The sequence below is a fragment of the Aulonocara stuartgranti genome, assembly GCF_965226115.1.
Source record: "Aulonocara stuartgranti genome assembly, chromosome: 5".
NCBI classification, from domain to species: domain Eukaryota; kingdom Metazoa; phylum Chordata; class Actinopteri; order Cichliformes; family Cichlidae; genus Aulonocara; species Aulonocara stuartgranti.
In genome coordinates, this window is record NC_138943.1 from 32,383,817 (window position 1) to 32,508,196 (window position 124,380).

At 41.9% G+C, this 124,380-nt stretch overlaps 1 long non-coding RNA gene across 1 annotated transcript; it reads left to right on the forward strand.

Annotated features, from left to right (window-relative positions):
• Window positions 1-6,499: 6,499 nt before the first annotated feature.
• On the forward strand, window positions 6,500-88,634 carry LOC309706327. The gene is made up of 3 exons (XR_014276727.1): window positions 6,500-7,439; window positions 87,893-87,982; window positions 88,362-88,634. It is a non-coding gene; the product is annotated as an uncharacterized lncRNA (long non-coding RNA).
• Window positions 88,635-124,380: the final 35,746 nt, after the last annotated feature.

Here is a 124,380-nt window from a genome sequence, read left to right on the forward strand (position 1 = left end):
TAATAGCAGCTAACAGCAACTACTAGTGGCAAAAACAACATTACTTACTGACATAATAGTTCAGTATATCCTCAACAAGTCGCCTCAGTATCACTGCCACCAGACAGAAGGAGTTTTACTGTCTCTTTAATTCAAAATGGACTCTTTTCTCTAAGTTTTACAGCCTTCCCAGAGTAGACAAATCTGGACATCTCTCACTTGGCATACTGACAGCTGAATGACAGCCTACACTCAGTATAAATGAACAGTTTTTAGATGACCGTGTATAATATTAAATGGACATATTTAAAATATTTAATATATCAAAATATTTAATGACATATATTCATTATTTAAATTCCCAATTTATTGCTAAGTAATGTTGTTATTCAAATATGTTCTCACATACAAACAGTAGGAGAAACATTCTGGCTGGCCACATTCAAAGGTGCAAGTTATGTATGGAAGTAAGTTTGAGACACAATACATCCAGCCAGCATTCCTGTTTAGGATATCTGATAACTAGAGTAGGCTTCTTGGTGCAGCATGAGAAAAAAAAACACTAATGTAACTTTATAATAGCTACACCTCACAGCATTGCACGGGGTTTTTACTCTATACAGCATGGTATTGTATAATTCTTCATAAGCTGACAATACAACCTGCCAGTACTTTACTGTAATTTAACAGGAGTGTCTGCAGTACGGGCTGGACTGTTTTAGCCCATATATTACAAAACACTGACATTTGACCTTCTGTTTTTATTTACTGTTTTAAGCCATTCATTTTTGTATAATTTAAGAATCTATTAAAAGACTGTTGAAATGGGCTTGAAATTGTCAGGACTTCACAGCGAGCATCATCGCTGCATTACTGTCAAAGTTGCAGCATTATTTGAAGGCACTTCAATTCAATATTCATTGAAGGCAATTTAGTGTATAATTTTTTTTCCATTGATGAGCACACAATAACAATGTACCACAGATAAAAAAGAATGCAGACTTGATTTTCATTACACTGGGTTACTCTACAAATCACTTGGATCGGCTACAAAATCGAATTTAACATTGCACATTAACATTGAAATGCATGGTTTTGCCTTTTTCTAGAGATTTGATTCACGGGTTAAGTTTGTCTCTAAGTGTAAACTTACTCTACTTACCGAAACAGCTGCTGCTACTGGCATTCTTGGGAGGTCAGTTGTTTGAACCACACTAATAGCTTAGCTCACCATGATGCAGACATAGATTTTGAGTATTTCAATACATACATAAACGAGATCATTTACCTTTGGCAGAAAGCTCTCCTATTATGTGCTCAGTTTTTCAAATATCCAACTCGGAGACAAACAATTTTGTTTGCGAAGCACTTGAAAAATAATCAATAGCACTCAACATGAGCAATTTTTCAGTGAAACTGCTTTCTTTAAAAAAAAATTGCTGGTATAGTTGCTTTGAAAAGTGTTGGCGGTGTATTCTATGGGTTATCTGGGACAACAGTGCCATTATTTCAGTAAGGCTTTATATTAAAGAAGGAGGTATAAATTTCAGGATCTCAAGCCCATTACACATACAGCATCAAACTGTTTACATGACTGATACATCTCCAGGTGAGTAAGAAAGGATATAAATATATATTTTTAGATATTTTGTCATTTCAGCGAAACCGTCCTTTAAGAAATCCAGTACAAACAAATAACAGACTCCAGGAAACTGTAGAACTTTTACCGTTATTAAAAACTGGTGTTTGACAGGTAAGAATAAAGAGGCAGAGGTGAAGTCTGTGTATTAAGGGTGGGGGTGGGGTGTTGTCCTGATCAATCAGGGTTATATGATGAGACAAGTTGAATGCTGAGCTCAGCTGAAGCAGAACTAACACTACTCACAGAATCACAACTCCATCGGGACATCATTAGTAACTTTGAGAAAGGCAGCTTGAATCTCTGTGATGCTTATTAGAACCAGACCTGCTTTTTAAACGATATGTGCAGCACTGAATCAATAACACATTTTTCATTACGCTTTAATATACATGACACCTTTTGAGCACTCTTCAGCGCTTTTGTTTTCAAAATCAAAATTATGAGCATGTAATGAGCTTGATAATGATCACCCAGGAAAGTCTCTTTTGTGTGTGTGCTTGAAATTGAAGTTCCATCTGACTTCTTTTTGTTTCAATCAAACTGATATAAACACATTCATATTTATGATCTTGTGAACTTACTTCACAGGGGGCATTTTTAATCTATAATTAAATATGTTCCATATGTAAAATCTTTAATGATCAGTATCTCAAGAGTTTGTCATTTCACGCACAGCCACGATGTGCCCTGATGCCCTCCAGGTCAAATGTTGATTCTGCAGCAGGTCCAAATCAGTCATCTTCAAGGAATACTAAATAAAGCATTGCGCTGTAATCCTTTTATGCCACATATAATAAAACTCTGAGACTGCACACACAGTCTTCACACCAGATGGGGCTTAAGTGGCTCGCAAATCCTGCCACTTTTATCTGGACGCTCTCCAGTGTAGCTTTAAGTTGGTCCATGATGTCATGCTTCTCAGTGATGTGGCCAGACATGTGATTGTGTTATAAAGAACTATGAGAATACCACAGTGAAACCACAAAAAAAGGTATTGCTTTGTCGTGAAACAAGCTTTTCCAACGTAGATCAACTCTCCATTTCTTCTTACAAATTGGCTTAAGTTTACCCATTTGATCTTTGAATATTGCGGCAAAAAACAACTTGATGGCTTCTGAAACATTTAATGGCTGTGGTCTGTATAATAGAGAAACAAATCCCGGAACTGCGACATGATTTAGAAATGCTATAGCCTCTCAACCAATTATACTACATATAAACAGGAACCACATGCACCTGCCAAGGGACTGCAGATGCAAATTAGCTTTAAGCTAACTTTGGTACAACACATCAAATGGTAACATTCACGCTAATGCTGTACATCAAATAAAATCAATAAAAAAATAATATGACAATGTAAGCTTAAAGCAAATATTTATTCCTCCAGTTTTCTTCCCATCACAACCCCGTAGCCATCTCCAGGCTGAAAAATGAAGCCAGCAAAGAAATAACAAAATCTAGAGTTCCATAAACACTCGAGGCTCTAAAAGCAAGGAAAGGCCCATAAACTGCCATGCTAAAATGGCCAATTTTAAAGCAGAAATAAATACGTTTACAGTCTCATACCAAAATATCCGACATAGCTGGAATTACTTTTTAAAAAATTATGTCTTTACATTTTTTTTTAGGGTGAAGGTTTTCAATATTATGCAAGTGCCAGCATTGCCTGACAGTGGATGGCAGCTACACAGGCAGCTGTAGCTGCTAGCTCTTAGCTAATTTGAGACACTGAACTGAACATTTCAAGTGTGCAGCTCAGGGATGCTCCCCGACCAAGAGGCTGGTAGATCATACTTTTACTGACCCTTATAGTTTCGACTCTTGTATAGTTTTGTAAAATATTTAGTTTCGGAAAAGATAAATACAGGCATGTAGTCATACATATGCCATGTTACTCCTAGCTTAAGCTATGGGAATATTTATTACACAATTATTAATAGATCTGTATTTCAGTATTACCAGAAAAATAGTAACTAAAGCTTTATAATTTAAACTCACTCCCAACATGTTGCAGGTATTGCTGCTAGAAAGAAACAAGGCAACTGCTGTCAGCTTGCAATAAAGTACAAGAAAATTTGAAGATCCATCAGTTTATCTGAACACAGACGGATTTCATTTTAGTCTCTCATTAGTTTAGTTTTGTTGCCTCTGTGTAAAACAACACTTACCAGCTACATACAATTATAAAACCTACATAATTTAGTTGTATTCACCACACATACATAAGTGGTTTAGCTCTCACACATTCATTATTCAGGGGACACAGCAACCTCAGTACATCAGTCTTCAACAATGTATTCATTTTTGTCCAAACTTAATAACTGTTACAGTGACAAAAATGGGCATTTAATCTCTAGGCACTTGCTGCTGTTGAGCATACAAAATGTATCAGATCACACATCTCTTTTGTCAGTTAAATGCTGCAGATAGCATAAATGTATGGATGAGAAGGAGGAAAATTTAGTGCAATTATTGCAATTGTTCCATTGTTCAAAATATGCTGTATACCAACCTTTTATTCTTTGATAAAGAAATTAATTTGAATCCAGGAATTGCAAATATCAGTGAATAACTGACAACAGTCTTAACTGTATTTTGCATTTAGTGCTAATTAGCACATTAAATAAAATGATAAATATTATACCTGCTAAACATCTACACTAGCTACTATCAATGTGTTGTTGCATGTTGCAGCTAGATCTTGCAAATAACCATCACTGTTCAGTTATTAGAGTGAAAAAATGTGGAATGATGACCCTTCCAAAGCAATCACCAAATAGTGAGTATGATTGACAGTATCAATAAGAACAAATAGGTGCAGAAAAATAGAGAGAATATGCATGTGCATAAGATAAAGTTTTATTTTGTGAGCAAAAACAGCATAATTTCGAGGGACTCATAGGCATGTGTAGTCCTTTATCTGGTAATTTTGCACTGATGGCTTTTCCTTTGGATACACTACAGGGAAAGTTCTGCTTGGCTTGGGACAATTATACGACAGCACAAGCTCCTTCAAGGGTCTGATTATAATGAATTAGTTAATGTAAGCCTAGCTTAAACACATTATCCTCCCTGTTGGATATGCCTAACGTACCTGCTGGATGCAAATCAGTGTTTTCTCACAACAGAGAGGGTTTGGTAGAATCGTAATTAGATTATTTACACATAACCACGGACACATGATTTTATTAATGGTGAATTTGCGATGCATGCCTGAAGAAAATAAATGCAAATTCTGTTAAAAAGACCCATATTTTATCAGCCCACCAGTCTCTTTTAATAATTCCAATCAATTTTATATATCCACACCAGTTACAGGGCTGTCAATAAGCTCATACTAAATAAGACAATTAAGTGGTTGCCTAGTTCCTCAGTCACGCATCAATTCTTGATGCAAGCAGTGAAGGAAAGAAGAAATGAGGGATTCCTCCAAAGCTGTTCTCCAACATTCAGTAGTTGCTTCCCTACAATTAGTGTTTGACATTTTGCAGCTGCACGGTTCAATGCCCCCCCCCCCCCAAACCCCCCGATCTCCCATCCCTGCCCCTTCTGTTCTTTAATCTGCCTGTGCACACTGAAACCACTTCTGCATGGGGCATGCAGGAAAGATGTGGAGTCCCGACGTTCTTCAAAACCTCATCATTAACCTTCTGGGATGACATGAGCAACAGCTGAATGCCACCAGGATTCTCCACAGTTACATAGTGATGGACAGTTGACCACACCAAAACTGGCGTGCATATCAATTGACATGGATCGGCTATGCTTCCCCACACGGTGACTTGCAACCAAGAAAGTTTATGAATGAGGAGTTTAAAGAGTTAATTAGCAAGTAAAAGTGCAGCAGTGAGCACTGTGAGTGCAAGAGTTGAAAAGACCAAACATTTGTAACCATTTTAGAGCTGCTGCTGCTGGAGCATACAATACAACAGATAAGAGCCTTTTAGGACTAAAAAGTCATTTGTAAATGGATTTTTTCCCTTCTTTTCTTTTGTGCAGCTTTACCAGCAGTGTCTGGAGTCTCTCTCAGATGGGTTAACCAAACTGGTGAAAGCACCAAACCTCCGGCCCAAGAGTTTATAAACTATCCCAACCACACATGTAAGGCTGTGCATCTGTTGTTGAAATGTAGGCCTTGTCATGCGCTAAGCCCTCAGTTGATAGCATAATTAAAAGGGCCCTGATGAACACATGACATTGGTTCAAAAATATCATCCGCAAATGCACTAGAAAAATACACTGAGCAGTTGAAGAAGTAGAAGAAAAGAGTTTCTGCTGAGCGCACCACACGTGTTAGCTGCCTGCTGAAGGAGAAGGCAGTGAGCTGAATAGGATACAGGGCTCCCAGGGCACTCTGCTGCATGACATATGTGTTCCATTACAGTTCATTTTCAAACATTTCTACAGGACTTGTGGCTTCGCAGTCTGCTAGAGCAGGAGGATTAGCCCCTCCTGAAATTGATTTATTTCTGCGCCCTAACTGTTTATTAAATATAATTGACCATCAAAGTTGTCAGGGGAGAGGAGGGAGGAGGGAAAAGGAGCTGTACCACAAAAAGGGGAGCTTTTTTTGAAAAGCTATTTATCTAAAGAATGTCTTAGTTAGAGGCTAGGCCGGGAGGCAGAAAATAGGTCATATTTCAGCCACTAATACTACCATACTTGTTGGTTGCAGGATTAATTAGAGCCAAAGTCATAATAAATGTGATTAGTTGTTGTAAATGACATGGTAGACTTACAATGCTTTAAAAACCGATTCCTTGAAATAAGTCTCACTATTCAAAATGTAGCTCACATTACAATAAAACAAACTCGCCTTCAAGTGGCCGAGGCTTCACCACATTTCTACTTTCAGTAAATATAAAACACAGATTACACTGTGACTGTGCGTCTTGCCATTAACAATAGAAACAAATCCCAACTGACTCACGTCAGCCATATCAGCCTTCAGTGTGTCACACCCATGGTGGTCTAATCACCATTATCTGTGTCTTAAACAGACATATGTCTGGTGTCTTTTAAATGCCACACAGATGTCAGACTCACTATGAATAGCCAAACAGTTTTTTTTATCATTCTTTGTAGTAAGCTTTCTGTTTAAAGAGAAAAATGAACAAACAAAAAGCCAAGCGAGAAAACTAATAATGTTCATTATGTTTCTATCATGCCTCAGATTCCATTTAGCAATTAGCAACAACATTTTTTTTCACATTTGCAATTTACTGAATACTTAATTACTATAACATCGTGGCAGTTTGAACAGCTAAATGCAGCTTTTAGTAAAGTGTCGATGAAAATGGAAGACAAGTGCAGATGAAAACAAAAACAGCTAGCATGCAGTTTTGTGAGTTTGTCATCAGTCACAGTGCTGAAATAGAAACATTAGAAGCCCTGACTTGTGCTTGTTTTTATTTTTAAACACATGCTAATTAATTCCCATCATCTTATATATCAGAAAGCTGATTGGATTTTGAGGAATGTATGAAGAGGTGGGGAAAGGTTTACCCGACGTTAGCATTTGCCCGTTAGCTACATTGTTAGCTGTGCTTCATTGATTTAAATTTTCCTGATACCCAATCAGACCGTGCCTCTACAAAAACAGATAAAGTGACAACACATAAGTAGTGTTGCACCTGGAGAAAACAGAAACTAAACTTCTACTTTATTATTGGCAGCTGTTACAAAGAAGCCCTTCCTTTCTCCTCACTGTGTCTCTATCTATTAAGTGAAGCATGCAGTGCAGCTGAGAAGTGAAGGTACGAAGCGAGACTATCTTTAAATGACTGTGTTCCATTAGCTACACCTCCCCAACACACAGGTAAGGTTACTCAGATGGTTTTCTTTTTTTCTGTTTGTGGGGAAAGCTAATGTGCCTTTGGAGAAATAGAGCAGAGAGAAGCTGTATACTTTAACTAACATAGGTTAGCTTATAGCGGCAGTGAAAATGATGAATTGGGTACTGTGGTTTTGATGTTGTTTCGGCACCCACTTAGCCCTAGCTTCTTCTTTTTAAAGTATTAATTTGGAGGAATGGGAGAACGTAGTCTGAGCAGAGGTATTGTGTATATCTGACTGCTTTTGTGCCACTGGAGCTAAAACAAGTTGAAAAATGGTGCTGTCCTGCATTTGATGGGTAATACGGGTTGAATTGTTCCTGGTGTTCGTGACAAGCTGTTAGCGAATTTATGTGAAAACTCATAAATTGAGGTAAAGTAAAGCCAAGCTGGTCTTTGAAAGGACTTTCTTCTCATTTTCCTTCAATTTCCATCCTGCCTCATAGTTGAGTCAAAGCTTGTGGAGTCCCTTTGTTCCTTTAAGGTGAAGGAAGAATAGATGTGGCTTGTCTATGCCTTTAAATAACAGGTTCTCCATTTGGTTTTAATTATGCGCAGTAAAAACACATGATGAAGGAGACAGTGTATCCTTTAGATGATCTCTGTGGTCAAAATGAGCTGTTACCTCCTCTAAAGAAGTGCCCAAGAGAGTCACATCCTGGCAATAATGAATACCAATAGGACCCTGAAATTTGTTGACAGTAGGGGAGAATCAGTGTGATTTATCCCTATGCATCACCATCATCTGGCATTTCTTGACTCTTTATCGGACGACATCCACCCTTTGCCACCGACACAGTAGCAAACTGAAACTGTAATGATCTGTGTTATTGATGAAAGCTTCCCACATAACTGAGCTGCAAGTGATTTCTCAGAACACTGACTTTCAATCATTTCCAACATCTGGAACAACTGTCGAATACATAAACAAAGGGCTGGCGTGGGGGTTGGAAATGGGTGCCATCATCACATGGAATTCAAAGGCGAGTGGGGCAGTTAGACACGGAGTTAGTTCAGAGTTTACAAGATGGAATGTAAACAGTGCTGACGGATGGGTGAGCAAAGCTCTCTGTTGTCCCGAGGAAGTCTGGTCTGGAGCTCCAGGACCCCCGCTAACAGGCCCAGATTATGAGGAAACGGGATCTGTTCTCTGCGGAGAGCATTCTTTTCCTTGTGCTGCTTCTTAGAGTGTATCAAAGTCACATCTGAGTCTTCCCCTGTTGGTTTTCTTCCCCTACATCCTGACCTATTGCCTCTCATGCTGCTTGGCTTGTAGGTGATGTACATGCACTGTTCAAATAAGGCACTCCTTCTGGCTGAGCTACTTTAAAGCTTACCTCACTTAGCCATGCTAAGGGCAAGCGCCAGGGGACTTTAGTCAAATAATGAAGTTGGGAGACATTTCAAGCCTTTGGCCAGGTTTGAGATGATGGATGGGAATGTGTAATGAAGACTGATGATTGGAAATGTTATTGTGAAACTTAGAAAAGTTTGCTTCAGAGAGAATAAACATAAAGCATTTAAAAATGTGTCAGCGCTAATCAGAACTGGACTAAACCAATTGAATAAGAAATTCATGTTTCATTCAGTTCAGTTGTTCTTGAGCTCAAAAACACAGGCCTACACCTTGATCTTGATATTCTGCCTCTTTCAATTAATATGAAACTACCATAACAATTAGAGACTAGTCATTTCTTTGTAAGTGAGCAAACTTTGCTTTCTTAAGCAAAATTCACGTCATTATATAATTATTTCCCCCGTAGCACTAATAATTCGCCGATCCATTCATTTCAAAATTTCAACGAGCAGAACCGATGGTTTGAGTGTTATACAAAGCAAAATAATATAGTGTAAGCACAGGTTTTATACATGTGTTCTTCTCTGGAAAGAGTGGGGCAGTTCAGATCATTGAGAGGCAGCTGAAGGCGAATCAATATGTGTTTGATATGAAGAAGAAGAAAAAGAATTTGCCGGGCACTGCGTGGGCTCCTGCGGTTTTGAGACAGCTGTTCTCCGGACTGATGTGCAGAGGGCTGCATTATTCCAACTATCGCAACATTAAAACCTGAAATCGGTGTAATGGCCGGCCTGCACGATGAGTAGAAATGCACAAAATATTACTTATTGTTGGATCCTGACCCATCGCTGCGTTAATGAAGTTGATGTTTTGGACTTCTTGTTCTGCATTTTTTTGTCAACTGTGTGAGGTCAAATTAAAGTCATCAATTAATATTTCCATCTGAGCCTTATTAATTAGTGCATTTTGACAGAAAGATCTGAGAAACAGAGGAAAAATAAAAAGTAACTGCTTAGAAAAGCCCAAAAAAGACATTTCCACTGTGGACTAGTCTCTGTGTAGAAATGCTACTAAAAGCAGAATACTACACACCTGCTGACTTGCTGTGCAATCTAAAAAGTTGTCTCCCTCTAAGGCAAAACACATGCTCATGTACAACTCCCTCCCTCAGTTCACTTCAGTTAAACTGTGTTCTGTTTCATCCAAATACCAGTATTACTGAGGAGAAGAAGTATGCGGTGCTCAACTCTAAAGACTCAGGGTGAGGACTCGGTGAAGACTTACAGGACAGCAGCAGAGTTTTGGCACTCCACATTCATCATAGTGAGCCACCCACCAGTGCCAATTACGCACTTGCACTGACAACCTGTTCCCCTCTGATTCCAAATAAATGAGGACTCCTGGTGACAACTATCACAACTGTATTGAGCGCAAAGTAAGACGCTTTATTTTTTGTCAGTGTTACATTCGAGGCAATTTGCAGTAAACTGCATGCTGCAAACCTTAGTTAACGCGTTTGTCTGATTCATCTAAATACTCTACTCTCTAAATTTTGTGCTCTGAAAGGGAAACTCCCAATACGCGATAAAGCCGCATGAATGGAGCTGACACTGTGCCTCTTTAGTAAATATTGACAGTGGCTTCTTAGCATCAAAAGTGGGTTTTGCGCTGAAGTAGACCAATAGTTTGTATGAGCCTCTCAGCATGAAGTTACAATGGGAGGATTAAGCCCAAATTACCAGTATGGCGACAGGGCTTATAATTAAGAAGAATTTATGGTTCAGTGCAGGTAGCATGTTTGCAGTCTGCTGGTAGTCCAGGGATTGCCCGTCGGCTTGCAGAGAGCTCTGTTATTGATAGAGGCATCTATGTGGTTCAACCGGTGTGTGGTCTGTTGTTGGTCTGTCAGCCAGCCACAGAGAAGCACAAAATCCTAATATATAAAGTGCTGAAGGGAAACAGAGTGTTAAAACCAATGAAAAGTGTCCACTACAGCCACTGTCTGTGCATTTCATGCTGTACTTTTTAATCGTTGAACTTTTTTTGACGGTTCTCCTGTTCCCAACCAGTCAGCATTTGGCAGATGCATAGGTCATCCGCGTCCAGTGATGTGCAGTTGGGATTTTGGGCTATTCTGGAAAACCCCTCTCCGCTCACTGTCCGAACTGAAACGTGTATGCCGACAAACATATTTCTAGGACCATAAATTACACTTTACTCCCCTAGTTTCCTACCTCCCCTCTGAGTAGCTGGTCAGTAAAGGTGGGAGGTTGTAGTTCTAAAAATTGAAAGCACATTTTAAGACTAAAATGAAAACTCTCATACTTTGCATTTGTGGAAGAGATATCCCTGCAGCACCAGCAAAATGAATTACTTTGAGTTGGACTGTATAATGGAACAAACAGAGGTTGAACAGTCATGAATAACTATAGCTGGAAAACCTTGTTGTTGCTGTTATTTTATCTTCTCGTTGAATTAAAAAAATGCCATATTACAACGTCCCATCTGCCCACATTTACTCTCCTAGATATTTTGGGGGGGATTTGGAAATGCTGTTTTAGCTAATTGCTAATATGGCCATGGACTCAAGTGTTGTTGAAATTGAATTTGTTTTCTAATGCAGTTTCTCAGAGAAATAATATTGTGCTAAATCTTCAAAGTTCCTCTCTTAACTAATTTGCTTCTAGTTCAAGGTTTCTGTGAAGCTAATCAGCAACCGGCATTAGAAACTAAATGGGAAAAGATATGGGGGAAGTTTACATAGAAAGGAAACAAGTTTTCAATATCAAAAGCTAATTTCCCCTCCAAACCTAAATCCTTCAGATAGTGGAAAAGTGTAACCCTCAGCATGACATATTAAACATTAAGCATGGGAGAAGTCGGCACAATAGAGAGCAACCTATTTTAAAAAATGTTTGTTTCAAAGTTGGTGTTTCCTGTGATTGCGTGTCCTTATCACAGCTGGGTTTTTGACAGACATCGACACCTACTTGTAATCACTTGCTCATCTGTGTGCTGACTGTATGTTATCCACTCACATATGCTGGGATGCACGCAGGACAACCGAGGCACATCTCCTCCTGTCGCCTGAAAGCTCCTTGTCGGGTAAGAGTGAGCAGGGAAACAAGAAGCTATCAGTCAGGTCCTGACCCGTTTAATGAGACATTTCTGCTCCAGAGAACTGTCACTGATATGAATGATGAAAAATCTTCACTGTCACTGCTCTATTTTTTGGCCTTGTCATAAAATGTTGAATGCATGCGAGAGGAGATTCAGATTTAGAGTGGCGAGATATGCCATCATCTCCACTGTGTGCAATACCAGATTTCATTCTGAGCATTATGGGCATTTATGATGTTGCTATAGCAGTGAAATGTGTTTCGTTCCTTTATGGCATAATAACAATTTAAGATTTTGATGTAAAATGCAGGTGATTGCCTGAGCGCTTTATGTCCCATACTGTGCAAGAATATAGCAGAGCTCACATTTGCAGCTGCTTTTGCCAATACTTGGTGATTGTTTGCTTTTCAGTCAATTTAAAAAACAAAAAAAAAAGCAAACAAACAGAGAAATATGTCTTTGGCTGTTATCTGTGAGACAAAACCTGGTGCTGCTCCATACAAGTAGTAACCAGAACAAAAAACCCAAAACAAAACAACAACTTGGAGGCTAAACCTGGCTGTACTTTCCTGCGGTGATAACGGTTAGGGAACAGGATGTGTTTGTTTTCTTGTTAAATTGCAGTGGCTGTTTGCACTCTCTTCACAAAGCTCTTACGTCCTTAGACAATCAACAACTATCATCAAGAAAGTCTATATTTTGGTGTGGAAATGGACGGAGACTGTCCACGGTCATGATTACAACATACTGTACACACACTTGAATTCGACAAATTTGAAGAACAATGGAAAAGAGCTGGAAAACTGATTTATCAAAGGTGAGTCACACAAAATCTAACATGTCAGTCAGTTTACTAATGGACCTTATATCCAGAATGTATCTGGCAGCAGACACTCTTATGCTTTATATGACATATATGATCTAAACCAGGGGTGGGCAACTCCAGGCCTCAAGGGCTGGTGTCCTGCAGGTTTTAGATGTGTCCTTGATCCAACACAGCTGAATTAAATGGCTAAATGACCTCCTCAACATGTCTTGAAGTTCTCCAGAGGCCTGGTAATGAACTAATCATTTGATTCAGGTGTGTTGACCCAGGGTGAGATCTAAAACCTGCAGGACACCGGCCCTTGAGGCCTGGAGTTGCCTACCCCTTTTCTAAATGAAGATTTGATGTTTAGTTAAGTTTAGCCTCAAAGAAAAAAATCTCCAAGTCTCCAAAACCAACAGAAATAAGTTTTAGTAATGTTCACAATTCAGTTTAGCCCAATTTACATTAAGCAAATCATCTAGTTTACTTATTTCATATGTATAGTGCTTATTCACAGTCAACTAAAGGTGGTTTAAATTATAAGGTAAAGATTTCATTGTTCTCACAAGTCTTGGCAATCAGAGAACAAAGAATATAACCATCCTAAATGACAAACATCAAAAACTATTCACAGTGAAAAAAGAAACTTAGGGTTACGATTAGCACCTATGCGGACTCAGAGCTCAAAGTGTTAGCTAGCGACCTCAGGGAGGGTAAGCCTTTAGTCATTTACGTCCTCTCATGAAACCTTGGGTGGTGTGTTTTGCATGTTGCTGCTATGGTGTTGTGAAACTGGACGTGTTAAGTAAAAGGCAGACCTCGAGATCACTGTTCGCTCATATTGTAGTGACTTGTTAGTGACAGCGTTGACCCACCCTGCCTTTTACCCTCTGTTATCTGCCCATTTTGACTCTAATATGGATAATTTACAAGTTATTCATAATGATGTATTAAACAAACCTGGAAACCAGTAACCGGGACCATAAGCTCATCAGAGAACTGTTGACTCTGTTCAATAACCTATTTTTGGAACCAGAAGAGTCCGTCTCCGCTGCCCATTAGCAAAAATGCAGATTTAAGGCACTTCTGCATTATTTCCCTTTTCAGACACAGAAGCTACGCCTCTGCCCATGTTCAGTATTTGTCATGGTCCTGGGCCGTGTTGGCCCAGTATTCTTAGTTTCCATGTATTTTTGTATTTCGTTCCTTATTTAGACCATGTTTTCTGAGTTGCCCTGTTGTGGTGTTCCTTATGTGCGTTCCCTTTGTGACTCTCACCCCCTGTGTGCCCCTCTGTGTATCTGTGAGCCTTCGTCTCTCCTTATGTTTTATTCCATGTTTCCCCTGCCCGTTATGTCTGTGTTTTTCCCCGTGCTCTCTCTCCTCCTGTCTGAACCTCTGTACTTCCTGTTTGACTCTGCCCGTCTCCCGTCAGTGTCTCGTTATGGTTATCTGTGTCACCTGTGTTCCCCGTGTGTTCCCACTTTCCTCGTTAACCCTCTGTGTATTTCTGTCTGCGTCTTCCTCTGTTCGGCGTCGCGTTCTCCCTCATGCCGTGTGTGGTTCTCCCCGTGTCTTCCAGTATATGTTTCTTTAGCTTTTCCCAGTTTAGTGTAGTTTTGTATTGCTTTTTGTATCATCATTATTGTTTATCACTTATCAGCAATAAAGCTGCATTTTGAGTTTATCCCCCGTGTCTGTGAGTTTGCAATTTGGGTCCTCATCCTGCCTGCCACACGGCCGAAACATGACAGAAGAACGCGACCACGATATGGACCCAGCAATTCACAACCCCTCCGCTGACCTCCGGGAGGATCTGATTTATACAGTGGAGTATCACTGTCAGGAGTGGGTGGTGCTGCCCGAGGGTGAGTACCGGGAGACCGTAGCCGTCCGCCTACAGCGGATGGTGTCCGGACTCCCGTGGCTATTCGGCGCGCTCCACCCCCACATCCAGGACTTCCTCGTCTCCACTGTAGGCGTCCTCCCGGAGCGGTCGCTCCTGTACGAAGAGCCGGAGGATGTTCAGCCCGGCCCGCTGACGGATTCGCGGCCCGGCTCGTCTCCTCCCCCTTCCCGGAGAAAACGGCGTTCACGTCATCGCCGTTCCCGAGCAGCGGAGCAGTTTTCACCCCTGGGAGAGAGTGACCGTGTGTCACACTCTCAGCCCGAGCCTTCGGATCCCGGACTTCTTAACCCGTGCACAACTGTGAGTGGCTCTGTTTTTTTAACACCGGGCTCGGATAATTCTGTCCCCTTTTGTTTGGACTCCGGAGACACTGTACAACGACGCACCACCCCACAGCCGGACACTCGGACTTCCAATTCACCTGCTGTGGTGAGTGAGGACTCTGTGTCTTTTCCAGACATAGTGACTGTTCGCTCAGGGGCTGTGTTTTGTGTGGCAGATGTCGACGCGAGCTGCTTATCGCCGGTGCAGCCGCCAGCAGTTCAGTTAGCTCCCTCGCAGCCACCCTCAGTTCAGTTAGCTCCCTCGCAGCCACCCTCAGTTCAGTTAGCTCCCTCGCAGCCACCCTCAGTTCAGTTAGCTCCCTCGCAGCCACCCTCAGTTCAGTTAGCCCCCGCTGCCTGGTATTCTCAGCATCGGCATCTTTTCCCGTCAAGATTTATCGCTAAATCATTCGATCCTCCCTTAAGAGAGAGACTGCATCCTCGCTGCCTTCACCCCAGTACACCAGTGTCACCTGGGTCTCCAGTGTCACCCCCAGTTCAGTCTCCAGTAGCTCCAGTGTCACCCCCAGTTCAGTCTCCAGTAGCTCCAGTGTCACCCCCAGTTCAGTCTCCAGTAGCTCCAGTGTCACCCCCAGTTCAGTCTCCAGTAGCTCCAGTGTCACCCCCAGTTCAGTCTCCAGTAGCTCCAGTGTCACCCCCAGTTCAGTCTCCAGTAGCTCCAGTGTCACCCCCAGTTCAGTCTCCAGTAGCTCCAGTGCCGCCTGTAGCGCAGTCCCCAGTAGCTCCAGTGCCGCCTGTAGCGCAGGCCCCAGTAGCTCCAGTGCCGCCTGTAGCGCAGGCCCCAGTAGCTCCAGTGCCGCCTGTAGCGCAGGCCCCAGTAGCTCCAGTGCCGCCTGTAGCGCAGGCCCCAGTAGCTCCAGTGCCGCCTGTAGCGCAGGCCCCAGTAGCTCCAGTGCCGCCTGTAGCGCAGGCCCCAGTAGCTCCAGTGCCGCCTGTAGCGCAGGCCCCAGTAGCTCCAGTGCCGCCTGTAGCGCAGGCCCCAGTAGCTCCTGTAGCCCAGTCCCCGATAGCAGTATGGTCCGCTGGTCAGCTTCACATTCAGCCAGGGGTCTCAAATCTCTCTGGCTCTGCATCAGCTCCTGCTGGGAGCTCGGATGAGCTCACGCAGGACTCCGCGGCTCCCACGCCGCCATCTACCTCGTCAGCTGGAGGGTCCGAGGGGCCCGTTCAGCAACCTTCCTCGTCAGCTGGGGGTTCGGGAGAACCGCACCAGCCTCATGCCACGTCAGCTGGAGGGTCCGAGGGGCCCGTTCAGCCTCCTGTCTCCGCTGGAGGGCCCGAGGGGCCCGTCCAGCACCATGCCACATCAGCTGGAGGGCCCGAGGAGCCCATCCAGCCACCTTCTGCTACGCCTGGTCCAGCCTGTGCTTCGCCAGCTGCAGCCTCAGAGCCTTCGCCAGCTGCAGCCTCAGAGCCTTCGCCAGCTGCAGCCTCAGAGCCTTCGCCAGCTGCAGCCTCAGAGCCTTCGCCAGCTGCAGCCTCAGCCTTCGCCAGCTGCAGCCTCAGAGCCTTCGCCAGCTGCAGCCTCAGAGCCTTCGCCAGCTGCAGCCTCAGAGCCTTCGCCAGCTGCAGCCTCAGAGCCTTCGCCAGCTGCAGCCTCAGAGCCTTCGCCAGCTGCAGCCTCAGAGCCTTCGCCAGCTGCAGCAGCCTCCGAGTCTTCAGCCTCACCTGCCGCAGCTCCGGCCTGTGCTTCGTCTGGTCCGGCCTCTGAGTCTTCAGCCTGTGCTTCGTCTGGTCCTGTGCCCACCGGGCCATGGCCAGCACGCCTGACACTGGAGAGCCGCCGCTGCCTTCCGCGCGGCCGGCCCCCTGAACTGCTCCGTCGTCTCCTCCGCCGCCGCCGCTGCCTTCCGCGCGGCCGGCCCCCTGAACTGCTCCGTCGTCTCCTCCGCCGCCGCCGCTGCCTTCCGCGCGGCCGGCCCCCTGAACTGCTCCGTCGTCTCCTCCGCCGCCGCCGCTGCTTTCCGCGCGGCCGGCCCCCTGAACTGCTCCGTCGTCTCCTCCGCCGCCGCCGCTGCCTTCCGCGCGGCCGGCCCCCTGAACTGCTCCGTCGTCTCCTTCGCCGCCGCCGCTGCCTTCCGCGCGGCCGGCCTCCGAACCAGCTCTGCCACCTGTGCCACCCGCCTGGTCGGCCCCCCGACCGTGTGACCCGTGAACTCTTGTGCCTGTGGGCTCTGGGTCGGCCCCCTGAACTTTATTTTGACTATGGTCATGTGCTCCTGTGTTTTCTGTTGTTTGTTTTGTTTCCCGTTCTGGTCCCTCCGTCCTGGTCCCCCGCCTCCCGCCCTGGGTGGGTTGTTTTCTGTTTTTGTTTTTGTTTCTCGGGTTTGGGCTGTCGGGAGCCAGCCCTTAAGGGGGGGGTGATGTCATGGTCCTGGGCCGTGTTGGCCCAGTATTCTTAGTTTCCATGTATTTTTGTATTTCGTTCCTTATTTAGACCATGTTTTCTGAGTTGCCCTGTTGTGGTGTTCCTTATGTGCGTTCCCTTTGTGACTCTCACCCCCTGTGTGCCCCTCTGTGTATCTGTGAGCCTTCGTCTCTCCTTATGTTTTATTCCATGTTTCCCCTGCCCGTTATGTCTGTGTTTTTCCCCGTGCTCTCTCTCCTCCTGTCTGAACCTCTGTACTTCCTGTTTGACTCTGCCCGTCTCCCGTCAGTGTCTCGTTATGGTTATCTGTGTCACCTGTGTTCCCCGTGTGTTCCCACTTTCCTCGTTAACCCTCTGTGTATTTCTGTCTGCGTCTTCCTCTGTTCGGCGTCGCGTTCTCCCTCATGCCGTGTGTGGTTCTCCCCGTGTCTTCCAGTATATGTTTCTTTAGCTTTTCCCAGTTTAGTGTAGTTTTGTATTGCTTTTTGTATCATCATTATTGTTTATCACTTATCAGCAATAAAGCTGCATTTTGAGTTTATCCCCCGTGTCTGTGAGTTTGCAATTTGGGTCCTCATCCTGCCTGCCACACGGCCGAAACATGACAGTATTTGGTTTTCCACCAAGAGTTTACAGTTGGGTCTGTACTTAGCTCCACTGTTGCTTGGGCAAATTACCATTGTCAGGACGCTATCGTGCTTATTATGGCAATGCACAGTAGCATTAGCTATTCTGCAGAAAAACCTACTCGCTTTGCAGTTATCTTGAAATTTTGAAATTACAAATTTGACATGGTAATGGTGCTAAATGAAAAGTCATTTTGGGTTAATTTTGAGGTGAGCAAAGAATGTTTGCTGCAAATTTTATAGTAACCCAGGTAAATAGTCAAATTCCCATATGTCAATGTCATGTTGGTGCATAAGGAAGTGAAAGTTTTTGAAGGTTTTATGAAGCAGGAATCATCCTTTGGTGATCATGAATAATTCGTATGACATTTGTGGGCAATCTGGGATATAGCTATTTAGATATTTCAGTTGCGATTAGGGTAGATTAAGGACTAACAGACAAATCAGTACTGCTAACTATTGTTAAGTCACTAACAGTGCTTTACAAATCACAGTTTTTGCAGTAACACATGAAACATTGTCGAATTTGATGACATTGGCTGATGAGAGCAGAATAGAAAAATCCACAGCATTGCTTTCTCAAATAAGTGACAGCCTCCCTAATCCCATAATGCAAAAATCCTTATTTCTCAGTCTTATATCTTCTCCACATTGTACTGTCCAAATCTATATTACATGCATTCTGTAGCTGACAACATAACTGCAAACAGTCTCCTGTGTCAGAAGAGAGGAAGCTGTTAAGATGGGAAACAATAGTGAATATGGTATAAACATTACAGTCAATTTCATTTAATGAAAATCAGTTTCATGTAACAATTAGTGTTTGTGAAGTTCTGAGACTAATTTATTTTTCTTATTATGTTTACAGTGCAGTATATGAGCACAGTAAGTCTGTGGTGCCCTAGGGATTTGAGTGTAATATTGCTTCCAAAACCCCCCAAAGCTCTGTCTCACTCACTGTTGTATTTCAATTGCATTCAACTGACAAAATCAGAAATAAGAACTTGGGCATAAAATGTATCAGCAAAAACCACAGTGGACAGTCTATGTTAAATATAGAAACATGGCTGTTGTGATTGTTAAAGATCGTGGATTTGATATGAGGAATGCCACTGATAATCAGCACCATGATGGAGTAATGTGCCGCAGATGCTCTCTAATGCCTTGCCCGAAAATTGTTTTATTTGGCACTTTGACACGACTAAAATAGAAACTCGATAAAAAACGGCTGACTCTGTTGTCATCTTATTTGTGGGAAAGAGTTTTAGAACTTTTTCTCTTTGATCAGACATCAATTGTTGCCGTCATAGGGACACCATTTCTCTGTCTTTCAAGCTTAGGGCAAGGAGCCAGAGAGGCATGGTGAGGGGAATTGCTTTTTTGAAATTATGTTAAAATCCCTGAAGAGATATATATAGAAAAAAAAAAAAAACACCCAGCACGCCCCTGCGGGCGGTTTATCCTTCAAGCTCGGGTCCTCTACCAGAGGCCTGGGAGCTTGAGGGTCCTGCGCAGTATCTTAGCTGTTCCCAGGACTGCGCTCTTCTGGACAGAGATCTCCGATGTTGTTCCCGGGATCTGCTGGAGCCACTCGCCTATCTTGGGAGTCACCGCACCTAGTGCTCCGATTACCACGGGGACCACCGTTACCTTCACCCTCCACATCCTCTCGAGCTCTTCTCTGAGCCCTTGGTATTTCTCCAGCTTCTCGTGTTCCTTCTTCCTGATATTGCTGTCATTCGGAACCGCTACATCGATCACTACGGCCGTCTTCTTCTGTTTGTCTACCACCACTATGTCCGGTTGGTTAGCCACCACCATTTTGTCCGTCTGTATCTGGAAGTCCCACAGGATCTTAGCTCGGTCATTCTCCACCACCCTTGGGGGCATCTCCCATTTTGACCTCGGGACTTCCAGGTTATACTCCGCACAGATGTTCCTGTACACTATGCCGGCCACTTGGTTATGGCGTTCCATGTATGCCTTGCCTGCTAGCATCTTGCACCCTGCTGTTATGTGCTGGATTGTCTCTGGGGCATCTTTACACAGCCTGCACCTGGGGTCTTGCCTGGTGTGATAGACCCCAGCCTCTATGGATCTTGTGCTCATATATCTATATATCTATATATATATAGATATATAGATATATATATATTAATATTACTGTAGACCGTTTGTATGATCACAGTTTGGCCTCCCTTTTTACTTTTTGTTCCTTCAGGTTCTTTCAGTATTTGCTTTTTTGTCATGGATATTTTGTAATTTTTATTTGTAGACTTACAGAATTCCTCACTCATTAAAGGTTTTTGAAGTTTACATACATAGGCATGTAGCAGTTTGCATATAAACAAAAATAAAAGCATGGGCATGTAAACATGAATGAAAACAATACAGAAAAAATATTTATAGGTTCAACATAAAAAATATATAATAGCAGTGCACTTGTGATTTTTAAGATATTTACAAAAATGACTGATTCAGTGTGCTCATATAACCTGTTTTTCAAGCTTAGTGAGATCATTGCGTACTAAAACCAAACACTGAGAAAACTGGTATGACGTGCAGATGAGTTGAAAACTTTAGCAGTAACTTCTGAAGTAACCACCAGTGTGCTTATTGGAGAAGAACCTGGCAAATAGAAAGATTTACGATAGAAGCTGATGCTTTTTGAATGGCAGTAAAATCCAGCAATGTTTGGATTTTTTTTCACCAGCATCTTGTGACCAGTGGTGGTTTTGCGCATTAACATATGGTAAATGTTTTTGCTTCATGCAAAGCCATTTTATAGACTGCGTTGCAAAGTAAGCTCTTCACATTTTGAAAATGTTGAAATTGTGTTTTTCATCTGCTAGAACAGTGATTCCGAACCTTTTGGAGCCACGGCACATATTTCACTTTAGAAAAATCACACAGCACACGACCAAACAGAAATGTCACAAAAAGCATCTTGATAATGTTTCTCTATGCACCAGGTATAGCGGAATTGGCTTGACCTGTCCCTTTTTTGCTTTCTTTTGACCACTACTCATGCTAGGGCCTTCATTTGGGTCAAAATTTTCTCTAGGACCCAGGTCAAACTGACTACTTCTCTTTTCAAATGATTATCTATTGATATTGCGTGCTGCGTTGCTTCACTCTTGGCATGACTATTATGTCATTTCTTCTTCTTCGTCTTCTTCTGTTCTACTGGCAGTTGGCAACCCATTTAATTGGAGGAAGAAATTGCACTGCCCTCTAGTGGAAGAGAATGTAATTGTTCTGCCTGTTACTCAGGGCGGTCACTTAAAGTATCAATCAGGTGAAACCAGACAATCTTCCACGGCACACCTGATCATTTCTCACGGGCACAGTGGTTGGGAAACACTACGCTAGAAGACATGAGCACTCAGTACTATGATACATTTCTGCCTTGAAATTGGGACTTTTTTTTTATAAAACAAACTGTACCCAAGCAGTTAGTCCAACTAACTTGAAAGTTGTAGCTTACTTGTTCTTCTTGGTGATCAATAAAAAGGTTGATCTAACCTAAGCAATAGATTATCAGCTTGCTCCTTACCTTCACCTTCAACTGGTCGTATAGCAGATGGCTGTTCGTCCATTGGCCTAGTTCTGCTGGAGGTTTCTTCCTGTTTAACGGGAGTTTTTCCTTCCCACTGTTACCAAGTGCTACCTCATAGGAGTTCGTCTGATTGGGGATTTTAGGGTTGAGTGCTGTTGTGATTTGGTGCTACCTAAATAAAATTGTATTATTTTTGTTAGAAAGTGATGGATAAAATACAATACTATGCTGATATAACAACTTGTAAACCATGTAATACTCCAACTATTCCAATATTACAGCTTGCCACTGTGAGGCATTATAGTAGTTTTACGGTGTCTGAGCAGATTCGAAGGTAAGCAGCCTCAAACTGAAAGCAGTGGTGGTGAATGGGTTGGATGAAACGAGCCTGGGAGAAATTTCCATATTCCGAGGTCACTCATACTAAAGAATGCAAAGCATTACATCTAAGCAGGCTTAGGGCATTGAAGGATTGTTTTCATGAAGAACAAACTTTTATTAGGCCTGTGCTGGGACAGAAGCTCTAAAATAAATGTATTTAAATTGCTTCCTGTAGACTTAGAGCAAAATAAATGGTACAACTGTTAAAAACATTGAAAATTTGTTAACGTTTCTCCCCACGTTTCTCAGGATGTGCTTATTGTATATCAAGCAGGGTGTCATCCTGGAAAATGAACCAACCTTTGTTTTGAGCATGAAACATCTGAGGCCAGATGTTGAGGGTGTTGATGTTGACCAGGCAGCTTTACCAGTGCAAGATGATGTGATCCCCCTTGGGCTTAACACCAGCATGACTCTGCTTCCTATTTGAGCCCCTCAAAACCTTTTTGGAGCAGCATCTGTTCCTGTTTAGTGTCAACACTTGCAGGTTTCCATTACCAATATGAGACTCTTACCCACCATCAAACCTCTCGACTCTGCATCTTTCTCAAACATGAGGCTCGGGAAGCCTCATGTTAAAGGAACTACACGGCTTGACAAATGTTTCAGGCGGGTGAAGCCGTGTTACAAACTGTACTTGTGCATTATTTAAAGAACTAGACCCCCACAAGACTGCAGCTCTACTTCTCTCAGCTGTCTCCCAGTGTGGAGTTTGTCGTTTCAGAAATCAAACTCGTAGAACACTAATGTAAACTGTATTCCGTTATTTTGTAGCTGTGCGCTGACATGTTATTGTCTTGTATTCTGTTGTGCTGCAGGTCAGCTACCCACTGGGAGCATAACAATGCGTAAGCTGACTTGAGAGGCAGCAGAGAGGTACTGACCGTAACCCAAAAACGTCTCTTTGTGTTAGTCTGACCTGACACGTCTCACTGCCGGTCATGGTGCTGATGAGTCGGAGGCAGCAGGAGCACAAAGGCGGGCTGAGAGATGACTTCTAAAATTCCTCCGTCCTTGACTTTGGGGACTCTGTCAGCGTTTATTCATTTGTCATGCTATCTCGTCTCACAATGTAAATCTCCATAGGGCGACTACATTGCTGTTCTTTTTCAGGCGCCACCAGAACTGCATCCTTGCTGACTTTCTGACCTGAGGTTTAAACTGCAACTAGAAAGTGAACATAATGTAGTGCAAAAGAGGATTCTGTAATCTAAAAAGCTTCATTAGGAGGCTGGCCTTAATCCGCACTGGCATGTTTTTCTTTTCAGTATAAACTCAAATTTGACTCAAAAAACAAGCGGCATTCCTCATGGGCTGAACAGCCGCATTCACTAGAAACCCTTTGTAGTGATTTTAAACAAAGAGAGGCTTAATCTAATAAGATTTTCTGCGGTTACTTCACCAAGGTTTGCACTTAGGCATCCAGGTCGAGTGAGACCCGACATCCAGCAGCAGCCATCTCTTTTGAGAGCTCGCGTCTGAACAGAGATAGGACAAAGTAAAGACAGCTAAATTAGACCGTGCAGATAGCGGTGGAGGAACTCTCCGCAGCAGAATCAGCAGGGAAATGAGGAGTCAGAGAATCAGATGGAGTAGATTAGCAGTCCAGAAGCCAGTGCGGCTGGGGAAAAATGTGCCTCTGATGATAATGAGTCTAACAGGGCATCCACTAGACCCTCGCTGCCACTCTGATGTCGAAGCAGGACGGATCGACTAAGGCAGGCAGTTACCAGAACTCTATCCAACAGGAGTCGTGCTGTCGCTGCTGCTTTTGCCTCAAAAACTTCTCTCCCAGAGGTATTTTACAAATATCTGCGCTCAAAGCTGTCTTTGTGCATCTCTGTGCCTCAAACAGCATGGGACCGACACCATTCCAGGCGCTGTTTACACATCCGAGAGTCTCCTATCAGATGAAGGAGGGTGAAAGGAGAAAAAAGACACAATGTGAAAGTGGAGCTTATCAGCCAACGTGCTGCGATTGTGACAGGGCTCGCTCTCCAAACCCCCCTTCTGGAAGGCTCTCAAAATAAACAACCACTGACCTAAGAGCATTCTCCCTGTCATCTCACACATCACATGGCACAGCCCAGCAAAAGTCCACAAACCACTAAATTACATACCTAATATTCCCTCCGCTGGACTGTCTAACGTTGAATGTGTTGTGAGTGAAAAATCGTTGAGAGCCTTAGACAAGCAGGCACCAAATAATTGAACGTCGTGACTCAATTAAATGTCTAAGTTATGTCAGCGTAGGTTAGCAGCTGAACTCTGAGCATTAAAAAAGAACATCTGGATGACCTGCCTCTTCTTGTTAGCATTGGATTTCTGCTCAGGGCTTTCCCTCCCCTGTTGTTATTTACAAGTGCATGTCAAAGGAACAACAACAATTATTGCACAAGCTGGCATGATAGAGCAAGCCCTGTAATTGCCCCAAAACCACTGGAAGAGGAAATATAATCATATACAGAATACAAATTATGGCCCAATAAAGATTAGGTAACAGCATGAACAAATTAAAGTGCTGTGAAAACGGAAGGATTAGCACAATTACACTCATTACACAACATCCATCTCTCTGACCTGAGTCTGGGTCGAAAAACACACAGAACAGGAAGGCAGAATCCATAAAAGTAGAGAAGGGAGGGGGGCGTGAAAAAAATAGAGAGGATTGCGAGGAATGCTGGAATTCCATAATGCTTACATCCAGTTCGGAGGCACTAAATAGCAACATGTCTGAACAGCAGTTTAGAGGAATCACAAGTGGGGCTACAATACAGTTGCGTCCGCCTTGCTGGAGGGCTGCTATAAAAACGTTAAGTGGCACCACGGAGCGCTATGGAGAAAAGTCAAGTGAGAAGATAATGTTTTTTTAAAAGGGGGAAACATCCGCTTCATGAGTCAAATTGGTGTGTTCTCAATCTTATCCGGGGCCAGGTTACTCGACGACAATGACGAGGAGGAGGCTTGGGGAAGAAATAAAAGCCCCCGCTGGCGTTGAGCCAGGCGTTTGTTGTTTCTTGAAATTAAAATCAGTTCTGCACCGTTAAACAACAGGAAGCCTTCCCAATCAGCAGTCGTAATGACAGAGCATTATCTTCCATTTACTTTTGCAACTTTGAATGCGGAGCTGGAAAACTGACTTATTGATCATCCGTGCGCATCAAAGCGCCTAAACATCTACATTTGAAGCAAACGGCGCTGCTGCATGTACTTTGACTCTGTTTTGAGCGGCCACTGGCTCGGTGCTAAACATAATTAGACTGTGGCAACAGAGGTGATGATGATGGCAGTAGCGGTGGTTTCAACTACTGATTGGGATAATGAGGGTGATAATGATGATAACAACTATTACAACAATTAAGTGAAAGGAGAAAGAGAGAGACAGCCACAGGGTTCAGTGTTTTTGTATGGCCTCATCTCATTAAGGACTTATCTCATTAAGAGCTTATATTCTGGTTGTGCTCACTTGTGCAAGCGGAATTATTTTGAAAGGTTATGCACACATAATGAACAAAGCGATTGTGGAAACGTGTTAGAGGAGAATAAAAGGTGATGAAGTCAGGTCACAGTTTGGTCGTTTTATGTGATTTTACTCATCTTGCACTGGTGCAGTTGGTTTCTGCAAGCAAAAATTAGCCAAAAGGCCTCTCCAGGGTGGAGCCAGCTGGGATAGGCTCCAATCCAACTGCAACCCTGAACTGGATAAGTGGAAGAAAATGGATGGAAACCTGTCAGAGACAAAGCTTAAAGATAATGATAAACGCACAGAAAAAGGTAAAAAAAACCCAAAAACAAGTCCTTCCTCCACACTCCACTGAATCGCTGGAACACCAGGACAGTGACTGGTTTTCATGTTTTCACCCTCTCTCTGGCTGGGGCAGTTAAGCTCCTGCACATCCTTCAGAAGTTCAAGGAGAGAAAAAAAAGTGAAAGGAAATCTGAACACATGACCCTCTTAAAGGATACGCCTCAACTGGCCTTTTGTACTGGCTGCGCTTGACAGACACCAGGTGCAAAAGGAAAAATTCTCTGCGGTGGGGGTGGGTGGCAGTAGTAGAGGAGCTGCATTAGACTGTAAAGCCTCCAAGAAAGATTTTACATTCGGGGATGTCTGATATTCAAATCAGGCAAAAGACGGAATATTTTATCATAGTAAACAGGCAGCTGAGGGGATACTTGATTGAACTGAAACTAAAATTAATTTTTACTAACAAATTTGGGTTCAGATTTATTTTTCTGCATGAACATAAGTAGGATTCAATGTGACACATTTCAGCAGCACTACAGATGTGTACAGATGCAGTTTTATTGTTGCAGTCATTCGTTACGATCAAGCAGCTGTATTTTATTCTGTACTGTATCTCACTACATGCCCTGCTTTTAATCGCCAGTTCGTATTTACAGCGTGCTAAAATTACAGACCTACTTGTTTGTGTGAGGTTTGACAGTCTTGCCACTTGCTATGAAAGGTGGGAATTACACAGCACGATCTGAAATAACATGAATGAAAAGTGCTTGCATGGGTTCAGTTTGACACATTTTACTGACTTGATTTTTTGACTGCTTCAGTTTACAAAACAGAACATATTTTGATATAGACAAAATATCACAGAAAAACTATCCGTTGGTCTTTATATGTTTATATCCCCACAATATTTTGTGGCTGCAGCTGTTGCTATATTTCCAAACCCTGCTAGCTTAAACATTAGCACTGGTATTACCACGCTTAATTGTTTTCTCTATTAAAGAGCAGCAATCCATTCATAACATAAAATCCTTTTCATTATCTGGCCCATATTGGAGAATATCATTAATCTTTTTTGTTTTTAGGAATCTAAAGTGTGGCAGTGAATCCCGAATGGCATTCATTCCTTCTGATAGCCACACTTGACGCATCTGAGTGAAAGCAATTTATGAAATGTGTTAATAAGGCATTTAATTATCACTGCTTTTGAATGCTAGTGTCCTTTTTATATTTAGTTTTTATTTTCCTAATATGATTCTTGATTTTCATAGGAAAAACTAGTACTGTTAGCATCTCATTAGCCTTGTTTTTATAGCTAGTTAGGCCCCAGTCACACAGCCTAGTTGCCTGATAACAACAGTCAAAAGTTACCCCAACCAGAAACTAATGGTTGCTTGGGAGTTGCTGTGAAATCAAACCCCAATTATGTAGGTCTACACTCTGGCCAGACTCTGGTAACTAACGTTCGCTAAGGAAAAATATGTATTATTGACTAGTCAGATGGTGAGCGAGTGCAGGTTGCTGTTGCTAAGTGAAACTGGTTATCAAAAGGTGTTCCACGTAAGCCTCTATGCGATTGCCTTGGCCACAACACTCGCCAACAACTCACTCAGCAGCACTGTGAAGAATGCTACACAAACTGGAAAAGGGGGCCATTCACTTTCAAAATAAAAGTTGACCTTTTGAAATGCATTGGTTCAATGTTGCACACTTGGACAAATGACACTTCCAGGTGTGCATGAGTTCAGAATCGTTCTCTTTACTTGCTCATTTGCAACTGCAAATACAAAACACAAGCACTTCAGTTCAGCATAGCTGCACTCTGCAATATCTATTCCAATACTTCCATCTGTGTCCACCCATTACATGAGTCCCACACTCTCCCCTCCAAAAATGAATGTTGTCCCGAGATTAGAGATTTCCCAGAATACACGTCTTTAACAGAAGGCTACAGCAGTAGCTTCACTGGGAGTCAGCCTCTAAACATACTTTCGGTCCGGTAACAGTCTTTGGCATGACATACATCTCCCCCTTTATGTCATGTACCTGCAACAGACACTACTGGCCAGGCAATGTCTGTAAAGTCTCTCCGCCACTCAGGCGTGCTCTGTATCAGACTGAAGGTGTAGACCTAACAATCTACCATGTAACCTTTTACATAGACACACATTTACTGCTGTATATCTCACATACAAGCCAGTATCTCTCTATGTGTAGCTAGTCTGGTTCTGGTACTCCCTGTTTAACTCATGTGAACTATTAAACTAATATATACAGTTGTTGCTCTGTCAAATTTGCTCTTTTTAACATTTGCTACTGTGAACACTTCCCTTTCTGTTTAAACTTTCACCACAGTAAACTCAACATGTGACAATGAACTTAGTTTTTTTCTTAGCTGTGGACATCATTTGTGTCTGTTTATGACTGTGTACTCGCTCCTCCCAGTAAGACCTTAACTTTCCGGGCCCACCCCGGTCTCTGAAGTTACGTACTAGCACTCGACATCCTGGTTGCAGTTCAACTCCATGAGCCTTCCGATCGTACTGCCTTTTCGCTCTGTTCCTCTCTTTCTGAGCTGTTTCTGATGCCAATCTGTATGCCTCTTGCATCCTACTTCTCCACTTATGGACATAATCACTGTGAGAAGTACTCTGGTCACCTGGAACCAGACCAAACATGATGTCCACTGGTAGGCGGGGGTTTCTGCCATAGAGAAGATAATATGGGGCATATCCTGTTGCTTCATTGCGTGTGCAGTTATACGCATGCACCACTTTGCTCAAGGAGTTTTTCCAGTCTGCCTTGGCTTCCTCTGCTAGGCTCCTCAACATGGAAAGGAGGGTCCAATTAAATCTCTCCACCTGACCGTTCCCCGCTGCATGGTAAGGTGTTGTGCGTGACCCCTGGATTCCACAGTACATTTCCAGGGCGGCAAACAGCTGGTTCTCGAACTCCTTTCCCTGATCATGATGTAACTGGGCAGGGAATCCAAATTTGAGCACAAAATCTCCAAAGATCTTTTCTGCTGTTCTTGCTGACTTGTTGGTGCATGCGTATGCCTGTGCAAACCGGGTGAAATGATCCATCACGACTAGAATGTACTCATATCCTCCTTTACAACTCTCCAGATGCAGGAAGTCTATTGAGACCATCTCAAAAGGGTATGTGGTGACAATGTTGACCAACGGTGCTCTGGTTGGTTTGCCTGGACGTTTCCGTTTCAAGCAACTGCACACCTTGGTCACATAATGTTCCACGTCTTTGCATATGTGGCCAATAGAATCGATCACGGACTAAGGCGAGTGTCCACTCCACTCCGAGATGTCCCATTTCCTCACGGAGCTCCTTGTACACCAGCTGATGGAATTTTGTGGGTAACACTAGCTGAGCTCGAGCAGCGGATTTCCTCTACAGGATTTCGTCTTTGTCAAGGTACAGCTTACTCTTTTCCTGGCTTAGAACTGAAGTGTCTTCACTCCTGTCTCTTCCTCTTCGAGGAGGCCATTGTCCTGCCATAACATATTCTCGCACCCTGCCAATGACTGGATCATCCTCCTGTGCTTTCTTTAGTGTCTCTTTGGAGATCTGTGTCACTGGGGCCATTACTCGTTCATGCTCTACATCAGCACATGCTGTGGTTATGGTAGCCGGACACATCCATGGCTCATGTTAATGGGATTTCAGGTGAAGGTGTGATTACCTCTGGTTTCATTTCCTGCGAGCATGTGCGCATGTACTCCTCCATGTCTAGTGGCATCCGTGATAAACCATCAGCATCGCCATTAGCCCTTCCCGGCCGATACTTGATTGAGAAGTTAAAATCGGCTAGCTCAGCAACCTACCGGTGTGTTGTAGCATTTAGCTTCGCTGTAGTAAGGACATAGGTCAATGGATTGTTATCTGTATACACTGTGAAAGAAGGTGCGTAATACAGATACTCCCGAAACCTGTCACAGATTGCCCACTTCATTGCTAGAAACTCTAGTTTTCCAGAGTGGAGGTGCTAGTTAGTTTCTGGAGCTGTTAGAGTTCTCGACCCATACCCAATGACAACCAGTTGGCCCTGCTGTCTCTGGTACAGGACTGCACCAAGCCCTTCTTGAGAGGCATCGCAGTGCAGCACAAATGGTCTTTCGAAGTCAGGGTATGCCAGGAGTGGTGGACTCGACAGGTGTTCTATAAGCTGGCATAGTACTTCCTGGTGTTGTTCCGTCCATGTGATTGGCTGGCTTGAGTGGAGTTGGTCTGATTTTCCCCCTGTCCTTTGTGCCGGATTACCGTTGATCTTCTGTCAGTAATCACTTGAATCTTTCCGGTCGATAGCAGCTGGTATAGTGGCTTGGCAGTGCGTGAGAAGTTTGGAATGTAGGGGCGGTAGTATGACAGGAAACCTAGCATTTTCCTTAGGTCTCCCACAGTCTCAGGTTTGCGGTTTTTTAGTGCTTGCACTGGTGCCAATTCAGCAGGGTCCATGCAGTAGCCATCTTTGGATACAATCTTTCCCAGGAATTTCACCTTGTCCTTGAACACTTCACACTTTTTGGGGGTTAGCTTCACCCCGTGAACTTGATAGCAGTGCAGGACCTCCCTCAGATCACGCAGGGGGTCCTCAAATGATCTGCTGTGGACCAAATTGTCATCCAGATATGGCTGAGATATTTCATCCCTCAAGCCTGCAAGGCACTCTTCCATACTGCGCTGGAACTCTGCTGGAGCCGAGGACAAACCAAAGGGAATCCTTACCCACTCATATAAGCCCCAAGGTGTAATAAAGGCTGTGAGGGGTCTGCTACTTTCCTCCAGGAAACTCTGGTGGTACGCCTTGCCCTGGTGCAACACTGAGAACCATGCACTCCCAGTCAGGCTGTTTAACATGTCTTGAACACGAGGGATGGGGTGACGGTCAGGAATGGATTTCCGGTTCAACTCACAGTAATCCACGCAGAGACGCAGACTTCCATCCTTCTTGCGCACGCAGATGATAGGTGATGAGTAGGGAGATCGGGATTTCTGAATCCATCCTCTGTTTAACAGGTCCTCCAAATACTCCTTCACCTCCTTGTGGAGTGGCTTGGGGACTGAGATGTATGTGCGTCTTACTGGGGTTGTGTCATTCAATCTGATCTTTAACTTCAGGGAGGAGATGCATCCCACATCGCTCTCATCTTTTGAAAATGCAGCACACTCTTCACGGAGGACTTTTCTCACCTGCTCCTGCTGATCTGGGGTCAGGTGATCAACTGACACAGGTGGGTCCCATAAATCTTGGCTGCAACTGCCCACCTCTTCATACTCCCCTTTGTGCTGTTCTGGGGCGCTGACGGTGCTCCCCGTGTTTTCACTAGCACACGTCAACTTGCCCATTTTTTCAGCACTTACTGGTCTTACGTCTACTGGGTAAATAGCCTTCACTTGCTGTAGTCGTCCCAACACTACATGAGGGAGGAAGGTGATGTCATGGCTGCCGCCATTCGTGACTGGAATAACCACCCTAGACCGGGTTCCCCTCTGCAGGCACAGTTTTATTCAGGTTAACCCCCTCTGGTAGTTTTGAAATGTCCTCTGGTTCAAAAAGAACCTCCTGTTTCAGGGGGAGGGGACCTGTCCTCACACTGCACTTAACCTCCCTGCTTTGTCCAGCTGGAATCACTATCTTTTGTCTCCCAACTTTCACCACACCCTCCTCATCATTTTTGTAGCAGCGCTGCACGATGTTAATTAGCACTTCTGCTTTCTTACAATCAATCAAGAAGGTTTCCTTTACCACAGCAGGTGTAACGTCTGGACGCTGCTCCATTCCATCCTTTACAAAATGCTCAATCACATTATAGCCAATGATAGGTGGCTCTGCTACTCCTGGCTCTTTTGAGACAAGCACGGGGACAACTAACTCTGGCTGTGGATCTCTAGTTGACCCCAGTCTAAATTTTAGCTCAACCCAACCTGCGAAGGGTATGGGTGTTTGGTTCGCTGCTTTGCCCACCAGAGCCTCATCCTCACCTAGGAGTTCACTTATGCGTCTCAGTTGGATATGTGGAAAACAGGACTTCCTCCATTTCTCATTAATGATAGTCACCTGTGAACCTGTATCCCACACTGCTTGTGTTTCTACACCTTCAAAGAAACAATCCGCCATACACTTCCTCCTGATCAGGGCTCTCAGCTTAGCCTGACAGCGTAGTGAGAGATGACTGGCATACGTGGCACCCACAGTCTCTTTAGCCTTGCCACTCTGCTCTAATTCTGCCTCCAGCTGTCTTATTCGATTCCAAAGCAGTTCATGCAACTTGTCGTCTGCTTCAGCATGGATGGAAATTAATGATTTGGGAGGGGCAGTGGTCTGGATTGCCGCTTGAATGCCCTCCGATCTTTCTGCTGCCCCCCTTCGCCCTCTACAGCCTCTGGATAGGTGTCCTGGCTGGCCACACTTGAAGCAGTGTTCACATCCATCATTGGTTCCCTGCTCCTGGCATGCCTTACATCCCCTTCTCCCACTGGTTCTTAGTGGGCGAGTGGGGCCTTGAGGGGTGGTGATGCTCCTCCTTAATTCAGCCATCTGCTCTCTCAGCAGCCTGACCGTTTCATGCAGCTCTGACTCTCGGGAAGCAGCTACAACAGGTGTTCGGCGGCTCTTGGGTTTCACCACTTCAGCTGATTGCTATTGAGTCCCCAACCTAGTTTCGGCTACACCCAGACCCAATTGACTGGCTGGCCTTTCTGTCTGGAGTTCATTTACTTTTACAGATTTGCTGCCTGTAGTTTTCTTTTGCATCAATTGCCTTTCTGATTCAACACTAGCTGCTTCATTCATCTTATCAATGAGGGTTTCATCTGTCTCCCGAGGGTCATCCAGATAGGGCTTGAGCTGAAAGTTGATAGGGTCACTCAGTAGCCCAGTACTAACCGACCTCAAGAATTTCTTCTGGATGAGCTCAGGGCTGTATTGTTCATCGGACCCTGTGTCTTCCGATGTGAGCAGCAGCCTCTCTTTTAACTCAATTGCTCTGAAGAGGAAGTTTTGGGAAGACTCACGGCTGTCTTGTGTGATGTTCACTAGTCTGTGATACAAATCTGTGGTGCTGTCTTCTTTAAAATGCTCCTTTAATATGGCCTTCAATTGGGGGAGGGGGAGGTCACGTTTTATCTCAAGCATGTCTCTACGACTCAAACCTGGGCTGACAGACTTCACCACAGCCTCTATAACCTCCGCTTCACTGTGTCCTTTGTTCAGACCTCTGTCAATGTGATGCATCAGGTTGGTGTATGAGAGTCTCTCCTTTTGGCCCTTCTCCCCAATTTGACCACAGATCTTGAATTCCCTCCTTATCGTCACTTCCGAAAGGTGGTTGGCTGCAACAGGAAACACATTTTGTGGGGTGGTTGGCTGACTTGGTGGTGTCCAAGAAATCAGCCTCCTAATTTCTTCCTGCAGCGCTTCGCTGTTTCTCTGGAGCTGTGTGAATCTCGCTACTAAATCAACTTCTTCCCTTGTTTCCTGGGTTCCCTGTGGCGAGCTTGTTGTATTTCCTCCACTTCCTGTGTTTCTGGTGCTCCCTATCGCTGGGTCGACACTTTCTAACATTTTCTTTAGATAGTAGAGTCCAACATCCTGCTCTTCATCATTAATAACCTTGTCCATAGATTCTGTAATTAATTTTATTAAAGCTCGTCTTGTTGTGACATTTCCACTAGGGATTTTAGCTTCAGCACACACCCCTTGGAGTTGGTCGAGTTGTAGGTTCCAGAGTGTTTGGGACACAGTCTCTGCCAGCTCCTCGAGGTCCATCGTGGTTGCTGTAGCCACGCCCCTTCCTTATTTTCATCACACTGGACACGACGTTAATAATCCCAGCGGTGCCTCCAATATTTGTTGCACACTTGGACAAATGACACTTCCAGGCGTGCATGAGTTCAGAATCGTTCTCTTTACTTGCTCATTTGCAACTGCAAATACAAAACACAAGCACTTCAGTTCAGCGTAGCTGCATGTAACGGTGGACCCAAGAAATACCAGCCGGAGCGACTTTGACAATGCAGAACTTTTTATTAAACTCGGGGTTGTACGTGGACACATATACTCCCGCGCTCTCTTTCTCTGCTGTCACCTCCGTCTCCGTCTGTCACTGCCAACATATAAAGAGACACAATCACTGTCAGATCCCAGCACACCTGTTCACCCCGCCCCTGCGCCGCCCCGGGAGCTCACTGCGTCACCCCTCCTCTGCAGCTGGCCAAGGACCACACCCACGCCACACATCCCCACCGCCCGACTGAGGCCGGGGCCCATCCGGCCGAACCTACTCCCCCCCCCGCGAGCGAGAGAGGAAATCGGCCACGACCATCTGCGCGCCCGGCCTATGGATCACCTTGAACTTAAAGGGCTGCATGGCCAGATACCACCGAGTGATCCGGGCGTTGGCATCCTTCATGCGGTGGAGCCACTGCAGCGGGGCGTGGTCCGAGCAGAGGGTGAACGGGCGGCCCAGGAGGTAGTAGCGAAGGGAGTCGACCGCCCACCGGATTGCCAGGCACTCCTTCTCCACGGTGCTGTACCGTGACTCGCGGTCCGTGAGCTTCCGGCTGATGTAAGCGACCGGCCGGTCAACTCCCCCCACCTGCTGGGACAAAACGGCCCCCAGCCCTCTGCTCGAGGCGTCAGTCTGCAGACAAAAAGGGAGGGAGAAGTTAGGTGTGAACAGCAGCGGCTCTCCACAGAGAGCCCGTTTCACCTGCACAAACGCCGCCTGGCACCGCTCCGTCCACTGGACCAGATCTGGGGCACCCTTGCGGGTGAGATCAGTCAGGGGGCTGGTCAGGTCCGCGAACCCTGGGACGAACCGCCGGTAATAGCCGGCCAGCCCCAGAAACGTCTCACCTCTTTTTTCGTCTTGGGACGCGGGCAGGATGCAATCGCCGCCGTCTTCTCCACTTGAGGTCGCACCTGCCCGCTCCCCAAGTGGTACCCCAAATACTGTACCTCCCTCCGTCCAACCGCACACTTCTTCGGGTTGGCCGTGAGCCCCGCCTGCCTCAGGGACTCCAGCACCGCGGCCACACACCGCACATGCCCCGCCCACGTGTCACTGTAAATGATGACGTCGTCTAGGTAGGCGGCAGCATAGGCAGCGTGGGGCCGCAGCACCCGGTCCATGAGGCGCTGAAAAGTGGCAGGGGCGCCGAACAAGCCGAACGGAAGCGTCACGAATTGGTACAACCCATATGGAGTGGAGAAGGCCGTCTTTTCCCGGGACTCTGGAGACAAGGGAATCTGCCAGTAGCCCTTGGTTAAATCCAGAGTCGTAAAAAAGCGAGCGGTGCCCAACCGGTCCAGGAGCTCGTCGACCCGGGGCATGGGATAAGCATCAAAACGTGACACCTCATTCACTCTGCGATAATCGACACAGAACCGTATAGACCCATCCTTCTTTACTACAAGGACGATGGGGCTACACCAAGCACTGTGTGATTCTTCTATTACTCCCAGCCTCAGCATTTCCTTCAATTCCCGGAAAACAATTTGCCTTCTATGTTCCGGCAGCCTGTAGGGCTGTGAACGCACCGTCACGCCAGGCCGCATCTCAAAATGGTGCTCTATGAGAGAAGTACGGCCGGGCAAGGGGGAGAACACGTCGGCAAAGCGCTGTTGCAATGCAGCAACATCCGCCCTCTGGGCCTGTGTGAGATGGTCACTGCAATGGAGGGAGGCGGGGATGCTAGACTTTGGCGCCTCCGGCCCCAACTCATCTCTCCCTCTTACCAAGCTCACTAGAGAAGCGGTCTCCGCCTCCCTCCAGGCTTTGAGGAGGTTGAGGTGGTAAATCTGCGTGGCCCGGAACTGACGGCGGTAATCCTCTGGGGAGAGCCCCAAACGATCCAGCACCGCCCGGCACACGTCCTCGAACACCCCCCGCGAGCCGGGGGGCAGGCTCAGCGCCGCCGTCTGGGCCTCACCCGACAGAAGCGGCAGCAGCCGGGCGGCCCACTCCTCCTCCGGCCAACGACAGGCCACCGCCGTGGCCTGGAAAGCCTCGACGAAAACCAGCAGGTCCTCCCCATCCCGCATCCGGTGCAACGTCACCGACAGCGGAGGGGCGGGAGCCGGCGCGGCCGCATTCCCCAGCAGCTGCCCCAGAGCCGCGGTCTGCTGCTCCGATTGCAGGCGAAGCAACGCCAACTGTTGGTCCTGCGTGGCCGCCTGACGAGCCGCCATCGCCGCCATGTCCACCATCATCCGGCCCAAGATCTGCAGCGGCTGGGCGGGCGGCTGGGCGGGCGGCGGGGCGGGCGGCGGCGCCGCCGGGGGAGCAGGGGGAGCCGGCAGGGGACCGGACATCACGACTGGGTTTCGGCACCAGTGTAACGGTGGACCCAAGAAATACCAGCCGGAGCGACTTTGACAATGCAGAACTTTTTATTAAACTCGGGGTTGTACGTGGACACATATACTCCCGCGCTCTCTTTCTCTGCTGTCACCTCCGTCTCCGTCTGTCACTGCCAACATATAAAGAGACACAATCACTGTCAGATCCCAGCACACCTGTTCACCCCGCCCCTGCGCCGCCCCGGGAGCTCACTGCGTCACCCCTCCTCTGCAGCTGGCCAAGGACCACACCCACGCCACACTGCACTCTGCAGGCTATCTGTGCAGTAGAACACACAGGACCCTGTTACACATAACTACTGAACATGTGTCAACAAAGTACTCATTTACTCAGTATTTTCCTACCAATGTTCATATTACAATATTCTGCACACTCGCATGCTCCTCCAACTAGTATTGTTGCGCATGGAGACTACCCTCTCGAGCCCCTTATTAATCATTTGCGATGTGATGTCCTGTTTAACACCAGTTCAGGTACATCATGTAAATCACAAACTCCGACATTAGCGTTGTGTCATTAATGACAGTACCTTACTCTAATACATTTCTCATACGTCAACATCATTGGTTTATCAATACATTACTTGTGTTCACCTGCAAATACAAAACACAAGCACTTCAGTTCAGCGTAGCTGCACTCTGCAGGCTATCTGTGCAGTAGAACACACAGGACCCCAAAGCTGCCCGATTCAGTGCCTGCGTGAGCGCCACCCGTGGGAATCATCATTGATCAGAATATCCTAGCTGGATTGCCAGTGACCACAGTATGTGTCAGAAATAGTAATAAAGAACTGAGTGCATAACGTAACAATGATAAAATTATGGAGGGGGGGGGCCAATATCTATTCCAATACTTCCATCTGTGTCCACCCATTACATGAGTCCCACATCAAGCACTAAAGCAGAATTTTTACTTTAGATATTTTTCATTTAATAAAGATGTTCTCCAAGACAAGAACTAACAGACTTAAAAACTCCTTTGTCCCACACGCCATCAAACTGTTTAACTCCTCTCTGGAGGGGAGAGGGAGGGGAAACAGGAGGACAAAGGAGGGGGGAACAACTAAGCTGTAGTGCCTCTTCACCTCACTGTACAATACCTTGTGCAATACTTTTTGTAAATAGTCAACAGTGCAATAGACTCAATACTTGAAATGTGCAATTCACTTGTATTTTTATTTTTTATTCCTATTTATTCTATTTATCCCCTTTGTATATTTTATTTATATTTGTCTCTGTATTTATATATGTGTGTGTGTGTGTGTGTGTGTGTGTGTGTGTGTGTGTGTGTGTGTGTGTGTGTATATATATATATATATATATAACAATTCTGTAACTGTAACTTCGGTCGTTGCTGTGCTTTTTGGAAGTCGAATTTCCCAGAGGAACCCACCCGAGGGATTAATAAAGTTCTATCTTATCTTATCTTATCTTATCTTATCTTATCTTATTTACATTCTGCATCACACTTTTCAGTCCCACTCTGTGGTTATTCAATTTCAATTCAATTCAATTCTTTATTTATTTGTCACATGTAGTTATAGCTGGTACAACATACAGTGAAATGATTTTTCTGGCTAAAAAATATACTCCCCCCGACTGTGCAAACATGCTAAAAAGGATTTTACATAAGCTAAGAAAAAAGGAAAAGAAACAAAAGTTAAAAGTAAAAAAAATATATATAAAAAAACAATGTAAAAGTCCATATGTTTGTGCTTATAAATATATATCCATGACGTGCAAGATATTGCACTGTAATGATTTGAATGAGAAAACTATAAAAATATACATATTTACATAGTACAGATGTATATAATAAGGTACGGATAAGGTTCAGAGAAGAAAGGTAAAGTGCAAATTATGTACTGTGTGTGAGATTGTCCATCATGTTGTCCGGTTTGTGTTTTGGTTGAGGAGTCTCACAGTTTGTGGGTAAAAACTCCTCCTGAACCTTTCTGTTCTTGTTTTCAGGCTACAGAGGCGCTTCCCTGACCTCAGTGGCCTAGTGAGTGTTTGCAGAAACAAACATTGCATCTTCCATACAAAGCATGGATGACCATGGCAATCTGCTAGCAACCAAAGAAATCGCAAGGAGATTGTGGTACAAGGTCTTCTTCATAATCGATTACACCCAGGGACAGCGAGCAGTCACTCGCCCACCACCGGGAAATACACATTTCCCCCTCACAACTAGACTCTGGGTCTGAGTGATTTAACCCTAACATGCTGGGCTCTACTTTTCAAGCAAGTTAGCAAAGCATTTCTAAAGAGAACAACAACAATAAGAAAGCATTAAATGCAAAGTCAAATGTTGAAACGCATTTAACTGGCATCTAGCAACCATGAAAAGTAGCTGAAAAGAAGACTTTTAATTTTGTTTATTTCAAGCTAGCGATATGCATGTAAGTATGTTATATAACTAAATCTTTTCACGTAACAGTCCAAAAGTTTTATACTGCAGTGCTGATCCAAAAGTATGCTAATGGTTAAATGCACTTTCAACTGACTTCTATCATACTATCATACTTTTGCAGCACATTGTAGCCTGAAATAGATAAGATAGGTAATGTTTCCATAAATACAGCCAAAAATACTTGTATCCTGTTTGAAAAATGTGTAAGTTATGCACAAGAGTTTCACTGTCATACACACACTGTCTAGGCCTTCTATGTTTCTTATTTTCCTCAGCCTACATAAAGGTGAGTGACTGAGTGTTCAACTTAAACATTTAGAGGAATATTGAGCAACTGACAAAAAGCACCAGCTAAAGAGTGCACAAAAATGCACATACACAAACACATGCTGACACAAAGAAAAAAGAAAGACAGGCTCTAATAGGAGATAATGGATTCTGGGTCAACACCTGGTAATCCTTACATCAGTGAAAGGGAGGGCCTTGACATTTTCCAGAAAGTGCCATACAACATGCCTATAATGAGAAGGTCAACCAGATTTCACGTAGGGGCACACTGAAACAAAGACAGCACACAAACAGATTATTTGAAGCTTTTAGGGTGGAAGTTAGCGAAGAAACCCAACCAAAAAAAAGCATATTTCTACATCAGCTATTGGAGCCAAGCTGAAAAGGAGAATAAGTTGTAAAATAATGTTATTATCTGTGGCAGCTACAGTGTCTGTTGGAAATTTTGAATAGATTTTTTAATAACTGGGTTGGTGATTTGAGCTTCTAACCAAAATTTCTTGCTTTGGCAAAGACGGTAAAGTGTTCTGCCTCAGCTGCATTTATAGGTTGGCTTTGGTTGCTTGTGTGTTTGTGTGTGTGTGCGCCTGCATGGACACGCATAACCACAGTCATTAAATGAAATAGCATATGTAGTCAATGTTTCAGATGATTTCTCTATTTATACGCAGTAGAGGATTAAGTTGACCCAAAAGAACTTCTCTTTCAGGGAATCCTGCTTTATGTCCAGAGACAGTAAATTTGGCTCCGTGTAATTCAGAAGTCAGATTAGAACAAGCAAGCTTCGAAGAGCACAGAGGTAGTAACTTCAGCCAAGTGTGTGGCATTATTTTTCAGTCTCATTCTTGATCTGATTGGCTGCGGTGCAGGTTTTGGAGTGAGAGGCCAGCGAAGTTGAGAGACTTCATGTACTCTGACTGTGAGTCTGGCAACACAATAACGCCCCCTGCTGTATGACCAATCTCACCCCCACCGCCCCTGTCTCTGCCCCCACCCCCACAACACATACACTCTGCTGCCCCTGCCTCCAACCTGGCTGCAGAGAGCCTCGCCCAGCTTGCCGTACGACCTCACGACTGCAGTTGCTCTTCGTGTTGTCCCATCCCAATAATGAACTCCTCGACCTTCTGACCCCTTCTCCCCACCACACACACGCACACACACACTCTCTGACAAACTCGCCTGAGCTGAGCATTCCTCACGGTTTGGCTTGGACAAAAACCCTGCGAACCACATCTGGTTTTGCTTTGCTGAGCTCTCTCCCCACATTCAATTGGGTCTTAAAAATACGGTTTCAAGTAATAAATGGAGGGTTGTGCTGCTTATTTGTACACTGTACGATGAAATTACAAGGACTGTAATTGGTTACTTCCATAATTGCATTGAAAGTAATTTATGTAGTGCCGTGGGGACGCCAAATGAGATAAAGTGGAATGATGATAACAGTAGAGTAAGCAAACATTTATTGGATCTTCTCTGCGGATCTTGTCATTTCAGCTCCAGGAACATTTGTGCAAGTGAGCACTGATGGAATTGGTTAGGGCGGTGGCATACTGGAGTAAGCATGTGTGTGCGCGCGTGTGTGTGTGTGAGGCACTGAGTCGTATTATTATTAGAGAGCCACTGGAGGGCAGTGAAAGTACTTTGTGTGGCAGAGGGGATCATCGTCGTTCAAGTATATGCATGTAAGCCCAGTAAACAATCAGCTGGGTGTGAAAGAAGGGTCATGCACCATTGGCCTAGAAACACAAACATTGAGCTCTGCTTTGTCTGTTCCCCTTTGTCACTTCTTGGGCTCTCTGCGTTTGTGTGTTCCCGTGTCCTGCTGCCATGCAAATTCAGGAGGCTGGAAATATTCCGGCTGTGATAGACACGTATGAAATTGGCTTTGAGCTTTGTTGTTTGTGCTGTGATACGCCAGGTAGCGGCTCATGCAGCATGTGATGTAAGGAAGAAAATGGTTCATTTCTACAGAGCTCCTGAAGAGAGACTTAACAGTATGGCAGTGCCTGTACAATAATAACAGCTTGTTGCTGCTGTTTCTCTGGGGACCAGTTCTTTTGTATGGAAATTAAGCGAGACAACTATAGAAGGAAATAATCCTGCTGTAATAATAACAACATAATGGAGCCATGAAAGTTAAACACAAGCACAATATACAGCTGCTCTGCTGAACGTAGTTTTTGTCACGGGTGTATGACTTGTCCTGAATTTTTTAAACCGATATACAGGGTGGGCCATTTATATGGATACACCGTAATAAAATGGGAATGGTCCTGTTAAAGTCCTGTTTGTGGCACATTAGTATCTGTGAGGGGGCAAACTCCTCAAGATGGGTGGTGACCATGGTGGCCATTTAGAAGTCGGCCATCCTTTACAGTTGAAGCTCAAGCTGCCTGCTCTTGTCTTCAAAAGGAAGAGTGTCTTTTTAGTGCAAATCACAGCACACTGCAGAACAGCTGAGGTCACGTGCCAACACACTCAAAGGTCACGCATGGAACGACCTCAACTTTCACAAAAAGAAAAAAAAATCCCTCTGACAGTTGCTGACAGCTGATCGAGTTAACATTGTTTTTTTGTGCATATCCCTGCTGTCATTCACCTGTTTATTGACATTATATCAGTTGGAAACCCCCGAGGGACTGCATCATAACGCTGACAGGTGATAGCACTGTCCTCCTCCAGCATTGGCTAACCTTCTGCATTTCCACTCTGGAACAGCGTTTGCATTGATTGCTTCTCAGATAACCAAAAAACACAAAATTAAGTGTTTTTTCTGGCACTTCTTTCTATGTTCTTTTCTTTTTGGGGTCATTTTTCCATCTTGTTGCAGACTTTAATGTGTCTTTGCATCCATTTGTGTTCATTTTGTGTCAGCTGTTTTATGTCCTTGTGGTGCACTTGCATCTATTTTGTCTCTCCTTTCATACTGCTATGGATGGTTTGTGTGTCCTTTGTATCTTTTACGTCTCTTTTTAAATGGACTGTTTTCATTCCTCTCCTGGTTGTTTGGGAATCTCTCAGCAGTCCTTTTTGCTTCACTTTTTTTTTTACACTAGGCTTTTTTCTCTTTGGGTTGATTTGCATCTCTTTGTACTAACAGTCAATTCAAACAAAAGCCCACAGGCCAAAGGTGTCAGGGGGCCAGGTGAAACCCTGTGCTTACTGGGGCCATCCAGTACCCCCCCTCCCCATTCAGACCACCCAAGTTAACCACTTGCACTCGATGGGTTTATTATGACATAATTGGACCAATCTACCAAGTGGGGTGCAGGAAAAATATATTTAAAAACTGTAGTTATATAAGCCACACGCAGTAATATATTTTGGTCATCACAGCAAGTTTGGCAGCAGAGCAATCAAGTCACAACTCTCTAAAGTGGATCATAACGTTCCGACGCCCTTGAAGTAGAGGGAAATGACAAACATGCTGCACTTCAGAAGATTATTGCTCCTCATATTAATAAGATTCTACTTATGGAAACTCATACAAGTTGTGTTTTTTTGCGCGTTTGTGAGATCAAACCATAAAGACAAAGTTAGAAACACATGGATTTCTCATATACTAATTAGTGTGTGTCAGAGCCTCACGATTGTTGTGCTATGCTTTGTATATCACGCAGAGAACTTGGCAAGATCCACAGCAATAGATTGGCCCTCAGATATCCTCTTGGCACCAGTGTCAATTTGCTGAAGAAAGATCCAGCATCTGAGCAGCTGATCCCTCCAGATAAGAGCACAAAGCTCATTTTCAGCTCCTTACAAAAAAAAAGAAAAAATCACTCTTCCATGCTTTTTGTTTTCCACATTGCCACCCCAAGATTACTGAGGGGGAAACCATTGCAGTTCGGTTCGCAGCTAACAGGTTGAATGGCTAAGATGACCTAAAATCCATATTTAGTTATAGAGCAGTACAAGGCAGATGGAATCCAACGTGTTCAGAGAATAGTTTGCACCCTCCTCCTTCTCTGGATGAAAACGATAAAAATGCTGTTTTGCAGGTGCTGGAGTAAAATCGCATACATATTTTAGTAATCCCTTCATGTCATAGAGATCTATCTATTCAAGCAAAAAAACAACAGTAATCAGATTTTACGCAGTCTCAATTTCCCTCCAAGATCAAAGTAAGGTAAAAAAGGAAATAAAAGATATTGGATGAACTGAAGTTAACACACAATTACCTGCTGTTATTTATACATTCTCTGCATAGCAGCTCAGGATTTTTACCTGCTGAAGTTAACAGATAAACTTAACTACATCGAACGGTTTGTTGCTGGCCACAGCAACTTAAGGCTCAACATTTAAGTAGGCATGCTATAATTAGAAAATCTGGCTTAAATGAGAGAAGAGACACTCTAGACAGATGCGTCATGTTGAGGACAGACTCAGCCAACATGTGTCAGAGACACCAATTAGTGTCTCGAACTGCATTAAAAGTAATTCTCCGCCCATACGCTGTTTTTTCTGCCTTGGAAACTGGCTGTGGAAACACTGCTTTTCTTGTGCACAAACAATGCAGACAGTGGTCAGCTGGTACTCCGATCAGTTACAGTGGATTTAATTGGCCACGAGTCTTCACAAGGGAAAACATATGGCACGCGGCAGGAAAAGCAGGGTTGTTTCTGTTCACATTTTATCATGTATGTTTCCTTTGAAAATGTATCATCACTTTAATATCACTAAATGGTCATTGTTTTAGCAAAACACTCTCTCTGAAAGTCCATAGGCACAAAAAACCAGCGGAGTCTTATAACGAAGAAGACAGAGCCTGTCAAGTACACCTACATTACTGATATAAATAATTCATATCTTTTACCACATGTGACTACATTGGAAGCTGCTATTTACATTTAGCTCCATAAATATTTGAATAAAAATACAAGTTTTGTAATTTTGCTTCAGTTCCTCACCACAGTGGGTGTGACTGAAGTGCAGACCTTCAGCTTTAACTCGAGGGGTTTATTCAAATTTTTGTATTAACTGTCTAGGATGTATACTCTGTCCCTCATTATCAGACGCCGAAAAATAACTGGACAATTGACTAAGAAGAAGTTCTATGAAAAGGGTAGGTCTCTTGCTCCCATGTGAAGATGAGCTTGTATCAGAATGATAGAGAGAGAAACATGCGGAGAAGGAAATGATCTGAAGGATACCTTATCAGCTGTCAAAGGTGGAGGATGCAATGCTAGTGGAACCAGTTTGTTTAGTGACTGATGATTGAAGTAGCAGGATGAATTCAAAGTATACAGTATTATTAGTATTTACTCTCTGCTGAGTTTCAGCCAAATGCTGCAAAACTGCAAAAAAAAGCACTTCACAGTGCAAATGGATAATGACCCAGAGTATACTGAAAAAGCAACCTAAGAGATTCTCATAGCACAGAAATTGAATATTCTTCAATGGCCAAGTCACTCACTGGCTCTCAACACAACAGAGCATGCTTTTCAGTTATTAAATAAAAAAACTGAAGACAGAAAGATTTACAAACAAGCAGCAACTAGAGGCAGTAAAGGCCTGGCAGAGCATCACAAGAGAGGAACAACTTTTGCATGTATACCAGTAAGCAGCACTGGCAATGAAAGCAAGCAAATCTGTCTATGCACTGTTATTTTCCTTTCTTTCGTTTTCAAAAAAATTTAGAATCCATAACTAGGATTTCTGTAAATAACCATCCTTGATCCTGAAGTTCTTCCAAATTAATTAGATGAGTTACCGGGTGATAGAAACTAGCTCTTGCTGACAATATATTATATATACACCAATCAGTCCACTGATAGGTGAAGTAAGTAACACTAATTATCTCCTCGTCATGGTACCTGTTACTAGGTAGGATATATTAGGGAGAAACATTAAGGGAGATTAAGTCCTCAAAGTTGATAAGCTAGAAGCAGGAAAAACGAGCAAGCATAAGGATTGTAGCAAGTTTGATGAGGGGCAAACTGTGATGTCTTGACGACTCCGTTAGAACATCTCCAAAACTTGTGGGGTCCCGGGCTGCAGAGGTCAGTATCTATCAAAAGCGATCTAAGGAAGGGACAGTAGTGAACCAGCGACAGGGTCAGTCGCTGGTTCTGATGCATGTGGGGAGTGAAGGCTTCCCTGTGTGGTCCAATCCAACAGATGCTGCTGGTTCTGATAGAAAAGTGTCAGTGCATAACTATTTGTTATGTATTGGGTTGCATAGCTGCTGGCGAGTCAGGGTGCCCATGCTGATGATTATGGTCCATTCCTGAAAGCGCTAACATGGGCACGTGATCCTCAGAACGTAACCACGGAGCAATCGAAGAAGGCGGCCTGGTTTGATGAACACCGTTTGTTTGTTTTTTTGGGGTTTTTTTTGCATCATGTGGATGGATGTTTGTGTGCGTGTCACTTACCTGAGGAACACCTGTACATTGTGCATAGTGCATCTCAATGCACTTAGGAAATAAGGCAACCCGGCAGAGGCAGTGCAATGCTTTGGGCAATGTTCTGCTGGGAAGCCTTGGATCCAGACATTCACGTGGATGTTACTTTGACGTAAAGCACCTACCTAAGCACTGCTGCAGACCATGGACACCCTTTCATGGAAACAGTATTCCCTGATGGCCTTGGCCTCTTAAAGCAGGATAATGCTCCCTGCCACAAAGCAAAAATGACTCAGGAATGGTTTCAGAACCACACCAATGACTATGAAGTATTGACTTGGAGTCCAGATTATCAATCCAATTGAGCATCTGTGTGATGGTGCTGGATAAATAAGTCCAATGTATGGAAGTCTGACCTCGCAACTTCTGGGTGCTCAAAGGATCTGTTGCACACCTTCAGGGGTCAAGTGTATAGGCTGGGCATTTTTTATAACTCGAAAATGTGACGAATCACTTGATCCCACAGTTGATTTCCTTAATTATATTCATCAGTTTTTTGTTAAAGCCACAGAAAGTCATAGAAATAGACCACTGGTGGATTATTTGGGTATCAGTTACATTCTATTTCCATTATTTGATCAATCCAGACTCCTGGCAGGGAGGGCCAAGGAATGATAAGAGCATGTATGCAAGTACACAAAACCAATCTCTGGCCTACTGGGAATCAGTTACCAGTTTATTGTACCAGTCAGATAGTAGAAATTAAATTACTTTAAAAGGCGCTCACTGTTGGTGATTTGTTTCTGGGTTCCTCTGGGCTGCATATCAAAGTGTCCTTGGGCAAAATACTGAACTGCGAATCGGGTGTGATAGATCAAACACTGTGTGCGTAGTTGAAGTGCTGAATAAATGTTTGTGTAAATAGATATAGATGGCATGTAGGGTAAAGTATTTGGTCAGTAAGTGGTCAATAAGACTACAAAAGTACTGTATATACAAGTGGGCTAAGAAATAAAGAACAGATGCAGAAATATGGGCAGAAATCTGTGCCATCAGAAACTGAATTTGAATAAGTTAAATTTGAATTTGAATTGCTCAGATTGAATCTGAATTGTAACTTGAATAAATGCTTTTGAAAACTGAATTTGAATTAGTCTAATTTGAAATTGAATTTATGGTTTGAAAATGATCATCACTAAATTGAAATTGAATTTTATATTTTGAAAATGAATTGATTTGCTTTGAAACTGCATTTTATCCTTTAAAAATTCAGCTCTCGAATACTTTCAGTTTCACTTCTCACCATTCAGTTTCAGTTCTACAATTCAATTTCAGTTCCAAAATTCAGTTTTTTAGAACTTACATCCGGTTCCGGTTCAAGCGCAGATTAATAGAACTACGTTTTACTAGCGGACCGAAAGTGTTACTGACGGGAATCTACAGCGTCTTGAGCTGAATTAAGACTTCAGAAGTCATTCGTCATGTCGAATGACCAGCGGATAAACTCTCAGGTTGGTAATAAATGTATTACATGTATAAGAACAAGCGTCATGTTAACAAATGATAGCCGTACGGTAACTTTTATGCTTATTGTAGCTGCTAGCTAAAAACGCTAATTTAGCGTAGTTTGCCCTGAATTCAGCTTTGACAACAAATATGATCGACTGTTTCTAGTAGAATTCCAAAGTTGTCATCTTGGACCCTCTCAGAGTACCCCCTCTGTATGCTTGCAGAGACCCCTACAGTAGGGAAACATGCAAAACGGTGTCCAAACCTTTTGTATTTTAGCTTTATTTATGTCTTACACAGCATCCCAACTCTTTAGCTAACTTAATAACTTTAGCTAAAGTGAATACTTAGTCTAATTCATTAGTGCAGCATTACTGGATCACCTCTGTTTGAAGTGATATAATATGATATACAACTATCACTGAAACAGCAAACTTTGTAAATAAGCAACTTCAGCCTGTCAAACATAGTAATGGAGCAGTATGTTTAAAAAATAAAAAATAAAAATCTAATTAAGTAGAATTATTATGGTAGTTAAACACAGTGATAGTTGTATATCATATTATATCACTTCAAACAGAGGTGATCCAGTAATGCTGCACTAATGAATTAGACTAAGTATTCACTTTAGCTAAAGTTATTAAGTTAGCTAAAGAGTTGGGATGCTGTGTAAGACATAAATAAAGCTAAAATACAAAAGGTTTGGACACCGTTTTGCATGTTTCCCTACTGTAGGGGTCTCTGCAAGCATACAGAGGGGGTACTCTGAGAGGGTCCAAGATGACAACTTTGGAATTCTACTAGAAACAGTCGATCATATTTGTTGTCAAAGCTGAATTCAGGGCAAACTACGCTAAATTAGCGTTTTTAGCTAGCAGCTACAATAAGCATAAAAGTTACCGTACGGCTATCATTTGTTAACATGACGCTTGTTCTTATACATGTAATACATTTATTACCAACCTGAGAGTTTATCCGCTGGTCATTCGACATGACGAATGACTTCTGAAGTCTTAATTCAGCTCAAGACGCTGTAGATTCCCGTCAGTAACACTTTCGGTCCGCTAGTAAAACGTAGTTCTATTAATCTGCGCTTGAACCGGAACCGGATGTAAGTTCTAAAAAACTGAATTTTGGAACTGAAATTGAATTGTAGAACTGAAACTGAATGGTGAGAAGTGAAACTGAAAGTATTCGAGAGCTGAATTTTTAAAGGATAAAATGCAGTTTCAAAGCAAATCAATTCATTTTCAAAATATAAAATTCAATTTCAATTTAGTGATGATCATTTTCAAACCATAAATTCAATTTCAAATTAGACTAATTCAAATTCAGTTTTCAAAAGCATTTATTCAAGTTACAATTCAGATTCAATCTGAGCAATTCAAATTCAAATTGAACTTATTCAAATTCAGTTTCTGATGGCACAGATTTCTGCCCATACAGAAACAAGGAAGCAATAAAGAGTTGAAATTAAGTTATGATGATGTGAGTAGGTATGCAGGCAAATTTTCATCAGAGCTGCGCTGCAAACAAATTGAATTGTTGTTTAACACTGTTTTAACTTGTCCCTGTATTAGCAAGCACAGCAGCCAATGGAAATTTGTTCGACAATATGCAAAGTAAACCACGGAAACATTTTTTTAGCAGAAAACCGGCGTAAGCATGAAAGACTGCATCGCTTTAAACAAGTTAATGAAAAAAAGTCAAACCTGAAAGCATGGCCAGGACGTGAACTTTTCATTCAGCAACTTTTTATAGCCCTGTATCTTTCTAGCCCACAGATGGTGAGTGCACTGTCAAAAGATACATTCAGAAGATAAAATCTTCTATAAGCCTGCATGCTTTTATCCTTTGATGTCTGACATTAGCCTGTGTTGTGGTTCAATAAACATGTTTACACTGGCAGTAAGAGACCTGCATTGGATGATGTGCAATTTCCCTTTCCTAGTTTCCATCTCTGAACTGTCATGCTTCATCCCTGAGTCTCCCTTGGGAATATGGTGATGAAAAAGGAGAAACAAACTGAGTTGTGCTAAACAGTAGTTTTCTGAGTGGGCCTGCGCGAATATAAGAACAGATAGAGAAAGAATGCTGACTTGGAATAAAAGACAAAAGCCAACCGGATATCTACAAAGAACAGAGCCTTGACCACATGTAAGCCACACCACTGAGGCCAGATGATACTGGTTTACCAGTGCTCTTTGATCAGACACACAGGATATGATGGAGCTTTCCCTCTTTAACATTTTTATCTCAGATTGCTTTAATCTGAGCATCTATCTGCCATCCTATCCACTCCCATTTCTCTTAACCAGCGGCAGCGCTTGGGGCTGTCAGGAAGATGAGCACAGAGGCACAATGGAATAAAGCAGTGATTTTGTCTGTGGCTGAGTGGGTGTGTTTGGCTACGCTCATACCTCAGACCTTCCTGCTCAGTTCTGAATTGCTTCTTATATCTGATGTTCTTGGATCAGTGTTCCAGTCTATTCTAGGATGCATCTGATACCAACAAGAACTGACAGCAATGTCAAAGAGATGACAGAGCAAAGATGCTGTATATGTATTTGCACGTATACATCTCCTGCTTGTTTAGTGCACATTTTGAGCACATCCAGCCTCTGACTGAACCGCGGCGTCCCCTCCCAGATATTAATCAAGGCGGGCAGTTAACTTTGCTGACTCTGTGCATGTCGCAATTTACCCAGGTCTTCTTATTGCTACGTCAAACCTCATATATTCTCGTGTAAATTTTCAAATGGAAGCTACACGCAAGCTGCAGGCTCAGGGGAATTTTTGTGTGTTCCTGCATTTTAAGCAAAAGTGCTGTCATTTTACTGGGAAATAGATTTTTGGTAATTAAAGAAAAATATATTTAAAATGATAGAATGGCAACCGAGTTTCTCACATTTTTCTCCTTACCTAAAGTAATTTGGTGAGCTGTGGTTACTGCAGTCCGGTTGTTCAGTCTGACGTCACTAGCCGTGTCTGGACCTAAACTCCGCTGCAGGTCCATATATCAAACGATCACTATGGCATTACTGAGAGTTGAAAAACTGTCTAAAGTCTTTCATCTTTAATAAAATGATCAGCGTTCTGCTCTACCAGGTGTAACAATTGAGTTTAACATCCAGGCATCCATGAAAACGGAATTTATGACATTTAACGGAGTTAGAAGTTAGCAGGGAGTTAGCTCGCTAGCTTCTATCTAAATACAATATAGCATGTCCTGACTGCGGGGTTTTGGAAACAAATTAAAACGTACAGCTCTGCTATCACTTCCAGCATAAATGAAGACAGAAAACTAAAAAGCAGTGACGTTTATAGGGTTACTGAAGTTTGGCTAGCTGGTGTATAATGATGTGCTACGTGACCGCTAGCGACACAGCTATGTTAGCATAATATAAACAAGCTAACTTTTTTTCCACTCAATAAAAGTTAACGTGAGTGTTCTCGGTGGTCAGGAACAAATGTAATCGCATGGCAGGATGCTGTAAAAGGACCAAACTTCAGCCAGGAGAACAACTGAGATAATCCATCCACAATACGAGGTTAGTCATTCATATACTGCTGCATGGGCTGGGCTGTAGTTACATCCTAAGGTTTTAAAAACTGAGCTTAAATAAATGATTAGCGGTAATAAAAGCCGAGGGAGGTCAACAGTGATCACTGACTGTTTTAGGAACTTTTTGAGATCAAATAGAAGAAAATACATAACATTAAACATGTTAACAACACAAAAGCCATATTAAACGCAGACTACTTTAGACCCGGAAGTAGGATTCGTCGTGTCATCACTGAACAACCGGATAGGTTTTTCTTTAAAGTGAGGACCATCGATCAGCTTTGTGGCAAAATGCACAACACTGGAGTCTAGAATGCAGAAATATGTGATTATTATCTATGAAGCTTTAAAAAAAAAAGGAAAGTGTGTTGCTTTTTCTTGTGTGTGGCAAAACCCAAAAAGAAGTCAATACAGCACCGACCGCATGTGCAGTGTTGTGCTCACACCCAGTAAAAATCATTAGACCAGTGTCATATATCAGAGAAAATAAATTATTTTTTTTCCCTTAAGGTGTGGAAAGCAGTATTTGCAGGCATGCCAGCATCTGCAGGTGTGTGTATGAGCCACACATTTCAATAACTGAATGCGACCGGCCTTTACTTTGTGCCCGATGAAGTCCAATCACAGAAATGTAGGGCAGACCTCATAACCCTTTTGACTAGCTGAGTTAGTGCACATCAAACCAGCTGTGCTTTGGCACACTTATTGAGAAAATGTGAGGCGAGAGCTCCTCCCCTATCTTTTGAAATCTCCAAATTATGACAGAAGGGAAAAAAAAGAAAGAAAAAGCCTCCCCAGGCTTGATCTGATAAGGAAAGATTGAAACCTTATCGATTTGCAGTTATTTGAAGGCGGATATAGAATATCCTGAGCGCAGAAGACTCTGGGAATGCTGAGCACAGTCGCCGAGACACTGGATTCCTTCCTACTCTTGTCACAGCCTCCTTCTGTGCCCTGGGCCTCCTGTCGCAATGCACTGTGGTGCCAGCAGTTAGTGCGACAGCTGGTCTCTGTGCTTTCTTCCACTCTACGTCCCAGAACACCCAGCTACCACGGTGTCTCATCAAGTCCTGTGAGCCAATCCATGCTTTCATCTCTTGACAGCTGACAGCCAATGTGCATCTACAGATGCTAGTTTAAATCATTCATATGGCTCTTTGCTGCTGAAGATATATCATGCTACGGGGAAGCAATGAGATATCTTTTTCCGCTTGCACCAGTAGTGGCCTTAACTAGTTCGTTAGTCAGATGAGGGAGGGGGGCAGGGGGGAGGAGATGGGAGGGAGGGAATTTTCAGAGTGGTGCTGCTGCCTCCATCAGCTGTAATTCAGATATGACACAGTGCTCATAAGTCTGATGAAGCCTTGGCTCATAGCAATAGGCTGAGAGGCTCAGCGAGATTGCCTACTGCAGAGTCACGGGGCTTTGGTAGTTTCCACTTGATTAAGCTCGACTCAATGCGCTTGGCTCTTACTTTAATTTGAAAACTGCATAGGGAAAAAAAGAGAGAAAAAAACGTAATGAGAAAGTCAAATTCATAGATATGATGTAATTGACTTTGCCAAACATCTAGGAATCCAAAAGAGTTTCATTAGAGGAACCTAATCATAGTTTAATTAGTGGACTTAGACTAGATACAGCTTCCACGCAGGATCCTATGGAACTGTGGATCAAGAAGGCGGCAACAGACAGTGATTGAGATGTCATTTATGTTAACATCTCCTCCTGCTGCAGTTCTCCATCTCTCCTTGCCTGATTTGATCTACTTTCCAGGCTCAGATTTTTATTCACCATCACACACTCTTGCTTGATTGCAAGCTGCTCCGCTAATAGAGTACATTGTATCTCAAGCTGCCGCGGACAGCAAAAGAAAGCTCCCAGCCTTACACTTATCTTGTCACGATTTTTCCGCTCCATCTTTGCCTCCTGTTTGTTATACACCAGCCTGCTTTTCAAGGTCCCTTGCAAGATACAGTATTCTGCAGCATTGTGTGACTCTTTCTATTTTGCCTGTTTTCATCTCCTCATTTTATCTGCACTCAGAGCATCAGCAGATGGAAAAGAGACATTTTTCACAAGCTGCAATTTTACCTTCACCACAATCTTACTGAGGTTTTGCTTCATTCAACTGCATGACAATTCCACTTTGTTTTGGACATCAGATAGGTTGCAGTTTGTGATGCTATGACCACCTTGTTTGGATGAAAAAATATGACTTGGTGCTTCTTAAACATCAGCAAGTGATATCTCATGTGTGTTTTTTAGCTTCAAGATAACTTCAGCCTATGGAGCTGCCAGACTCCACCACCCCTTTTGCAGTAAAACCCCAACCCTGTACGTTAACATGTACATTTACTTGCTAGGTAGCAGCTTAAATAGATTTTTAAAAAGAAAGTTAAATGTTACACAGTCATTTTCACAAAGTTCACTTCCTCTTTATGATCCAACAGATTGGAATGAGCTGACAAACTTGTGTGCCTGATGACACAGAGACATTTGGTAGATGCAGTGCAAAAAGCCAAAAGTTTGTGGAGGAGCTGCTTTGTGTAGGTAGAATGTTGTTTGGAGCTCAAATGCCCAAATGCCAGTTCTGTTAAACTGCCTGTCTCCTTGTGTTAATCCTGTGAATAAACCTGTTGACCTTTTACACTGCTCTGCACATAACTTCATGTCTTTGGGAGAAAGCCAGAGAACTCAGAGAGAACCCACGCAGACTTGGGGAAAGCATACAAACCATCTGGCTGGGTGGATTCCAACCCAGGACCTTCTGCTAACTATCATGCTATGGCTGAATTAAAAAAAAAAAAAGTGGCCTTAATGCTTTAGCACTGGATCATCCTTTATGCAAGGAAAGGAAAACTGCCCCAACCACTGAGCAACACACCACTGGAGCACTCCCCAAGCCAATCGATCAACGTAACTGATGAGTGATGCAGATCTTAGTTATCATTGCTGCAATTTTAATTTTACATCATAACTTGCTCATGTGCAGATATATTTTGAAATGTTACACCAACAGGTGATCTAGGTTGATTGTTGATTGTCTAGTGAGAAGTAGGCTTCTGCCACATCATCACTGATAATACTGGGCTAAATTTCTGTGTGATATAAAAATGCCAAATTGTGATATTAGTGATATAGCGACATCTCGTGTCTAAATTGTCTAGCCACACAACGAGAAGAGCCCAAACATGTCTGAGAGCGAGATCAACCTGGTGCCAGCCTGGGAAAAGGGAGCTACTTCAGCAGCCTCCAACAAAGAACAATGCTTTCCAAAATATGCAAGAAAAAGGCTCCTGCTAAAGGTGGAAAGCAAACTTGTCTCACCACAAACAACCAGGCATCATTTGCACACTCGTTAGTTGTGCTTCGTATGACAGGAAGAGAAAACAGTGGAAGGAAATCACTGGTTATAAGATGGAAACATTGAAGCAGATGGTTGCAAGGAAGGGAAAAATCTTCAGGCTCCTGAAGACTTACAAGGTTAAAGTTTTTCAGTTACTGTTAAATTAAAGTGTTAGGCAGTGTTATTTTACTTAACATTTACAATGGAAAAACTAACTAGGCTACTTTTGTGCTTACATTTGACTCATGCTGTGTATACACTGTATATAATGCCACTACTTTTGCATCACAGTGGTGCTGCTGTTGGCACCTTGTGGCAATAGACTAAATCATGTAATCTGTGGTGACAGAGTGACAGTAGCTCATTGGAAAAGAAAGATGGGAAACGTCTTCATTTTGGTTTTGCAGTAGTTACATGCTACTGTCCGCAAACTGCAATCGCTGATAAAATGATCAGTATTTCTTTCTATGTTGTCAGAAATATGATTGTGATTTTCTTGAAATATTGTGATACAATTTTGAGGCTATATCAGCCACAGCTCATGTGAAGTACTCAATAACATGGGTTTGGAAAAATAATCTTTAAAAGATGACAGAAAATTATAAGATACATCAAAATGATGAAAGTGAAGCAAAGGTTGTAGTGTAAGGTAGTTTACTATAGTCTATCTTTTGGGATGTTGCTGTAATGACAGTTAATAGGATTTTGTCAAGCTTAATTAATTTTATTTCAAATGTAACCAAAGTCTTAATAAAGCAAAGAGTCAGGAGGAGCTCTTTCAGCTACTGACAGCGAGTGGCAGCAATAAAACCTGATCATGGTACATGAGAGAGCATCTGAACAAGCAACCAGCTGGGCAGTTATTTAAAAGGTGATTAGAACTAAGCCCTCGGATGGCAAACATGGGAGATTCAGTTTAAAACTTCTACAGTCATCCAAGTCAGCCTTGGAATTTTATATTTTCATTGAAGCTGATTTGGGGAAAAACTCAGGAATTAGTACAGGAAAATACAACAAAACCCTAGATTGTGTTCAAAAGCAGTGCTTTTTTTTTTAACATTCAATGCTGGCATTTTTCTGCAGTATTTTATTTTTAAATCTTCTGTTTGGCAAGTAGCATATGGCCAAACTGGGTTTTGGCAAAGAATCTAACAAGTGTGTAAGGCCACTGTCAGTTAAGAAGGTCATTGGTTAAGATTGCGAAGGCATAAAAAAGAGATCTGGAAATTAATTTAAAGAAAGAAAAAGTAGTGGAAAGTATTCGTGCATTGTTATGGTTTACTTGCTTAAGACTTAAATTCCAGGCCAATAAATTCCTGCTCCACAATCAGTACATCACAGCCTGCATATACAACTAATTATCAGTTACTCACAAACAGCCTTCCTTAGTGTAGCCTAGCTCCAGTTAAGAAAAGAACAAAACTCACAGTCACACTAGGTCTCATTAACATCTAGCCACTTCTTATAAACTGAAGAGCACAATGAAGCAGGCGGGTGGCACAGAGATGTGTAAAGAACACACTAATAATATAACATACACATTGCCCATAGCCCACAAACAAAAACACAGTAAAGAGTAAAGCAAGCTGCTCATTTTGTGAGCAGTGTGGCAGCTGTTGACATTTGTCTGTGTAAAATGAGCTACAGCAGTCAGTTCATTATGGTACTCATCTTTATGTACGCCACTGGCCTCCTCTAAGAACTCCACTTTACTGCACGCTCGCGCTTAAGTACAAGCAGCTGCTGTGGTCCTTTTTCAGGTTTCTCAAATTTGCAATTTTCAGACGTAACACCTGCACTTTAGCATTTAGCCTGACCCAGACCGCACCTGTTGGTCACGCAACATCAAGCAACATGATGACTGTTTGATTTTTGTTCACTCAGCGTGCTCTAGTGCACTAAATCAGCGTATTATCAGAGTATGTTGTCTACATTAAATAGAACTATGTCATTCTCATTCTCGTAATTTTTCTGACCTGTTGACTTGATAGGTGGCAAGATCAAAATACCCTTAACCAGTTGTCAAAAATGACCATTTTAACCTGGCAGCTAGTTAAGAGTACTACATAGATTAGTATTAGAGAGAATGGAACCAAATCACACAATGTTTTGCCCTGGAAAATCTTCACTAACTTGATCTCCACTTTGCTGCAAAAAGGACACACTACTTATTAGATCAGTCTTTAATACTGTGGATTCCAACAAGGGTTTCAACGCCAAATACTCAAATACTTGCTTCCCTCAGTGACATGCAAATCAATAACTTTTATGTGAAAGGTGTTTTTTCTGGATTTTTGGTTGATATTCTGTCTCTCTCCATTAAAATATTAAAATGAAACAACCTTAAAAATGAGACATTGTTCATTTCTTTGTAAGCGAGTAAACTTACAAATTCAGCAGAAGATCAGATAATTATTTCTGCCACTGTACCAACAAGTAAATTATATGGGTCCTTAATTTTCTTCCTTTGACTGTGTTATCTATCTGCAACACTTACACGCCTACATCAGACAGTGATTCATGACACGTTGCTCCAGCAGCAACCTGGGTGGCTGAATAATGAAGCCAGTACAAAAAAAATGTCTTGGATGGCTCCAAAAGCGAGTCAACATCCAACTTCAGAGATTTAATCAGCAGTTTTGTTCTCCATAGTTAATTCCCCCTTTTATAATAACTATTCGGTACATGTTTTTCTAACTCACTCACTTGGCTTAAAATTAATTGTGTGTGACGACCACTATAACAGGCGGATGCTGATACAGCCTGCTGCAGTATGTCTGTGTTGTAGGTATGTCTGTGTGTGGCACTCTGTCATGATGCCCTCTGTGCCCTGTCGTGTGGGGGTGTGTTTGTCTGTTAATTCTGCTCAACTTCCACCAAGAATCGGGTGGAGCCACCTGGGCTTCAGTTAGCACACCTGTTCTCCATTGCTCTCTCTTACAGTGTTAAATCTGGACATCTCGTCACCATTCTTCACCAGATTGTCACTCGGTAGCACTAATAAGTCGTGGCTACTTGCATGCAAAACGTAATTTTACTTACTCATCCTGTCCACTTTGCAACACATCTATTCTTGGAGCATCAGCGTGCCACTTCTAGAAACAGTCTGTTTTATCTCTGTCTGTCTGTGGAGAGTCAAGGTCACCCATCTGAGAGCAGAATTTATAGAGAAATCTGGAAATGGACCAGTAAGTTGAGCTAGAGTTTTTAAAAAAAAAATTGGATGTACTTAACAGGGAGCCGCACTGGATCTGCCCATGGGCGGAAGGGAAGCATCTTTGGAAAACTAAGTTGTGAACTGACCTCGGAAAAAATAACTTGTGATTTTGTGGTCAACCTGTGGAAACTACCCAAAGAATAGACTGAACCTCAAACTTTGAAAGAAGTTTTGAGTATTCATCATTCTTTGCAACAATCTGACCAACTGTGGTACTAAATCATTCATGAACTCTTTACCCTTTGAAAGCCTTGTAGGAGTAACTCTTGAAGTTCTTTTCTGAGATGCGCAGTGTCTTTCAGATTTTAGACCTGGTTATTGAATAAAATGACTGGGCGTGCATTAGAAATAAGTGCGAGAGATCTCTGCCTGTGCAGCTACTCTTGGACAAACCTGGAAACAGTCCCCAAACCACATCTTTAGGGAGATATACTGAGGTGTCAAGACTTGCCATTGAGGGTACAGGGGAAGTTGTCAGATGTTGAATTTATGGGTGAAAGAGTTAAATCTGTTAACCTTTTTCAGTGTGTCTGCATTGTGTGTTATTTTCAAAGGACAAATGCACCCATACTCTTCATGCACCCTAATGTCAGCTGATAATTTAACAATTCACACTTTAAATAATGTTATTTCTTGCTCAAGCAAATCAAAATACCACGGTCACTAGGCTAAACTGAAGGCTGATATCACAAACTTCTGTGTGATGTCCCAGTGGCTATGCCAGTGTTTTATATACAGCCTCTGATTCTGCTTTAATTATGTAAAGTGAGATCAGGATGAAAAGGAAGACAGCCGTGATAAAGGTCCTTGGCTGAATTCATGCCCAGGACTTTGTAGTTACATAGTAACTAAAAAGTGCCCAAGAGCCACCTTAGCTCCTGCCTTGTGTGACATTTCAAGTTAAGTTAAAGTTGCTATCCACAGGCAAAACTGGAAAAGGTCTACAACTAGTAACTACCGCAGGCACTTTTCTCCACACGTTACTTGGAATGTGTTCTGTGAAATGCGCTCATTTACATTTGCTTTCCATGCATTGGCCTCGCTTTCATCCGCAGCGTGACAATGTTAATCAGCGTCATGGCATCAATGCATTTTATTTTTTTTCCCTTTCAATTTTCTCCATCGTGATTATACACATGCCACTGATAGCTAATCCTGAACCCAGTGAGGTGCAACAGTGTGCCACAGCTACTCAGTTAACAAGGTTATTGATTTTGGAAACCACCCTCGAAGTCTGGTTGCCCTTCAAAAAACACACTAATTGCTATTTATTGCTTACTTTCGATGTGGTATAATGACTGATAATACTCACAAGGTCCTGCATGCTTCTTAAAACAGTTCAACATTAGACTGAGTGTGCAGAGAAAGATACTTCAGTGGAAAAAAACACTACTTCAAGCAGACACGTCAGACTTCTGTTTCAAACACCAGGCCACCTGTGTCTGCTTGAGGAGGAGGAAAATGCAGAACCTCAGCAAGGAGATGAATTTCCTGGTGATGTGAGAGCTCCCCTGCTTTTCTTTGCTCTCTCTGTTGGATTTGAGCAAACCCAACAAGTCTGCCTCACATACACAATGCAGCCATCATTTATCCGCATGCCTCCAGCAAGACATCATAAATCTCCCCCCCAAAAAAACAAAAAAAAAAAGAAAAGAAAAAAACCACTTAGCTGCTTCACAACACAACACCCCAATAGAGTGGCATCCTCCTTGGCGCTCCCCTCCTCCCCTCATATTAATCTATCTGTGTGCACCGTGGGTCATCCATTAGCTGTCCTAGTTTCTGACTCCAACATTTACAGAAAAACCATGCTGGCAGGCCTGACAGGCAGTCAGCACAGCCTTGTAGTTCCAAGGTTCTTTTTGATTCCCGGGACCACCAGAGATGATGCAAATGCAGGATAGTTCACTCCGAATGAACCTTGCGATGATTAATTCATATGCGTGCCACTTCTTCCAAATGGCATTTCACCAGGGGGCTGTACATTAAACTCCACGGACCTCCCCACCAGCCTATCTGTGGGATGTGTGTAGCTGCAAGCGCTCATAGAGATCCATTCACCCCGTGCCCCCGTGATGTCACGACTGCCCACTCCATCGATACAGATTTATACCTGTGCACATATGAAGAAGGTATTGACATTTAAATCAAGCAGAAGGATTAGTGAGAGCAGACAGCTGCTACTTAAGATAGGCACTTATATCCATAAAAACTAGATGTGTTTTAGAGTTCAGGGCTAGGACTGGAATCTACACCTCTGAAGGGTGTCAGTTGTAGAATCCCCGCTGTGAGTCATGCTTCACATAATGCCCATTTTCCTTGACGTGCACACACACACACACACACACACACACGAAGGAGTGAGTGATACAATGTGATGGAAGGGGAAAATATTCATAGGTAGCACATGTCCCAGTATTCATGCCGTGTGGGCGCCACTAAGCAGAGTGGCATTCGTCACAGGAGGGTCCATTCTGAGCCTGATCACCAGCGCTTTGCATGTTCCGACGAAATTGCTTTCCAGCCAGCTGAAATTACAAACTGCTTATCAGGTGCATACTTCATATAGTGTTGGCAGAAGTGTGTGGATGACCCTATAATTCAGAACTCAGACACAGTTTAATAGCGAAAAAGCTCGCCCGTAATTTGTCTAGTTGACAAAGTCAGATTTTTGTTGGAAGCAAACCGTCTGGTAACCCCGCCCCCCCCTCATATAATACTAATTTGCAACCAGTTTATGCAAATACCTGGCTCCACAGAAGCTTTCATTATTTATTCATTAAAATAGTAAGAAAACTGTTCTATTGAACTTGACTAAAAGTCACAAATAACTAAACAAAGCAAAAAAGCCATCTTATAATATATCCAATACATCTCTAACTAAGGCGTGTTTACTGTCCTTGTGGCTACGATTGGGGGTAATCTGTATAAACCGATATCTGCATAAAAAACCTGAGCATGTGTAAACACAAGAAAAATAAATTTAGTACCCGAAGCTTCCGAAATTCTGTTAGTAATTAATATCCAGTTCAAGAAGTATTGGTTTTGGTTGCATGCAGATAAACAGTCCATGAGAAAAGCAAAAGAAGAAAAGCTCAAAGGCAATCTCAAAACAACTGGCTATCCTCTCATGATGATTTTGTTTTTGAAGTGCTTTTCTAAAAATTTATTTTCATTTGTACATAATAATAAGAAATCCTGGACTGGATATCCCTCAGTAATGACCGTTACTCTGAGCCATCAGGACATTTTCAGTGGCTGCCCACGTCATCTGACTGGGGAAATTATAAAGCTGAATGTAGTTACAATCTTTAAGTTTTAATCATATCAAACATGTTTTGTTTTTTGTTTGTTTGTTTTTTGACATTACCGACAGTGGTGTGACTTAAATTTGTTATACTTTCCCTTCAGAATCATCATCTCGTGCATGCCTGGACGGCTTCCAGTGCTACCGCTATTTTATTTAACACTCCCCTGGAAGCCCTTCACTGTGTCAAAGTGATCATTTTTCAATTTGATTTTTGTTTCAGGAAAAAAGAATGAAATTGCACAGAGGCAAATCTGGCTTGTACAGCTGGTCGCAAATGAAGATTGTGTCTTTTTCCCCCATAAAACTTTGGGTCATTGTGGCACAGTTGCACAAAAGTTCAGGTTCTTTTTGCAGTATTTTCTCCCCCAGTTGACTCAGGACATTACAGTAGAACTCTGTACTGTCAGTGTCATCCCGGGGGCTGAAATCATGGCGCACAACCTCGTGAATGTCGAAAGAAGGGAAAGCATACCCCTGGTCCCGCTCCTGCCTTCGGGCCTAGAAAGTGTGAACTCTTCAACAGAAAACTGCCAGAAAGCCGGCTGTCATCACCCAGCAATGATACCACCTAGAAAAGTCAGGTCAGTTTGAAGGAGACATTGATGTTTTTTCTCTGCTCGTAGCTTGAGATCTAAAGGGAAACTGCAGAGGTGCGAGTGCAAGTGCAAGGGGAGTTCCAGGGAGCAAGTAAAAATAAACAGTCTTGCTGAAAGCAGCCTGGAAGTGCATGAGAAGATGACCTTGAAGAGGAAATTTAAATCAGGTATTGTTTCTGACCTAATAAAGGCCAGTTCCCACAAGTGTTTGAATGCACCTCGTATTTACACCGATGGTGAATCAACCACTCATCTTCACATTCATAGGAAAGAGCATGGATGTGACATGGAAGACTGGATCAGCTGTATAGGTGCAAATATTGCAACAACATACTATATTAAAAAAACACAACATTTCTCATAGTAGCAGACAGGATTTCAACTCCTTGTAACTGTCTTTGTTTGGACAGCATGTTATGTACAATACACATGGAGCTCAACACTGACTCAAGCTGGACACACCTGCAAACATGTCCCTGTATGAATCATATAATAATGTTTTCATGAAACATACCGATGACCTAATTACCTCCATAAAGGAGATTGTGTTTTTGGTGGTGCTTGCATGTGTGTGTGTGTCTGTGTGTGTGTGTCTGTCTCATTCTGTCTGTAAACCCGATGACAAAAGGTTTTGAATGAACTTTGTCAGAGTATTAGTGGAATCATTTTAACAATCCAATCAAATTTGGCACATCCATCAGAGTCTTTAAGGTCAACTTAACAATTCATTGGTGGAAAATTGACAAAAAAGCAATTTTTTTTAAACATAGAACCAATCATTCTTACAAGTATGGTGAATATTTTCAACATATAGAAAGTACTGTATAAATATTTGAAGTGACCTCATCCACACTCAATTGATTGATCTAAATGTCAGACAAATAATGCCATAGAGAGCTGTTTATTAAAGCTATGTTTCTTGCTGCTGTTGTTTGTATTGACAACATATTTAGAACGGAGATTCTAAATATCACATTACTTTGGACCCTCTGATCCCTTCTTCAAGGTAATATAAGGTCAAACTTTCATAAAATAGTTTTTATCTTTAAAACTCTGCTTACAATTCTAACATTTCAGGAATTGTATTGCTAAATGGAGATTCTAAATATGTCATTATAGTTTGCATCCAAATATCGTGTCACATTTAACCTCTGCCCTCACAACAAGCTCAGGTTATTCATATGCAGTTATTTACAAATCAGTACATACTATCCATTAACTACTACTAAATGTGTGTAATCAAAGTGAGCATCTGTCATGCTACCCTTATCTTATTTTTACTACAGTACTGCTTTCTTAAAGTAAGTTTAAAGAGAAGAGAGAAAACAAAATGAATATATACAAAATACTGCACTACTCCCTGAAAAGACTGGCATGGTGGAGGGTTGCACTGCATCAGCCGGAGTGAATGAACTAAGGCTGATGCCAAAGCAACAGCTAGCAGATTATATTAGAATGTAATTCAGCCCCCAGCAGTGTCCCTCCTTTTTTCAGCATCAGGTTTTTAGCGCAGGTGTCTTTTAACCAGTGTAAGGATTGCCCTGGATTATAGTGACAGACTTTCAACTGCAGATTGGGAGCAGTTAAAAAATATTCCTTTTTTCTCTTTGGGCCCTCCAGATGGCGGCTTATGCCTGAAAACGGGCCCTCTATCCACAAATATACAATTATATGGAAAATCTGTGATACACTTGGGCTCCCCTGAAAAATGAATCGCAGCACTATGCAAAAGATTTAGGCATTAAAGATGTTTCCATCACACGACACCATCCGGGAGGCATCTGATCGAGTTCACACTGACTCTGCAGCGAGACAACACATCAAAATATACAGTTGGCGTCATGAAGAAATCTCTTCAGCCACAAGAAGAACAAGGAGTCATACAACAGATGGTGTGGCCCCCACAGAGTCCCCATCTGAACATTGTGGTGTCAGTCTGAGATTACATGAAGAGGCAGAAAACTCACAGGGAGCTTAAATCCACAAAAGAACTGTGGCAAGTTCTCCGAGATGTAGTGAAAAATCTACTGGGAAAGAAAGTATAAGTTGGGGAGACTTTGTGCTGCTTGAAAAACAAAGGGGGAAAACAGTTTCAGATGATGATTGCTGGACAGCAACAAATCCAGAAATCCAGAAACTTGTTCATCAGTATTTTTGAAGAAGCAGCAGCTCAAATCATGTTTCCTACCTTGAGTGATTGATAGGCTAGTTATTTCAAACCTAACTCTGGGGCTATCATTGAAATGTTCTTGGAGTTACCACCACTGACTGAAGGCTCTGAAATTTTAATGAGTGTACCTTTAAGGTCTTGTTTAAATATTGAAGAAGTCAATGCTGACTTGAAGGACAAGACAGGACATGTTTGCTTAACTTATTTGACCAAAACCACAAACTTTTTCTTATCTTTTGTGGTTAGAACATAATGACATGCTGGGATCAAAAGGGAAAAGCATCTTCTCTGTGTTTTCTGGTCAATGCAAAACAAACATGCCTGTATAACATTTGAAAGTGACATTCCTTTGATTATCCTCTGTATGCTGGCCATCACTGTTTCCAGTCCTCATTTATGCGTGGACCTTTCAGTGGCCAGAATGAGTTGGAACAATGATCAAAGAAAAATCATTTTCTTTTTAGGTTAATACTGTCACGGCGGGGTGCGCCGATGTGTGCGGAAACAGGACCCAAAAGCAGATGATGACGAGGAATAGTAATGATTAACAGAAAAGTGAACCTTTATTGCGATGACGGCAGGAAATGAACCAAGAGACCAAAGCAAACAGGCAAAACACTAAGAAACAAAACACTGAACTGACAAAACACTAAGAAACAAAACACTAAAGGTACTAAGACCAAAAACTATAACTATGACCGAGGTGGAAAAATAAACAGGCTATGACTATGACTCTGGTGAGAATAAACAGACGAACTGACAATGGCATGAAGAAAACAAAAGGCTTAAATACAGACATGAGGTGATCAGGGGAAGTGGCGACACATGAGGAAACAGCTGACTGACATGAATCTAATGACAGGACCAGGAGGAGTGAAACTAAATACAATGACCAAAGAACACATGACACTGTCAGAATAAAACAGGAAACACTAAAACTAGACATGACAATACAAACTTAACATACCAAATACGTGATGAATAATGCAAGAACTCAAACAGAAAACCCAGGAACAATAACTGCCTAAACTAAAGGCAAATAGGAAATACCACAAAACTAACAACATCTCAAAAAATGAGAACAATACAAAGAAAGCTCAAAGTGCTGGGTCGGAGACCCAGCCTGTGACAGAGCCCCCCCCTCAAGGGTGGATTCCAGATGCCCTAAAACCTCGAAAAACAAAACCAAAAACAACCCACCAAGGGCGGGCGGTGGGGGTCCAGGACGGAGGGCCAGAAACAAGGCCAAAAAAAACCAAAAACAAAACGTCCATCAAAATCACAGGAGCGCAGGGAACAGTTCATGACTCCTCAGGGGGCCGACCCGGAGGGTGACGGTCCAGAAAATCATAGTTCATGTGATCAGGGGGCCGGCCCGGAGGCCGACGGCACAGAAGTCCATGGTCGAACAGTTCCGGGGGCCGTCCGTGCGGATGGCAATGGTGGCGACATGGAAACCGTTCAGGGGGCCGACCGTGCGGACGGCAATGGTGGCGACATGGAAACCGTTCAGGGGGCCGACCGTGCGGACGGCAACGGCGTAGAAACAGTTCAGGCGGCCGGCCGTGTGGAAGGCGGCGGCGGCGCCCAAGTGTCAGGCGTACCGGCCGAGGCTTGGAGGGCACAGGACCAGGTGACGCTAAAGCAGAGGCTGAGGCCGGACCAGGTGACGCTGAAGCACAGGCAGAGGCCGGACCAGGTGACGCTGAAGCACAGGCAGAGGCCGGACCAGGCGACGCTGAAGCACAGGCAGAGGCCGGACCAGGCGAGGCTGAAGACTCTGACGAGGACGGACCAGGCGAGGACGAAGACTCTGAGACTGAAGCCGAGGCCGGACCAGGCGAGGACGAAGGCTCTGAGGCTGCGGCTGACGAAGCACAGGCTGGAGCTGCGGCTGACGAAGCACAGGCTGGAGCTGCGGCTGACGAAGCACAGGCTGGAGCTGGTCCTGGCGTAGCAGAGGCAGAACCAGGTGACAGTGAGGCAGCCACAGGTGGTGAAGCAGAAGGTGGCCAGACGGGCTCCTCAGGCCCTCCAGCTGACGAAGCGTGAGGCTGAACGGGCTCCTCGGGCCCGCCAGCAGACGTGGCGTGAGGCTGGACATGGCGAGGCTGATGTGGTTCTCCTGAACCTCCAGCAGACGAGACATGAAGCTGGCTGGGTTCTCCCGAACCTCCAGCAGACGAGACATGAAGCTGGCTGGGTTCTCCCGAACCTCCAGCAGACGAGACATGAAGCTGGCTGGGTTCTCCTGAACCTCCAGCAAATGAAGCATGAAGCTGGCTGGATTCTCCTGAACCTCCAGCAGACGAAGCATGAAGCTGGCTGGGTTCTCCTGAACCTCCAGCAGACGAAACATGAGGCTGGCTGGGTTCTCCTGAACCTCCAGCAAATGAAGCATGAAGCTGGCTGGGTTCTCCTGAACCTCCAGCAGACGAAACATGAGGCCGGACGGGCTCCCCGGGCCCTCCGGCTGACACTGAAATTGGCCGCACCAGCTGTACCTCCGTCTCTGGCTCCAGACCGGCCTGGATAGCAGTACCAGAGCAGCTTAGCTGAGCCTGATGGCTAGCTTTTCCAGGGCAAACAGTCTCTGTATAGCCGGGCTCATTAACCGGAAAAGTAGTGTCAATTTCAACAACTTCCTGAGAGAAAACATGAGGAGCCAAAATGTAATCACTCACTTGCGTTTGTGATACGGAGCGTCGGTGGCGCGCACGCCGCTTTTTCTTAGGAGTGGAAGACGGCGGAGCGATGGGTGGAAGTCCCTGGTAACTCCGAGGTCCCCCGAGAGCCAGTCGAGTTCCCCGGAAAGAGTGCTCGTGCTCCGGAATGAGCCACGGCTTCCACCGGAGCTCCTCCTCCAAGAGAGCGCAGAATATAGACTGGCGCTCGTCGTCGTCCAAGTCTATGGTGTGCGGCGCTTCCTCGCGCTGAACTGTGACAGGAGTATGGCGAGACTGTGATGAGGGCGTGGAAACTGGTGAGCTGAGAGGTGGTGACGCTGCGGCGAATCTCAGCGAACCGACACGAACACACTCAGGTTCCGGAGGCAGCAATGGAGATGACTGATTGTGGGGTTGTTGTGACTGGTGGGCGCTGGAAGCCATTTCCTGACTCGACAGTCCCTGGGCCTGCAGCATCTCCTTTATCCTCGTAAAGGCATCAACGATGGCAGGTGAGTCCGGGAGCTGGAGAAGGCGGGGATCCCTCTCCATAATAGCTTCAGCAGCGTTGATCATTACTAGCTTGCTCTTCAAATCGGGCGCTGTAAAGAAGCGGTCGAGGATCGCTTGGATCCGAGCAGTCTCCTCCAGACACTCGGTGAGAGCAGAATCCGCTGGGTCCATGACTGGTCAGTTCGTTCTGTCACGGCGGGGTGCGCCGATGTGTGCGGAAACAGGACCCAAAAGCAGATGATGACGAGGAATAGTAATGATTAACAGAAAAGTGAACCTTTATTGCGATGACGGCAGGAAATGAACCAAGAGACCAAAGCAAACAGGCAAAACACTAAGAAACAAAACACTGAACTGACAAAACACTAAGAAACAAAACACTAAAGGTACTAAGACCAAAAACTATAACTATGACCGAGGTGGAAAAATAAACAGGCTATGACTATGACTCTGGTGAGAATAAACAGACGAACTGACAATGGCATGAAGAAAACAAAAGGCTTAAATACAGACATGAGGTGATCAGGGGAAGTGGCGACACATGAGGAAACAGCTGACTGACATGAATCTAATGACAGGACCAGGAGGAGTGAAACTAAATACAATGACCAAAGAACACATGACACTGTCAGAATAAAACAGGAAACACTAAAACTAGACATGACAATACAAACTTAACATACCAAATACGTGATGAATAATGCAAGAACTCAAACAGAAAACCCAGGAACAATAACTGCCTAAACTAAAGGCAAATAGGAAATACCACAAAACTAACAACATCTCAAAAAATGAGAACAATACAAAGAAAGCTCAAAGTGCTGGGTCGGAGACCCAGCCTGTGACAAATACGAGGACATGGATATTGTTCCAAACAGACATTAAAAATGTGAATGCACATGCACAGAGGTTGTCTGAATAAAAGGAAGAGGAGACTGATTGACTTTGTGATGCTGTGGGAGTATTTTTCTCACATGGTTTTTGTCCTCTTGTCCCAGTAGAGGTAAGGGTCACTGCAAATCAATACAAAGTTTTTTGGAGTGATCATCTTTGTTATATGATGAAATTTTTGATAGAAAATGTTCTATCTTGATAGAAAAGGTCTATTTTAGGATAGCAATGTGTATCTGAGTGACTCATTGATTATGGTTTTCCTTTCTCACTTGTTGCACACACCAAATGGAAAAAATGTATGCGTCAGATACATGCACACTGATGAAAGTACTTTCCGAAGAGAGTGTGTGCAATCCAATAGATTCATAGCTAACAAGTGCATGAGTGCTCCCTTCCACACTTGCACGATGACAACTACCCAACATCCCCATAACTCAGGAGTTAGCAGGTTAAAGACCAACGAACTAAAAAAGCTGAAGCCTGCAGTGCTTGGGTGAAAACAGCTACAGGCTGAAATAGTTCTTAAATGGTATTTTTCTACTTGACCACTCAAAGAACTTTCTATAACATGTGTCATTCACACAGGCACTTTTTTCTGTGTCTAGGTGCTCTCTATCTAACATTCACACTCAAACGCATAGGGAGCAACTAAGGGTTTAGAATCTTTGGGACACTTTGGGATGCAGACTGGAGAAGCCAGGGATCAAACCGCCAACCTGCCAATTAGGAAGTGACCTGCTCTACTTCCTGAGCCAAAGATGATGCAAAGATAGTTATACTCCCCCCCCCCAATTTTTGGATAGGTGGAGAGAGTTTAGTTATTATGCTAATTACATTGTAGAAGGTATATCCTTGGATTCTGTGAGTGCTTTGCACAAAAAAAAAGCAGCTGCAAACTAGTGCTAAGTAACAGACTGATAAAATTCTAGAATTTGCCATGTAACTGTATTACAAATCCCTCAAAAGGTACATGCACACTACCCTTATGCAAGATTATCATAAATTACTGAAAACATTCTCATTGCTATGCAGACGATATTCGGTTATATTTACCTGTCAAGTTAATAGTTAAACTACAGGCATGTCTTAAAAGAAATGAAGACCTGGTTGGACCATAGGGTTTTCTCCTAAATTCAGAAAAAAATGATGGTATTGCACTCAGCTGTAAAAGTCTTAGGAACCTGGTATCACATCAGATGCTTATTCTCGATGTCATTACCTTGGCCTCCAGTAACACTGTGAAGAATATTGGAGTCATTTTTGATCAGGATATTTCCTTCAGAATGCAGAATAAACATATGAAGGACTGGCTTCTTCTATTTGCAAAATTTTCCTAAAATCGGACTATTGTAATGTATTGTCAGGTCGTTCTACAAGTTCCCTGAAAAGCCTTCAGTTGATCCAAACTGCTGTGAATCAGTACGAATAGGAATAAGAAAGTAAAATAAGACTTTCCATATTAGCTTCTCTCCACTGGGTCCCTGTTAAATCCAGATTCAAATTTAAAATCCTTAAAAAATGCCTTGAAAAATCAGGCCCTTAAATATCTTAAATACCTCATAATATAATATTATTCCAATAGACGTGAAATGGGCATGCATGCAGATGTTGCATTATTGCATGCAGAAATTGCATATACGTTGGCTTGAAATAAAATATCCGCTGTTACTGCAGATAACTGCAACTTCTCCATGTGAGAGGGAAAGCGTGAAATGGACATGCTGGACTGCTGTGTCTGAAACACGCTTTGTCGTAATATTGGTTTGCTTGATTATGCTGCTATAGGCTCACATTGTTGCATGTCTTCCTGCGATGCACTGTGATGCTCTTAGCTGTTATTCTTCACTCACCTCTTTACACTCTCCAGGTGTTTATATACCACTGCATCATCTCATTAAATTTGGTCTGTCTCCTGTAGTGTGTGTACTATCCTGTCTCCCTATTCCCTACTTTTTCTTTTCTCTTTCCTCTCACGCCCCAACCTGTCACAGTGGGGAGCTGCCCCTCCCTGAGCCTGGTTCTGTCAGAGGTCTCTTCCTGTAAAAAAGGAGTTTTCCCTTCCTGTCATTGCAGTGTGCTTTCTCGGAGGATTGCTTGATTGTTAATTTGTTCTTTGTGTTAAAAATAAATCTCTTCTAAATGAACTGAACAGAACTCATACAATATAAGTTACAGCAATTCCAAAAATGTATAATGAGAGAAAAAAGCCATATCTTTATCCTCATTTTAAAAACATCAGCATGCAAACACTGCACCAGATTAATTTTTTTTAGGTTATCAAAAATTTTAATAATGCCCACAAGGAAGCCAGCTTTCCCACTAAAGCCAAAATGTGTTTTGAGGCTGCCCAGAATCCTCAGTTAACTCAGAGGGTGATTCCAAAAGTCTCATTTGTTGGATGTTATTGTGCAGCTTGGGAGGAAACACAGGTGTGTCAAAGAAGCTGAGTCTAACACCAGGGGAGAGAAAAACAGCACATCTGTTGTGGGTCACAGTGTTGTCAAGCAGACAGACCATATGGGCTGCTTCCGCTCAGCACCAGCCATATCTCAGCACCACTAAGCTGACAGGAATGACACCTCCGGAGAGGCTGTGAGCTACGTTTTAATGAACATTGTACGTTATTAAACTCATTATGTCTAGACTCTCCTTGCCACTAAGACTCTCTCAACCTGCTCCTCTATTGTTTCTCTCACTCGCCTTGCATGCATATGTGCAAGCATGCGTACGCATGTGCCTTTCACCTTAAGATAGCAACACGCACAACCTGTTCTCCTCTCAGCAGCCTGTGTTACACGGGCTGTTTGCACAGTGTATAATGTTGGGCACAGCCTAGGCTGGCTTTCAAGAACCTTTAGGCACCAAATGCAAATTTCGGTATTTCCTACGCACCGAATAGCAGAGATGCTAAGTGCATTAGTATTCATAGGCAATTGCAGCCAAATGCATATTTTATTTCCTGTACACATGTCATGTCAACCCTGACTGATTTGTTTTTGCAGAAATCATTTTGATCAGTGCCATTAGCCCCTTGAGACATATCTATACATTAAGGCTAAGGGAGAAGTAATTACCTTAGTGGATTGCTCGATTTTGGCTCAGTTTGCCAGCTTGTATGGATTTTCAAGTGGAACCTTGTTGTAATTATCTTTGCAAATTAAAAGACATTAGCAGGCATCTTGGTAGTTGTGCAGGGGCATATAACTTGATTAGCCCAAAAGAGGGAATCAGCGCTACCAAAGATGTAATTTGAGGTGATGGATATTTCAGGAGTCGTTTCAGCCCGACCCACCTCTTGTTGGACGTGCCCTGAATTGAGAACTCTCGCTATGGAGAGAAAAGGATAGATCTGACGTGACACAAGTTAGGAGGACAAACGGAGAAAATGAGGAATAGAGAAGGAGACCGTAGTATGGCCGGCCGGGTTCCGTTACAGTCGATTATTTTGATTTACTCGATTCTCTAAAGTCCGGGTGCTCTGGATGTAAAATGAAGCTCTTACTGTGATTGTTTACATAAATCCAGCTTGGCATTTCAGGGTGAGTGAAGATTAAACTTAGCCAAAGAAACTAACTCAAGTACAAATTATTCTGGCCTTGAAATAAATAAAATCACAGAGGTTGGCATCGCTTTCTATTTCTGAAGTCATGTAATAATTAATGCATTGATATAAAAGATAACACAAGTTTCATCATATTTCACACATCAAACAGCGCTGTGATTTGGGCAGCTGAAAGCAAACTGCCTCAGGATTTTTCTTCCACCACCCAGATTTTTAAAATTTTATTTGTGGATATAACACTAAAAAAAAGAAGAAAATCTAAACGTGTAAAAGTTGAGTTATAAGCCTAAGTGAGCTGCTTTAAGTCTTACATTTCATTGCAGGCTTTTAGCTCTGTCAGTTTTTAGATCTAATGCATGAATGTTGGCACCAATTAATCAAAAGGTGCAAATGAATTAATCAAAATGAGTCATTCATGGACGTGCCGTATCCGTTTGTGCGATCAGTGTAGTAAAACTTGACCTTTTTTCTCTCTCAATAACTCATTTGATTTCTGAGATAACTGCACAAAAAGGTCCAGCGATGCACATTTAACAATTAAGAAAATATCCTGATTTTGCTGTTTTCATGTAGTTAGCGAGCTCTCAGAAAAGGTTACTGCTCTGTTGTCATATAATCGCGTTCCTGCTCTACTCGTATGTTTCGCATTATGTGATTTACTCATTATGTGATTTTGTCTCAAAGAGGGGAGGATTAAGCTGGCTGTGCCTTAAGATATATAACCAGGAACAGTGCTTGAAAGTCAAAGGAGGACAAATTTAAAGCAGCACAGCAGAAAGATTTCTACTTGGAGCTTTGAGTTGTCCAGATTTCAGGGGCGCATTTGTTCGCTGTGTTTCTGTTGTGATTGAAAGGCTGTGTGAGCATTGCTGACTGCCCATTAGATATAGCCGAGAGAAGTCGGGAACAATTGCAGTGCAGTGTTTTGCTGGGCGCTGGTCATGTAGATATTGATCAGCAGCCAAGATGAAGGTGCTTTTATTATTGATACCTGTTTTTAGAGAGGCTGTAAATGTGATTCATAAGCAAGTAACAGCAAGTTAAAGGATAAAAACAGCTCCAATTGAACTGTTTGGAGAGCTGGGTAAGTGCATGGCTGTTCTTTGGCATCTGCTTGGGTTTAATTATAGTTGTATGCCTTTTAAAGTTAATTACAAGAAATGTGTTAAAACTGGGCTGTAGGTAAAGCTATTACTGGTTCCAAATTAACCACAACTGCAACAAGTATTCTGATTTCTTACCTTGTTTGTGGGATTTTGATTGAAATCAAAATTTCTTCATGAATATTACCACCTGTTGCTTTGGCGTGGTCTTGACAGCGCTTGAGGTCATTTTTTGCATTTTCATGTGGACAGAAATTTTTCATAATGAATTTGGAAAAAAACACAGTTTAAAAAACACGCATGCATGTGTGAACATGGTCAGCTACTGAGGCACACAACAGTAGCTGACCTAAGAGACAGCACCAGTGCTCAGTCAAAGGTAAATAAGGATAATTTTGAACTGTGAGTCATGCAAAGCTATAGAAATTGCATTGTTATTTGATTGGTTAACAGCTTGAATGAGAAAGTAAATACTTGTCAGCTATATCGCTGACATTTATGATTGTGTAAAAGTTCTTCATATTTTGTGAGGAATGTGGGAAATATGGGCAGATTTGTGTGATTGTAAATGTGCAAACATAAAAGCCAAAACAAAGTTTGTTTAATTTTAAGCAGCTTGAATGTCAATATTTGATAATCATCTTTATTTTTCAACACAGCCTGAAGTGTTGGAGACAGCTTTCTTATAATTTCTTTAAAAAGTCTTCAGGAATAGTTCTTGGGGCTTCTTGAAGGACATTTTAAGTTCTTCTTTGGATGTTCTCTGACCTCAAAACGTCCCACAGATAGTGCTCATTTAATGTATTTTGTCCTCCACTTGTCCACTTTCCTCCAATTTTTTAAGGGCACATTGCAAACAAGCTTTTGGCAAGTGGCCCTTTTCAAATGATCTTGTTGATGCAGAAGCACAATTAATTCCCGTCAAACTGTTATTTGTGTCATTTTTTGTAAATTCAACTAAAGAAATCGTGAAAAACACTGTTCTGGATCTTTCCCAAGTCTGTCATAGGTCATTGTTAAGTTGCCTAACAAATAAATAAAAAAACATTCCTGGAAATGAGTGAAAAATCTGCCAGTGTCCAGAGAAAAGGTTTGGCTGTCAGAAAGCCTGGAGAACGGTTGCTCAAGACCACTTAAAAAAAATAAGTCTGGCTTCTTGGAAGTAAAAAAATATAAAGAAGTGAGACGCGGCTAAAGGCTATAGCTCAGTATTGTATATCACTGATTCCAAAGTTAGCTGTTGCTTACTTACATCTCTGATTTATTCAAGTACTGTCACCCTTTGGTAGGTTACAGCCCTTTGTGAGGCACAGCATTCTTTTACTGAAATGTCACTGAATGTTACAAACGAACAAACTGCTTCAGTTATTGACAACTGATCAACAGCGGTACGGTGGGAAAACAATGCATCTATTACATGATAATCTAATATATGATATCATCCATTGTTTATATTCTTCAGTGTCACAATCAAGAAAATGCCCCTAAAGTTGTTGCAACATATAAAAAAAGCAAATTTAAGAGCAAAGATTTTGTTGAAGGTGACGTGCACAAAGGCAGAGCAGCACAAAGCAGCTAATTAAGACACCGTTGACTGTATCTCAATGATAATAATACAAATACAATGTAAAACTCTTGTGCTTTATATAGGAAAATAATATGGTCTAGTACATTGTTAACATTCCTTTTAAGAGGTAGGGTTACAGGGTCCAGTTCAATCAAACAATCATTTCTTTTCCTTGATTTATTTGAATGATTTTGAAGAGCCTGCAGGGAGAAAATTACCCAGCAATTCAAAAGGAAAAGAAAAAAATATGATTTTTGTTGCAGAATTCTGCTTTTTCTACTAGTAAAGCCTATCTTTATGTTTACTTTTGGGAGTGCCTTGACCGTCAGTTTGAGAATGTAGCGTGAAGCATCCTGCATTCTTTCATTTATTTTGCCTATCTCTGTTTACGCTGAACAAATAGCATTGAATATCTCACCCAGAAGCTGATATAAGACCATTTCAGTCCCCAGGTTCTGACTGTAGTAATCATATTCGGTTGATGGTGGCCCGTCCGCTATTTCAATACATTGTAATTTATTGACAGTTTTATAAGGACAGCCTGGAAATAAGGTCTTTCAGGAAAGAAAGGAAAGCTGGCGCAGTAAAAAGACAGAGACAGAACTGCAGAAGGTGAAGTGGCTGTTCCGTTCGATGGACAAAGAAGAAGAGGCAGTGTGCGGCAGTAAGAGAGCAAAATGCTTCATAGCCTCGGGGGTGTGCGCCACTGAAAGAGACAGCCTAATGGAAGGTCCCTGTGAGGAGTGTTGACAGTCTATTTGCTTCATCCCAGTCAGCAGGTCTGCATTCAACTTCTGAAAGCAGGTGCACTGTAAAATCAGAGCAGGAGGGGGGATGTTGTACTTGCAAACGAATACCTCCTAATTAAAGGCAAATATACATATTTAATAAGGCTGGAGTGGTCTCATCTTCACCTCCTGTAGGGGCGTCTGCATAATGTCCATGCTGCACTAATTAGTGGCGGTAACACAGCATGAGAGTCACAGAGAGACAATGAGAGGGTGAACAAATCTCTCTAACATTAGAAAAGCATAATCTGGGTCCTGCTATTACCAATAATTCGTTGCATAATTTCATTTATTTGTTTTCAAGCACTGCATCTCACACTCTGAGCTCTGACATAAGCCATTATTGTGTAAAGTGCTTAGAATGTGGGTCACATACCAGAGCAGTAACCTTGGATTTTGGGGGAGAAAATAAAGGCTTCTTTGTTGGAGAAATTCACAACATGACCGCGGCAAAAACAGAGGATGTATCTCTTGGATATACTGTATGGATCCATACTGGGAAAAAAAAGGTTAAAATGGATTGACTGCAAGATATTATTTGAAATTGGGAAAATTAATATCCCTCTTGGTATAAAATACACATCAGAGATAGCCTGGTGAAATCTTCACAAGTTTAGCAGCCACACGCTGCCTGTCAGCTATGCAACCACGACGAACTGATGAAAATAATGAAACATTTTTGGCAGTTGCCTCCACGGAAACCCAAAAGCGTTTTGTTCTCCCAAGGCAGAGATGCCTCAGGAGCAAGTGTGCACAGCAAGATAGTGACTGCAGTTCCTCCAAGGCCCCGTAGCTATATTTTTAAGAGGAGCTTTCTATTTTAAGCAAACCACCACTGTGCTAGGCTGCAAGCAAGTCGGGGCTGGATGTCAGAAAATGCTCAGGTATAGCTTTACTGTGGGCTTTACCGCCACACTTTGCTGCTGACAAGAAAATATTTTGTAGTATTTAGAGAAGCAAACAGGTTGATCATTTAACAGATTGGGGTAAAAAAAAAAGATTCACACTATTGCTCAGTGATGAAAGTACTGCAGTGTGCTGTCTTATAAACTTCTGATTAATTCCTAGAAAAAAAACTAATACTAAATAAACCACGTCCTAATGCTGCAACAATTAAACCACTTATTCATTGCTAAAACTTTTCAATTCAATGCAGTTTTATTTATATAGCACCAAATCACAACAACAGTTGCCTCAAGGCGCTTTGTTGAACATGTTGTGACTTTTATTATGAAGTAATCACGGCTAATGTGAGTCTCGTTTTTACCAATATTGTTTCTCAAAAATGTGGCGCAATGGAACAAGAATTAGAATCCCCCTGAGCTGCTAGATGAAGAGCTGTGTGGCATGCAGCACACCTCCAAACGTCATTTTCACTTCTGTTCACAGACTCACACACTTGGCAGCTTGGCAGGTACTCACAGAATGATGGAAAATGGACAAGTACTGTCTGATTCTTAAAAAAATTATAACAATGATGGATTGTTTTGTGGCCCACATAACACTGTAAACTGTAGCTTTAAACCCCATTTGTTGTCGATACCTAAAGGTGTCATATGTTCCAGTCAACTTTAGAAAAACATTATTTGGCAATTACTGACATCAAAACTGATTAAGAAGCACTTGGTAGTTCATTGCAATTACATCAGTAGAAGACAGCTACTACACTATCAAAGCTAGTGAGCCAGAATCAGAACAACAGTGAGCAGGAATGATTTAATGAACCCACCTGGGTAGAAGGGAGCAGTGTAACTGAAGTTAGTTACACTGCTCTTTTTGTGATGCCCAGCCACCTGCTATGACAGATGACTGTGACCAGATTCAAGGTAGACATCCAGCTGAGAGCATGACTCCTTCTCTCACTCACAAAATCCCATTAGAGGAGAGGCTTACAGATGTGAACACAAGTGCACACCATCTCCACTACCAGTACCACTAGAACCAGCGAGCTCACATGAGCCACTCTGACAGTAACCCTAGAAGCAATGGGCATAAAGTCAAGGATGCACAGTCTTCTTTCCCCCCATGGACAAAAAGACAGGAAGCCAAAATCAGAAAAACCAAGTTGGTTAGCTGAGGTTTAATAGGATGTCAAGACAGACAGGTTTTGGATGTACAAGAAGTATGACAAGATGTGCATAACTGAGAGTCAAGAACCGAGGGTCAAGCCAAATGAAGACTCACAGCTCTAGCCACTGAAGAGATATACCAGAGAAGCAGAGGCCAGGAGAATAAGTGTCCTGTTCTCCAAAGACCCATCAGTGGTATATTCTCAACTACAAGAGAACAATAATACAAGGGAGGACCAACCAAGAGCTAAAACTGAGCAATACTGGAAGAAGATTTGAGAGAAAGAGACATCACACAAGAAGGTAATGACATGCTATGGATGCCTGGAACCACAAATAAGAAGGCTGCTAACAGCAGGCACTCATCCAGACTGGCTAACACAAGGCAGAACAATCCTGATCATTAATGTGACCCACAATGGGACCATACCATCAAACCATCACCCGATTACATGCCTCTTCAAAGAAATTCCTCTCTCAGGCACATGAGCCACAGCTCAGCAACGCACAAGCTCCTGGTTGATAAAGAAATACACCAGGACTTTAAGACCTGGCAGACCAACATAAGCACTGGATGGACTGCAAGAAAATCTTTGACACAGTACCGCACACATGGATACTGCAGTGACTGGCACTACTCAAGACAAATAGTGTGCCAGTAACATTAATCAGGAACTTAATGGGATTATGGAAGAAAACACTAGAATCCAACTCCGAGGAAATCACACAAGTTCAAGTCAATCAAGTGTGGAATATACCAAGAGCAAGCATCAGAGCATAGAGTAGGAGTCTACCAGAGCTTACAGGAACCAAGTTGTATACTGTGCAAAGAAACTATCCAACACATAGCAGCATTGTATAAGATGCAAGCTAGGACAACATGCACTGAGGAGCACAAGTGTCAATGGAAAACAATGAATAGAGGGGTAAGGTCCTGTAGGACTGTGAGTTCCATTTAGACAGAAAGCTGCTGGCCAACAAACCAGACATAGTTGTGGCTAGAGCATTAAAATGCAGTCGTTATTGATGCGGCAATCCCAGCAGATGGCAAAATCTTAAAGAGCAAGCACAAGAAATACCAGGGGATGAAGGACAGCTGAAGCAGATGTGGAAGTTAAAGTCCGAAGTCATCCCAGTGGTAACAGGAACTTCAGGATTCCGGGCACAACATCAGAAGTATCTGTCCACAAGAGCGCAGTCCTAGGAACAGCTAAGATAGTGCACAAAGCCCTCTAACTCCTAGGTCTCCAGACTTTGAGGATCACACATACTGCCCCCCAGGAGCTGAGAGGGAGGTTTTAATATACACATTTTTTTCTGTTTGTTTTTCGGGGGAATGAAATGAAGCCAACTGCTTTAGGGCGCCTGCTGAAACAACTGATGCTGCTGTTCTTGAAATACTTTGTGGCTGCCATTTCACTCAATAATTAATGACTTATTTACACAACACCAATGTGCTGCCATGCACAAGTGTTGCTATGGTCACCAATTGAGCTTGCATGATCAAGTTGCTTGTGAGATTGCTGTCTTCGCATTTCACAATTCAGATGAATAAATAATGGCTTCTGAAATTCAGTGCTTTGTTTTGCTTTCCCAGCACCCATTAGTCACACCAGAATTAACTTAGCGTCCGCATGTTTTCATGTTTAGGAATTCTGAAATGACATGTTTTCACACGATAAAAAAGGAGACAAGCAAGAGCACCAGAGTTAATTTACAGTGAAGCACACCAAAGAAGTTAAGTGTGAAAGTACCCTTTGGCTTTTTGCCTGCACTAATTGACAGTGGCACAACTGTGAAAACATACATGCTCATGGGGTGCAATATGTGACTTTCATTATTGGAAGAACACAACATGGCAGAAAAAAAACGGATAAAATAGTAAAAAAAACAACAACAAGAAAAAAAAAAAAACCTTGACATACTTCAGAATATTCCAGTTTTTTCCCCTTTGAATGCTGAAGAGGTTAAACTGAAAATTTCTTTAACTAAACAATCTGAAAAGGAAACATCCTTGAATGATTTTCAGCTCAAACAAAAGTGACAAGAGGTCATAATTAAACTGTAAAAATATCACATGCTGCAAAGTGGATGCAGTATTTTGAAAAAAACCCTCAACGTGCACATTTCAAGCGGCAAAATTTGAGAGTTTCTTAGCTAGCAAACTTTAAAATACCTTTATATAGCACACAGCTTGGAGTCATACTCTGTCTTATGAAGGAAAAATCGGAGACAGTGATAGCAGACTGTATCAGAACTAGGACAGCTTCGATGTTTTCAGCCAACTTGGATAACGCAGCCAACCTTTGAGCCCTCTGCCAGCCTTTTATACTCCTTTTAACTCTACCCGTTTATGGCAGCGCCTAAGAAAGCAATGTTTTGGCCACCCTTTAGAAAAAAATACCCCCCCACCATTAAAGAATATTGAATGTCTTTTTAAATTTTAACCAGATAACTAATCGTTTGTATTAAGATCCAGTTGGGATTTTTAAGCTTCCTCCTTTTAGATCATTAACACAGCAACCCATGTTTCTTCTTTTTTATTCAAAGCTCTGGTCACACTACTGAGATATATCCCAGCTACATATGATAAGATTATCCAAATTAAGAAACCATCTGGTGTGCTGTGCTGTGTTGCTGAGAGTTATTTTTAAACCATTTAACAATACAAATGAAAAAAAAAACATCAGGAAGAGAAGTTCAATTTGCATCCTACTTACAAAAAATATATACTATTAGCTGTGAAAAGATTGAATGTTTTCTACCTAAAGTCTAGCCAGTGCATTATGTGTTTGACATTAAAGTGGTGCTTAGGGAGCCCAAACCCAATCAATTTCACTGAGGCTGTAACAGAGAAGCCAATTGCTTAAGTGTTCAGATATTCTGATTGGAGTCCCAGGTGACCGGTGCTGTCAGTAATGAGATATAATAAGTGCAGCCCTGGGAGACTTCTGTTCACATAATGCCTGGGGAGCCAAGAGTTGCGATGGCATTTGAAATCTAATTGGAAATACTTTTGTAGTGAATAAAGGGGGACACAAGGCGCTCTTTCCTTGCGTGGCATAATGAAGTGTAACAAAACTATTTAAAACAGCAGCGGCGTGGCAGGTATAAGTCATCAGCGAGGCTGCTTTTTAAAACCTCGCTGTTTAAAAAACGAGTTTGGACATTTTTCGACACTCTCGGGCGTCGTGATTAATTTTAATTCCAATTTACACGAGGAGTTAATTGGGGTTAAGGAATGACATTTACCTTATTTCTGTCATGAACAGTATGCAATGAGAAAGCAATCAGCGCTGACCTCTGACAGGCATCCACGTATCGACATTAATGTGAGCAATGAACATGAAGCTGTGGGATTTTTGGGAGCAAAGCCAGATCCTTTTGTTGTTGTTTTTTTTTTTTGTTTTTTTTTTTATACTGAGCCAAGCAGAGGGACTGATCGTCTCTCTCAGAAGCAGGAAACTTTCCAAAATCTTCAGTGATTTCTTTTCACATAATAAAGGGTTCTGTTCCAGGAAGACAGCTTATGTCTTTTTAAGTGATTAAGTATTTATTTGTACCTTTAGACCTCTATCCACAGCACATACACAAATGCAGCTGGTCGGTGCTTCTTATCCATAGCCTATAAGCAGATCCCATCACCCCAAAATGGGTTATTGCAGGTTGCGGCCCCTCCCTGTGACTGGTTTTGTAAAAGAGACTTTTTGTTCCTCACCACTGCCAAGTGCTTGCTCGTGTGATCATTAAGCTTCTTTCTCTAAAGAAGCACCTTGAGGACTGCTGTAAACCGGTGCTATATATAAACAGCACTGAATTAGACTAAATGTTATATAAACACTTAATATGCAGATGCATTTGTGCATCTTTGCAGATTAATGCTGAATAACTCAAGCTTCAGATGTGCTACTAGCAGGCTAAAATAGGCTGCACATACAGACCGACGTGGATCAAGTAGCATGATTGCAAAACTACACAAAAACCCATTGTTTGACAGCGAGAGTTTAATTATTTCATTGTATTTCTTTTATTATTTGTATACTGCTTCTCATTTCTGTTAGTTCTTCGTCTGCTTTTCTGCCAGACCTGCGTCCAATCAGCTAATTATTACCCACCCAGCATTTTGTTCTTGTGCTATTTTGTCTCTAATGTATGATCCGTGACTACGGTCATTGTGTACGAGCACTGCTTTTGCCTGTTCTGTGGATTGATTGGATTTAATATTTTGGAGATTATGTGCTTTGTGACTGCCTACCTGTGTATGACCCCTGCTTCTGCCATTAAAACAAGCAATTTGGGGCTTTTGTCCCGCGTCCAGCACGATTCCCGCTTCTGAGACTCCCCTTGATTAAAGCCCATTACCGTTATATAGTATAACATTTCATTATCGGTCAACATTTTCAGTGAACTTTGCAGTGGACATTTTACAGTGCACTGTCAAAGAGCTGGCCTTACCTACCACTGCAAGCTGTTTACTATTTCAGATACTTGTGGTTCTGTTGAAAGTGACAGGCCATTGCCACTTTGATTCTTTTTTTATTGTTCTATAAGGAGGCAATCCAAAGCACTGCTGAATGGTTCCTCTCTTGAGTTTCTGTGTTACTGTGTGGAGAACCTCTTTTCTCTAATGCCCACAGCACTTTACTCTGCATCTCCACCTGCCTATAAACACTGTGGCACGTTGCACCGTGGGAGTTCACTTCCAATCAATTTATATTTATCAGCCTCTGTTGAGCTACGAGCATTTCTCAGATGCTACAGCTCCGGCAGCATTTCTAAAGCCCGCCCTTCTCCGTTGCATCTCATTCTATCTATGGCTCGTTTCTTTTTCATCCACTCCTCAGCAGCCTCGCTCTCTGCGTTTATATTCATAGCATGCATATAGGCATAACTGTCACACACCTGATTTAAATGCATCTCAGTGGGGAAAAAAAAGAGCCCGGAAAGTACTTTAGGTCTGCTCTGTGGGGATGGACCTGAGCGCATGTTTGTGGCTCGCGGTGCTGGGGGGGAGGCAGAGCTGCTTAGCATGATGAGACTGGAGGTGGTGACACACGAGGCGAGGCCATGTCAGTGTACAGGCGGCACATTTTTAGATCCAGAGTCATGCTCCAGATGAAGCATTAGCCTGAAAGAACATAAATCTTTCGTCCAAAGGCCTCGACATCCAATTAACTCACAGACAAAGAGACAAGTGCCGAGACTCTGGACACCAAAACTATAGCTTCTTTCCCCTTCTTCCTTTCTTTTTCCGCTAGATTTTAAGGTCATGCTGGTTCATAGCAACCCTGTCATTTTTACAACATGTCATCCTCTGGTCTTAAAAAAGCCACCTCCTGCGAGAGCAAATTTATGCTTAATATTCTGCTGTCATACAACACGCATTAACCAAACCTAGCATTTAAATGACCTTGAAAAGTGTTGTTTTTTCCATGATTTGCATAGCACACAATTTTAAGATTACAGCACAGCCCTAGAAAGAATGAAGATCATTAACCATGAATTTTCATATCCCTAATGCTCCGATTTATACTGGTGAGGCATGTTTGTATGAACACTTATGAGAGGATAATTGATAAAATCCCAGGCACTCTAAGTAGACAGCACACTAGATAAATTGATGGTCGAGTAAAACTTTATTTTAAATGGACTGAGGTCAGAGCAGGATTTTTTTTTTTAACCTTGAGCCAGAAGATCTTCCTCTTTTTTTTTTTTTTCCTGAGAAGTGCACTTTGCACGAGGGTGAATTGATACAATAACAGATGTGTGGCGAATGCAAATGTTTGCGTAAGAGGAGGTACGCCGATCCTTGAGAGCAGCGTTTTGGCAGGCTTTCATATCTCAAAGGCATCTCTGGTTGGAAATACCATCCAGAAGTCTCCACTGATCACACCATATGACATCTACAAAATGAGATGCTTTATCTGAGATCCCCGTGAAAGCCATTATTCCTGACAAATCCGCACTTTAAGATCAGATTTTTCTTCCTGCTCAGTGCCACAGAACAGATAGCACTGTCTTTGGTTATCACATCACATTTTTTCCTCCATATTTCACAAACGGTTGAATGCCACATCACATCATTTTTGACAGCCGCACTCAAGCGTTTATTAACTTATCCATATACTGCTAACGACATACACAGCTCTCTGCTACCCCTGTATTTGCTATACTACTATGGCCTGTTGCCCCTGTAGCCATGTTCAACCCCATGCTCCTATTTAGCCGTTGTTATTTCCATGGCTTACAGAAGATCCTTTTGGACACTGAATTGCCTCAACAGCAAGGGCTAGAAATGACAATGATGCCACTGTTGACTGGACAAGAAGAGCTGCTGGTCTGGGAAGCACTCTTGGTGCGGTGTAATCTGATTTGACATGTCTGGTCAAACATGAGGCAGTAATAAAATATAGATGTTTGGCTTATACGATCCACACATTTTAATCTGAGGACAACGGGACATTCACATCGGTGTACAAGAACACATGCGTGCCTTTGCAAGATTACAACAGACTAAGGGTGTACTCACACCAGGCAAGGTTGCCTCGTACTGTGTCCGAGCGTGATTATCCTCCCCCCCTCCCTATGCCCCTGCTGGCCTGCACTTAACGATACACATCAGTTTGCCTCAGCATCTCCACTCCTTTCTTATGCTCTATCTCACTCCCTTTTACAGATGTGCTGTACAAAAACATGTACAAGCACAATGAGGTTCATGATTTTCTGCATTCTGCAGCCTTATTAGGATTTCTTGACGCCATATAGATTTGTTATTAACACAGCAAAGCCCACAGAGGCCACCATAATTGAGGACACGTTGGAGTGACATGCGTGGGCATTATTGGCAGTCACACTACATGCGTGCTCAATTTAATTCAGTTCAATTTCATTTTAGTTATTTAGCACCAAATCACAACAATGTCAAGGCACTTTAAATTGTAAGGTAACGACTACAGTAATAGTCCTGAGTACTGAGCCACGCCCAGGCCAGCCTCTTCAGGCAGTCCATGGCAGACAGCACTAGTACTTGAAATGATTTCTACTTTGGCACCCAAATGTTCACAGGCATGGTGAGGCATATTTGCATGCTAACATGCTTATACTTATGATAACACATTGCTACGCAGCAAGATATGTTGGCAAACAATTGTATTAGCAGGCTAATTGGCAAATAATTAGCCTGCTAATAGTTTCTAATTGAATATAAAAACAATGAATACAGCAGAGGCATATGTGTTTCGTTAGCTTTTTTTGGTTCTGCTTCACAGTAATGGGCAAAATCTGACCTGGAAAAATAAACACGGTTTAGCTTAAAAAGCTTTCTAACCCAACTTGTAGATCAGCGGTCTCCAACCCCCGGGCCGTTTGGTAAAGTTGAGGCTCGGGTGTGAAATTTATGGCTTTCAGGGTTTTTATCGTTTTTTATTGTTGTTGTTTTTTTATCGTTAACTCTGTTTCCCTGGGTCTTTTCCCGTGTGTTATGAATATATCTTCTTTTTTTGGTACCGATACTGATTTTATTTTGTTGTATTTATCCGCAACACCTTGAAGGCCGGTCTATGAAAATATTGTGGGACATAAACTGGTCCGTGGTGCAAAAAAGGTTTGGGACCGCTGTTGTAGATCTTATTTTACTAGATGAGTGAAAACTGTGACAAGTAAGACATAAAATACTGGTTAACATGCATATGTGTAAGAGTTAATGGTATACTATTCAACAGCTACTGAAAAAAAGGCAAAAAACCCACCCAAAACAAAATCACTGTCCAAATCACTGCAGTAATGAAAATCTTTTGAGATTGCGCTTACAACCAAAGCTTTGTGTCAAACGAAGGTTTTATGTCATTGTCTGGACATCTGCCGGCCAATCAGTCCTAATGAGCATGGATGGCTTACCTGGACTTTTGAGCAAAGGCTTGGTCACTATACATTTATCATTTAAAAGAAAACAAGTCAGATGAATCAGATTCTAGCAGTAATTAAACACTAGTGATCCAATAATGTGGGTCAGTCTGACATTTCACTAGCATGCCAATATTGTCATCCAAATGACAAAGTTAAAGGACTGATTAGAGCAAAGTCTTTGAGCAGAAACACTGTAACTGCAGCATGGAAATAAAGTGCCAACTATTGAGTTTTTCTGGGAGCAACATGATAAAAATACTGGGCATCAGAGTGACTCTTGTAGAAATGTCAGCCAGAATGAGTCTAAAGAAACAAGAACATGCAATGATGTAGAATATGCATATGGAGAGAAAGTTCAAACAGTGCTAAAGGCCATTGCAAGGAGCTGTAAGGAGTCCAATGGGATGATATCTGACAGTATGCTAAATATACAGCTTCTGCAGCTGATGCCACAACTCTAATGGCCTGTTCTAGCACAGCTTACAATGGAACCGCTGTAATTTAGGGGTTTAACATATGCTCTTTAAACCTCAGCGCTCTCTTCTTGTCATGAATATAGGAAAGTTTTTTAGTTGATTGCTTTTAGTTACGTCAAAAGATTTGGACATGTAATATATAATCTTTGTAACAACCTCATTAATAGTAGTGACTTTTTTAAACGTGAAAATGATTATTGTGTTACAGATCTCCACACACACTCCAGAAACATAACACATGCAAAACAACAAATGCATAAAACTGGTGGCAAAAAATGGGTTTCATTAGAGTTTAATTAGATCATGAAACTGCAAATTATTCACCAAGTTAAAGTCTTGTAACGTACTGTAACATCATTTATGCTTTTCTTTGCTCGTAATGAACAGAAATGCTAAAAGATGACTAAAATATTAATTGTTCGTCGTGTTTGTTTTCAGCACACTCTTGTTTATTCTTTATTAAATTAAAAAAACAACAACTACTAAGCCCAGCTGACACTTAGAGTTTTAATTAGAAAACAAGGTGCTGCACCATAACTTGGGGAGAGGGTGAGCTATTGTTTGAAGTAATGGACTGATTTTGGCCGAGGAGATCAAGATAAGATCAGCATGGCAGTCACCCATCTCTCCCACAGGAACACAGTGAAAAACACAAAGTGTCTTCTAATTTTCTTGCTTGCTGATGCCTCAGGGGTAGAACAACATTTGCGAAGCCTACCCTGGAAGTGTGACCTTGGGCCCCGGCCTAGTACTTAGACGGGAACGGCTAAACAGGTTTTGCATACCAAGAGAGGTGGCTCCTTGTTTTCAGTCCAGCAGGGAGCCACATAATAGCAGGCTGGAGCAGGTCGAATGAACCCTCCCACCAACTTCCCCTCTGTTTACTTTGTCCTGAACACCTGCTGTCTCTCAGCCTGTAAATTAGAGGGTGAAACACAGGAGTAGTGTACTGTATATGTGGGAGTGCGGCACACAAGGATTAATTGCCAGCCCAGCGATAAGAGCCCTCCTTTGCTCCGTTTCTCTCTATAGTCTCTCATCAGACTCTAGAACTCCTGCTTCCAAAGCCCTGCGAGCTCTGCATCCGTGCTGCCAAAATAGATCCCCGTGCATGAATGAGGATACATCTGCCATGACAGAACCAAAGCACGGCCTTCACACCTCCCTTTCATTTATATATTTATCTATCAGACATCTGCTAGTGAATTTCAGTTGACTAAGAAGAAGGCAGGCTGCAGGTAGTTGGAAAATTAGGAGAATTCTGTCATTTCTCTCACATATGGACCTTGGTGCCTGTTTTAAGGAACGCAAGCCCTAAATGTGTTTTACATTTTTCAGCAAGTGGCTACATTTGTAAATAGAAGTGTAACACCCTGGGTTACATTGTTTTCATTCAGCACTCCATTCAGTCTTGTACTAGCTTGTTCCTTACAAGACTAATTAGGGGCTTTTACTTGTAAATGCCCATTATAACACTTCACCACTGATTTGTTCACATACAAAACATTTAGAATCTTGAACTTACATATTTTCATTGTACTTTATTCAGGGAGACTTAATCTAAGTGGTGTTTTACTCTAATTTTAATCCAGTTAAATCAATACCAGTACCACTGGTGTGAAAAAAGTAATCAGTAACTAATTACTGATTACTTCCCCCCCAAAAGTAATCCCGTTACTTTACTGATTACTTATTTTCAAAAGTAATTAATTATTAGTTACTTTTTAAAAACATGATTTAGAACCTGAATAGGTGATAAAGTGATAGATCTTTCAGCCCAATTCTACTTTTTCTGCATAATCCATCATACAAAATGTAATCAAATGGAATAGTGTCTTTTTAAAACGTTTTTTTTAGTTTTAATCTTTTAACTTTATGCATCAAGCAAAAACAAATAATAATTATATGCAACATTCTCTGACTGGAAGAAATTTGTTTAATATTTAAACCTATTTTCTGCACATTCCAGCACATAAAATATTTTTTTTGTGTGTGTTTACACTCACTCTTTCAAATAGATGCAAGTAAAACACAGCAGAAAATAAATAAAGTCAAAGACTAGCGGTCCTGTTGCTCTATTTTCACCTGCAAAGCAGGAGTAGGGTAGGCGGAGGTTTGGTGCAGGTGTGCCGCAGCGGTCAGTTGAAGAATCCGCCAGCTTCTCTGTGAATTTCCCATTACGTCGTAGCGCACTCGGTGCTTGGTTGGAAAAAGAAGTTTTCTTCCCACGCACGACGGACACTAATGTTTTCGTCACTTTTTACGGAATCAAACTCAAAGTAAGGTCAGTACTTCCACGCTTTAAACGCTGCACGCTCATACTCTCTCCCGCACTGGATATATGATCCATTGTTGATCTGCACACAGCTGTTGTCACGACCGGCGCACTCGCTTACATCACAGTCGTGAGACATTCTCACAAAAAAAAAAAAAAATCACGGTTTTAGTAACGCAGTAATGCAGCGTTCCTAAGGGAAAGTAACGGTAATCTAATTACCGTTTTTGCAATAGTAATCCCTTACTTTACTCGTTACTTACAAGTAACGCATTACTGCCCATCTCTGCTGGTGCCACAGTGGGAGAAATGTTTCATCACTCATCCAAGTGGCTTCTTCAGTGTCATTTGACTGCAGGTTTCCCCAACCTTGTTAACAGTACCACTACGTAACAATGAATCATGACCTCGGTGTCGTGGTTGTTAAGATGCCAATTGTGATGACCATTAGTCAACGGCCATGAGTACTCTTCACTCAGAGTTTGGGAATGCCTGCAATCAGAGCACTGTAAGATGGTTAAAGGTGTACTCTTAGGCCCTCTCCTCTTTTCAGTGATGGTCAGTTGACCTCCTTGACTCCAAACTCCAATCCTTACTGTCCAGAATGTGCACATCCTGAATTGAAAAAGTGTCCATTAGCCTCTAGGTGTAAATAGATGACAGAGTCCTGGTCTGATGAGGAAGCTCTTTTGTGTTGTGCCATCCACTTATTCAGGCTGTTTGGTACATACATTCCCAATGTATGATTCAGTGCAATCCTCTGAATCTTAACTGTGTACAGTGTATTGCTGTCTTGTCCTGGGTACCAGATCCTTGGGACGGACCAAGTTTTGTCATAGTCGAAAGGTTGGAGAAATCTGCTGAGAAACATTTCTCCCAAAGAAAACTTTGTGTCCAGATGAACAGAATCAACTTCCTGGGATTTCCTTAATTGGATTGTTGAGCATGCATCAAGATGAAGGATTTACTAGTTTTTCCAGTCCAGTGAAAAACTTTCTTCACATGAGTATACATGCCACATTGGCTACAGCTATGTGGCAAAGAACCTAGCATATTGGTAAGGAAGTCTGGACTTCCTGATGCATATGTATCAAGTTTCCTGTTTGGTCCATGTAAAATGTCAGATATGTATCACTGATATTTAGAATATTACTTTAATAACCACACGATACATTGTATTTCTGATAATTACATTAACTCAGCATGGTGCTGTCTATAGCTAAAGAGGGATCTTTTGATGCATTGTATAAAATTCTGCATATTTAGAACCTTCTCATCTTAGTTTTCTCAGTTTCTTTGTTTTGGCACGTCTTTGTTTAGACACCCAGAGGCAGCACAAAAGTCTGGCACGAATCTTCAAGCAACAGCATGTCACAAGCCATGACTGAGGTATCTACAAGCAGTGTACAGGTAACACTAAATTTTTTAAAGATTTTCTGAAAATGACCAAAATTATAATATAATATTTAATCTGACTTGTCTATGATCGTCCGTTGCACTTTGAACAGCTCATTGTAACGTTTATTACAAACTTTATTACTTGAATAAACCAGAACGAGTGCAGTTTTAATATAATTTAATTCAACCCTTCTATACTCATTGCAAGTGAAATATTTCAACTCTTTTTTGGGTTTAATTTTAATTGCTTTGATAGTGGCTTTCTGTTTGTCTTCTGATTTCCAAATTTGTTTAGAAGGGTCAGCAAACCATTTGATAGTAGGCATGTTGAAAACGACAACTAGTTCTTGTCAGCAGACTGATGCATGAAGTGCTCTGAAATCTTCTGCAGGATGGCTGCGTTGACTTTGGACTTGATAAAACACAGTGGACTAATACAAAGTACCTCAAATCATCCTCACTGAACAGTCCATGCAGTCCAGTTCTTTTTCTCCTTAGCCCAGGCACTTTTGTCTCATCATGGCTTCCTGAGTTATTAGTGCATCCACATCCCCACACAAGCATGTGTTCAGCCAAGGATCTGCGACTGTCGCATTACTGACACCGTCAGGTCCCCGTAAAGCTCTCTGTTGTAAATGTCTCCCTTCTTGAATTGGCTTTTCAATTCCTGTCAAGGCTGCGGTCATCCCTGTTGCATGTGCATCCTTTCCTCCCACACATTATCCTTCCAGTCAACTGTCCGTAATATTCTTCATTACTGCACTCTGTGAACAGCTAGCCTTTTCAGCAATGACCTTCTGTGGCTTGCCCTTCTTGTGGAGGGTATCAGTAACAGTGGTCAGTAACATGTTGCCAGCCCGATGATGTATGTGTGTGTGAGTGTAGCAGACAGAGATATCCAGCATTTATGCACCTCGAATGGTAATTACCTCAAATTTGGCATGAAAAATTCTAATAATTTGAAAAACTGTAGCAATTGCAAAGGGAATATCTCTCACAGTACTGAAGCTCAGGTGGTGATTTTTTTTTTAACTGTCACAAAGCCAACTCTAGTCTTACATCCAATTACAAGTTAGAATCAGAGGAATGCATATGTCTAATTTTCTGGAAGACCCACGTGCTAAATAATTATTTCTAAACCTCAAAGGGTGCAAAAACAAACCTCAGCAGACGTTAGTTGCATTTTTGTAAGTTGGTTATACTTCTTTCAACATGACTCACAGCGCAGGCTTTTATATCCTATCATCTACTTAACTGCATTCACCTGGGGTCCCAGGTGCACAATAGTTGCTGATTAGAGGTTTCCAATTAAAATCTGCAAGGCTTGAGTGCAGAGGATCACAGTTGAACAGTTGGTCTACTTATAATTATAGTTTTTTTTTACAATTGAAATGATGATGCAAATCCGTGAAATCTCAGTTTACTGCTAAGTACTGAGCAAGCTACTGTGTTTCTGTTTATAAATGGGTGAAGGAGGATGGAAGCGCAGCTATTTACCTATTTGCCCTGAGATACTGTGATGTCTCATAGCAGGGGAAGCAAAAATAATGAAGTGAGCATTCTGTGTGTGCTACAGCTTTGTGGAATAGACAATCTTAGCTGAATTTTTGGTAGTCTGTATAAGATATAATATATATGATTGTGTGTATGTGTCTCATAGATGTATTATATATAATACTACTAATTAAGTTGGTTTTAGCAGTTTGCTGTTCAGGGGCATGCAGGTGTGTGTTACCAATGCCAAGATGGGAAGACATGAGTAATGATGGTGGAAAAAAGAGGATTGTTATTGCCCATTAACCTGAGAAGGTCCATCATTCAACAGTCAGAAAGATTTTTGTTGTTGTTAAACTCACATTGTTTTATTTTTAGACTGGTTAAAGAATACATTTTTATCTTGTAACAACTTTCAACCAACCAATCAATGTTTTCATTCTGAAAAAAGCTGGTCTGCTGGTTTAATTCATATTCTGGTTAAAGTTGAGAAGCACTGAGTTTTTCTACATTTGCCTTTCTGTCTAATGGCTGCTTTGTTGTCGCTTTACAGTTTAATCATCTTGTCACATCCATGTGTTGGTTTTGCTTTTACTACTTTCATTATTGGTTTTTTTCATTGCCTTTTCTTTGTATTTGAAGTTGTTTTGTCTTCTTTTGTGCCTCAAAAAATAAAATAATAAAAATAAATAAACCCTACTTCACAATTTGCAGCTGTGCTTAATTTCCCCTGCTCCCTGTTTAAAAAAATAAATGCAGCCATTATTATTATCATTACTACTTGTATTATTGTCATCACTTGGAACTCGAGTTGTCATAGTTATAAAATTGCACATCCTTAAGAATGGAACTATCAGAAGTCATTTTCATGCTGATACACTTACTTTGGCAATTTTGAATTGCGGGTTGAAAGAAATTCAATTTAAATTATCTAACACAGTTTGTTTATTGTTGATAATAAGGAGATTATTAAACAGTGTGGCTTCTCCTCCGATGCTCTAAGCAGAAAAGATGGAGCTGCATCACTCCTTCTATTTGATTAAGGGATCGTTTAGAGTAGGCTGCAGCATTACAACTTCTCCCAGACTTGATTTGACAGCCTTAAGCCTGTCTGTTTCTGCAGCTCGCACATCCCATCTGTTTGTCACCTCTTAATATGAACAGAGTCACTCAAGCTGAAAATGTGTTGCGAGACTAATATTTACGGAATACCAGTTATCCTAATGCATGCTAGAGCTAGCAGCGTAATGCCTAAACATTGGGCTCATGCTGCAGCCTGCATGACAAATATGTGCGGGTGTTGGTAATGGGAATGATTAGAAAAAGCAATCCCTGGAGAATTATGCAGTCTTAATAGAGATGCAGCATTTGGGATGAAACGAGGGGAAAAAAAGATTGACCATGTTTGACAGTTATCATTTAAAGCAGCAGTGATGAATATTACTTTAACATTGACAGTCATTTCCACTGACTAACATCATTAGTAGGTCACAGCCGCATAACAGCTGCACTCTGCCCTGTTAACCCCTTCTTTGCTCAGCATTTGATCCCACCAGCCATCATTCTGTTGATTCATCCTTTAACGAGGGTAAATGTTCACACGATGCTTAAACAGTATGAATCGACATTTGCATGCAATTTAAAAAAAAAAGTGCACATTACTTGGTTCACTGCAGCTGAAAATGGTTAGTAGTTAATCATCTGAAGATTGATTTTTGCTGTTTTTATCTAGCTTTAAAATCTCAGTGAGCATTTTAATGGGATGGGAAATGTGTCATACTGCACTGGGCCAAGCCGAGTCTTTCAGTGGGCCAAGGGGAGCGCGAGACCTGGCAGAGGCAAGCTTCAAACCCAGAAGCTTATCTCACATTAAATTATTTACAAGCAAAAAGAAATGTAGTTTTCAACGGTAATGGAGAATCTCTTTTTCTGCCCTCTGAAGTACAGCCCCGTCTTGTGTTTTTGGCACGCTGTCAGAACCTTTTCAAAATCACATAAATATAAATCAGTACCAATTAAAAAAAAAATAAAAATGGAGCTCATGTGCAGAGATCAGGGACAAAATGGTAGCACTCTGATTTTCTCTGTCAAAGTCAAATTCTTCTCTTTTACCATGACTTCATGGTATCATAACATAATGATGTAACATCATATTTAAATGTATTCTGCTTGGATTTGGTATTTGATTTTCTTTTCTTGGGTGGTTAAAAAAAAGGCTTCTTCAGTTCTAAAACAATGGAGATTGTTGGAGGATGATGGAGAGTCTCATGTATTTAACCCCTAGTGGTAGTTAAATTAATGGGACACAAATGGTGTGAGGAAATGGGTGGCTCATTTGCATCTCTGGAAGAAATTGCCTCACCCCACCATCATTTGAGCTATTGGGGTTACCTGAGGCAGGGGTGTGAGTCCTGAGAATGGACCTGAGGGAATGTACAAAGATGTGGAAAAAACTCAAGGGGTAAATATGGGAAAAACTGACCACAACAAAGGAAAAAAAGTCACAGCATTTTATTTGCTCCCATTATGGCTGGGACTGCATTTAAAACACTGGGACACGACAGAAATTAATACATAATGCGTGCCAGAGCTGTTAATGCTGGCAACGACATCGACTCTAAGTAAGGCACATTGTAGGCTCAATTCTAGACTCAGTGCAGAAGACGAAATCAACTGAACATCATCATCATCATCAAATTTTATTCGCCACATGCAGTAAACTGCAGTGCAATGAACCCGCCCCCCGACCTTACACACACAACACAGACATCACATGGGGATACAAGTCAGAGAACGGTTGCATTACAGAAAAACCACTGAAATGTACACTACAATGGGAAAAGTACAAGATTGCTTTTCCCATGTATGTGTGTGCGTGTCCATAGTTCAGCTGAGACAGTGTCCTTCACCCTATCAGGCTAAGTAAACAGTCTGCTAGCCAACCCAGGTGGCCTTGCATGGGATGGGAAGAATAGTCATCACACAGTCCTTATCAGGGAGTTTTTGTTCGGCTCCAGCCTTGGGCCCGTGCAGCTGGCGCCGTGGTGTCCGCATGTTGATGTTGTTGATTTTTCTTTTATGTGAGCAGCTCAGGAGAATTTCAAAGCTGTTCTTTAACACTCCGACACTGGTCTCTCAATTTCCCATTGGAGAACCGCGAGCCTCCCCATGATGGTATCAAACTTCTGGTCCGTGGTGTTGTCATTCTTGTGATTCTGAGACCCCACAACTGCAGTGATCCGTTCTGCGATGTGATCCAACTTTCGCTCAAGGGTCTCATTTTGAGCAGGCCTCTCTTTGATGTATCCCAATATACGCTCAATGGTGTTATTTTGAGTCTTCATGGCAGCTGTAAGCGCTTCAATTCCAGCGGGCAGCCTTGGGGGGGTTTGAACAGCCGGTTCCGCTCTCTTAATTCTCCGATAAGCCAGGGCCAAGCCAACTCCGATCAGCAAGAACCCTGTTATCATGGTTCCGAATAGGTAGATATCTTCAGCGTCCTCGATCGACAGTCCCGCCAGGCACATGATCCTCCAGTTCTGCCACCCGTCCATCGTGTATCCGGCAGGGAAAGTCCCTCCAGGGCACTCGGGCCCGAACCCAGACTTCTCGTTGAAAAAAGGGTGTCAATAGCATTCAGAGACCAGTTGATCAAATCCATAATTCTCTTTCAGGTTTTAGAGAACGACAGTGAGAGACTGGTGTTAGCTGGTGTAAGCCATAATTCTAGATGCACCCCTCCATACTCCTCTCAAACCCAATGTTCAAATGTTCTTACAATGTGTTGTGTCATGCGTTTGTTGTGTGGTTTGGTTTTTCCCAGTTTGGGGTCATCACCCTCCTCACTGACCCGCACAGCATATACTGTGTTGTTAAGCTTGTATTAGGGTGTTTTATCCTTCAGATAAACCATATTTTTCCGAGGGTATCGCTCGGTCTGAAGTACAGTGGGATATTATGCTTGCTCTTGGAGTTTCCCTAAAAATCTTGAAGATAACTTTAGAGCTTCTGGGCCTCTTCTTTTCTTAATATGTCTTCAAGGTCAGTTTTAGTTCTTTTTACTTTTGCATTTTGTCTTTTTTAGTTGTTGATTCCTTGAGTTTCACTTTATCCGTGTGTTCCCTGAGTTTCCTGTTAAGTCTTCTCTCCGTGGTAGTTACTTCCTGTTTTATTTTGATAGTCTCTTATCTTGTGTGCCTTATACTGAGTTTAATTTCCTTTGTTTCATTATCCCTGATTTATTCCCGCTGAGATTTTCAGCTGTTTTCCCAGTCTGATTCCTCCCTTTGCCCTTTGTTGTGTCCATCAATGCTGTGTGTTTCACTCTTTTCTGTAGTCACTGGTACAATGCTCCATCACACGCGTCCAAGTACTCCACAGCGTGGCTGGCAAGAAAGGGTATGAAAGAAGAAAAACTAATGACATGGCCTCCTTGTTCAACCCCATTGAGAACCTGTGGTCCATCATCAAATGTGAGATTTACAAGGAGGGAAAACAGTACACCTCTCTGAACAGTGTCTGGGAGGCTGTGGTTGCTGCTGCACGCAATGTTGATGGTGAACAGATCAAAACACTGACAGTGTCACGGTTTGCCGGGGCAAGCCGTGTGGAATATGAAATAGGACCCAAAATGCAGACTGCTTAAGTGGAGGATGAGCTTTATTTACAACCGGATAAGGACAACAAAAGGGGTGGCGAGAAACAGAACGGTAATAACTCTAAACTGGGAAAACTAAACTAAACACGAAACCAGAACACTAACGAGGGTACCTTGCAGGGAGAATGACCAGGAAGCTGGAGGAATAAACACAGAATGGCGGCGAGGAAAATAACGCAGACGAACCAGCAACTACCATGACAGAAGACACAACTTAAATACACCCAGAGAACACAGGGAGATTACACGCAGGTGGGGAACACAGCTGGGAGTGATTATCGTGACGAGACTAGGGAGGCAAACTGAAAACACTCACATAAGACGCAGACCTTCACAATAAAACAGGAAACACATACACGCAATGACATAACACACCAACTTAACACAGACTGGGGGACACAGAACATAGGAACATGAACAGAAGAATACAAACACCCAAGGTAACCAAAACCACAGAATACTAATAGACTAAACATAAACACGGAGTCACAGACTCCGGACCATGACAGGCAGAATCCATGGATGGCAGGCTTTTGAGTGTCCTTGCAAAGAAAGGTGGCTATATTGGTCACTGATTTGTTTTTGTTTTGTTTTTGAATGTCAGAAATGTATATTTGTGAATGTGGAGATGTTATATTGGTTTCACTGGTAAAAATAAATAATTGAAATGGGTATATATTTGTTTTTTGTTAAGTTGCCTAATAATTGTGCACAGTAATAGTCACCTGCACACACAGATATCCCCCTAAAATAGCTAAAACTAAAAACTACTTCCAAAAACATTCAGCTTTGATATTAATGAGTTTTTTGGGTTCATTGAGAACATGGTTGTTGTTCAATAATAAAATTATTCCTCAAAAATACAACTTGCCTAATAATTCTGCACTCCCTGTATGCAGGGTGTATCATCTCCAGGGTACAGGCTCACTGACTGAGGATTTATTACTGAGTAGCATTTTCATATGAGAGGATGACAGGCAAGCATACAAATGTTAATGAGTTATTCAAGTATTTTTGGACCTGATTTCAGAATATTTGTATCACTCTTTTGAATTGTTGTACACGGTTACAAGGATATCGCTGTGTATTATCTCAAGCTCTCAACTTCCCTGATCTGGAGGCCTGAGAACCTATACAGCCATTATTACAGGGCCTTCAAATACCTTTAACATACATAGATGTGAGAATATCATCCAACAACCACAACAGTGAATGAATAGAATCAGGATATTTTAATAGTAAAGAGCATCATTTTATCCTTGGCGTTGGACATTTTTATTGGGCACATCTGGCTAAAACCAGTGTTCTGTTTTAGTTATGAATGTCTCAAGGAAGTGTTGATCTAATTTATCATTTTAGAGGCTGCAGTTTATATTGCAGTACCTAGAGAGATGTATTTTGTTGAACATGAATATAAATAGAGTGGGCTAAATAACAAACAGCATTCAGTATAACACTGTGGGACCCTCCTGCGACCACAAAATAAATAAAAAGAAGGAAATGGATGAATTTTGGAATTATTTATTATTCTGTTTTTCTGTCTTCTTGTTCCTCTCATCCCCCAAACAGTCGTGGAATATAACTGCCGTTACCTCAGTCTGGTTGTGTCAGAGATCTTTCTGTGGAAAAGGAGTTTTTCCTCCCCACTGTCACCAAGTTCACGGGAGCATCTGGGTTCACTGGGGTTTTCTCTGGGACTGTGTTGTTACTGTTATTTAATAATGCACATGAGCTTTTTTTGCACAAGAGCTGAAAACATCATCAAAGCAATGGTGTACTTCTTGACACTGTTAATTTCTCAAATGGAAAAATGACGTCAACATATCCCATTTTCTACAGATTCTTTTCAGTGTCTTGTGGATAGACAGGTGCTCTTTGAATGACTCATCACACTCATTGTTTTCCTCTTCAGAGGCACCAGTATGGACTGATGGTCCCACCAGCTGTTTATAGAGTTGTGCAACTGTTCATTAATTTCATTTACGGGGTAACGCTTAACAAGGTAAGTCATTAAAGTACTCAGGTTACTGTTTTGTTGTCATGGATAACACAATGTATTAAATTTGCTGCTCAATAATATTTAGTTACCTTTTCAAATAGTCATCATCAACATTTAGATTTTTTTAATGCAAGGTTACTCCAGGTTAATGCTGTAGTACTTTGAAATACTCTTAAATGGCATGATGGCTACCTGCAACATGTTATATAAAATGTTAATTTTGATGGTCATCATCAGACACTCAGTTTGGTTAAAATTTGTGTCCTATTTGGACTGAAGTGTGAGTTATGTAGGTCAGAATTTCAATGTAAAGCTCAGGGGGTCAGCTCGGTGACTGAGGATTAATAATGGAGTAGTATTTTTTGCAGTATCTCTTCATCTTTTTTCATATGAGGGGAAGGCAAGCAGTTACAGCACTTTTCTGGTGAGCATTCATAAACATTTTAATTTTTACATTTAAGGAAAAGTCTATTGGGCCCATGGTTCTGTAATACTAACTGTGTTCTCACAGTCCAGCACAGTTCCTGGGAGTTTGGCAACAACATGCAAGTCAAGTGACACAGGCACAGCATGGCATCCTTGGGATATTTTTGGTGACCTTGCTAATTGTACTAACAATATTCACACTACCAAGAATAACCGCCCAGCTGTGATTGTCACATTACATTTAGATTTTTCTCCCAGCTACATTTGCATTTGCACATGAATTCCATTCCATTTATCATCTGCACATATAGCACGGATCACATGCTGTTACTGGGTGCGGCCAGGGTCATTACATGAGGCAGATTTCATGGCTAGATTGCTGCGTTAAGCAGTCTAGCCATGAAGATGCAGTTTAGCATTAAACTTTAATTATAACCCTGTTTCAGCTGGTTCTTAACATGACTTATTTTACTTGTCAAGATCAAATATGATCTTCAGTCTAAGACACTGCAACTCGTCTGAATAAACGTTATCACTTTTGGGACAAGCAGAAAATTTTTCACTTTTGCCTCTGAATTATAAATGGAGGAACGTGCTGCAGATTTTATCTACATGTGAGGCATCCAAGTGTTAATTAATTAAACAGCCCTGTCTCTTTACTCGGCTCCTTAATTACAAGTGAATTAAACAATGCCCAATGTGAATTATGTCTAATCAGAGGAATAGATTTCACCAATTAAAGTGCCCTCCAGACTCGAGGTGAGAGTAAAAATATGTCGCAGACTTGCTCATAAATCCAAGTATTGATTTGAGTCAGAGTGATGCAATTATTATACAGCGGCCCTCCATCTCCATTGCAATGTCAATTTCCATACACAGAAAAAGACAATGATTGGGAATCGTTAAGCTGACCCTTATATAAATTGCTTTACAAGTCAAAGGATCTACTGTGTTTTGTGTGTGTGTCCTAGAGAGCCAGATTTGTGATGGGAGTCCTTGGAAAGCGTCCATACGTTTTGATTTCTTGCACAGGCTACACTGTGACATTGTTTTATTAGGAAAACTGTTTTTTTTTTCCAGAATACAATCCTCCTTTTTTTCCATTGTCTTTGGTCAGAAACTCAGCCAAAGTCAGAACAGTAATGAACCATGGAGGTAATTTATCACTCTCATTTCTTGTTTAATGATGTGGAAATACTGAAAACCTGTTGAGACTATCTTTGTAATTAAAGGTTACAAGGGAAAAGAATATTATCTTTAAATTGTGTTTCAGCGCACTCTGTTTAAATAACCTTCAGTATGTGCAGAATTTACATGTGACTTCATATTAAGTCATTTTTACAGTGATTTCATCTTTCTTAAACAGGCATACAGTGGGGGACATAATAATTTGATCCCCTGCCAAATTTGCAGGTTTGCTCACTTCCAAAGAAATTAAGTCTCTAATTGTAATGAACAGACATCAACACAAAAAACACATAAAATGTATAAATTGATTTGCATTTATTGAGTGAAATCCCCTCTGTGAATTGCTACCTTATTGTGATGGAGAGGTTTGTATATATTGGGTGGGGGGGGGTTGCCCCTGGTATGGTCTCCCCTGGTCCTGGGTGAGGGACCAGACAGAGAGCAATTCAAAAACCCATATGAGTACAGTTCACCTTGCCCGGGATAGGGCTGCCAAGGCCCCCCCTCTTCCAAGAGATTCTGTCCAAGGTCAGGGACGAGTATCTTCCTCAAGTATCGAGTATTTCGGGGTGTTGTTCGCGAGTGAGGGTGGAAGAGAGCGACAGGTCGCCAGACGGATTTGCGCTACGGCTGCAGTGATGCGGACGCTGTACTGGTCTGTCATGGTGAAGAAAGAGCTGAGCGTAAAAGCGAAGCTCTCGATTAACCAGTTGATCTATGTCACTATGCTTATCTATGGTCATGAGCTTTGGGTAGGTGTTCCGGGCATGCCCCACCAGGTGGAGGCCTCGGGGCAGATCCAGGACATGCTGGAGAGATTATATCTCTCAGCTGACAGCATACAATCAATCATTCACTCTGTCGATCACAGATACTCCTGATCTCACCTCATCATGTGTATAAAGCGCACCTGTCCACAGAATCAGTTTCTTTCATTCCAACCTCTTCACTATCATCAGCAAGACCAAAGAGCTGTCAAAGGACGTCAGGAACAAGATTGTATACCTGTTGAGTCTAGAATGGGCTACAAGACAGTCAGAAAGAAGCTTGGTGCTGTTGGTGCGATTATTTGGAAATGAGAGAAGGATAAATCACTCTCAGTCAGGAGCACCATAAAAAATCTTGCCTCAGGGGGTGAGAATTATCAATGGAAAGGTGATGGATCAGCTTAAAAATGAAAGGAGGAGCTTGTAATTGATCTGATGGCAGTCGGAAGTATCGTTACCAAGAACAGCATTGACACTGAGATTGGAATTCTGCCTGGTCTTCTTTGTCATATTTTGTATTTCATCAAATTCAGATGTTTTCGGTTGGAGAAAGGTCTGGACTGCAAAAAGACCAGTTCAGCACTTCTACCATAAAGCTATGCATATGTAACTGATGCAGGCATTTGGATGTGAGCGTATGTTGCTGTATAACCTATATATTCCTATCACCACAGTCTTTTCAGATGTGCAAGCTTCCAACTCCATAGGCATCAGAGCCGCAGATGTTTAAACTGAGCCCGATAACAAGCAGAATGGTCTCTCCCCTCTTTGGTCTGGAGAACACAGTAACCATGTTTTCCAGAAAGAATTAAAGTTATAAATTGGTCTGGGCCCAGAACAGTTTCTAACTTTGCCTCAGTCCATTTCAAATGAGCTTTAGCCCATGGAAAATGGCATTTCTGGATCCTGTTCACACTTAGCTGCTTCTTTTTTCATGACAGAGCTTTAACCTGCATTTGAGGAAGGACATGGTGAGCGGTGTCCACAAACAGTACGTCCCTTTGTTCCTGAGAACATGCAACGATTTCCACGACAGAGCCATGTCTATTTTTGCATAGTGCTACATTAGGACCAAACCTAGATGATGAGATATTCAAAGTCTTCAGAATTTTACATGAGAAATCTGAATTTGCAATGATTCTGAATTTCACAAATCAGTGACAGACTCTGCCTCACGAAGATGCTCTTTTTATACCCAGTGACTTATTGTCTATTAAGCTAATTAGCTCTAAAATTAGCTCTCTTTTTAGTACCACTTGCTTTTCCAGCCTTTTGTTAAACCTGTCCCAATTTTTTGAGATCTGTTGATGTCATCAAATTCAATCAATTAATTGTCTAAATTTACACCTTTGTGCCTTCTACTGTGAACATATAAAATATGTGTTTATAAGATTTCCAATATGGACAAATTTTTAAGTATTGACATACACGATCCAGCAAGCTGCGGTTGAGCCGTACATTTCAGTTATCACAGTTATCCTGTGATAAGGTTTTAACTAAATACTTTATTTTATAAATTTATATTTCATATCTCTTTCAACAAAAGATTGACAGCATTTTGATTCAATGCTAATACAGATGCTTGCAAATAGCCACAGCTATGCATAATAGGAGTTTATAATGAGATCTGAAATAAGCCACATCAACACCTAAGTGAAAAACTGGAATGATGCACGTCTCATTCCCACAATGATTGAGATTTATAAAAATGCAGCCAAACATACCCATATCGTTATCTTTCTAAAGCTCATAAAAGAAAAGTGCCTGTGCTTATTTATCTCTTTGTGTAAACACAAATGTATTATGCATCTGCCTCCAGCAGTGTGCTGTCTGAGAATATCATTGCCCAAAAGTAGGTAAAATCATTGAGATATGGCGAGCTGCCAGTCAAATGTACAATGCATTTTAATACTTCAAAGTCCAGTCAAAGTGCAGTGAAGTAAGATTAAAATGGGGCTTCTCTTATCTTTGTGTGTATTTGTAGATGTTTAGCGAGGTAAAATGGTCAAGATGGACTACAGTCTAATTATTCAGGGAGTCCATAACAATGAAATCATTCTCTCTCAAAACAGCCTTTATACACACAAACAAAACCACTGTAATTAAAACAGTCTCTCTCTCTTTCTTCTCTCTCTCACTAGAAATGAGCACACAAGTCTCTTGGAGCAATGAATGCCTCTAATACAAAGCGCTGGAAACCATTTTTCTCCCATATTCACTGCCGAAAGGGAGTTTTCAAAGCTAGGCTATCCTGTGATGTTATGATTATAAGCTCTGGACTAAACTAAAGACATCTTAGAAACGTGGACAGCAAAGGCTGAAAAATGACGACATGCCGATGCCTTCAAGAGGCAAGTGATGACCATCCAACCTTTTCATATCACTCACAGGGGTGAGTCTGAGAGCTGTCCCGTGTAATGAATCGAACGGCACTTTAAAGGTAACAAAAGCAGCATAAGTACAGATATCGTCTTAATGGTCTGTGGACAGTCTGGGAGATTGAACAATGATTTCTTTTCTGTTTTCAAAGGGAGTAAGTACTTTTTCTATGTAAGACATCTAGCATGAAGTTTGTCAGTCCAGGTCTGAAGCATTTTAATGCTGAACTATACTGGTTACTTTTCCATTGTAGTCCAGGACTCAAAATGGGAACATCAATGATGTAAAACGCACATCTTTTCTTCATATCTAGTCTTGGCTGAAAAATATTTCCAAAAAAAAAGTTGCACTGATTTTGGATGCATAACTTCAACATCTGTTGCCTGGATGTCCTTGTTGGACTTGAAAAATACCATCATTGTTTTAGATTGAAATGAAATAAAGAAAACAGAATCATGATGAGTAAGAAAGGGAAGAAAAAAATCGATTTTTGATTTCTCAATCTGTATGCCATTTCTTATTTTACTGATCCATACACCGATTCAACTGCATCATTTGGTACCAAGAGGTTGTGTTTTTGGCGTGCGTGCATGTCATCATTCTGTTTGCAATCACAGAATGATGCAACCATGCATCATGCAACCAATTATACGGATTTTATGCACGGCCGTTGTTTAAATAAAAACATGTATTGTACATGATAGTCGGATTGGACCACTGTCTGTACATCTACAGCGCGATTGCAATATCCCAACCAGTTTTAAGTGGTTTGAGCCATGTCTAAATGATACAAGGATGCCTTCAGCCATCTCCCTTGTTACACCAGGAAATTACAACTCTTTAAATTAATAATTTTGTTTGCTGGCCAAGGTAGGCAGCAACTCAATTAGCAATAGTTACACATCCTTATAACAAACCCACAAATTCACATTTTCAAGAAAACAAAAAGACAACATGTTTGTTTGAGTGGAGAGCGGTGTCAGTACACACTGCTTCTTCTTTCATACCATGTGACCTAAAGTAAGTGTGGAGTATATATCGGGAAAATAGCTGACCCAAGAATGGACCCATGGAGGAAACCACAGAGCTGACCTGAACTCTTCAACTGCATCAGATAAAGTTCTGTGCGGCAGATGGAAAGCAGCCTAAAGCAGTGGCACTGATGCACTGGCCCAGAGAGTAGGAGTGAATGATCGTCTGTGTCAAAACCTGCACCAAGATCTAGGGGAACTAAAACAGGATTTTCCACCTTAGTTACTAAAAGCAAGTCATTCATCACCTTGAGCGGAACTGCCTCGCTGCTATGAGGTACGAGGAAGGCAGATTGAAATTCCTATAGAGACTATTATTGCCAAAAGGGTAACTAATCAGTTGCTTTTTCCCCCAAGAACCTTGTTCAGAAATGGAGTAGGGAGCAGTCATGAATACTTAATTGGAGTGGGTGGATTCTAAAAATAAATGTAAAAATGTGTAGATTAAGTTTCAAGATTTATTTATTTTTGGGTGGGGCAGTTTGAGTTCTGCTTGTTAGGGCGGTCGACATATATTAAGCCATATATAGTTTATTAGTTAAACTATTGCACATCTAAGCAGTGTAGCTGGAGCTTCTTGTACCTCAAAGAGCCAAATGCACCCATACACAGCACTACGCAGTATTTTAGGTTCTAACTTTGAAATATAAGGGATTATATAAGCTACACTACTCTCATTTTGTGCCAAGCGGTAGATAAAAGGTAAAAAAGATTTGCTTTTCTTCTCTCTGCTCTTTTACAGGGTTGTCAAGCTCCATTACAGCAGGAGACAACCTTCCAGCCTCACCTCTCGGAGCACTCGTGCTGCTCTACAGCACACCAGTCACCAGCCATGCTTTTGCTATCTAATGCATAATTTGGTGCCTAATTTGACAGTCTTCACTTCAGCCTGTTTTGCCTGTAGCTCCTCAGTCAGCAGAACAAGCGCCGGCTGTACCGCGTGCTATTTTTATCTGAGTGCACATCTCTTGTTGATAGGTAATTGTTGAAAACCCTTGTCTCATCAGAGTCTGGGAGCCTGGCATTGTGCGGTAAAATAAAACAAGGTCACAGCAATGGGCTTTATTTACTGTATTATGAGTTTGACTGTGGTAGGGAATGGTGTTTCAAGACATGGAGAAAATTGAAACAGAAGCGAGGCCGCACATCAAACCGTTACTCCCCATACTGGATTTCTGCACGTTATTTGGGAAGCCAGTCCAATTACTACACCCGAGGCCTTCACCAGCAACTCTTGCAGAAGTCATCCGATTATCCTTTTATAGTTATGAACCCAAATCCCCACCTCCAACCCCCCCTCCCTAAAATCCTATTTGTTGATAACCCTGGCTGTGCCGGCTTAAGAAATCTGAAATGAAACCTGGGGAATACTATCCAGTGAAGTTGCCGTTCTCTCAAGTAAACACAATGCCATTATATCTGCCTGTAATGAAATCGACCAGCACAGGCCACTCGGTCTCATCTGCAGTCATTGCTGGCACTCTGGAGATGGACTCCCTGTACGCATTCACTGTGTTGAGTGTTTTATCAGCAAACAATGATTCAATGCTTTGTGGTCTACCACAAGCTGTGCTTCTCACACATCAAGTGGAGTGCTATTAGGGAATACTTGGGGTGAGGTACGGTGGGGGCTGGTGTCTAAGGACGAGGTCTCTTTGCACTGCAGGAATAATGCTGACTGAGCCATTCTGATAGACAGGCCACATCTGTATTCAGAGCTCAGTGAGGTTCGGGAGTCCTGTGCGACAATAGCAGTATTTGCCAAAAGGGGGGAAAGCCATGACAAAATAAATGCTGATTGACTTTTGGGGAAAAGTCTGTTTCGGTTCAGTTTGCCAAAGTCCTCAGCTCGGTCTCAAAAAAACTGTAGATATGCTTTTTGGAAATGTATTGTTGTAAAGTAAACCTTATTTGGAATGTCTGCAGGCACAATTATTGACTTTTGACACTCCTAACATATAGGAGAAAACTAAGTGGTACCAAATCACTCAGACGGCAGTACAATATAGTTTGGAACAATCTTTTGTGTCTATTTTGCTTGACCTTTGAATTTCTTCAGTGAAAAAGGCAATTGATCGGCGAGTGTAAGAACACAAACTGTACCGCAGCTCAGTTCCCAATACTGACCTGCTGATGAACTGTTTACTTTCTCAGCAAGACGCTTCCACATTATGTTGTACTTTTTTAATAGTTACAAAAAAATTTGCATATGCCAGGAAGCAAGTTTCACACAGTGTTGTGCATGCTCTCTGTGGGGGTTTTATCAACTAACAGTTCAAAGAGAAAGGTAAGACTCTCATCCAGCATGAATATTATACAATACAAGTTTCTGCAACGTTTTCATGCTGAGATATTCAGAGTTCCTGTTGCGTTGAGCAAAGAAATGTGGCGATGATACTGCTGATTTTACCAGCACTTACTATGCAGATAAAAATCTGTTTGGCTTACACACTTTGAGAAGAAAAAATGCATTGGGGTTTTAGAATATTTTGGATAGCATTCAGATGCATACAGTACAGTGCAAATGTCTTGAGTCACCCCTCATTTCTTAATATTTTGCTGGGAAAATGGGAAATGGATGAATCGATTTCTAGAAATGTTGAAATATACGTGGAAATACAGTGTATAGATTAAAAGCAGAGCTTAACAGTCAATATGTGGTTTGACCCCCTTTATTCCTCAGCACCGCTTAAAGAAATTACAAGTTCAGAGTTGAATTCAGGCTTCTTCAGGATTATTTCGCAAGGCTTCTTAAAGGATATTCCAAAGCTCTTCTTTGGATGTTGGCTGCCCTTTGTTCTGTTCTCTGCCAACATGATCCCACACTGCTTCAATAATGTTGATGTCTGAGCTCTGGGGAGGCCGATCCATGACTGATAGTGTTCCACTGTGCGTTTTTCTATCCATGTGATCTTTTTCTGCAAAGCAGTACATTTGGGATCATTGCCACTCTGAAACATGAAGCCAGTGCCAATTAGATGCTTCCCAGATGGTATTGCACGGTGGAAAAAATGGGTATGCAACTTTCTTTGTTCATAACTCCATCAGTTTTGACAAAATCCTCAACACAGCTGCCTGAAATGCAGCCCCAAACCATTACAGAACCTCAGACACTTTTTTTTTTTGCAGATTGTCATTGCTTGTGCTGATCATATTTATGACAATTTTAACTAAAAGTTTCATATTTGCATTCATTTCATCAGGCCTGATGTCACTGATTTTCAGTCCAGTTCACATGTTAACAAATCGCAGCCTTTTCTCCTCCCTGATGAGGCTTCAATGAACAGTAGTTGGATGAGCTGAAGGGCCACATGCATCTCTTTTTGCCATTTCTTAAGGATATGACTGTCACCTATACTTCATCTCCTATGGATTAGTTTTAAAGCCTGCTGCTTCTTCTTCTGTTCACCTCTTGTTGAGTGTCCTCATTTTTTAGGACACATTACACACTAAGTTTTTGGCGTGTAATGCGTTGCAGTTTTATGTCTGTCAAATTGTGTTATCTTTAGCTTTTTACATAGAGCCAGCTAAAGAAATTGGAACAAGTTATGTGTTTTTGTGTCAGGCTGCTAATACACTGATGTCAGACACCGTAATCCTGGCTCACAGTCTACGGACTAAATCATCCCAAAGGCGTGCAAGCAGGTTGAGGTCAGGACTCTGTGCAGGCCAGTCAAGTTCTTCCTCAGTAAACTCACCCATCCATGTCTTTATGGACCTTGCTTTGTGAACTGGTGCACAGTCATGTTGTAACAGGAAGGAGCCATCTCCAAACTGTTCCCACAAAGTTGGGAGGACGAAATTGTTCAAAGGCTTGGATGCAGCTGCTCACCCATGAAACCCATTCCCTGAAGATCTCTACGCACTGTTCTTAAATTAATCTGAAGGCCACAAGAGGTTTGGAAGCCTTCAACGACTGACTGCAGAAAGTTGGAAACCTCTGCACACTATGTGACTCATCATCTGCTGATCCCGCTCTGTGATTTTACATGGCCTAGCACTAACAGCCGACTGTGAAATACTTAGTAGTGAGGAAATTTCACGTCTGGTCACACAGGTGGCATCCTATCACGGTACCACTGAGCTCCTGAGGGCGACCCATTCTTTCACAAATGTTTGTAGAAGCAGTCTGCATGCCTAGGTGCAAGAAAGCTCCTTGGAAGCAAATATAAAGAAATGAGGGATGCTGCAAGACTTTTGCACAGTACTGTACACTGGTTTTAGGTGTTTACACTGCAAGCTTTGCATCATCATGGCATGTACTAGTAATGCTGTTTGATCGTATTTGCCTTCTAGGTGAAAATGTGCTTGGAAAAAATACTCAGCGGGACAGAATGTGAGTAAGTAAAAGTTTTATTCTCTTGGGTTCATCATCAAACATATTCTGGCAATTCCTTTTTCTTTTTTTTTACTTACTGTACCAAAGCACACCAAAGCACTCACTGTTAAGCATCTTCTTTTTTTTTAAGGGTGAGCTTGGTTGAAAATTCAGCGAGTTATGTTGTGAACAGACCTCCTGCCTCCTTAAATATGCATTCCAAGACACGGCCACCCCGTAACAATATGGCAGCTGCACTGAAGCACAAGATTCAGCAGCGAGGTAATGGAGCTAACAAAATGCAGTCTGGTTACAATCGTAAATATGTTTTGTTCTTTTGTGTGGTTGAAGTAAAGAACAATGTATCGCACATTATTTGTTTTAAGTTTGCAAAGTAAAAAAGTTGGGATGGTAGAAAGTGAGGCAAAAAGAAATATGGTTTAGCGTCTGTAATTTGCATGTAAGCTTCTGGTGGATGTTGAGATTTGTCATTTTATGGCTATATTTGCAATGATGCGTTGAGGAGGACAACACTTTTTTGTCTCTGGAAAAAAAAGGCGATATCTGGACCTCTTTGTCTTTGGTCTTCACTTGATTACACAGCTTCCATTTGGGGCACCAGAGAGAGGCAACTGCACTGCATTTGGCCCTCACTTGAATTAATTTGGGCACAACATTTAAATGTGTCAGCATTAACATTCACACACCTTGCCATGTTTTCAGTGTGGAATCGTGACATTGAGGAGTGAGGAGTGCTGTCTTTCACACTAGGAAAGTTACTTGCTACCTAAATGCTAATCAAGTCCCTAAGAACGGAGCTAGAATATGAAATGATTTTAGTGTAGTGGCTGTTGGGTGCTTTGGAACTTCCTTGCTCATCATGTGACTCACAGTGGACCATGCCAGAGCTGCCTGATTAAATTATTTTATCCCATTCATGGCCATGCAAAAGCCAGCAGGAGGTCAGCCAGCTAAAAGCCAGCTGGAGTGTGATTAATGATCTGCGTGCCCCAAAATGCAAAAGTGTGAGGAAGATTTTTGAGCATCCAACGAGCAACTTTCATCTCAGTGAATAGAAAGCAGTTTTCGGGCGCATTATCCAATTTTTCTGATACATTCATTGGCTGCTAAACACAACTTGAGACCCAGTCTGCTGATGTAGCTACAGCTGCCTTTCTCCATAAAATTATCTTGCATCCATACTGAATGAAAACATATAAACTGCAAAGCTTTTTAACACTTTTACACACTTCCTTCTTCCTGCCTTTCCTTTAGTTGGTGGAAATCTCAGCTTAAGTAATATAATTTATGATGACTAATTTTCAGTCTCAATCAGTCACCAGTGAATATTTTCGTGTCATATTTTGCTGCTTTTTGGTGGTAATAAATGAACTTAAACAGCTTTTATGTTCTCCTTAGAGTTTCTTGCATATTCCCTAATAAAGACTGAAGTTTGGAAACACCTGCATCACAATTTTCTTACTACCACGAGTACCGTTCAAGTTGGTCATTAAGAATGCTGGTTATAAAGAGATATATGTGTACAAGTTTAGCTAAAACCGTACTCAGCATGCCTAGGAGATGTAGAGCTAGTCTACATTTAGCTCATGGTTCTAAAGTTTGCATATGCAGCTTTGACTGCATGAAGATAAAAATCCCTATAAGATCTATGCTTTATCATGGTAGTATTGTTAAATATATGTTTTATTGCATTGCATAATTAAGTCAGTATTTGTACCAGTGAGTCTCTATGGCACAAAACCCCCACAGAGGTTTAAAGTGTTCTGCACACTCAGCTTCATTCATTCTCTTTCTACTGTTGGATCTGTGTGATCTCAGTGATGGGATCTTCCTAAAATGTATAAGGGATCTTCCTGAGATGGTAGTCCCATGCACACAGATCTTTTTGTAAGCTCTCCTCCTCAACCACCAGAGCTGATCACACCCATTTAAGGAAATGCTGGCAATTCCAACAAATCCATTACAGCCCTTTTAGAAGTGCACCTGAAGAAGCTCTCTGCCCCATGTCACTTAATACAGCATCAGTCCTGTTTCCTATAGAAGCCGTCAAGCTCCGCATGGCTGGTAAGAAAGGCAGGAAGTCAAACATCAGAGTGAATCAGTCTACAGGGAGTGTAGACCCTCTGCAGACTACTCCCTCTGCCTCTGAACTGCTCCTGGTTTTGGTTTAACTTGAAGATATGAGAAGGATGGAACAAAACAACATCATAGGGTCACTCACCTGCTGTTTAAACCTGCTTACACTGAGCAGCCAATCAGAAGAAAGTTGGCTTAAGGGGAAAGAGGTCATAAAATGGAGGGAGCTAATTTGATGTAAAGTACATGAACCGATGGGCTGCACAAATCCCAGTGTGAGAATGACAAATCAGCAGAGCCCATATGTAAAAGCATGGAGCTGGAAAGGATTATACTGGGTTGGGTTTTCTTGTGCACCACAGAAAGTATTAAATGCATGTTTCAAATTGTCTTTTATTTGCCCTATTCTGTGGGTGCGAAATAAGCCATTTATATGTAGTTTACACACAGTTTTTAAATGCCAGGGCTCAAGGGACACCTGTGTTGTTGCTCCTCTGTCAAACCAAACTAGCTCACTAGCCAGACCTGTTGTGACAGCACATTGCTTGTATCCCCCCTCTGCTTTTGCTAAAGTCTTAATAATTCATCCGAGTTACATGTTTAAGGCTGGTGGGTGGCATCTGTGAGACTACTGCACAGATCACCCCGGAGCAAGAGAATCCTGTGTCGGTGTATCGGGAGCCGCAGCAATCACACTCTTCCTCGCTCACAGGGAAATCCACCTGAGATTCTGAGCACTCCCTCTGAATCGTGTGACCCTGTGCTGTAGTGGCAGTATATTTATAAGGCAGCGGACGGACTGACAGCAATTGAATACTCGGCAGTATTTATGAGTCGGGTGGAGGACCTCCAAGTAGTGGTGGATAATGAAAAATGATGCTGATGTTGTGTGAAAACACTGAGTGGAAGATATGTGAGTGATATTAAAGTAATGAAATTTTGTTGGAATCAAATGCATATAATGGTGTATAAAAGTAGGAAGTTTGGCTGGAAGTGATGCAGAGCTGTCAATTCAATAACGTGTCCATCCTGGTGCAGAAACTTATTCGATTGAGCAGAGGTTAAACCCGATGATATGACTACACAATTCTCCTGCAGGAAATTTATTGTGCCCGACACTAAGCAAATACTGCCTCGGAACAACACACAACAAAACAATGAGAGGATGAGAGGAAAAAAGGAGATATGCATATTTGTAATGTTTGGGGGGGTTAAAAAGCTTCACTCCAACTTTTAAACTAACATGTAGCCAGTGTGAAAGCCAGCGTAAGAAAATCCACAGACTTTACAAATTCCAGTCAGCTTGCAATTGTTCACACAAAATTGTTGTTGCTCTGATTAGTGCAACAATATCCATTTTAATGCTGGAACATCCTGATCTGACATCTTGGAAAACACAGCATGCCCGGAATATAAAATCAATGGCAGCCTTCATTAGAGTCGAGCAAAGATCTCTATCGACACGTACAAATGTACTGAAAGTGAAATGGATATATTCAACAGTAACACATTCTGTGTGTGCTCCGAGGAGGAGGAGGAGGAGGATGAAGAAGAGGAGGGAGGGGGTAACCTTAGACAACATGCCAACAGTGGAGACTGCTCTTTCTAAGTAATAAGATTAGCCGCCAGCATGTGTGCAACAGGATAGTCTCAGTTGCAGCGCTGGTCAGATTTACTGTTGCAAGCTGCTTAAGGGTTCCCAGTATTGTAATACAGCATCCATTAACTTTCACATTATCTTTCAATTAACTTTCATTTCAATATATACAATGGATCTATTTTATATCCGATAAGAGCAAACATCATCTTGGCCACAATTACTCACCGCCTCACTCAGCAGTTCCCGAGTGCAAGATGCTTCCTATAAGGTTTGTTTGTTTTCTATATGTTCTTACCAATACCTCCCAGCATCGAAATCTATCATATAACAGTTATTTGCAATGGTGGGTGGGTTGTGAGGGCCGGGGGCGGGGGAAGGGATGCAGTTGGCAACAGAGAGTGTGTGTGTGTGTGTGTGTGTGTGTGTGTGTGTGTGTGTGTGTGTGTGTGTGTGTGTGTGTGGGTATGTGAACTTGGCAGAGACATGAGATGAGAAAACACACTCACCAGTTCCATTGTCTCCTGGAGATTGTACATCACGGTTCAGCCTGGGTGGTGTTTTTCTAAGCTCTATGGTGCATTTACAGTCCAAAGGGAGGATTAGCACTGAACACGCAACAGGATTTGAGCTTTTCTCTCAAATGGCTCAATTTTCATATCTCCTTCAACAGAGGCTCAATTTAGGGTTCTGGGAATGGACAGAACCACGAGACTGCTGCTTTAATGGATTTTGAAATAAACTGAAACACATGTTAAATAAGACTAGGCTACAGATACTGTACCATCAATTTCTGTGGTGAGTTTGTGAGATTGATGTTAAAATCTGGTGGAAGGAGCTGGGCTTCTCAACATCCACCAGGTCACCAGTGAAACATCTAAGAGTGGCATTAGTGTGGAGTTAGTATCCACCCCAACAGCCAAATAGAAAAGCGTTAAAACAAAATGCCAGGAAGAGTGTGTAGGCCTTCATTTGAAAGGCAATATGTTTTAGTTTCTGACAGTTTTCCATTTCAGCATGTGTCTTAAAGAAAACGCTGATGTGAGAGTTTGAGAGTTGCTCCAAGTATCAATAAGCTTCAAGTATGAAGACTTTAAGAAAAGTCACTGGGTTTAATTCCACTGTAAAAGAAAAGCTAACTCAAAATATGAGTTCGACCCACTTCTTAAATCCACGAACATGTGTAGATTGATTCATGTTTCCTCATTTTTTTCGATCTCGTCATTTGTGTTGAGTGCCCGGAAGCGTAACATGCTGACGATTTGTCACCTAGCGCAGCGGTCCCCAACCCCCGGGCCTCGGACCGGTACGGGTCCGTGAGTCGTTTGGTACCGGGCCGCGAGAGTTGAGGCTCAGGTGTGAAATGTATAGTTTTCAGGGTTTTTATCGGTTTTCAGCGTTATTTTGTTATCGTTTTTATCGTTAACTCGGTTTTCCTGGGTCTTTTCACGTGTGTTATGAATAAATCTTCTTTTTTTCGGTACCGGTACTGGTTTTATTTTGTTGTATTTATCCGCGACACCTTAAAGGCCGGTCCGTGAAAATATTGCCGGGCATAAACCGGTCCATGGCGCAACAAAGGTTGGGGATGGCTGACCTAGCGTACGCCTCGAGAGTGAGAACGTGTTGCGTTACAGTACTTGAGTCGCTCCTTATTTCTTTATGTTTTGCTAAGAAAATGGGAAAAAGGAGCAGATTTATTGAAACATGAAACAAGCAAAAACACAATTGTAATGAGCATTGAGGCAACTGTTGTTGTGATTTAGTGTTATATAAATTAAGCTGAATATGAGCAACTTGAATTGCCTTAACTGAAGCTCAATTATGACTATGATTGGGATACTAGTCATCTGCTGTACTGGTTTTTAGGCCTGCCACATATTTTATGCTCCACTTGTTCAGTTTCCTCAGATTTTTTAAGGACACACTGCACACCATGCTAACATTTGCTGTGATTTCAGCCTGTAGCTCTTTGGGAATTAGCTGATTGGTTAAAAAAAAAAAGCTAATTTTTGCTAGGCAAACTGTGTTATGTTGGCTTTTTTCATACATCCAATTAATTTATAAAAACAAATAAAATAATGAATAATAATAATAAATATGTGTTATACCTGATGAAGTTCAGTTAGAGAAAACACGGTGACTGAGTAAAATAGGATTAAGCAAGAAGTTACAAAGTGTGTGGAGACTTCACATTTTCTTCTTCTTTCTCATATGTACCTGTCATTCATTCAGGTGTGCAGAGATTTTGAACCAATGGATACAACTAATGAAATTATGCAAGTTTTGCAACAGGCTGCAAAAGTAACTAAATATGCAGTTTGAAACAGCTTCTTTGTCAATTTATATGTTTGATTTTTGAGTCAGGTGAAGTTATGAAATGTTATGAAACATTCGTGTACGTAGCTAAAAAACAACAACATTTTTCTGAAAATGCTCAGGTGCAAGGACAGAAGTGAAAATGAGTGAAAAAGCAGCCAACGTCCAAAGAAGAACTTTGAAAGGTTTTCAGAAAACCTGGATAATTGTTGCTCTAGACCACTTTAAAATTGTAAACATTTTTGGCTCCTTGGAAGCAAAACATCTAGAAGTACATGGTGGCTCAAGACTTCTGCACAGTACTCTTTATAGATTCCTGTTAGAAAATGGCCCTCAGCTCTGCTGGGTTGTGACCTGAGCAAACCATTCATGGTCTTAGTCAATAGTTTCAGTCTTACTGAATACAATATGATGGTAATTCTGGTAAGTCTAGTCTCATGATTCAGTCAGAAAGACCCATTTATATACTTACGTTGACAGGACAGTAGCATACAGTATGAGCTACTGTGCCACTGATTTTCTCAGTCAGGTCTGCCTTGTCACATCCACAAGACGCCGATGGTGAAAACGTTCAGTTCGAGGCTTCAGTAGCACTTCACTAACGAGTGGATTACATCTTTTATATGTAGTCCATGATTGCCTGCTTACATATTTCTATTGCAAATAAGACATAAATAAACATAAATAAAAACATAGAATCTATTAAAAAATGCATAGGAGGTGGTGTTGGCGGGGGGGATTTAAAATGCACTCGTACCTATTGTGTATGTGTGTGTGCGATATTTCTGGGGTCTCTGCAGCGAAACCTTTGGGAGAAGGATTAATAGGAGTGGGGGTCTGCTGATGCATGCTCTTGCTCCTTTGGGTCTCCATAATTCACATTGTCAGCTGAAGAGCCGGTGCAAAGCACCAACCGGAGCTGTCTCTCATCATCACACACAGTCAAGAGCCTGTCAGAACAGATGAAGCCACCGGCTCAGCACTGTCGAGGAACATTGAGCCGTAATTCACATTCTCCTGCCCCGACAGGCCTCACTAAATCCAGGTCCTGCCACGAAGCACTCGCATCTGATCAAGGAAGCCCCGCAGAGGAGCCCCCTTGTGATGAACTAGATTAGCTATGATCGACTCACCCTTGCCTCCCCGTCGCATGATATCGGCACCAATAATTGGTATGTTGCTTTCCACAGCGGCTCAGTATGTGCCTGCGCATGAATTCTCACACTGTGCAAAAGAAAATTAAGACATATCTTTTCAGTTCATGCTTTATTTAGATAAGATAAGATAAGATAAGATAGAACTTTATTAATCCCTCGGGTGGGTTCCTCTGGGAAATTCGACTTCCAAAAAAAGCACAGCAACGACCAAAGTTACAGTTACAGAACTGTTATATATATATATATACACACACACACACACACACACACATATATAAATACAGAGACAAATATAAATAAAATATACAAAGGGGATAAATAGAATAAATAGGAATAAAAAATAAAAATACAAGTGAATTGCACATTTCAAGTATTGAGTCTATTGCACTGTTGACTATTTACAAAAAGTATTGCACAAGGTATTGTACAGTGAGGTGAAGAGGCACTACAGCTTAGTTGTTCCCCCTCCTTTGTCCTCCTGTTTCCCCTCCCTCTCCCCTCCAGAGAGGAGTTAAACAGTCTGATGGCGTGTGGGACAAAGGAGTTTTTAAGTCTGTTAGTTCTTGTCTTGGGGAGAAGCAACCTGTCACTGAACAGACTCTTCTGGTTGTTTATGGCCGTGTGCAGAGGATGCCCAGCATTGTCCATAATGTCCATCAGTTTCTTTAATGTCCTTTTCTCTGCCACTGTCACCAGAGTGTCCAGCTTCATGCCGACCACAGAGCTAGCCTTCCTGATCAGTTTCTCCAGCCTGGATGAGTCCCTCTTTGCTGTGCTGCTCCCCCAGCACACCACAGCATAGAAAAGTACTCCAGCAACCACTGACTGGTAAAACATCCTCAGGAGCTTCCTGCAGATGTTAAAAGACCTCAGCCTCCTGAGGAAGTACAGTCGGCTTTGGGCTTTTAGGATGCATTAGATGTGTGGGACACATATAATAACCTCTTTTCTTCTTCTTCTTTTTTTTTTTTTTTTGCACAAATTATATTTCAGCTGGGGATTAGATTAGTGTAATGATACGCAACATCACACTGCGGCGTCCTTTTGCCACAACCTAGAGACGTGAGAGATCATCAGACCCGGTGTAGCTGAATCTCACAATTATCAGCTGCAGCAGCCTTCTATTTGTTCTGATATACACGTTTTGGCAGATGCATACAAAAGGGACAAAGCCGCCGTGTCCCTCTTACAGCGAAATAATTCCTCTGAGTATATTTAACAGAGCATTTTCACAGCATCAGCCCACAGAGCCCACATCTGTGTTTGAGTGTCTTAATTAAGCTGTAATGAAGAAGTGTGTATGAGCTACACGGAGCTCAGGCATTTTTGGTGCCCAGTGTCAGACCTCATTTATACCATCAGGCTCTGTGATTGACATCCCGCTCTTTAGCAAACCAGAGGGCAGTATGAACGCCGGAAACACACTGAAGATATTATCTGCAACACCACTCCAAGTTATAGACAAAATCATGAGACACTGGAGACTGAGATCCAGTGACCTAAAACAAGACTATTGCACTAAGACGTGGGAGTTTCCCTGGAAGATATTTATTATCATGATCATTCAAGAGTATCTAAATGAAGCTGATTCAACATAACACTAGTTTAGGAATGGTAATCCCCACACCATCCATTGCTTTAGCGTTCCGCAGATACAAATGTATAATTCAAATAATTCAAATACATATTTAATTATTTTTCTTCAACATGTTTTATTATTATTATCATTATTATTTTTCAATGAGGACATCACTCACTTCATCACAGAGAGCAATGCTCTAATGTCAGACATCACTTCTCGGTGATGTTGCGGTCTTGCTGTTCCAATGCCTGAATCCAGATACAGTGATAGTGAAGTGTGTCTGTTTGGCTTATTGTCACAGTGACATGATGGAGATGCAGGTTTATTTGTTTATTTATTTTGATTTTACAAGGGTTTGGATGATAAGTGATCTGCAAATACAGAAGTTACCGATGTTGAGGATCAGTTATTTTAAAGCACACCCGGAGCACTGAAAATTCAGTCAGTGCATCAGAATATGTATAAATATAAATAAACAAGTCACATTTCTTATTAATGAATCAACGTTCTTGTTTTTGTCTTGTGTACATTGTGAGGCATTTAATAGTGCCGCAAACTAGCATGTACTCACTGTAATCTGCTGTTTTACTGCAGCTCCTCAAGAATGTAATAGCATGTGAAGACTGCTCTCTACAACGTTAGCAGTGATAACAGACAGTGACAGAAGAAGAAAGGCATTGTTAATCTAATCATGTACACATGATCACTTCAGCTGTCAGTTATTGCCATTCGCTCACAGTTCCACAGCGTGTACGAATATTACAGCTGTAACCACTGTGTAAATGTTTGACTCTCATGATCTACATCAGATCTATGTAGATACAGGTCACATTTCAGTGTCTTTTAGCTTCTTGGTTTTTGTTTAGCTTCTTTACTTTCCTTCGCTTTTACATAATTGATGATTCTCATTGCTTTTCTTTGATTTTTGATTTCTTTAAATGTAGCTGAGGCTGTAAATGTGGCCACAGGCACCAAATGTTATATCCTTCTGGAGTTATTAATTGGACAAATTGTGCAGCCAAATTTTGACCATTTCAGTTATTATTATTATTATTTTCTAGTTTGACCACCATCTTTATCTTTTTATTAAAAAATTTAAATCCCAGGATACGTTTAAGAGGTTTTACTTTAGTCTTAAATACTTTTGGTCATTCATTTATAACAAAAAACCTCAAAACAACTGCATCGAAACATAGTGTGTGTTTCATGTGCACCAAAGGCCTGATGACAATTCCAGCTGAATAGTGGTTGAGAGACTATCCTTTTACAGCACTATGATACATATACCAAGGTTCAAACATGTAACATTCATGCACAGTCATATTTCTTCCAGTTCAATTAAATTAATTTCAGGTGCTTGGTGTATTTAATGAATTTGATGCAATGATTACTCTCTCAGATTCACCACTCTGTTATTTGTTAAACTTGTTAACTGAGTTTGTAAAGTTAGTTAGCGTTCTCTGTGTTCCGCCCTCTCTCAGTTCAGTGCAATGAGAAACAGACTCTAATTTACATAGCACCTCTTTTATTCTTGCCTAGCACTGATAGTACTTCTTATCCGGCAAGCTGCATCCACAGATATATTTTTAAAAATGTATGCACATTTGCAAATTCCAGATGGGAGCATCAGGGGTATTTGTGGTTCAGTATCTTGCTAAGAAGACTTCAGCATAGGAACGCAAGTGCTGGGGATGAAACCACTTCTGAATAATAGGCATGCTATTCTAAGATTGTATTGTTGTATTATATATATATATAAAAAGATTCTTCATTCTCAGTAAGCACAAAGCAATAATTTTGAATAAAATGCAGCTGAAATATATGAGATTGCCAAAAGTATTCACTCATCCATCCAAATCATTGATTTCAGGTGTTCCAGTCACTTCCACACTCGCAGATGTATAAAATCAAACAGCTGGGCATGTAGACTTCTACAAACATTTGTGAAAGAATGGATCGCTCTCAGGAGGTCGGTGAATTTCAGCCTAGTATGGTGGTAAGATGCCACCTGTGCAACAAGTCCAGGTGTTAAATTTACTCACTACTAAATATTCCACTGTTAGCTGTTAGTGGTATTATAACAACTGAAAGTGATTCTGGACAACAGAAACTCAGATGTGGCCTTCAGATTACAGAGCTTCATAGAATTGGTTTCCATGGCCAACCAGCTGCATCGAAGCCTTATATCACCAAGTGCAACGCAAAGTGTCAACGCTGTAAAGCACACTACCTCTCGACTCTAGAGCAGTGGAGATGTGCTCTCTGGCAACCCGATGGATGAGTCTGGTTTGATGGTTGCCAGGAGAACAGCACTTTTCTAACTGCAGTTTGCAAAGTTTAAAGTTTGGTGGAGAGGGGCTTATGTATGGGGTTGTTTTTGAGGAGTTCAACCCCTTAGTTCCAGTGCGAGAAACTATTAATGCTTCAGCATTTTGCGGGAACAGTTTGGGAATGTCCTCTCCTGTTCTAACATGACTACACACCAGTGCAAAACAAAGTCGATAAAGACATGGTTGAGCGAGTTTGATGTGAAAGAACTTACACTACCCTGCACAGAATTGTGACCTCAACCTTAGAACACCTTTGGGATTTCATGGGTTTTTTGAGTGTAAGGAATCCATAGAAGAGACGTGACTAAAGCAAAATGTAGATATTTTTTAAATGACATGTTTTCCTGCACCCCACAACCCCCCTTTGCAAATTATTAAACAAAATGAAAAAAAAAAAGTACTTTCAGACTGAACGTGTATTATTTAACACTAAGATCATTCAGCATGGTAACTACTACTTCATCTTTACTCTATGTGAAGAAACTCTATTTTGTTGCCTTTGTCTACAGCCATGTGAAAATGGCTACCACCTTGAGTTTTCAAATGACTAATGGGCTTCATCAGAAAAGTCATTATAGAAAGGTATTTGTGCCAATTTTATACTTGTATCCACCTGTAAATGAGATATAACAGTTACAGTACATTTCCAACAGTAAGCAGATTGAAAGCTCAAAAGCAGATCAAAGCTTTTAGACTAATTATACATTTCCAAGCACTAAGCAGCAGACAAGGACTGTCACCTGCCACCTTACCTAATTTATAATTCTAGATGAGGTGTTACTGTTATTATCACTTGCAAAAGAAAAAAGGAAGCTAAACCTAGAGGATGTGGCTTTGCAAGTTTTCTTCAAATAAAACACCAGTAATCCCTTTAGGACAGACATGACGAAAGTGAAAAGTTGCTTATAACGTTTTCTGCTGAAGATTGTGCAGAGGAGCTGCTATTCCAACATATTCTAATACATCACAATACATCAATTTAAAAATGATTGTGAAAAGTACTTTCTTTGTAAAAGGGTAGGGCAGTAATGTAGGATGGATGTTATATTCAAGTGGAAAAGAGAAATTTGTATACATTTGTCCTGCTTTCGTGTAATAAACTTACATGTTTGCTTTGGAAATTCCACTTAAATATACAGAAAAAAGCATAACGTGTCTTCTGTATGTCAAGTCTATTTGTAATTTAGTTTCAGGATCCAGAGGAAGATCTCTAATTAAGGTTTATTATTTGAACTTTGACATAGTCCTTTCTTTAAAAGCTGTTTTAGCAGGAAATAATTCACGCTACCGGAAAAAAATGATAAAGCATGAAAAAAAATCATCTATCACTGTCTTGATCACCAAGGTGTGCGCACTGGTAATAATTTGTTGCCATGCAGTGCGCTGCAATAAAGCCGGCAGTGGAAACAATAATGAAAAAAGATTTACCAAGATGTCATTAAACAAGTTCAGAAATAAAAGCCGTGGGTATATATTTAATAAATATCCAATACTTTAGTTCAAACCTTTCCTTTTTTCAGATGCACACATTTACTTCTACACTGATATTATGTTCAAAAGACTGAAGTTTCCCACAGAAGAGCAAAAAGTGTTCTCCCACTAACCTATAACATATAATCTGAGAGAATCCAGGCATATGGCTGCTTGTTACATATTAAATATCATGTTTAATTAAGCTGTTTGAACAGTCATTAATGACAGCTGCCTCTGTTCATCCACTGCAGGCTAATGATGAATCCAGGCTCAACACATACGGCAGCTATGGCTGATTACTTATAAGTTTCCTCAGGTAGCTACTGATTGGAAATACTTGGAAACAATGAACTCTGATGAAACACATTAAATTACAGACAGGCCCAGTGTATATCCTGGATATTATTTGTGATATTTATTTCACAGATAGTGTTTGGTTTTCACGTTATATCCCAAATAGCAGATTTACCTCTTAAGCGCCAATGCAAAAGACGGCGTCCCCATCCATGGATGCCCAGTCACAGGAAACACCTTTAAACAGCAAAAGATAAAAAGGAGCAAGAGAAGGCTGGTCTATGTACAGACAGAGACAAATGACACAAAGGAGAACCAATGTAATAAACTAAGAAATAATGCATATTAACAACATGAAACAGATATGTCTTAGTTACACACACGCTTCCTCAAAGCAAACCTGAAAATCCAACAGACTGCAAATGAAAGGAAAGACTTGACACCATCGCAGCGAGAAAGGACAAGGATGCCATTCAAACAGACGCAGAGGAGACAAGAGATGAAGAGATGTTCGCTCAGGATGAAGCAGGTAATTGCAGACAAGTCGTGATGTGAGAACAGTTTCGAACAAAGGCAGGACAAGGACTGTTTACATTTCCTGACAAGGATCTCTTGTGGGTGTGCAAGTAGCGTGAAGCTGTTATAGACTGCAAAAGCTCTGAAAGAAGAGGCTGGAGAGTGATTAGGTTGAATTCTTGGGCCTTAAAGACCACAGTTTGCATCATGTCTCACACTGTGCAAAACTCTTCTAATTTAAATCTTTCTATATTTCTGAGTCAAGTTCAAAAAAAGAAAAAGGTTTGTGAACCCTTTAGAATTACCAGAATATCTCATACACTGTTGCTGAGCTTCATCTTAGTCATTACAAACACAATCTGACTAAGAAAACAGAACCGTTGTACTTGACTACGCATGAGCAAGCTGAGCAATCAGACTACAAAAAGCCCACCATGTTAACGCTTCCCCAGAAGTTAAAATTAGGGAAATGAGACTGCAAGTGTGGTTTGTAGAGGTGCCCTCTGTAAGTAAAGGCATACAAAGTGTGTGGTTAGTGTTAAAGTTTGCTTTTCTCCCAAAGACTGATTGGGGGTGAACCCATACCTCACAACAACTTTCGTAGGACCTTGAGGAGAAGGACTTTAGAGATGCATGAAGCTGGTAATGGCAACAGAAGCATTTCCAAAGGTATTTATTGATTCTCTCATTTGTTTTGTTGACAGAATGTCCACAAGCTGATCAAACTCAGAACTACTGCTGCTTGCCCTAGGAGTGGGTGTCCTGCAGAAATCGCACAAAAAAGCACACCTCAGTCGGAAAGAGAAAGAAGAACCCAAGGGTAACTCCCTGGACTTTGATTATATCTGTCCACACTACTAGCAGAAAACTGATGGTGTTAATGGAACAAAACAACAAATTACACCATTGCTCTCCTAAAAAAGAGAATGAACACCTGGATGTTCTGCAGAAAAAAATTAATTAATTAGAAAAACAAACAAACCTCCACAAGTAATGCAAAACTCTATCCAAACCTCAGGAGGTGAGTTATTATCCACTCCATAATCTGAACTGGATAAAGTCTGGCTAAACCAAACTGATGTAAACTGAAAGGCACATCTTAAAAATGTAAAAATTGTGTTGGGTCGACACATAACAGATAGAAAATGTATGTTTGGGTGCTTTCCAGCTAGGAGCCTGCCACAAATACACATCATTGCTCCCATTTCTTTGGCTGAATCTACTAAAGACACGTGAACAAATTTCTCTAGCTAAAAGATAACAGTTTGATAAAATAGTATTTTATATCAATAAGGTAATTCCCAAACAACTAAACTGCATATCCCTGCATGGTGTACAGCATGTCTTTGAAACTTTTGAGGAAACTGGACAAGTGCAGTGAGATGAAACAATGGCCTTTCTGCATCTGGCAGAAAAGGTTTCAATAGAAGGTCTTCTATCAAACTGTTCTTATAGGAGCACACCAAGAAGAAAAGGCCGAGGTGTGCTAAATTATAGATGTTTTTTAAATGGACTGAAAATCAGTGGCAACAGGTCTGATCAGGTGATGTTTTCAAATTTAAAATGTAATCCAACAATTTAAAATGTTTGTTTCAAATTGTTGTCAGTATGTATAGAGGAGGTAAGAAAAGAGGTACAACAGTCACAGGTCGGCCTTCCCAGAGTCTGGACCTCAACATTAATGAAACAGTCTAAGATCTTGACTGCACAGAACAAAAGACAGTGAAAGTCTAACTGTTAGACTAATTAAACAAAATGACAAGAAAGCTTTCCCAGGACAGCACAGGCTGTGTTAAAGAACAAAGGTGGCCATACCAGACACTGACTGTCCAGCTCCTTAGAACTGTACAAACTCTGATTTGGCCTTATATGCTCTTTCCTTTTATATTTGCACATTTCAGTAAGTTGCTGCACCTTTCCCCCCCATTTTCCTTTTTGCACCAAATTGCCCAACATTTCTCCCCATTGCAATTCAATTCAATTCTATTCAAGTCTTATTTATACAGCGCATTATCACAACAGCAGTCGCCTCAAGGCGCTTTATATTGTAAGGTAGACCCTACAATAATACATACACGAATGATCTTCACTAATACAAGAAGAAAGTGCTAGAAACTTCTTTGAATCAAATCGTTTCCACTTTGCACTGCAAGTGGTTATTGAATGAGACATGCAATTTTTTAAAGGTTGAAGTTTTTCACTTTACAAAACGAGTCAGGACATGTTGCACTACTTTATTATCTTTGCATGAAAATATGTTTTTTTAAGACCCACAAGTCCCAATGATTTAAAATGTACAATCGGCACATTTCATTTTGATAAAGCTGTTGGACAACTTCACTTGAAGTAAACTGTTCACAACTGTATGGTTAGATTGCCATTGTTGACTACTATTTCCAGCTCAAGTATCAGCTTTTCTCTCACAAGACCTGCTTCACAAAAAGTTGAATTATGCTCTAAAATGAAAGTAGAGGTTAAATGTCAGATTCTCTATCTGATTTTGAATTCTCTTGATATTGCTATTCCTTTAGAAATTCATTATAGAAGATTAAAGGGACTGTTTTTTTTTTTCATCCTTTGAAAGTCCAAGTCCTTGCTCAGTCCCATTTTGAGCTTATAAAAACCCATCTAGGGTGATCTAGGTCACCCTTTGAAAACAGAACGTGGTTAGCATTCAGAGGAATCTGCTAACCTTGTTTTCTAATTTGTTGTACCTTATCTATGGAGAGAGGCTACATGCCCACTCATTCGACAGCTTTCACAGCTGGGAGCAGCCCGGCATAGTCACAGTCCTCTGCTGTTGGCCACAGGGCTGCATCACAGGGACAAACTGGGGTTAAGTGTCTATGTAAAGGCCAGTTTGAGGGTAGTCACTGGGGGAGGGAGGAAAAACATCCACTTTCCCTGCTAAGATTGTTCCTGTTGGTCAGGGGTTTGGAATGGAAGCCTTCCAGCTAGAAATCTGCTTGTCCAATCTGACCTTGAAAAATCAGAAATACCAGTGTTGGCCCGTTCCACAGCTCAACTATAAAATATAAAAATGTTTTTTAAAAAAAGATTTGTCACAGTTTTTGCTACACAGCCCTAAGATTAGTGCTGTAAAACCTTCGTGCTAACATAATAACCAGTGACCTATTTGGCCCTGTGAGCATCATGCAGGACTTGCCAGTGCTGATGACTGTATCCACAGACACCTCCAACACACAACCACTGTCTCCTGGTTTTGCTGGCTGCTTCCTGGAAGGAGGCTTGACTTTATCCTCTGAGTAAAATCTGGGAGCTGGTCAAGGCGGTTTGGCTGAAGCCCACTCTGAGTCATCGTTCCCATGTTGGGTTCGCTTGACCTCACTGGAAGGGGACTGTGTTCCACTTTTTCCTTTTCTCCCCTATTTGGAACATTTTCCATTACTAGTAATCTGCAGCTAAGCTGCTTTTAAGAACTTAAATACAATCCAAAACTTTAAATTTGCATTTATACCATCTTTCTTCCCTAATGGCTTTATTTTTTTTAAAGTGGTCACACTGGTTTTAGTGCTGTCACCGTCCTTCTATCCTTTCTGAATTGTGGAATTACACACTGAGCTAATTCAGTGGCTTTTAAATCCCAGGAGGATAATCAAACTTACCAAAATGCTGATGTTGACCAATAATAATTAGAGTGGGAATTTACAGTTGGCACACATGCCTGACTGGGATGAATTTAAGTGTAATTCTAAATCACCGTGCATCACCTATAAAAATCCACAACAACTGGGACTTATGTTTAAGTCACATTATACTGCAGTGTGCAGAAAAACCATGTATCGTGAAGGATACTCATAGAATGCTTTCTTGCTCTAACTGAGTACTCAAAACACTCTACAAGCATCATTCACCCATTCACACACGTATAAGCACTCTTTCTATACCTTCGTGTAAGGTTTGCTTGTACTCTGATGGATGCATCAAAGGCAACTCAGGGTTCAGTATCAACGGCCCAAGGATATTTTGAAATGCTGACTGGAGAAGCTTGGGAACAAATCACTGACATGCTGATTTGTAGACAGCCCACTCTACCTCTTGAGCAACAGTCCCCCTGACAGTAGCAAAATTTCTATTGCCCATCCCTTCAATTGTTTCTTTCTCTAAATTGCAGTAATTTACACAACCTTCTCTTAGAAAAACACCTGAAAATAAAGTGCAGTGCTATTGGAAAGAGCTACAAACAATGAAATAGAAGTGAGATCTGTGCACGCACCTTTAGCTGAAACGTTTTACCTTGTTAAACAAAAGCAGGCGGAACAGATCCATATAGCAAAACAAATGTCAGGCACCTTCATCATTTTCCAGTATGTTTATAAATTCAACAGATAACTGAATAATAACCCTGCTGAAAACCTTCCATTGGGTGTTCCTGGTCGATCGGTGAATCTCTCCTTAATTTGCTAGTCGAAGTAAAGCAGCGCCATCAAATTTGTAGGAAGTGGTGATGAAAAGCCGGAGCTTTCAAACAGAAACAATAGCAAATGTTAATATTGGATCAGGTCCAGCTAATATGCTATTTCAGTTAATGATTTTCCTTTCTTCACTTGTGCCCGCATTAAAGATTGCCTCTGAAAGCCTCTGAAAGCTTTACTCTGCTGGTGGCTTCCACGCACTTCCCAGAGTGATGGATGGAGCTAGCCTCTGATCGCTCCTTTTCATATTGTTCTTGGGCCACACAGGGCCGATACCCCCTCATTAATAAACCTCAATGATTAATTTCCAAACCTCCCTCTTGTGTCCCTTCCCTTGTCGTCTGTAAAGA